The following is a 133,340-nucleotide window of genomic DNA, read 5'->3' as shown; positions in this document are numbered from 1 at the left end:
AAGAGGGCATGTGCAGAGAGCCTCACATAAGCCTGATTACAGATTCCTCCATATCCCTCCTTGCCATTGCTGCCTTAACCTCCTGCTTGGAGGCTGCTTGGGATTCCAGCTGCTTGGTGAAGTGAATGAGCACGGGCATTCAGCAGAAAGGAAGGAGTAAAATTCAAGCTAACTAATCTAATTCAAGCTAACTAGATCTAATCCCATTGCATCAGGACTGTGAAACGGCTCAGCCAGGGGGCTGTGGAGGATCCTGGGTTACTTCTTCATAGGAATCAAATTGGGCAAGAAGTAAATGTAACAGCAGGATTTTAATCTTTCCCAGTGGGTGGATGAAACCTGGACTGACAGAGAGAGTATTCAGATGCCTTCCTGGAGACTTCTACACACTGCCATTCCACTGCACGCATCTCTGCAAGACCTTTCACCCCCTCCAGCCTCTTCTCCTGCATCCTGTTTCAGTCCTGTTACATTGCCTTGTTTGTAAGTAGGGAAATGAACCTGCTGCGATTGCTGCTGTTTTGCCCATCACTATAAAGAAGTGCCCTGGAACAAGCCCCAGATGCTCAGCACTGATCTCAGAGCGTGTGTGCCCAAGTGAAAGGGAAAGAAATCCCTCAATAAACACTCCTAAGCTGTAGGAGCTAGAAAAGGACTCGGGTCCCGTCCCAGCTCTGCTGACTCCTTTGGTATTGTACTGTGCTGCATCACCCTAGGCTGGGATATACAACTCCTTTCCTACTACACTCCTTCTACAACTGAGGCCCATGCTCTCCCCGTTCTCCCTCCCCTCCCATGTTGGACAGGGCTGTGTTTATTTTGGTATTAACTAAAAAAGCCTCTTTCCTGCTGCCTGCTTGGTTGAATGAGACAGAAAGAGATGAAGAGAGGAGAGCACCCGGGTTAAAGAGGAGGCAGTGGGTCTCCTAGCCCTAAACATCATCCGGACATCACGGGCTGCTGTGCCACCCTGGCATCTTGAGAGATCTGAGGCGATCCCAAGGGGACATCAGGCTTCTCCTGCTTTCACCAAGATCAGTAGGATTCTGCCCACTTCCTAGAACATTCCTGGAACTGAGGATTGCAGAGGTGCAGCTCTCCAAAGCCGTCACGTTCCATGTGGAAAGCTGCCACGGCGTTGAGCTCAGGCTGCGCTCCACTCAGAGCCCAGGGCTGCTTCCAAGCTCTTGGCACCTTCCCCACTCCACGCGTTTGAGTGTGCTGGAGTCGGCCGAAGCACTTCTCCCTCAGTGCTGGAGAACTCCTGCTCTCTTTATTCCAATGGGCCACTGCAACATGGCAAACCGGCTGCCAGTGGTGCACAGCACAGCCCTGTGAAGCTCAGGTAGAGAGGAGCCAGCAGTGGGCTCAAGCCACAAGCAGTGACCTTCAGTCTCACTGCACAAGCTCTGCAGAGGTGCACACCGTGCCCTGGCTGCTCCTGATCCATCCCCACTTCAGTTTCAGACAGCCCTGTCTGTCATCATTCGCAAGAGGAGAACACGTACGTTGGGAATTAGAGTGATGCGACAAATGTAAACCTCAGCCTGGCCCATGGAGATGTGCTCTGCACTTCAGCTGCTCTAGCAACACACCCGCAGGTATGCAAGTGGTAGGAAATGGGCAGATAGGAAACGGGTTCTGTGCCAGGCTGGGCCGCAGAAGGGCTCGTTGCACCTACCCAGTGGTACAAGCCACTGAAGAAATACTCCATGGTCAACCTCTCACTTCCTTTGCCACTTCCACATCCCTTGTACCACTGCACTGGATACCAGCTTCCCTGGCAAGCGGTTCACGCTCAGCCACAGCACCATCTCCTTTCCTTGCCTTAAGCAGCTGATGGGAAAGCTCCAGCTCTGGCTCTAGGTACTGCTGTCAACCCTGCCTCTAAGGCAGCAAGAAGATGTACTTCTGCCTCCTATTACTGCCTCTAAGCCAGTGATAACAGAAGCACAGCCCTGGGCAGGAGCAGAGCATACAACATAACCTGACGAGTGCAGCTACCCTTTGAGCAGAGAAGTCTTTAGAAGAACGTGAGGGAATAGGGGCCATGAAAACCACCCTGATGAAGCAGTTTAATTGCCTTCATTCACAGAGTAAAAGCTTAGAAGAGACAAAACACACTGGGATTCATATCTCTGCGCTTTGTTAGCGTGTTTGATATGGTTCATAGCCTCGGAGAGAAACCAGGGACCTATCGAGCTACTGTAAGATGGATGCTGAAGAAACGAAGAGTGAGCACAGAGCAATTGTGAATGGGTCAGTGTGGTGCCAGGAGAGGGAGTGGGGACAATCAGCCTGCTGCAGGGATCAGAGGCTCTCCAGAGTTTCAGGTTTGTGTGTGACAGAACAAGCAGAATCCAGTTGGGTTTAGTGCCTGCCTTGGAAATGCCCCAGGAATCTCTGGTTTCCTGCAGGCTGCAAACCAGACAAACAGCTCTCAGGGTATTTAGCCTCTGCCTTCAGGCAGACCCAAGCAGCAAGGGAGCTGGAGTTGGCAGAGGGTTTCCACAGCCCAAGAAGCCGCATTTCTGCTCAAAGCTTAGGCCAGCTTTGGGCCTATTTATTCCAATGGGAATTCTCTATTCCTGCTGACAGACTCAGTGAGTCCCTAGAAGGAAGGGCTGGAATCAAACTCAGGCTGACCCATGGAGGCGGTACCAAGACCACAAGAAAAACACAACCCCCCTTGCACCCAGTACAGCTGAGGCATGCCAGGGAAATGGATGATGCTGGAGTCCAGGAAAACGGGGTAAGTCATGCCCACTGACCAGGAATATCCCTAGGAAAATGAAATATGGAATCTTCCTGCTATAGAAGGACCAGCCATGAGCACTGCTTGGCTCTTCATTTACCCTGGAATCTCTAGAACACTGAGTGCCTTAGAATGTGCACTTCTAATCTCTGAACAGGACTGGTATTTGAAGTGCTGTGATTTGGGGAATGGGGATAAGATCATCTCTGTGAGGCTGGATTCCACTTGGTTGTTCTGTCACTGTGGCCCTTCTAATAGCACAGGCTCTGCAGTGGGCAGGCATTGGGTTTGCTCTCAAGCTGATGGTCCCTGCAGCTCCTCATGTTACGTTTTCTGTATGAAAAGCCACTCTTCCAAACTTCTCCTGCCCGTGATCCGAGCTGTGCACATCTGCACATCCCAAAGGTATCTGAGCCACGTGACATTGCACATCTGCAAATGTACTCTGGCCCTGTCAGCCACAGCACGACCCATCTGCTGTTGGCTTTGAGGTTTGGTGTCACACCCCATGGTACTGGTGTTACCCATCATGTAAACCAGAGTGCTGTCCACCCTTCTGAATTCTTGATGTCCATTGGACACTTTCCTTTGCATCAGTTCTAATGGCTTCATTAAACACAGAGTCATAGAGTGGTTAGGGTTGGAAAGGACCTTAAGATCATCCTCCAGCAGTTATCGTGCCTCAGGTTCCAACCATCACTTACATTTCCTGCCATCATCCGTTGGAGTCTCCAGGCTGCAGCTCTGGCCACTCTTCCACCCATTGCCTCTCCTGACCTCGAGCACTGCTCTAAGCTGCTTCTAATTGAACAGAGTTGTGTTTAATTCAGCAGTCTCTTCTTTCCTGCCAGGGCTGCTGCAGTCAATACCCAGGCTGCAGCTCATCTTCATCACGTTACACGGGTCACTTCACCCCCTAACGACCCGTTTCCAGCCAGAAAGCATCCACCCAGCTCCAAGCCAGCTGCAGGGGGGGAGGCTGCAGGGTACCTTGTCCAGCCAGGCCGATGAGATGAGGAAACGGTGCTCCCAAGAGGCTCGGCTGAGACAGACCTTCAGGAATGTATGAGCAAGGCTAAGCCATGGTGCATTATACACCTTAGCAAAGGGCTCAGGGAGGAGATTCTTGGCTCACACTTAAGGCACTCTTCCAAGGCGTTTGTCACTGGCACTCCCATCAGCACATATTCCGAGTGGAAAGTGTGCCCAACGCATAAACCATCCCCTCTCTGTGTTTGTTGTTCTGTTGTTCTGCTTTGGCCTAACCCTTCAATAACCTCCTGCAGTGAGAGAAGCTTTTATTCAGCTTCTCCTACACACGGAGACCCCCCCGGAGTGCAGAGCTTTCAGGAGGGATAACTCACATCGGACAAACTTGTCTGGGAGAGAAAGGAAAAGCTCTACCAGGAAATTCTGAAAGGCCATTACAACCCACACACAGATGGACACACACTCTGAGCCTCCAGGCTCGGGCGAGATAAAGCCATTCGGGGAGCAGCACTGGCCCTTCCCTTGGTGTCTTCAGTGAAAGCACAGTTTTGTTGGAACCTAGTAAAAAAAAAGGGGGGGAAAAACCCAAAACCAACCCAAAAAGAGCTGAAAAACCAAGAGTTACAGGGACACAAAAATGAGCACCAAGATCCTCGTACTGAGGGTGACTAGATGCCCCAGAGAAGGTGCAATGAGGGGCATGGAATGGGATGTCTCCTCAGTGCCTCACCCACTGTAGCTCTAGAAAGAGTTAAACCCTCGCCCACTATAGCTCTAGAAAGAATTAAAACCATTCCTGACACTTGGAATCTGTAGGTTACACTATTTCCTTAGTGAAATGAGAAACAGCCACATCCCATGCCTCAGTCATGTTTTCAGAGCAGTCACCCCTAAATTCACTAACAGATGCCATCAAAAACTGCTCAGAAACTCTTCTCCAAAGCCTCTGCTAAGGGATGGTTACTAACGGTGAAAAGGAACTCAACCCAAATTCATCACTGGCACACTCTGAATCCAACCAGATCCTCACTCACACATAGAAGGGTGCAGCAGCTTGTAACCACAAAGAACAACCCCATCTCCAAGACACTCTAAACTAAAGGGATTGAACGATGCCTCGTGCAGGTCCCCACTGCAAGAAAAACATCTGGTTCCTATGCAGTGGGAGATATCCTACAATCTGATGGGCTTTGGAAGATCAGAAGGATAACAGAAGACCTTTGCAGTTTGTGATTCTCCTGGAACTTCACAGTTTAGTTCCACAAAGCCCAAAAGGAAGGGGTTGAATGTAAGTATGAATGTGTGCTGCATGCAAGATAATGGGGCTGAGTAAAGAGCACTAAGGAAGCTCAGAAAAGCGGGAATAATTGCCATATCCCTTATCAGCTGGAAAACACTGCATAGTCGGGACCTTTCTGACAGCCATCAGCTTTGTCCAAGGTTTCTGCACAAGGAGAGGTGAGCTCAGATGTCCCCCCATGTCCTGGAAACAGTAAGAGCTCATGAAACATGAAGTGAAGCATCAAAGGCTGGAGGCTTGCCACCCATCTGTGTGAGCTGTCAGTCCCTAACCACAGCCTCCAGCAGGAAACGTGCAGCCTCTATTTGGAGAGGTCCTGGCAACCTCCACCCCGCTCATCCCCTAGCTGACTCCTGAGCGCCCACATCCCACATCTCCTGTGCTCCCAGATGTGATCACAGCCATCAAACCTAAGGAATCACGACTCCCTTGCTGAGAACTCTCAAAAGGGCTCCACGGGGAGCCACTGTCTCACTAACTACAAGGCACGATCACCCCAGATCCCAGCCCAAACCACAGGCTGGAGGAGGACACAGCTCACTGGATCCCTGGATTGCAGTGATCCCACAGACCTGCAGTGCTTGTGGACAGGCAAAAGTTGCCTGTGAGGGCTTCCAGCTCTCTTTGGGTGATGGGTGATGGCATGCAGAGAGAAGACCCTTACCATCCTCGGGGTTCTTTGGACTCCTTGTGCATCTCACAACGATCTCAAGGGTCTTTTCCAACCTAAAGGATTCTGTGACCCTCCTCATCTTAGAAGACAGAGAAGCAGGACTAGAGGAGGTATCAGTGAAGTGGTAGGTGCTGAAGAGAGAGCAGATCATGGACAGGAACATTAGAGCAGACAAAGCCCGGTTCTGAGGCCAGGCCACCCATATCTGGACCTGGCTGGACTGAGCTGACACATGGAGACACATGAGGGAAGCAGAGCCAGTCCTGCAGCCGTGCCCAGCTGACGCTCCACTGCAGAAGGGATCACACTTCAGCTCAAAGGATGTCCAGGGTGAAGCTGGGTGTTGCCAACTATTCCTCTGCTGAGCCACTTTCCAGTGACATCCATGCAGGTGAAGTGGGTCCTAAAAAGCCTTGCTTGTTCTCTGGTGGAACATTCCATGTTCTTCCCATCCATTTTCCCTATTTTTCTACCTTTTAATGAGCAGATGAGCTCATTTCTGCACAGGAAGGAAAAGCCTGGGTGGAAACCCTGCATCAGAGGCTGCTGAGCAGAGCAGTGGCGTCACTCTGCTGGTGCTGGACACCAGTCTGACTTCATGGAGCTGTCCGTGTGTTGGAGAAGATGCTGGCAGCGCACTTGTAATTCCTCTTTAAGTATCAAAACCAGATTAAACAAGCCAAGTCTCATGGCATCCATAAACTTAATTTTGGGAAGGCTGCAGAGTCCTCCCAGTGCCCCAGGCCAGGGGCTCTGGGTCAGAGGAGCCGAGTCTACAACCCCAAATGACCACAAAAGGAGCTGAGCCCCAGGACATCCATCGCCCATCGAGGCTGGGGCAATGGGGCCTTCTGTTTCCATGTGCTGGGTTCAATTCCGAGAGGAAAGTATGCTCCTAAAGCCACACAGCCCTTCTGCTCCTTTTGGGCCCGAACCAAAAACGCACCTCCCTTCCCCCTGCATTTCCCCCCGACACACCTTTCCTTCCACTGGAACATAACCCCAAATAAGATGTTGGCCTGACATGAAAGGCAAATGTATAAATATTTTTAAAAAGAGCAGAATTCCTGCCTCTCTCCCAGTTTGCTCCAGCTAATAGGTTTCAGATGTCTCACATACTTCATTCATTCAGCCCCATTCAGTCTCCTAGGAGCCCCCGCTGTATTTATTAAACACAGCAATTGTGGAATGTTCAGCACTTACAGAATAAAACACACCATTCCCCCCCCCCCATCATGCCCCCCCCCCCCCAAAAAAAAGTGTAATTAGAAAGCCTTATGATTGACCTAAAACTGTCATTCTGGTTCCAGTCCCAGTGCCCACTCCAGCATCCTGCCCGGCCCGGATGCAGTGCCCCAGTTTAACCCTTCCTAGGCTGTTCCAGCCCCCAAGAACACCCCCTTTTGTGGTTTTCCCCCTCAGCAGGACCACTTTCTGCCTCCCCAGAGCACCTCCGTTTCACTGTGTTATTATTAAGTGTGTACTTTTAGACGCTTGGCTCCCGACTGCATCTTGTCTCTGCAGCCTCGGTAACTCTTCCCACTGCTCCATGTGAGGATGCCAGTGCTAATTTCAGCAGCAAAGAGCTGGAGAACACGAGATCTTTCCTAGAGGGATTCAAATGGAAGCAGACATAATACAAGAGCCATTTTTCATTACAATGCTGGCAGTAAGAGCAGAGGAGGATGTCTGGACTAGAAGCATTGTAGAGGCAAGAGGTGGAGTTTGTTCCAGCCAAAGCAACCTGCCAGCACTGGGTGACTGGTCAGAACAATTTGCTGGAGTCTGGCGTGCTCCCAGCCCTTCTTTGGGGAGAGACACATGAAAAGCAGATCTTAAAGGGTATATGAGGCCCGGAGTCTGGGCTGGGAAGGTCTGGCAGGAGCCAGCAGCGCAGAAATGGCCTTTGCTTAAGGCCACGTCCAGCTTGTGTGATGGATGCAATTCTATTGAGGTCTTGAGTGCACTAATAGGACTTGAGAGCCCCCAACCAGCCCCACCTGGGGCCCCTGGGCCAGAAGCTTCATTGCAGCTCAGTCCTGCCTGAGTTATGTCCAAGATGAGCCTGTCCCCAGCTCTGTCGCTGCTGCTCTGGGCTCTGGCTGCCATCTCCATCTGGGCCCTGGTGGGTGCAGACCCTGCCTGCAGAGCTGTGTCGTCCTTCTCACCTACCAGCTCCTGGTCCCATAGGGAGCAGGCAACCCTCTCCCAGGCAATTGGGAAGTGCAGAGGAGGGTAATGCAGGAACGCCATGGGTAATGCAGGAACGCCATGGGTAATGCAGGAACTCCATGGGTAATGCAGGAACAAGCATGCCTGGGAAGGAGCAAAGCACTGGGATGAGACTCATGAGACCTGGGAAGGCATCAGCAGAGACAAGGGGCTGCAGGCACAGCACTAGGAAAGACTCATGGCTCCACAGCTTCTGGCTCTTGGTGGTGTCCCCATACCCAAAGAGGACTTTGCCACACCATCAGCAGGACCTGGGGAAGGCAACATGCACAACAGGGTTTAGGAGAGCTGTGATGCCCCCAGTCTGCAGAACCGTCCCTCTCTGTGGGACCAGAGGAGACTTCTTCACCCCCTCCAGCTCCCTTTTTAGGAGCTCAGATCACCCCATGCTGTGCCACTGCTCTGGGCTTTTCCTTCCCGCAGTGGCAGCAGTACTGCAGCCCCAGCCAAGCCCATCATGGGAAAAGTGACCTCTCCCAAAGGTGCCAGCATTCATTTTTCACCCTGGTTTGGCTGGGGAGCCCCCCACCCATGGACAGTCCATGGGAACCGCGCTGCTGTCACTGTTTCCACATTACGGGTCTCTGCCCGCTTCAAAGACCCCAGAATAAGTCTTGTCCCAGACACGTTCCCAAGGGAGCCGTTGGGTTACAGTCAGGAGCTTTGGTTTAGTCCCACTGCAGGAGGTTACACAGGAATAGATGAATAGTGGTGTGCTGGAAAATGCACCAAGCGTGCTGAGAGTCACTTCAGAGCAATGTTAATGCTTCACTAGAGCCTGGTGTGGAAAGCCCATCTGCCACAGCTCTCTGCTTGGGAAGGGTAACTCCTTGCTCTGGCCACTTCCAGGGCATTCCCACCTTTGCCATTTTTTCTCACCTTCCAATTGTACAGGAGGCAAAACACTGCTGGTGCCTGCAGCTCTGGTAATGTTCTGGCCTGGTAATGGTCTGGTAATGTTCTGGTAATGTTCTGGTAATGTTCTGGTAATGTTCTGGCCTGCTTCCTCTCCATCTATTCTGCCTGGTAGCATCATAGCAGCAAACCCCTGTTTCCCCTCAGCCAGCCCCCTTCACATCATCTTGGAGTGCTCCTTTTCCTACATTTCACATAACAATAGGTCAGACCTCATGTAGTCACCACCAAGGAAGGCTTGAAGAGGTTAAGGAGGCCATGGAGTGCAGCATCGCGCTGAGATCCCTGAGTGACAAGGATGGAAAGAGGCAGCTTGCTGCAGGGAAGCAGGAGTCAGGGAGACATTCCTGGGGCAAAGAGATGGGCTGGAGATGCACCAAGGCAGCAGCACGGGGCTCAGAAGTATTTCCCTCTGGAGAGTGGGTGAGGCAGGAGAGCAGAGGCTGGCTCTGTGCAGCTCAAGCCAGAGCAGGGAAGATGCTGCAGACAGGGTCCTTTCTGAAGTCAGCTCTTCCATGGACCCCCTTATTTCAGCAGTCTCTCCTCCGACACTGAGACAACAACTGGGTGCACGGAAAAGGGTTCCAAGAGGTTCTGAGCTTCCAAAAGCCTTAGGGATTGGAGTTGAGATTCAAGGATCCGGAACAGGAATCCATGGTGCATCTTGAATTGTTCCCTAGTACTTCAGTGTCACTCATCTGTGTGCTCATGGCATATATACAGATTTTCTGGAGAGATGCCCAGCTCATGAGCTCAAACCAATGCCCCAGTCCAAGCATCTGAGCATGTACTGGAAAAAACCCTACGGAAGATTCCTGCCCATTCCTGAAACTTGGTGCCTTTGGGACAACAATGCTCCCCATCCCACTGCGGGTTTCCAGCCTTTTCTGTGAGGCTGGGTAAGCATCTGCTGGTGATTAAGGGTTTGTCATTTGGAAAGAGCTGACAAATACCTCTAATTATTCCAAGTAGGTCAGGTTCTTCAGCACAAGTTTATGTGATGACTGTTGGCTGGAACTTGGGCTTTCCAACCCCAGTGGTCACTGGAGAGCTGAATCCACCTCTGCTCTCTCACATTCGGGGAACCAATTCCTCCCATCAATAACGGGCCCCACAGGCCTCGACCCGCATGTTCCTGACCTCCTGAGCTCCGTTACCAACCTGCTTTGGTACAAACCCTGTGGGTCTTTTGGAGTTCCGCTGTAGTGAGACCCGATGCCAGGCGGTGGGAGCTGACAGAGGAGCAAGGAGCACAGCCTTCCCATCCATGGGCAGCGAACGGAGCCTGGGCAGTCAGGACAGCGGGGATGCACCCATTTACTGGGTGACTCCGTGTTGGGGCTCCCACTTTGGGTTTGTAGCAGGTCCCCCCGGTGGTCTCCCTCCTGCCGGCTGCTCCAGGCAGGCTGTGCTGTGCTGACTGCTCAGCTTCCTTCCCCTTGCCTTCGGGGCAGGTTCTCCGAGGCGCTCCTGCTGTGCTTGATGAGTTAGGAGGGAGGTGATGCCCAAGGTGGTGCCTTCAGAAGCTCTGCACGGTGCCCTGGTCACGGCAGAACGGGTCTGGGTGTCTGGAACCAGACGAGGGAGGGGAGGGAATTAGAATCATAGAATCATAGAATAGTTTGGGTTGGAAAGGACCTTAAGATCATCCAGTTCCAACCCCCCTACCATGGGCAGGGACACTTCGTTCTAAACCATATCACCCAAGGCCTCGTCTAACCTGGCCTTGAACACTGCCAGGGATGGAGCATTCACAACCTCCCTGGGCACCCATTCCAGTGCCTCACCACCCTCACAGGAAAGAATTTCCTCCTTATATCCAATCTAAACTTCCCCTGTTTCAGTTTTAACCCATTACCCCTTGTCCTGTCACTACAGTCCCTAATGAAGAGTCCCTCCCCAGCATCCCTATTGCCAGGGTGTTGGAGGAATTTCAGTTTTCTCGTCAAACTTTCCATGTCAGAATCCCCACCTTGCTTGGAAACGTCCTCTGGGGCCTGCAGGGCAGGGTGAGGGGGTGCAGGCTTGCAGCTTTAACCCCATGTGGCCAAAGGATACCTCATTCCTTTATCGCCAGGACTCCTGGTATCTGTTGTTCTGGATGGGCTCTCATTCCCCCTGAGCTGGGAACTTGTCTGTCCCTGAGCAGCCACCACCAGCAGGGCTTGGAGCAGGTGACCTTGAAAGGTCCCTTCCAATCCAAACCATTGGATGATCCTATGAACAGCTCTGCTTCACCAGCCCTGCAGGGGCCTTGCCGGGCTGCGTGGCTGCCCCCCTTGTGACTGCACCGCAGGGCGAGGGACCGCTTGTGGAGCGTGATGGGTGTGATGCTGATCACCCTGCTGCACTGGAAAGCTTTTGCTCCATCTTCCTTCCAGACATGAGCAAAGCTCTTCCCAGAAAGGGCATGGCCATAGACCAACAACAGTGACACTATGACCATTCCCTTTGAGAGCCGTGGCAGCCCCAGGGAAGCACATAAGGAGCTCCTTACCTACTTAATTCCCTCACAAGTCCAGCCAGTGATGCCATCAGGCACAACCGCAGCACAGGTATCTCCTAGCCACGTCCCAGGTGGTTTTTACCCCGGTTTATGGCAGTGCTGTCGACAGAGAGGGCTCCTTTGAAGGCAGGAGCAAGCCACACAGACCCCACCACAGAGCACCCCGTTAATGAGACAGTTAAAATGGGACAAACACAACTGGAAAATATGCTGCACTGAAAGGCCAATATATTCAAATTCCTTCTCCCTAATTACATGTGATTGCTTTTTGGCACGCGCTCAACCTGCCAGAGCAGTGAGGTTTTACAAACATTCACATAGGCATTAGATCATTGTTTGAATGAGTTATTGGCAGCCCCAATCTGAAGTAAAAACATAGTTTAAAGAAGACCATATTGAACAGGGTGAAGCTGTCTGCTTTCATGTCTCCTGATTGTCTCTGGACACCCAAGAGCCCCTCTAGCTCCATGTCATCACACCAGCGTTCGTGGGTATGGATGTCACGCTTTCGGGGTGTGCTGACACACGCTTGTCACTCGTGCGGAAACCAGGCCACAGATGGGTCCCTTTGCCTTCTTGCAGTGGGAATCCCAGAATCACAGCGTGGTTGGGGTTGGAAGAGACCACCTTGGTCATCCAGTGCAACGTCCCTGCTCCAGCAGGCTCACCTGGAGCACACTGCTCAGGGCTCTGCTGTAGTACTGCACCAACAGCCAACCCCAGCCAGTTCTGGTGCCTGGGCTCATTCCTGCACTTGCCTTTGCTGCATCTCAAAGGGTTCCTCTCTGCCCATCTCTCCAGCCAGCACAGCCCCCAGGGGTATCAGCCTCTCCTCCCAGTTCTGGATCACCAGAAGGCAGGTTTGAACTGGATGTGGTGCTCAGGGAGGAGACTGCACACACCAGTACTTGCCCTGGCTCAAGGCAGAAGTGGCTGTGGGCAGTGGCGGTAGGTACATGCTGATCTTCACCACCTGCCCACAAACACTCCCATTACACCAGTGTACACCACAGGAACACTGCAGTCTTCTCCCTGTTCCCTCATACAACGCACGTGTCCTCCAGCATCACTCACCACTTAGAGGAGGGAGATGGTGCCTTATGGGAACCATCATTGACCATTTTGCCCCTGCACCACTCAGGAGGCAAAGGCCTGTTCTGGGGGTGAAGCTGTGCTCCACACACCCCAATGGGGCAGAGCTTGGCTGCTGGATCAAAACACTGAGCTCTGGCAGCCCAGCAGCCTGGAGCACTGCACGGTGCAGCTTCCACCCCATGCAGAGCCCGTGCAGGACACCCTTGCCTTACTTGTGCTTCCTAAATGAGATCTCCTGAGACCCACGTTGGCTTTTTAAGAGCGGGGCGAGGCCGTTAGTGACCAACGTTCTCCATTAAGCAGGAATCAGCAGCTTTTATTACACTTGGAAGTGCTGTAAAAGGAAAAGGGGGGGATACAACACCGCGACCCCACTCACGTCCCCAGCAGAGCCCCTCTGCCAGGCACACAGGGGTTTTCCCTCGGGAGACCTGGCTGTACCGTACTTGTTCACTCACCCACTGCTGCCCAGGTACAGCGAGCCCCAGGCTAAACACAGGAGCCTTGTGAAGGTGCAAGAAGAACGTTTGCAAGGGGCAGCTTCCCTTCTCCTGAGGCCAAAGGGAAAGCAAAACCCCAGCTGGAAGTCAGGGAGTGCAGGCTCCTTGCTTACCAAACCAGAGCCTGAGCTACCCGCTCCCTGGCTGCCACAGCTGGGCTGCTCGCAGGCAAAACCCCAGCTAAATCCCACTGCAACACAGCAGCAGAAGAGCCACAGTGACCCCAGGGAGTGCCACCACGCAGGTCCCCTCCGCGACACCCTCAGACGTAACCTGTACCTGTTGGGAAGGATCTCACAAGCTTTGGTCCATGGATTCATTGCTCGTGTTGTTGTGTGGGTTCTCGTGTTGCTACTGCAGAGAGCTACGCTCCAGCCATGGAGGTGCCATAACCAAGCACACCCCAACTGCCTCCGGTCACGGTGCGGTATTCCAGCTCCAGCTCCATACAGAAGTTGATGAAGCAGCATATTTCGCTTACAGAACATGTAAATGATGGAGAAGCATCTGTGAGGGTTTTGAGAGCTGCCAGGTGACAAACAGGAAAACAGGCCCTGCCAAGGACATTATGAGATCCAAATCCAAAGATTCCTTATTAATAAAGTACGAAAACAAGCAAGAAACTACACAGGAACCACCCTGTCAAAGCCCTCCTGCGTTTGCCACCGCACCCGAGCTAGCACGCCGAATTCATGTGCTCTGAACTGATTTCAGTGTGTCGCAGGCAATGGCTTTATTAAGAGCTGAATCAACAAAAAAAGCTTCATGATCCTCCTGAATATTAACTAGTGCCCCTCCAGCACCCTGCAAGTCATTACCATCATCCTACAGAGATGGAAATGCAGCAAGGCCGGTTTCCTTCCTAAGGTCACACACTGCGATGGAGCCAAGGGGAAAAGTAATTGGGGCTGGGTTTTAAGTATTAAGCAGCTCTGCCTGCCTGAACCCAGTAATACAATACCTTTGTTTTCTTGCTCAAACAGCAGACTCCACAGAGTGCAAAGGAAAGCAGGAGGTGTCCCCATATGTGTAATCAGTTCTCGCCATTGAGACCTTGTGAGCACACATTCCAAACCCACCCACGTTAGGGAGCCCTTAGCCGCTCTGAACTGCCCACATTTCCCATCCCAGCGACCCGCTTTGACTCCCAGCACCACAAAGGCTGCTTGGCTTCTATCACCCGCAGCGGGAAAGCCCAGGTGTCCGGCTCAGCCCCTTCGGGGTCCCTTTGAGCGCGCCTTGGATCACCAAACAGACACACAGCGGCCGATTGTCAGCGTGAGGCCAAAGGGAGCTGCTGCTTTCCCAGGGAAAAATGCCTTTGCTGTGTGTTTGGGAGGTTACACAGCTGTAAGTCAGGCCCAGAAGGAGCTGAAACCCTGGAGGGATGCTTGCCTCAAACACACATGGCCTATGGAAGGAAGCTCTCCCGCGGACCGATGTGCCACGAACTCCTGCTGCTGGGAGCCCATTCCTGCCGGCTGGAAGTGCTTTACAGCCTCAAGCTGCCGCTCGCTTGTCCTGCGGATAACTCGGGCCTCACCTCTGCCCCAGGGCCCGGCCCGGCCCGGCCCGTGTTTGCTTTCTCCCTGTGCAAGGAACGGGCTCTCCTCCGCCCTCGGCAGCGCTGGGAACCGCGGCGCGCTGCGGGCAGCGACCCCTCGAGGGGGAGAAGCGGCGCCGGCTCCAAGGCGCTGTCGGCATCCCCGAGCGCGCCCTCAGGTGGAGAGAGGTGGAATTGCACCGCATGGGACCGACGAGCCCGTGTCCGGATACCCGGCACCGACAGGGAAGGCTTCGGGGCACTGCCCGAGTACCTCCAACACGGAGGGGAGCAGCGCCCTGGTGAAGCGCAGCGAAGGCTGCGGAGGGCGGCAGGGTCCGTGCGGCCTTTGCGGAGCATGGAAAAGGATCCAGGGGATTCCGAAGGGAAGCAGGGCTCCTTGCCCCGGCAGGTACCGGGGAGGTCCCGCTCTGAGGGCCGCGGGGCCATGCCCGTGCCCTGGTCAAAGCCAGGCAGCAGCAGAACCGCTTGAGCACGCCGGGACAGGGCTGTGATGGGGACGGGTGTTTGAGGGGCTCCGTGCTTCCTCTGCCACCCCATCCTCATCCTCATCCATAGGGCTCTACAGGAGCACAGCCAAGAGAAAACGGGATTCACCGTCCCCTGCTTGGGGAGGCACAAACGACCTCGGAGGAGGACGGAGCCAGGAGGGGCTCTGCTCCCGAGGAACACGGGGTGGGACAAGAGGAAACGGCCCCAGGCTGCACCAGGTTTAGATGGAGACCGGGAACACGTCCCAGGGCGAGGGGCTGAGCACAGGGCTCCGCTGAAAGCGAGGGGGACCCGGGGGAACGAGGGGCGAGCAGGGGCATGCGGGGAGCCCGCGGGCAGCGCTGCGGTTGCGTCCTGAGGCCAGCGGGGGGCGCTGTGCTGCGCACGCCGCGCTCGGGGGGCGGCCGCACTGGCGGGGGCGAGGCGGAAGGGAGCGGCGGGAGTCACGGCTCGCGTGTGCGAGCGGCGCCGCCTGCCGGTGGGAGGCCATCGAGGGGCAGCACCGGGGGTGCGCAAACACTTGGGACCCGGGTTCGAGACCCCCGGGGCTTTTTGGGGCCTCTCAGCGGCCAAGGGAGCGTCCCCAGGGGTGGAGAAGATCCCAAAGCAGGCTGGGATCAGAGCTTCAGGTGTGTTTATTGCCTGGGTCTGGCTCCTCCCGTCACTGTTACAGACGTTACGGTTCCGTTTTGGTGCTTGCAGGCTGGGGCTGAGGCGCTGTTGGTGACAATCGCTTCGTGCTTCCTTTGGGCCTGATTAAAGCTGAGAAGACCAAAGAGACAAAAGAAGCATCAAATAAGCAGGAACCCCCCCAAACTGATGCGGAAAAGGGGACAGAGCACAGCATGGGGTCCCCGGTGGGACAAGGGATGGGGACCTGGCCCTGGCCCCCATCACGGCTCCAGCCAGGGCATCCCTGAGGCGGGCGCACTCCAGGCACTGAGCTCCCCGGAGTCGGTGAAGTCCTTGGCAGCCACTTGGACGTGGAGCAGGGCCCCGGGGCGCAGGCCCGACAGCGTGAGGGACGTCCGCTCATAGGGACCGACCTGGGGGCACCACGGAGGCAGGGCCTTGCTCGGGGGCAGCCCTCGGCCGTGCCTCAGTTCCCCCGGCAGGGCTGGGCAGTACCATTGCAGCGACGGAGCCGTCCTCCTGCGCATAGCGGATGCGGTACCTCAGCGGGAAGTACTCCGGGAAGGGCCAGGACCCCGGGGGGCTCCACTCCAGCAGCAGCTTCGTGGTCTCCCCAGGGATGGGGGAGACCCTCACGGCCTCGGGGGGGTCCGGCTTTACTGGTGAAGCAGGGAGATAATGAAGGGGTGAGGGTGAGGGATCCGGCATGGGGGTGCTGAGTCCGTCAGCCCCATTGGCTGAGCTGTGAAATCATAGAACTGTAGAATCATGGAATGGGTTGGGATGCAGGGGCCTTAAAGCCTATCCAGTTCCACGGGCAGGGACCCCTTCCACTGGAGCAGCTTGCTCCAAGCCCCTGTGTCCAACCTGGCCTTGAGCACTGCCAGGGATGGGGCATCTCCAATCCCAGCTGTGGAAGTGACCTGAGACCCGGCAAATCATTGCACTGATGCTTCCCCATCCCAAGGAAAGGAGCAACCCAGAGGGGAGAGGCGCAAGGGAAGCCGCAGGGCTGGGTCAGGCCCAGGCGCACTGCTCAGGGGTGGACCAGCAGCACTCACTGATGCTCTCCAGCAGGAAGGGCCGGCTGGAGGAGGCAGCGCCCAGGGCGTTCACGGCCGTCACGTTCACCACGTAGGGGATGAGGGAGAAAACCTGCACGTTCCCAAAGGAGCAGCTCCGCGGCCCCGTGCGGATGCACTCACCCGCCTCTGTGTCCCCCCCAGCGCCGTGCCTGGGGGCAAAGGGGGCGCTGGGTGAGGCCCCGTGTACAATGCAGGCTATGGGGGGGCTTATCCAGCGCTGGGAGCCCCCCACTCACCTGTACGTGGCCAGGAAGGCGGTGTCGAGCAGCGGCTCAGGGGCCAGGGCCCAGGAGCAGTTCACTGCCTGCGGGTAGCTGATGGCCCAGCACTGCAGCGCAGGCGGAGCGGGGGGGTCTGCGGTGGGGGACAGCCACGGTCACCCCCTGCCTCCCTCTGCAGCGGGGAGCAGGGCCGCAGTGGGGCCGCGGTCACTCACAGCCCAGCCGCAGGCACTCAGAGCCCAGCCGCAGGCACTCACAGCCCAGCCGCAGGCACACCGTGCCCCAGGTCTCGCTGGTGCCGGGCTGGTGGCAGCTGTAGCGGCCCTCGTGGGCCAGGCTGGCGTTGGGCAGCACCAGCCCCGGTGCAGGATGCGCTCCCAGGACAGTGTCCCCCCGGCGCCATTCAGCCGTGCCCCCCGCTGCGGCCGGGCACTGCAGCAGCACCTCGGAGCCCAGGGTGCCGTACTGCACCCAGCAGCGCCCTGCGGACATGCAGCGGTCCCCATCAGGGGCCAAGGGGATGTGCCACAGTGATGGGATGGGGTGATGCTGGGGCGGGAGGGGTCTGTGCTCTGTTCCCAGCACCCCAGTGCCCCTCTCTCCCCACTGTCCCCAGCCTCATTGGTCCCCTCATGTCCCCAGACCCCCCAGTGTCCCTGTTCCTCCACCAGCAGTCCCCCCATACCTTTGCCCTCAGTCTCCCCACTGTCCCTTCCAGTGTCCCTATGGCTCTAGCCTTAGATGCCCTGTAATTGTATCCCCATGTCCCCCAGTGCCCCTGTACCTCCATCCCCGCTCCCTCCATCTCCATCCCCAGCCTTCCCAGTCTGCCCAGTGCTGTTATCTCCAGTCCCCACAGATTGCCCCATAACTCCATTCCAGACCCCTAGTCCCTCTATTGCTGGTCCCCCACGTTCCCCATACCTCCATCCCAGCTGCCCCAGCCCCTCAACCACCTTTCCCATGTGTCCCCATACCTCTGTCCCCACTGTCCCCATCCCCAGTGCTGCCCCTTGTGCTGTTGTAGGGCATGGTGCAGGCAGGTGCCACAAGAGCCACCACCCAAAGCCACCTCATGTCAAGGACACTCAGCAGAGCTGCCCAGTTCCAGCAGGGACCTGTGGGGACAGGCAGGACGGTCAAACCCCAGGGCAGGGGACAGCAGGGGCACCCCGGCCACAGGGACATTGCCCTAAAGCCGGGGGTTCAGACCCATCTCTGGGGCACCCCACTGTGCTGTGCCTCAGTTTACCCTCTGGCCATGCTGCAGTCCCTGGGGACAGGGGATGGTTTCTCCCTGCAGTGCCTGGATCCTGATGCTGGGAAGGCGGGGGGGGCAGACACAGGACCTGGGGTGTCCCCTGGGGTGTCCCATAGGGACCAGCAGCCGCCTCTGCGGTGCCATGCCCAGAACCGGGGTTTTGGGTCCCTCCAGACCTCAACCAGGGAAGGGGTCAATGCACTCGGGTGGCCCCCAGGCCCCTGGGGAGGGACTGTCCCTCATAGAGACCCCCAGACCCAGCCTGGGGGCTGAGCTCCCCGCTGTGACCAAGCCCAGCACCAAGGGACAGATCCTGCCCTTGTCACTGCCTCGCTTTCCCCCTCACCATGGCCGAGGGGCTCCCCGCGGTGCCCCCAGCCAGGCGCTGTGGGGCCCCCCCCCATCCCCAGCCCCGCACTCACCGCAGCGGGACCAGGCACCGGAGCACAGGATCTGGCAGCGCCGCAGGGGGAAGCCGCGGTCCCGGCCGGCCTCAGCGCACTTCCTCGCGCAGGAAACGCGGTCCCCAAGGGGGGGACCCGCTGCCAAGGGTGGCCCCACAGGAGCCCCTGTGCGTGGGGCTGCTCCTGAGGCCCAGACCCACAGGAAAGGGGTTTGGGTGCTGGCCAAGAAAGCTTCAACCCTTCCCATTCCCCCACCCTGCTGCCTTCATGGGGACATCGGGGCTGGAGCAGAAGCAGATGATGGCACCGGTCCCACACTGTCCCCCATAGCCCCCAGTACCCTCATCCCCCCCAGCCCCGAGATGAGCTCTCCTGTTTGTGTGAGTATAAATACTTTATTGCTGCTGGGCTGGGCTGTGTGTGGGGCTGCAGGGGGTGCACAGGGCCCCAGGGCTGGGGGGTGAGGGGGTGGGTACCACAGTGCTGCCAGGAGAAGCAAAGGGGCACAGAGGGTGCTGCCATGAGCGTGTCCGTGTCACTGCCTGTGCCACCATCCCCTCAGCAGCTCATCTGTCCTGCTCCTGCAGCCGCTGCATCCTCAGGATCTGGCACAGGAGTCTCTGCACGTCCTCATCCATGTGGCCCTGGGGTGGAAGGGACATTGGTGAGGACACCAAGGAGTCTTTGGGGAATCACCCTCCCAGGGAAGAGCTTCTGCCTTATCTCTAACCTGAACTTCCCCTGTTCCAGTCTGAACCAATCACCCCTTGTCCTATCACTGCAGTCCCTGATGCAGAGCCCCTCTCCAGCATCCTTGTAGCCCCCTTCAGACACTGGAAGCTGCTCTGAGGTCTCCACGCAGCTTCTCTTGTCCTGGGACTGATCAGCCCCAATGTTCTCAGGCTCTCATGTCCCCAGTCCCCCCCCAGCCACGTCCCCATCTCACCTGCACAGCGTAGAGCAGGTGGCTCCTGTACAGCTTCACCACTTTGCTGTGTCGCGTTTCTGTCTCCTGCAGGAGAGCCATGGGCTGTGAGCATGGGGCTGGCAAAGCCCAGAGCCCACCAAGCAAGGGGCACAGGACCGCTGGTACCCACCAGCAGCTTCTCCTCCAGCGCACGGATCCTGGCCTGGAGTGCAGCAGCATCGGGGGGTGACTGTGGTGCTCCCTGCGACTCGGGGAGGACCTTCAGGGCTTCCTTCAGTCTGAAGACCTCCTTCGAGAGCTCCGTGATCTGCAGGACACAGGGGTCACAGGCAGCGCTCAGACCCAGCCCTGGGGTCCACCATGGAGCCACCGTGGCTGTGACCACAGCACCACCGGGTGGCCCCGGGCAGAGCCAGCGCCTTCCCACCCATTCCCTCTGCCCCCCTTCCAGTCTTGGCTTTGGGAGGAAAAAAGGGGAACAGGGAAAAGGGCAAGTCCACACGGAGGTGTGTGTGTCCATGTGCATGTGTACGTGTGCAAACATGCATCTATGTGCAGGCACAAGGCTGCAAGCACGTGCAGTTGTGTGAACACATGGGTGTGCAGATAAGCATCGACATGCATGTGTGTATGTGCACACACATTTGTGTACATGTGTGTGCATGTTTGTGAGCACATTTCCCCTGCAACCTGGGCAGATCCTGAGCCATGTTTTGTATCACAGAATGAATCGGCCTGGTTTGTGTTGGAAGGGACCTTAAAGCTCATCCAGCTCCAACCCCTTCCACTGGAGCAGCTTGCTCCAAGCCCCTGTGTCCAACCTGGCCTTGAGCACTGCCAGGGATGGGGCAGCCACAGCTTCTCTGGGCACCCTGTGCCAGCGCCTCAGCACCCTCACAGGGAAGAGCTTCTGCCTAAGAGCTCAGCTCAGTCTCCCCTCGGGCAGGTTCAAGCCATTCCCCTTGGCCTGTCCCTACAGGCCCTTGTCCCAAGCCCCTCTCCAGTTCCCATCCACCCATCCCTACCTTCCTATCCCTGTCCCGGACGAGCCGGATCGATTCCTCAGCGTGACCGTGGAGCTCCCGCAGCTTCCGCGCCTCGTCCTGCGCCTCCGCCAGCTGCTTCTGCGCCGCACCCAGGCGCTCCTCGGCCGCCTGCCGCTCGCTCTTCATGAACAGCGCCTGCCGCTGCACCCGGAACACCTCCTCGCACGTCTTCTCGTGCCGCCGGCTCAGCTCCGCCAGGCGCTGCTCCAGCGCCGCCGCCTCCGCCCGCAGCCCGGCCTGCGCCGCCTCGTGCTGGCCCCGTGGCACCGCTCCCGCCAGCTCGGCCTGCAGCCGCTCGGCCTCGCGCCCCTTGGCCTCGGCGGCCGCCTCCAGCTGGGCCGCGCGCTCCCGCAGCGCCCGCGCCTGCTCCTCCAGCGCAGCGGTGACCCTCATGTGCTCGTCCCGCGGCACGCTGCCCTCCTCCTGCGCGCGCCGCACCCGCGCCAGCGCCTCCTCGTGCTCCCGACGCCCCACGGGCCGCGCGGCCAACTGCTCCCGCAGCGAGCCCAGCTCCGCCTCCCGCCGGCCCAGCGTCTCCCGCAGCTGCCCCAGCTGCGCCGTCACCTCCTCGTGCTGCCGCACCAGCTCCGCCACGCGCCGCTCCAGAGCCCCCGGTTCGGGGCTGCCCGCCGCCCGCCAGTCCCGTGCCTTGGCCTCCAGCTCCCTCCGCAGAGCCTCCGCCTCGGCCTCGGCGCGGCTGCAGCGCTCCAGCAGAGCCTCCTTCTCCCTCGACGCCTCCTCCAGGGAGGCCGTCACCCCCACGGCCTCCTTGCCGGCCTCCAGCCGTGCCTGCAGCTCCTTCACCTGCCGCTCCCGCTCCTCCAGCGCCGCCTGCGCCTGCCGCAGGGCTGCCCGGGCCTCTGCCAGCTCAGCACCAGCCGAGGAAGAGGAGGAGGACGAGGGCTCCGAGTCGCCCAGTGCTGCCTTGCACTTGCCACAGGTCCAGGCTGGCTCCTTGGCAGGCCGCTGTGGGGCTGTGCTCCCTTCCACCACCTGCTCCGGGGTTCCAGGCTGCCCCCCGGCTTCATCCCTCGCAGACAAGCCCCCGCGCTGCGCCCGCACCCGCTCCAGCTCCCGCTGCAGGGCCCTGTATTGGCTGATGGGCACAAAGTCCCCCGGTGTGGACGTGTCGCTCTCGTCCCGCTCATAGTTCTCCAGTACCTGCAATGGGGATGGTGAGGCCACCGGGGCCCAGAGGACAGACACAGGGAGGGACAGACGGACAGACAGGGACTTGCCTGTATTTTCTCCCTCAGCTCCTTGTTCTGCACGGTGAGGGACTGGACCTGCCCCTGCAGCGTGGCCAGCAGCTCCTCGGCCGAGGGGCTCAGCGTCTTCTTGGAGAGCAGCAGCTCTGCCCCTGCAGGGTGCAGGGGCTCTGGTTCTGCTCCCACTGCACGGTGTCACCCCCCCAAGGGCCACCCCGTACCTGGGAATTCAAGCGGGTCTCCCTCCTCATCCTGCAGCGTCTCGATGTCGTAGCTTGTGTTCTCCTTCTCATTCTGGGGGTGCAGAGGGGTGGTCAGCCCCCAACGCCCCAAGCCCCCGGTGCTGCCAGCGTCTACTCACACCTACCTCCACCGAGGACAAGCGGCTCTGCAGAGCCTCCACCTCCTTGCCCAGCCGCTCCTTCTCACCATCCCGCGCCGCCAGCCGCTGCTCCAGCTCCTGGATCTGTGGGGCCAGCACAGGGGTAGGGTCCCCTTCACTCCCACCAGAGTCCCAAAAGCATCCGCAGCACAAGGACCCCCTGGAGAGCCACCCCTTCAATGGCCTCACCTTCTTCTCCATGGAGCGCAGGGAGCTCTCATCCAGCTCTGCCCGCTAGCAGGACACAGAGAGAAATCAGGGAGGCATTAATGCTGCCCCATCCCTCCCATCCCCTCCAATCCCTAGGGACACGCTGGTCTCTCCCCACCTCCCGTCTCTGCTTTTCCTGCTGCTCCAGGCCCCGGATCTTCTGCAGGAACTGGGCCCTCTCCTGCCGCAGCCGCACGATCTCCTCGTAGGCGTCCCGGTCCTCCTGCAGGCACGTGGCTGCTGAGCCCCCATGCCCAGCCCTGACACCCCCTCCCCAGTGCCAGCCCCTCCTCACCAGGATCCTCACCACGTGCACACCATGCTCCAAGGGTGCAGGGAGCTTTTGGACACCACAGGGAGAAGGAAAGGCTCTGGCATGGCATAGACCACCCCACCCCCAGTGCCAGCTCAGGTGAGGGGTGTTTTGGACCCATGGTGTGGATAGGAAGGGGCTGATAGACAAAACAGGGGACTGGGATCTGGGTGCTGCACCCCAGGAGTGGGGATGAAGCCTCTGCTGCAGCTCAGGCCAGCCCATGAGCATCACCTCCACAGCAGGGCTGGGTGAAGCTGAGGAACCTTGCCCAGATTGGCCATGGTTTAGCGACCCTGCACTGGGGGTGGCTGCAGAGCTAAGGGAGACCCCCTCACCTGGCTGGGGGTGCCCAGGGGGGGCAGAGGGGCTTTCCTCTTCCTTGGGGTGCTGTTCTTCTCCCTCACAGATGATTGGCTGGGCGAAGATGTCTGCGGAGACACCAGGACAGAGGGGACATCACACATAAAGTGACTCCCTCCTTCCCGACCCACTGCCACCTCGGAGAGCCCCAGGGCTCCTGGGGACCCCCACCCTAGAGGGGGGCAGTCGGGCAGGCCCTTACCTGGGATGTCTGCTCAGCTGACTCCTCCTCTGTGGGGCAGAGTGGGAGGAAAGGGAAACTGGGGCAGTTTAGGGGTAATAGGGGCAGGCAGAGCTTGTGTGGGTGCAGGGGCACCCCTGTGTGTGCTCATACAAGGGTGGGCACTTAGGGGACATACGCATGTGCACAGGGGGACACGTGCATACAAGGGGCACACACAAATATGGGATACATGGGTGTGTAATTGCAGGGGTGCACACACATGTGCAGACACAAACACATGCACCCAGACCTGCACATGCAGACACGCATAGAAACACACGTGCACTTACACCCCCATGCTTGCAAGCACATGTGAACATGCATGTGCAAGCATGTGCAGACACCGAGACAGGCAACAGAGGCTCAGCACCACCTCCCTGCCCTGGGCTGGAGACAGCATGGGCAAAGGCACCCCCAGAGTGTGGGAAAAGGGGACCCGTGCCCCCCAGCCTTGCTCAGCCCTGGCAGCGTGCATCAGACAGCCTGACCCCAAAGGGTGGGAGCACCCCATGGGTCCAGCCCTATGGACAAGGAGCAGGGTGCATGGCTGCCTTACCACTGGCCCAGGAGCGGCGCTGAGCAGCCTCCTGCAGTAAGTGCTGGATGAGGGCATTGCCTGTGGCCAGGCTGTAGTGAGCAGCATCGTGACCTGTGGAGTCCACCACAGCCACCCGGGCGCCAGCGTTCACCAGCACCTCCACGGTCTCCACGCTGCCGTTCTCACAGGCCAGCATCAAGGCTGTCCTGAGCACAGTGATGAGGGCAGAGGTGAGGGTCCCATTCCCTCCATCTCCCCATCTGCTCCCAGCCCCACCAGTGCAGACTCACCTCCCCTGCAGGTCCCGGCTGTTGACGGCAGCGCCACGGTGCAGCAGGTACCGGCACAGCTCCGAGTGGCTCATCTTGGCTGCCAGGATCAGCGGGGTGAAGCCATCCTGGGTTCAGGAAGGACACAGAGACGAGGTTCAGATCCCCCCCATAGGGGGCAACTGTCATCTTCTGTCTTCCATGTGCCACTTCAGGGCGTGTTTCCATGCCATGTACTGCTGCTGTTCCCCCTGCAGTTCAGAGGCAGCCCCAGCCTGGCCCCCCCTGCTGCTCTGCACAGCACTGCAGGCGAGGAGCAGAGGGATCTCACCTTGTCCTTGATGTTCAAGGGAGCCTTGAAATCGCAGAGGATCTCGGAGCAGGAGATGCAGCCACTGAACGCTGCGGAGAGGACAGAGGCTGAGCCCTCTGCCTGCAGGGGGACAGGAGCAGCACAGGGCTGGTACTGTCCCCACTCACCTGCGTGGTGCAGCGCTGTTTGGCCACTGCCATCAGCCACGTCCACGGGGCACGAGGCCTGAGGGAGAGAGCCTGGGTTACAGGAGAACAGGGCACAGACAGACAGACTCCCTGGCACGGTGGAGGACCGGGCAGAGCTGGGAACCCCCATGCCAACCAGTGGCACTGGTGAGGGAAGGGAGCCCAAGGACATGAGGACACTACACTGGCACAGCACCCTCTCTCGCAGCACCATGCTCCCAGCCCCGGTACCTGCAGGAGCTTGCTGACACACTGCGGGTGGCCATGCTTGGATGCCAGATGCAGGGCAGTGTGACCTGGGGAGAGGGACACAGACAGCTCAGGGAACAGACAATGGTAAAGAGGACTGACTGGGTGACAGATAGATGGGCACACAGGAGGATCTGCTGGACTGGGGCTGAACAGGAAGGGAACATCCCGTGGGCATCATCGATCAGCGCTTTGGTCCCCCATAGAAAGATGGGACAATTTACAGGGGAGGCCATCACCTCCATCCCCAGAGCCCAACCAAGCAGGGAGCACTGGTGGCCCTGGGTGGAATGTGGCATTAGCCAGGGGCATCCAATGGCCATGCCCTCACCTGAGCTATCCTTGGTCATGGTATCCACACCGTGGGCCAGCATGGCCTCGAGGCAGTCCACGTTCCCCCGCATGGCGGCCAGGTGGAACCTGCAGCAAGAACAGGGGCTGTAGGACTCGGGTCCATGGTACCAGCCGTGTCCCCAGCCCCATGTCCCTGGTGTCCTAGGGATGGGGGCCAGCACTTACGCGGATTTGCCCTCTGAGTCCAGCTTGGTGGGGACCAGGCCCTTGCGGACGAGGAGGGATGTCACCTTTCCGGCATCATTGTACTCCACAGCTTGCAGGAGCTTCTCATCGTTCTTGGTCCAGTCCTGGCTCTGCAATGAAGCCCAGAGAAGGCTGTGATGGGTTGTGCCACCCCCAGGATGCTGGGCTGGGCTCAGGTGCCTTGTTCCCATCCCCATCCCTGCTATCTTCCACCCATCCCTATCCCCTGGGGTGCTGTGCTGCCTGACCCCCAGGTTTAGCTGGAATGAGGGTCCCCTTCAGCCTCTGCTCCAGTTCATAGCTCCTAGATTAGGAGATTTACAGCCCTGGTTTAGCTGTGGCTGGGGCAGACTATGACCAGGAAGGACTTGGGAAGGAGCCAACACTGCCTGCAGGTTTGCCCCTGCCATCCCAGTGACGCCGGTGCTAAACACAGCCAGCACCGTGAGGCACCTGAGCCCCATCCCTGCCTGGGTGTCCCCATTGAGCCCATTCCCAGCCCTGCTCTGCTCTCTAAGAGGACCAAGCCAGGGCAAGCGCAGTTGATAGCTCGAGCAGATCCCCTGGGATGGCTCCAGCCTCCCTTGGATACAAGGGCACAACGCTGTGTGCCCACCCCTGCAGGGCTGGGGCTGGATGGGGACTTGCTGACAGCGATCCCACAGATCCCAGTGCTGCGGGAGCAACCCAGGAAGCCCGGGATTCATCCCGCAGCCCATGACGACGAAGTGGAGCTCGCTGCGGCCGCGGCAGCAGGAAATGGATGTCACCCTTGGGAGCTGCTTCCATCCTGCCCCTCACCAGCCTGATGGCAGCACCAGGCAGGGGACCTGCGCCCCTGCGCGCACCCGGAGGCCCTGCAAGCCCCTGCAGCCCTGCGGGGCCAGGGGACTCTGGAATAAAGCAGTGTCCCAGGGTTACTGGGCAAACTGGGCGGGCAGCGCCTGCCCCCATACCCTGTCATGCAAGGACAAAGCAGGTTGGAGAGGACGCAGCCGAGCTCCGGGCCCGGGATGGAGGTGGAGGGGGCCCGATGGGGCGGGGGTGACACGGCTTACCCGGGAGGACGTGACCGGAGGGGACGGGAGATGGAGGTCGGGGACGTACCGCGAAGGAGGCGGCGGCACAGAGGCAGATCTGCTTCATGGTGCTGAGGAGCAGGCGGCGGGCGGCCATGCACCCCTTGCCCCCCGCCTGGGCGAGGGCAGGCTGCGGCTCCAGGCCGGGGCGCCCAGCACCCAGCTCGGACCAGCATCGCTGCCCGGCAGCGGCCGGCTCCTGCCGCAGTGGGAGCCGGGATCCGCCTCCCTCCATCCCCCTGTCCCTCCTTCTTTCCCTCCTTCCCTCCCTCCCTCCTCGGCGTCCAGAGCTCCAGCCAGCACCGCATCCCTACAGGGAGCAGGTACCAAGGTCCCAGCCACGAACCAGAACCCATACTGGTCCCAGTTAAAGTGGGAAGGGTTTGGGGCTGGGGGGGGCACCTTTCCCACCCCATGCTCAATCTGAGGCAGCAGGGCACCCCAAAACAAGGGCATGAGCATCCTCCTGACACCTCCCCGAGGAGGGGGTCATGGGACCCCCAGCCCAGGGGGGCACAGACCAACCTCCCACCACAGCCCCGGCGCCGAGGGAGAGCAGGACCCTGCCTGTGTCTCAGGGGTTCAGCAAACTCCCCCCTCAAGGAGGGAACCCCAAGATGCAAAGGGCCCCAGGGCAGAACCCCAGGAGCCTCCCGACCCTTCCCACTTGCAGAAGGGGAAGTGTCTAGGGGAAAGTGAGGCACAGAGCACCCCAACCTATGTGTCCGCAGTGCCTGTGTGCACCCAGCGCGCTGGGGCCAGCACCGTCACCCTCTGCCCGGTGTGGAGGAAGGTGAGAGCCCGCGGCCCCGAGCCAGGTGCTGAATAATAGAGGAGCCCGGACAGGCTGGGTCCAGGCTGTGAGGCACTGGAAACCTGGCAGCGTCCCCCAGCAGGGGACCCGCGACCCGCTTCCCCCTCCCTGCTGCTGCCCTTGTCCCTGTGCTCTGCCCCGGGTGCACCCTTGGGCACACGGGGAGCTCGACCCCACCACTCAAAGCGGCAGCGCCGACCTCCATGGGGCCGCTGTCCCCCCGGCGAGCACCCACCCCACATCCCAGGGCAGGTCAGCACATCCATCCCTGCCACATGGGGGCATCCCGAGGGAGGGCCCCGGGTCCTCACATCCCTGCGGACACCGGGGGCAGGTCCCTGTGTCCCCGTGTCCCTGCGGGTGCCACTCACGTCCGCCTTCTTGAACTTGGCCTTCAGGCTCTTCATGGCAGCTCCAGCCTCAGGGACGGGTCCAGGCCGCGCTCGGGGCTCTCTCCTCCGCCGATCTCAGCCGAGGACCCCCAGCCCCGTCCCCGCTGCTGTCACCCGGCAGCCGCAGCGCCCAGCGAGGGGGGGCCCCGGGCCCTGGGGTTGGGTTACAGCCCGGGTGCGGTTACAGCCGGGCAGCGGGGGGGGACACGGGGAGGGGGCCAGGCCCCGAGGGAGTTCCATGAGCCCCTGAACGCCCACGGACGGGGGGCGAGCGGACATGGCTGGGCCGGGACAGGCCGGGAGGGCCGCTGGGGGGGATGAGGGCAGCAGGGTCGGGCTCCACCGCGCTCTCAGGGCTCTGCGGGTGCAGGAAGGGGGGGCCACGGCTGAGGCCATGGAGAGGCCACCCCCTGCCCGGCCTCCCTGCCCTGGCAACCCCTGCCCTCGTCTGGCACCGCTTGCCCTCACCTTGCCTTGCTTTTCCTTGCCTTACAGAGGCCCCATCCCTGCCCTGGCTCCCCCATCCCGCTCCCCGACACTAGGGCTGGGATAAGGACGGGGGGGGGGGGCACAGCCAAGACCGGGCACAGCGAGAGGACCCCCCCAACAACCCCGCGCCCTCCCTTTTGCCCGACACAAAGATGGCGGCGGCGCCGCCTCAGTCCCGGCCGTGCCTCCGCATGCGCGCATGCGCCGGGCCCCGCTGCGCGCTTCCGCCCGCGCTCGGTGCTGGCAACAATGGTGGGAGCGGCGGCCGCGCCGGGCCATGGCGGTGAACTACGCGGCCGGGCTCTCGCCCTACTCGGACAAGGGCAAGTGCGGGCTCCCCGAGGTGAGCGCGGAGCGGCGGCACCCCCGGGGGACTCGGGGCCTTGCAGCGGCCGCTGGCGTTCCCATGGCAACCGCGGCACCGGCCCCCTGGGGGGAACCCAGAGCGAGGGACCCCTTTGTGCGCCCCCAGCCCCCGGATCCCTCCTCGTTGGCCTCCAGCACCAGGGGCCTTGTCCACAGCCCCTCTCCAGGTCCCCTGCAGCCCTTTCAGGCACTGGAGCTCCCCTTAAGGGGCCTTCTCCAGGCTGAGGATGCTCTTTCTGCTTAAATGCTTTTGTCAGTGAGGTGGACAAGAAGGGGTTGCGCCTTGCTGTGTCTCTGTGGGCAGGCTCTGTCCCTGTTCCTTCCATTCCCGTGGTGTTTGTCTCCTTTGCTCAGATCTTTGACCCGCCGGAGGAGCTGGAGAGGAAGGTTCGGGAGCTGGCAGACTTGATCAGGAGCTCCTCCAATGTGGTGTTCCACACCGGGGCTGGAATCAGCACTGCCTCGGGCATCCCTGACTTCAGGTAAGGGCCGCAGGAGAGGAGTTGGGAGGCTCCTGTAAAGCTCTGGGTGCTGCCCCAGCTGGAACAGCTCCGGTTTTAACACCCCTTTGGTGTTAGGCTATGCCCATAGAATCATGGAGTGGTTTGTCCTGGAAGTGACCATAAAGCTCCTCCAGCTCCAACCGCTGCCATGGGCAGGGACCCCTTCCACTGGAGCAGCTTGCTCCAAGCCCCTGTGTCCAACCTGGCCTTGAGCACTGCCAGGCATGGGGCAGCCACAGCTTCTCTGGGCACCCTGTGCCAGCGCCTCAGCACCCTCACAGGGAAGAGCTTCTGCCTTATCTCCAACCTGAACTTCCCCTGTTTCAGTCTGAACCCATCACCCCTTGTCCTATCACTGCAGTCCCTGATGCAGAGCCCCTCTCCAGCATCCTTGTAGCCCCCTTCAGACACTGGAAGCTGCTCTGAGGTCTCCACTCAGTTTCTCTTCTCCAGGCTGAACAGCCCCAGTGTTCTCAGCCTGGCTCCATACTGGAGGTGCTCCAGCCCCTGATCACCCCCATGGGCACCCTCCCTGTGCTCTGCTTCCCTCAACAACCAAATCACTGGTGACCACATTCATTCTGCAGTGCCTCCCTCCTCCATTGACAGGGCACACAGTTCATTTCCGACTGTCCTCAGGTCCTGAGCTCTCTGTTCTCTCTTTCTGTCCCCACTGCTGCAGGGGGCCCAATGGTGTCTGGACTATGGAAGAGAAGGGGCTCTCCCCAAAATTTGATACCACCTTCGAGAGTGCCAGACCCTCCAAGACTCACATGGCTCTGCTGGGGCTGCAGAGGGTCGGCATCCTGAAATTCCTGGTCAGCCAGAACGTGGATGGCCTTCACGTGCGCTCCGGATTCCCAAGGTACTGCCTCTCCTGCCTTGTCTCCGGGTTCCTGATCCCTTTCCCCACGCTGCCACGTGGCTGTTCTTGCTGCCTGATAAGCAACAGCCTCGTGTGCAAGTGTTTGGTGCTGGGGATTGAGCTCCAAGGCTGGCTTGGAAGCCGTGTCTGATGTGGGGAGCCCATGGAAGGGCGACATAAACCAGCTTGAACTGAAGAGAGGTTATGGCAGTAATGCAGAGGGTGGTGAAATGAAACCAGCCTCGGTTGATGCTCTCTAGATGGACACCCAGAAACCATTCGTTGGTCACGGTGTCGGGCTGTCGCATGTTGTCACCCACCAGCTGCCTGGCTGGAGCTGTCGGTGCCACTGTGAGCAGGGCCTGGGGAAGGACACGTTGGCTTCAAGCAGGGCACATGCTCCTGGGAGGTGGGCTCAGAGCACATGGGCCTTTCCACTGCCTCTGTACCTATCCAGAGGGGTGAAGGGACTGCAGGGAGGATGAAACTGCTGCTGCTGGTTGCAGAGCCACGTGGTGCCCTGTTTGACCAGCGCTGTCTCACACAGCACTGGATCTTGAGCTACTTTTACACTTTGCTTAGACTGAATTTCTTGAGAGAAAATAAAGACAGTGCCACCCCAGAGGTGAAAGCAGGGTGCTTACAGAGCATTTTGCCTCTCAGTACGTTTGCAGAACTGCAATGGCAGCAAGGAGGAGAGAGTCCCACAGTTGGGACCAGTCTGATGTACCTGTGGTGAAATCAGGGACCCTGCATGGCCCTGTTCCCTCTGCAGGGAGCTGCAGTGTGTGGAGCAAGGGTACAGCATCTGCTCCCCGTGTGGTGGGGACTGAGCTATGTTTAGTCGTGGCTGTTTCAGAGGTGTCCTCAAAGGAACCCACCTCTCCATTAGCGCTCCTGGCAACAAGGCTCTTCAGCCTGTTATAAAAGCCATTTCCAGCACTTAGGCCAGCAGGCAATTGTCTTGTGAGGCAAAGTGCTTGGAGCTGCCTGGAAAGGGAAGGGAAGAGCCCCTGAATTCAAGTCATGAAATAAAATGGAGTTGGGATGGGAGCAAGGAGCATGAATGGAACCTTGGAGAGGATGTGTCTCATGATCATCTTCAGCCATCGGTGGCTGAGCTGCCTCCCAGGGGGAAATTCCAGTTATTAAAAGCCCTCAGTCCTGCACCACATTTGGCTTTTGAAACTAAACAACCATGGGAAAAAGAATAGGAAATAAGAACGAGAACCCAGCCGTGCTCCCTGCAGCCCATTGCTGCTGGCGCCCGCTGGTTTAGCACAGCTCATCCACACAAGTAGAGCATGTGCTTAAGTAAGTGCTGCTGAACTGAGGCCAAAACGGGAAATCGAGTCAGTCCTGTCTCCATCCACCCTGAAGGAGGTTCCCAGTCACCATGGGGCTCGCAGGAACACAGGGAGAGCATGGCCTTATTTTCCTCTGGCTTCTACATTGAGCTCAAGGGGAGTTTGAGTCAAAACAAGCAGCGAAAGAGCCATGCAAGGACAGGCAGGAACAGCAGGAGCTGGGAAGAGCAAAGCTCCAGGTTCCCACTGGGCGCAGAGGTTTGAGGCTGGATCAGAACAGGGGCTGGAACTGGTGCTGCAGATGGAAGTGTTTGCAATGAAAAGGCTGGGCCGTGCTGTCCTTCCTCTCAGTCCCCGTTGTGGTGGCCATGGCACAGAACTGCTCCCAGCCCGCAGTGGAGGGAGCCTCAGAGGTGCAGGGTCTTGGTGAGGAGGGGGCTTGGGCAGCTTGCTCCATTGTCCCAGCTCACCTCTGGTGTTCCTCCTGCAGGGACAAGCTGGCCGAGCTCCACGGGAACATGTTTGTGGAAGAGTGTGTGAAGTGTGGCAAGTACGTGAGCCCAGAGCCGGGCGGTGGGAGCCTGCTGGTGTCCCCAGGGACTGATGGAGGCGCTGGACACGTGATGGGGTTGTCGCTCAGTTTGGGGGGGGGGCATAGGCAGATCTGTCCCTCTGAATCCTAAGCCCTGTGAAACAATGGGAAATGAGCATTCTGGGAATTCTCCGGTGCCTGGGACGCCCTTGGCAAACCCTGCTCCTCGTGGCAAGGCGGGCTGCCTGCAGCAGTGTCTGCCAGCGGGAGAGAGCAGAGCAGAGGAGGTTGCTGCAGGCTGGTTTGTAGCAGACTGGTGCTGTTGGTCAGAGCTGCCATCAGCAGCACCAGGATAGAAACACAGGCAGAGATCAATGAAGGACTGGGATGCTGCAGCCATTGCCTGTGGCTCTGAGCTGTCCTCACAGTGCAGAGGGTGAGGGGTGAGCTGTGCCATGATGCAGGGTGGGTGTTTCACAGCGGGTGCCACCTATTCCTGACCAGCCCCGTGTCTCTTGCAGGCAGTACGTGCGGGACGCCGTGGTGGGCAGCATGGGGCTGAAGCCCACGGGCAGGCTCTGCAGCGTCACCAAAGCCCGGGGGCTGCGGGCCTGCAGGTGCGTCTGTGGGGACACGGGATGGGGACAATGCCCTGCTGTGGGATGGCAGCTTGCAAGCCCCTTCCCCTCCAGCAGCATGCACTGCCCTGGAGCTGCTTGCTTCCATAGGGAAATGGTTCCAGCTCTGCAGCTGGAGGTACCCTGAGGTGATCTGGCATCCAGACACGTTCCATGTGCCCCTCGTGCTTCCTCACCCAGGCTGGCCAGGCCCAGCACAGCTGCTTTTCCCATCCAGGGGGGGTGTAGAGCTGGGGACTCAGGGCCGTAGGGCAGAGCTCTGCTGGCTCCAGTCTGATGCTGGGGAGTGAAAGGCTCATCCCAGCTCTCAACAGGATCCACGCTGCTGTCCTGTCTCCTGGGGCACTTCAGCTGCTGTTCCTGCTTGGCAGGGCACACCACTAAAGCCACTGTGTGTGTTTTCTAGAGGGAAGTTAAGAGACACCATTCTGGACTGGGAAGATTCCCTGCCCGACCGCGACCTCACGCTGGCAGATGAAGCCTGCAGGTACCGTGCTGGGGCTCCCCACACTGCAGGAGGCTGCCTGGGCTCTGCCTGCAGCACTCTGCCCATGGGCTGACCCACTCTGGCTTTGCCCATCTGCACCTCACAGCCCTAGGCTGCTCCCCACAGCACAGCAACACCCAGTCCTGCCCCAGAGAGTGGCCAAGAGAAACCACTGCAGACTCCTTGCACCATGGCTGGGAAGCTTGTAGAGTCCACACTGGAGCAGGGTAGGAGAAGCAGCCTGCAAACAGGCACAGCTCTCTCTCTGCCCTGGGTGTTTTGTCTCCTCCCTGCAGGAAAGCTGATCTCTCCATCACTCTGGGGACCTCTCTGCAGATCAAACCCAGCGGCAACCTCCCACTGATCACGAAGAAGAGAGGAGGGAAGCTGGTCATTGTCAACCTACAGGCAACCAAACACGTGAGTGAGAGCATTCTGGCTGCTGGCCGGCTCCTTTCCCCTCACATCACTTGTTCCAGCCCCGTCACAGGGTGGCTGGGCAGAAGAGTGGCCTCACTTAGCAGGCAGACAGGCTGAGCATCCCTGGTTGGAGGGTTTAAACCTGCAGTAAACCCATGGAAATGTGTAGAAATCCTGACATATCCTCTGGTGAATTCCAGCCTGGTGAAATAACCTCACACACGTGCCCATACCACAGGGCAGTTGGGTTCCTGTTCAGGCCTGGTTTGGTGCTCTAACTGTCCAAAGTGTTTGAATTCCCAGAGCTGGGAGTTTCTGGGGTGTTGTTGGAGCTCCCTTGTCCCTGTCCCCTGGCCTGGGCTCGCAGCCAGGCTCTGTGTCCATATCCCCGTCTCAGCTGCATTCTGAAGTGCACCCTGGTAGAGTGGTTAGGGAGCGGAGCCAGACAGGTCAGTTCATGTTCCACCAGGGATGATTCCTTGGGGACAGGAGCCCCGGAGCCTGCGTGCAGCTGAGCTGTCACCCAGGCCCTGTCCCTGTGCACTCCCTGGCAGCGTTCAAGGCCCAGTTGGACACCGCCTTGGGCGACATGGTCTGGTGTGAGGCATCCCTGCCCATGACAGGGGATTGGAACTGGATGATCTTAACGTCCTTTCCAACCCAACCTGTTCTATGATGCTTCTGTTCTTGCCCATGGTATGGAGTTTGGACTTGACGGTCTTTAAAGGTCTCCTCCAACCAAAACCATTCTGTGGTTCTACCGTCCCCCTGCTTGCCCCAGGACAAACAGGCTGACCTCCGCATCCACGCTTACGTTGACGATGTGATGACGAAGCTGATGAAGCACTTGGGGCTGGAGGTGCCGGAGTGGACGGGGCCGGTGGTGGTGGAACATGCGGAGCTCTCCAAGCCCGAGCAGCTCTGCAGGTTTGAGGCTGGGGCTCAAGGGCTGTGCAAGGAGGAGCCGCTCTCCCAGCACAACGGCACGGGCGGGCTGAGCCCTGACCTTGGGACCACACTGGTGGAACGCCGTGACAGCCTGAAGCAGGAGTGTCCCAGCCCGGACATGGGGCCAACAAGGGTGAAGAAGATGAAGGTAGAGCCTCTCATCACCTGACCCAGACTGTTCCCTGCCTGTCCAGATGCTCTGTGCCACTTTTCCTACCGACTTTTTTTAATACCCTGAAACACTGTCCCCTTTTTTATGTAAGTATTAAAAACACTCGGATCATGACTCGGGGCATCTGTGCCCACGGGCCCAGGCAGGGCACCTGAGATATACCGAGCCCCTTGTTCCTCCTCTGCAAGGAGGTGGTTGTGGGGCACCCCTCAGACCTCAGGGGGTTGAGGGACAGGGTGCTGAGGCAGCTGGTGCCACCCCGACTGAAGCCAGGGCTGGGCAGTGGGTGCCTGGTCCCGCTGCCTCTGGCCGTGCCCACAGCTCTGGTGCAGCACCCAGCATGGTCCGGCCATGGGCCATGGCTCTGCTGTGCACTATTGCCTGTGGCAGCCAGGCTCGAGGTGTCCCCACCCCAGGGGTCCTGGAAACCTTGTGGTTCCCCCCGTGTTGAATTAAAGCAGGTGCATTTTTTCCAAAATATCTTGTATTTAGAGATGAAAATAAAGCTTAAAAAAAACCAAACCTAAGCCAACCAGTTCCAACATTGTCCAGCCCAGGGTCCCTGCAGCTCCTGCTGCACGGGAGCCTGGAGCCAACCCTCCCCTCCCAGTAAGGCCACTGGGAACCATCTCATTTTCGCAGTTCACAGATACAAGCAAAGCCAAGTATGTCCAGCATCCACCTGTGCCCAGGGCCAGATCCTAAAGGGGTCACCCCGAGGTGCCACCCTGCACCACCCCAGTGTGTCCCCTGTGGTCCCTGGATGCTGCCTAAAGCTCCTCGGCCGGCTCCAGCGCCGTGGGCCTGCTGTGCTCAGCCTGACTCCAAGCCAGCGGTGCCAGGCCATGGTTCACTGAGGTGCCATCCTCTGACACAGGGACACTTTGGTCCCCATCCCCACGGCTCAGCCCCTCGGGGGGAAGTGGCTCTGTGTCGTTATGGGGAGGCACTTTGTCCAGGCGTGGGGTGAACGCGTGCCCACCAAAGACTTCGTGCAGGGTCTTGCCCAGGCGCTCTGACCACAGCGACTCCGGGGGCTTCTCGTCCCCAGCCTGGGGCTGTGTATAAGCCACACGGGAGGAGGCTGCATTGTGCAGGGACCTGGAGAACACTGAGTGTGCAGGAGGGTGAGGGGATGCTGCAGTGCCCTGGGACCCCGGCACAGCCTCAGCACAGCCCCGATGCAGCCCCAGCACTCACCTCGCACGGGTCTGAAGTCACCGTCTGCCTCGGCCCTGCTGGGGGCAAAGGGACTCATGGAGGGGAAGATGATGAGAGTGAAGGAGAGCAGCAGGACCTGGGGGGAGAGGGGGATGTCACCATGCACTGCCCTGGAAGGAGGCACTTTCTGCAGCATGGCTGCCAGGGATGGGGCTGGAAGCAGACCCAGGTCTACATCCCTCTGTTCTTCCTGGTGTGTGTGCCGCTGCCAGCACATCCATCCATCCATCCATCCATCCATCCATCCATCCATCCACCCTTTCCTCCATCCATCCCTCATTCTACCCCTCCATCTCTTCCTCCATCTGTCCATCCATCCATCACTCCACCCATCCATCCCTTCATCTATCCACCCACCCTTGGAACACCCATCCCTCTGCCCTAGTCCATGTCCACCCCTCTCTCCCAGTCCATCCCCTTGGCTCTGGGTGTCCCTCCCTCCAAGTGAGGAGGCAATGGGGGGCTTTGGGGGCTCCACACACCGCAACACAGGTCCCCGTCTGCGCTGCCTTGTTGCTTGACTGCACCACGAGGGCCTGGAGCTTCTTCAGCTGCTCCAGGAGGGACCTGGGGACAGACAGAGCCCATAAGCACCTCCCAGCCCCTCCTGCCATCAGCAGGTCTCCAGCCCTGTCCCACCCCTCCTGCTCTAGGAACACCTACGAGTTCTGCTTCTCAAGGTGCAGGACTTTCCTCTGCAGCTCCTGGTTCTGGGCTGTGCACGCTGACATCCTGGGGGACAGGGAGGGGAGGACAGGGTCAGGGGGACCGGCAGCAGGCTGTCACCCGGCCGCCAGGTGCCCCCCCTTCCGGTGGGGTGCCCAGAGCAGTTGAGGTCCGTACCGGCTCTCCAGCCCATCGATATATTCCTTCTTCTTCTTGCGGCTCTCCTGAGCCGACTGCTTGTTCCTGATCTTCCGACGGATCTTCTTCAGCACCCGCTCCTCATACTGGGGGAGATGGGGGGTCAGGAATGCCTGGGCTGGGACCCTCCACCTCGCACCCTTCCCAGGCACGGTGGCACCCACCTTGGTGAGGGGCAGCTGTGTGGGTAGGGACACCCCCTCCTTTGCCAGCAGCTTCTTCTCGTCCTCCGTCAGCACCAGCTCCTGGAACTGGCCCTGGCTCTGCCTCAGCAGGGAGCTGTGCACCGGCGGCTGCTGCGGGGCCACAGGTGGGTGACACCCTGGGTGGGGGTCCCACTCCTCATCCCAGGGACCATGGGGGGGACCATGGTGCAGGCTCGTGGTCCAGGAAGGCACAGGTATGGGACAAGTGTGGGGACAGGGAGGGATGAGGACAGGAACAGGGAGGGGATTGCGGTCCAAAAAGGAACAAGGCTGGGGACAAGAGGGATGAGGACACAGTAGAGGGGACTCACAGCATCATTGCTGCTTGAGAGCAGCAGGTCCTTGACAGTGAGGGTGCAGGATGCAGGTGGGGAGACCACAGGCAGGTCCTTATTCTCCTCCAGGAAGAAGCCGGGGTGCCACATGTCTGGTGAGGGGAGAGCAGAGGCTGTCAGCTGTCCGGTGTCCCCCTCTGTCTCCAGCGTAGGACCCATATCCCAGTCATGGCCCCACAGCTACCACGAGTCACTGCCACCTACCAGTTCAGTGGCCCTGGTCTCTGTCCCTCCCAGACTGACCCTCTGGTCCTGCCCCAGCCCCCCCAACCAACCAGCTCAGCCCAGCTCAGCCCCCCCAGTTCTCCCCAGTCTGCCCAATTAATGCCAGTTCCCAAGCTCTCTCCACTCCCTCCAGTTCTCCCTAGTCTACCCAGTTCCCTCCAGTCCCCCCAGATCCCCTAATTTCCTGCATATCCCCAGGAAACCCCAGCTCCTTCACCCTCCTCACGTCCCCAGTCTCCCCAGTCACCCCCAGTATCCCCAGCCCTTTTCGCTTGATCTCTTCCCTGTTGCTCACCCAGGTCGATGGAGACTTCAGGCTGCAGGACCCCAGCCCCACCCGGGATGGGCACAGCCCCACAGGGATTGGTGTAGGGGTACAGGACATCATTGGGACCCCCATCACAGCATCCGGGGGGGCTGTCGAGCTGGTCGGAGGGGGGGTCCTCGGAGACCCCACTGTCACTGGTGGCTGGGGACCAGCTGGGAGAGCCGGATGCCGAGTCCCCAGAGCCCAGAATGGAGCTGAGGAAGTCCTCACTGTCCTGGGCACGCTGTGGGGACACAGTCACCCATCACCATGGGGTGTCCACAGGAGCTGCCTGTGCTGTGGGGTGTCCCCAGCTCCCAGACAAGGTGTGGGGATGGGGCTTTCCTGCCTGACCCAGGGGTGAGGTGGGGATGGGCCCGCAGGCCGGGGTCTCACCCTGTCCTCGTGCCAGGTGCCTGGTGGTCTCCCGAGTTCCACACTGCGGAGGATCCCGTCCTGGCGGTCGAAGAGGAGGTCCAGCAGGTCGAGGCTGCCCATGCCAGAGGTCATGGCTGCAGGGTGGCAGGGTCAGGTCCCTAACCCAGTCCCCATGATTGCCCCTGGCCTTCCCTCTGCCCCCCAAGTTGCACAACCCCAGGGACACCCTGAATTGTGGTGCTGATGTGAGGGAGCAGGGAGCATGTTTGGGCATGAGCACACGTGTGCAGGACCATGGGGAGGTCTATCTACACATGTGACTCTGTGTGACCACATGGATGTGTGCATGGCTAGCTGTGCACATGGCTGTGCTGGCACATGTGTGTGCAGAGCTATGTGTCTATGTAGACAAATGGCCATGCAATGACATGAGCATGTGAACACATATATGTGTGGGCACCTGTATGTGAGCATATGTGGGCACATCTGGCAAAGCCCTACATGCATGTGTGCGGGAGGGAGAGCACAGGCGTGCAGGGACTCAGGGGCACGGCAGTGTCCCCCCATCACCTCCTTCCAGCAGCTGAAACTCCCAAATCCTGGGGTTTTTCCCTCAAGAGACCCACAGATCCAGGGGCTCCCCACAGGCACCCACCTGCCCCAGCCCCACTGAGCCCCCAAGTGCAGGAGCAGGATGAGCACCCATCCAGCCCAGTCTCATGTATGCTCTAAGATCAGGTTAATCATTCTTGGTGGCAAGTGGAGGAGGAGACTGCTGCCAGCACCCGCCCCAAGGAGGGGACTCAGCCCTGCTTTGCCATTGCTGCCCCAGGACTCAGAGAAACCCAAGGAGCCAACTCACCAGTTGCCCAACCCACAGATCAGCCAACTGACAACCCAACTAACCAAGCAGCTGCCCAACTGGTTCACCTGCCAAACCAATTAACCACTCAAGACACAAGCCAAACGGTCAACTGTTGTTCAACCGACCAAATAACTGACCCACTGACCCACTGATTGACCAGTCAACTGTATGATTGGTCAACCAACCCACCACCCAACTACCTGACCCACCACTCAACCTGACTGCGCATCCCACTACACCCCATCACCCAACTGCCCTCCCCAACCTACTAAGCCCTGACTCAAGCGTTCCTCAAGCCCAGTTTGGGGACAGTTGTCATTACCAGGATGTTTGCTTGGCCAAGCCAGGCAAGGAGCTTTACTGCACCCTGTCTTTCAACCGCAGTCCTTCCAATGAGCCGTGACGGCCCCATGGGACCATCAGGTAGGCAGACACCACTGAGTGCTGTCAGCCAGGACATACCTGTGTACGAGGTTCTGCTCCCACCGCCTCGTCCTGTCTCCTCAGCACCCGCAGCGCACAGGGGAGCCAGCAGACACCAAGCAGGGACACCTCCACCTTCACCTCCTCCTCCTCTGCGGTGCCGTGACCCAAGTGGCAAAGTTTAAACTCCAACAGCACAGAAATAACATCCCAGATTGCAAAACCCCCCGTCACTGATTGGGGACAGGGTGAGCAATGGCAGGGGACGGCCCTGCTGCACTCCTGTCACTCATTAGCCAACTGTTTTTGTCCTCCTGCACAACGCAGGGCAGCAGGGGTGGCCGAAGTCCGAGCGCTGGGATTGCCCGTGAACTTTCACCCATTTTGGGGCTAATTTCCCTTTTTTCAGGCCAGTGCCTCAGTTAATCACATTTATAGGTGCTGAGAACAACATCCGGTGAAGCCATTAACTTAGACCCTACTACCTGTGGCTTCCTCCACCACAAACCTTTGTCCCTGTGGCCAGGGCTGACCCGGGCTCTGCTGCCTGTACCCTCTGTGCCTCAGTTTCCCCTACCCGGGGCAGAATACGCTGCGGTTCCTTGACCACTGCACTGATCCCATGGCGACAGCACCCTCACACTGGATCCCATGGGATCCACAAGCGGGGAGCGGCCGGGTGAGTAACACGGGCTGTGCCCGGGCACAAGGCCGTGACCGGTGCCCTCTGCCCGGGGCGGCAGCGGGGAAGGCCGCTGCCCTCGCTGGCGGCCGCTCCCTGCTTTATGGCCCGGCAGCGGAGATCGGAACGCCCGGAACCGAGCAAAGGGCGCCCGGCCGGCCGGCGCCATGGTGCCGCGGGCCCTCCAGAATCGATGGGGCAGAAGGCAGCGGCTGGGCAGGGCAGGCAAGGGCTGGAGGGGGTCTCTCATTAATTGCTAATTAGGCTGCTAATTACGGAGAGGGCGATCACCGACCGCTGCCTCAGCACAGGCAGATCGGAGCCGCGTCACGCCGCACCGTCCCTCCGCCATAGCACCGCCCTCTCCCCTCAGCGAGATCTCGCGAGACCTCGCAGCCCCTCCTCGTTCCCCGCGGGCTCTCAGGCCGCGCCCCCGATAGGCTCCGCCCACTGTGGCCACGCCCCCGCGCGCCCCCGGTAGGCCCCGCAGGCGCGGCGCGGCGCGGCCCGGCCCGGCCCGGCCATGCTGGCCAAGAGGAAGCCGGTGCTGCCCGCCCTCAACATCGCCCCCAGCGCCGCCGAGGGGCCGAGTCCCGACGGCTCCGCAGAGTGAGTGAGTGGTGGTGGGGCCCGACCGGCCTGCGCCGAGACCGGGGCGGGGAGCGGGCTGTGCGGGCAGGCACCGGGCCTGGGTGCGTGTGGGAGCCGGGACATGGTGGTCCCGGTGCTGGGGTGACTGTGAGGGTCGGAGGGGGAGCGGGAAGGCAGGGACATGGCGGGCACTGGGGCTGGGGGACTGACTGGGGTAGGGAGGCTGGATGGGGCCAACCTCCGGGGGTGCTTGGGGTCAGGTTGGGGGTTAGAGGGGCTGGGGGCAGGCAGGGCGGGATGGGCAGAGTTGGAGGCTGGTCTGGGGCCCAGGTTTGGTGGAGGAAGGTCTGGGGGCTGTGGGGAGCAGGCCTGGGCACAGAGGCTGGAGCTGGGAGAGGGATCAAGGCGAATGGGTGGAAGATTGGGGCAGTGATGAGGGCTCTATGAGCAGGACGTGTGGGGCAAACAACGGTGGAGAGGGGGGCACAGGCAGTGCTAGGGAAAGGCAGAGCATCGCCTGGGGGGGCTGTGTGGAAGGGTGGGTTGAGACGCTCCCCCCCAAAATCACCCTGGGTGCAGGGGACAAAGGGGTGGGCAGCAAATGGGAGGGAGCAGCTGGAGCTCAGCAGCAGGTGCTGGGGGAGCACAGGCGCCCCTTTGTGCCCGGCAGCAGCGGGTTTGGGGGTGTAGGGAGCAGGGGCTTGCTGGGCACTCCTCATGTTTCACAGCGAAACCCAAGCTGCGCTGCCCATGTCGGGAGAGGGAGAGGTTCCCGGGGCTGCCGTTCCCTGCAGGCTGAGCTCTGCTGCCTCTTTAAGGGTTGAAGGATTTTCCTGTTCCTTGGCTTTCCCAAACGAGCTCCTCTCCAGAGGGGATGTGTGTGTTGGGCACCATGGGCCTTGCTGTCTGAGGGAGCCTGTCAGCACCAGCGCTGAGTTCTGCCTCTGTCCAGAGCTTTGCTTTAGTCTTGTTGCTGAGCGTGCACCCGATGGTGGCTTTCAGTTATTTTCCTCCACTTCCCTAATAAAACCAACCCCTGTTTCTATGGCGCTGCCCTCACTGCCCCCTGACCATTCCTGCTGTCTCCTCCTGCCCTCTCCAGGGCAAACCTGGTGGACCTTCAGAAGAAGCTCGAGGAATTGGAGCTGGACGAGCAGCAGAAGAAGCGCCTGGAAGCTTTCCTCACGCAGAAAGCCAAAGTGGGCGAGCTGAAGGACGATGACTTTGAGAGGATCTCTGAACTGGGGGCTGGCAATGGCGGTGTGGTCACCAAAGTGCAGCACAAACCCTCAGGGCTCATTATGGCACGGAAGGTAAGGGGATGGGTGGAGTGGGCTGTGCCATCGGGCTCAAGGGCATCCCTCTTCGGTTGGGGTCTCTGGGCAGTGACATGTCTGCATCCTAACACCTCCCTACCCACCTCTCCTGGGTTGGGACTGCCTCCAGCTGTGTCCCACCACCCGCTTAACACTGTCCCAAGGTCGTTCCAAGCAGCCCTGACAGGGGTTCCTCTCAGACATGGGTTTATATGTGATGATATCCACTGTGGTGCCCTGTAGCAGAAGGTGCTTTGCCTGTTAGAAAAGGCAGAGCTGGGCGTGAACAGTGCAATCGCTCATCTGTGGGACAGCTTCCACGAAAGCCTCTGTTCTCTCCTGCTTATGGGGTGGTTTAGTGGATCTCTGTGAGCAAATCCACTTCTCTAGGTGGCTTCATTTGGAGCTGAGCTCTTGGAGCCTTCCAGGGTGGTTGATTTGGGAATGTTGGGTGTCCCTGGGTGGTTTGGAGATTGTTGGGAGCTCCGTGTTCCTAACTGGAGCAAAGGCAGGCTGCAGGACTGCTGTCCTTCCTGCAGAGACCAGCAGCGGTAGGTCTGTGGGAAGGACAGGCATCCCTGGGGTTAGGTGTCCCAGAGCTCACGGTAACAGTGGCTCCTTTTCTGACCTGCCTTTGGCTTCCCTACCCACAGCTGCATTCACTGACTCTGTATGTGCAGCCTAAAGAATGAAGCAACTGCTCTTTCATGTGCATAATCTTCACAGGTTCTTGTACTCTCTGTGGTTTCCTTGATACTGCAGCACCTCTTCTTACACCATCTACAGAGCTGGTGGAAATGCTCCTGTCTGCTGAGTCAGACCTACAGCAAACTTGAGACTTGTCTTTCCACTTGGTACCTGTCGCTGTGTTACAAGCCTGGCACTTGCTTCAGTCACTAAGAGGTTGCCCAGGGCTCAGCCTCTCCCCTTACCCTTAGTGTTAGTCTCCAAGTGGTGTGAAGTCTATGCCAAAGCAAAGCTTCCCTTGAAGACTTTGTTTTATCCAACACTTGGGACTTGCTCGTATGGTTCCTGGAAGTTTGGCTGTTCCACCTTGACTGTTTTCTTCTTTCTTGGCAGCTGATTCATTTAGAAATCAAACCAGCCATCAGGAACCAGATCATCCGAGAGCTGCAGGTGCTGCATGAGTGCAATTCCCCCTACATCGTGGGTTTCTATGGAGCCTTCTACAGCGACGGAGAGATCTCCATCTGCATGGAGCACATGGTGAGTCCCTGTTCCTCCTCTTCACCCTGCTGCTCGCTGGTCTGGTGTGAACTGCATCTCCCCGAGTCTTGGAATTGCAGAGAATTGGGTGAACTGCAGGTGAGGTGGGTTTAGGGTGCTGGCAGCTGCCATGGTCCTTGCTCTGGCCACAGCCACTGTGCTCCTGGTAGGAGCTGCACACTCCCGTGTAGGCATTAAAATGACAGAGATCCACCTTTGCAAAGTGAAATCAAAGGTTTGGGGTTGGCCAGATGGAAATGCTGTAAATGAGCTTGCTCTGAAGCACAACGTGCATCTTCTGTTGTCTCTGGCCGAAAGCAGTGGTGTTGCTTCTCCAGATCAGTCCTGACAGTATTGTCCTTGGCACTGATGGAAAGGAAGCTAAGAACTGATAGCAAGAAGTAAAGCTGATAGAAGATAGCATTAAAATAGTTTTTAGTAAGAAGCTTGATCTCTGATCACCAGATATCTTTGTGTTGTCAAAGGAGCAATGCTGAGCCTTGATGCTGAGCTGGGATGCTCTGTCCTGCTTATACCCACTCACCCTCCCTGGGCATGCCTGCCTGTACCTCCAGGTGCTCTGTTTTCCCACCAGGGATTGGTGTGTTGGTAACTTTAATGTTCTTCATTTTAGGATGGTGGCTCTTTGGATCAAGTGTTGAAAGAAGCCAAAAGAATTCCCGAGGAGATCTTGGGGAAAGTCAGTATAGCGGTGAGTTAGAGTGGCCCTTCAGGCTTCCAGGAGGGATTTGCTGAGCATAGTTTGGGAATCATGCTTGTGTTGCCTTAGGAAGGTTTCTTCATTTCCCCATATGCATGTTCCTATGTGGTCTGGGGCAAGAGGCTGTGGTGTATGTGGGAGGGGAGGGGGAAAGCATACTCCCAACCACCCCCTGTAGATCTAACCCCTTTTGTTGCACTGATTGGTGTTGACTTCTCCTGGAGAAGATCTGGGAGAAGCTTTTTTGGGGAGAGCTCTTCCCTTCCCAGCTCTGATCTCGTCCTGTCTTTGGTTTCCCTCTAGGTTCTAAGAGGCTTGGCGTATCTGAGAGAGAAGCACCAAATCATGCACAGAGGTGAGAGGAGGAACCTAAAAATAACTGCCTGCAGTACAAGAGCCCTGTATTCTACCCAAAGTCGTGTTTATGCTCTTCTCTCTTGCTGTTGGCAGATGTGAAGCCTTCCAACATCCTGGTTAACTCTCGAGGAGAGATCAAGCTGTGTGATTTCGGGGTCAGCGGTCAGCTCATTGACTCCATGGCAAACTCTTTTGTGGGAACTCGGTCCTACATGTCTGTAAGTTCCAGTGTCTGGCTGGGCTTTTTCTACAGTCTGGGTTCAGCTCACCTCTTACACACTGAAGTGTCTGATTCACTCATGGATTCACTCTGTGTTTGCATCTGGACTGCCCCATTCCTTGTTCATGTTAGGGATGAGCCTAACATGATGCCTTTGAGGCACTGTCCTGTGCTGAAGAATCATGGACTCGCAGACTGGTTTGGGTTGGAAGAGACCTTAAAGCTCCTCCAGCTCCAACCCCTTCCACTGGAGCAGCTTGCTCCAAGCCCCTGTGTCCAACCTGGCCTTGAGCACTGCCAGGGATGGGGCAGCCACAGCTTCTCTGGGCACCCTGTGCCAGCGCCTCAGCACCCTCACAGGGAAGAGCTTCTGCCTCAGAGCTCAGCTCAGTCTCCCCTCGGGCAGGTTCAAGCCATTCCCCTTGGCCTGTCCCTACAGGCCCTTGTCCCAAGCCCCTCTCCAGGTTTCCTGCAGCCCCTTTAGGCACTGGAGCTGCTCTAAGGTCTCCCCTTCAGGAGCCTTCTCTTCTCCAGGCTGACCCAGCCCAGCTCTCTCAGCCTGGCTCCAGAGCAGAGCTGCTCCAGCCCTCGCAGCATCTCTGTGGCCTCCTCTGGATTTGCTCCAACAGCCACATTCCTCTTGTGTCAGGGGCTACAGAGCTGGACACAGGCCTGCAGGGGTGGTATCCCCAGTAACAGACACCTCCATGTTCTCTTGAGGTGTCCTGTCAGCTCCAAGCGGTGCCCACCTGGCAGTGGTGCCTTGGAAATGCAGAGACTTGCAGGGAAAGTCATTTCAGGTCCTACAAGCACTTCTGTATTTTATTTGGCAGGTGTTTGTGGGTTCACAACCATCTTTTTGTGTGCAAAGCTCTGTCCAAAACACTGAGTGTGGAGGGGACACAGTGCTGGGACATGCCCACCACCTCATCCTACCTCCTCCCTGCACCGTGGCCAGGAAGGGGTAGTGGGTTATTAGGGAAGCCTTCAGACTCCTGTGTCTAGGGCTGAGCTGCTCTCATATTTTGGGAATGGTTATTCAAGTACAGTTATAGTTAGGCAGTGGCTATCTAATATCTCCTTTGCACTCAGCCACTGGCTCTGCCCAGCTGACTCGAAGCTGCCACTATGGGTGACTTGCATTGATTTATATATATTTAATTTTTTATTTTCTTTAGTGTTAAGAGCTTAGAGTGGATTTTCTGTTCCTCAAATTCCTCTTGGGTATTAACTCGAATAAGCAGCGAAAAACCCATCTTGATTATAAACTGAAGGGCCTGTAGGGACTGGGATAAGGGGAATGGCTTTAACCTGCAAGAGAGGAGACTGAGCTGAGCTCTTAGGCAGAAGCTCTTCCCTGTGAGGGTGCTGAGGCGCTGGCACAGGGTGCCCAGAGAAGCTGTGGCTGCCCCATCCCTGGCAGTGCTCAAGGCCAGGTTGGACACAGGGGATGGAGCAAGCTGCTCCAGTGGAAGGGGTCCCTGCCCGTGGCAGGGGTTGGAGCTGGATGCACTTTAACATCCCTTCAACCCAAACAGTCCCGTGATGCTATGATGCAGAGTTTTATCTATTTCATTCCAGTTCATGCTCTTTATGACTGCATCTGGATGCTGTGAGTCAATGTGTGTTTCTGTGGTCTTCCCTTCCAGCCCGAGCGGTTGCAGGGCACCCACTACTCGGTCCAGTCCGACATCTGGAGCATGGGGCTGTCGTTAGTGGAGCTGTCTATCGGAAGGTACCCAATCCCCCCGCCAGACTCCAAGGAACTGGAAGCAATATTTGGCCGTCCCGTGGTGGACGGGGCAGAGGGAGACTCTCACAGCATCTCGCCGCGGGCCAGGCCCCCAGGACGCCCCGTCAGTGGTAGGGGCTGTCGTATGCATTGAACAGCACACAGACATGGGGGCAGACGGGTTGGGTGTTGTTTGGTGTGGTTGGGTTGGGCAAAGGCTGCTTTGCGTGAGGTTGTGGTGGGGAGATGCATCCGGGGAGGCCCCTTTGCAGAGCAGATGGAGCCACATTGATGCTCTACCAGCATCCATTCTACCACAGGGGGGTTTTAAGTCCTAATGAGTGCAGTTGAGTCTGGTCTTGCATGATGAGGTGGAGATTGCTCTCAGGATGCTGTCAAGGAATGGATCTGAAGCACCAGGCAGGGTCTGTTAAGGTTCTGAAGAGCTCAGTTTATCTGCCTGCCTTTAGATGTCTGTGTCTTACAAAGAGGCTAAAGCCAGGCAGCAAAGCACCCTGTGCTGGGGATGGGATGTGGAGCCCTGCGAGGCGGTGCTGTGAGGGACACTGTCAGAACTTCTGTTGCTCCTCAGGCTTTGCCCATGCTGCCAACAGGTTCCTTTCAAGCTAGAGGCAGCTTTTGGGGAAGAGCTTTGCAGGGAGCTCTCACAGAGTATCCAACCAGCATGGGAGCTGAGGGAGGCTGTTCTTGAGCCATTTGCTTGGAAGCAGAAGGCTCTGGAAGCGCTGCCAGCCTGCGACAGCAGATGGTTTGGTGCTCTCCAAATGCTCCAAGCTGGGATGTGAATCTGGGCTATAGGCATGGGGAGGGAAATCGGGAATCTTGGAATGCATTTTGGTTTTCTCTTCCACTACAAGTCTGTTCCCAAGTGGGTTGCCTCTGCCTCTCCCAATAGAAATCCCACTGCACATGTGTTTTTCACACAAGATGAAGCCCTTGGCTGTCCCCAAGCAGCCTCTCACCACTGTTTTTGTCATCTTAACCACACAGGCCATGGGATGGACAACCGGCCTGCCATGGCCATCTTTGAACTGCTGGATTATATAGTTAATGAGGTGGGTATTTCCTTACTGTCAGCTCTGCTGGGCTTCCCTGGGGCACCAAGCTGTCATCTCCACTCTGCTGGGTCAGGGTGGGCTCCAAAGCCTTTGCTTTTCAATAGAGAGCCCCTCTGAGCTGCACGGATATCACAGAATCATAGCATGGTTTGGGTTGGAAAGGAGCTCAAGATCATTCAGTTCCAATGCCCTGCCATGGTCAGGGACACCTCACCCTGGACCATGTCCTTTCCTTCTCTTCCCCCTTCCCATCTCTCTCTATTGCAAAAGCATCTCTGGGTGCTTCCCGTGTCAGGATGATCGGAGTTAACCCCCAGTTATTGTTTCTGGATCAGCTTCCTCCTCTATAGGTGTTGCCAGAGCTGGGATTTGTGAGGCTGGATCTGGAATTGCGTTGCTGCAGCTTGGGTTTTCCAGCTTTGGTAGGGATTCAGTGCGGGGTCCCCCCAGCTGCACATGGAGCTGGGGAGCAGTTTGCTGCTGGGGTAGGAAACGATGGGGAGCAGCAAGGAGGAGGAGAGTTGGGGAGCACAGCTTCTCTGCAGCTCCTTCAGAGCGAGGTGCACTCTGGTTTTTGACCCATTAACACGCTGAAAACCCTTCTCCCTTTCTCCCCAGCCGCCTCCCAAGCTGCCCAATGGAGTTTTCACACAAGACTTCCAGGAGTTTGTAAATAAATGGTAAGGATTTCCCCTGGGGGCCAACGTGGGGACCCGTAGGTGCTGCCTGACAGCTCTGCAGGCCACTGCTCCACCCAGAACATCAGTGTAACGCAATGTTCTCCTGCTCTGTAGGTGATCTGCCTGGCTGCAGGGATCCCACGTTGTGCTGGGAGCTCCAGCCTTGGGAAGGGCTGGGATAAAAGCAGTTTATTTCTGGTGATGCTGAGCAGTATCCCAGCGCCTTCTAAATATGAGCCTGGCAGGGGGATGGTGGAACAGATTGACGGGGCTGAGTCACCCCACAGCCATGCAGGCACCACACTGTCACCTTGCAGCCCTTCTGATGGGGGGGACACCTGAGGATGCTGCTGCAGCTCCTGTTACATCACAGAGCTTGGACATGCCAGAAATCTCCGATCCCCACCAAGTGCTGGGTCCTTTTCCCATCTGCAGGTGCATTTCCTCCACACACTCTAAAAGAGGTGGATCCTGCAGCTCTCCCCAGGAGATGGGCTGTTGGAGATGATGCTTTCCAAGCTGTTTCCACACTGCCAGGAGGCCAGAGGGGCTTTTGGTGATGGTGGAGACCTTCCGGGGACTGGTTTCCCACAAGCAGTGTCTCAGCGTTGGTTTTGCTCTCTTGTTCTTCTCATTTCAGCTTAATTAAAAACCCAGCAGAGCGGGCAGATCTGAAGATGCTGATGGTAAGTGGGGAGAGCAGATCTGCCAACTGCTGCCCCATCTCTCTGCACCTCTTGCTCAAAAGGCTGGAAACTCCCCAGCTGAGCTTAACAGGAGCCAAATGGAGCCTGGGAGAGGGAGTGACTCACCTGTAGTTCAAAGGCAGTGATGGTATCAAGCCTGTGTGGAGCTGGGGTGGGAACCACCCGCTGTCCTGTGCCTGAGACAAACCTTTGCCTCCTGAACTGGGCAGATAAATAGGAACATAGATGGGCTGAGCACAGCCCGGCTTCAGTGAGCCCTTGAGCCCAGAGAAGCTGTGGCTGCCCCATCCCTGGCAGTGCTCAAGGCCAGGTTGGACACAGGGGCTTGGAGCAAGCTGCTCCAGTGGAAGGGGTCTCTGCCCATGGCAGGGGTTGGAACTGGATGTGCTTTAAGCTCCCTTCCAACCCATTCCATGAGTGCAGTGTAACCACGCTGACCTCTGCACCAAGTGCAGTCCCTGGGCTCCCAGGTAGCCCTTGCAAAGGAGGTGGCCTGCGTGGCCCAATGCCCTTTACAAAGGTTGTCCCATCCCAACTCAGCTTCTCCCTTACCTTCTGCCCCCAAGGGAGCAGTGTTTGCCATCCAGGGGCAGTTGGGACTGTGGGGAGCTGCAGCACCTTGTCCTACCTGTACCAAGCAGGCAGGGGCCACCTGGGCTCTGTTCTCTGGAGGTGTTCCCTGCTCCCGTGCTGCGTGTTGACTCTGGGGCCAGCACGGATTAAAACCCCAGCAAGGAACAAACAGTTCCTCTAAATGCCCTTTCCCAGCCTGAGTCATGGCACTGGGATCTTCCCCCGTCTCCGGGCTCCTTCCCGCGGCGTGGGGCTGGGTTTGGGACCACGCAGCCGGTGCCATTCCTAACCCTGTTCCCTTGGCTTCCAGAGTCACACCTTCATCAAGCGCTCCGAGGTGGAGGAGGTGGATTTCGCAGGCTGGCTGTGCCGAACGCTGCGGCTGAACCAGCCCAGCACTCCCACCCGTGCTGCCGTGTGAGGGGCAGCACATCAGCCTCCTCCCGCAGGCCACACAGGCGCCCTCCCTCCTTCCTCCTCCTCCTCCTCCTCACATCCAAGCGGCAAAGCACCATCGTCCCCTCGGAAGCATCTCTCAGCCACCCCGCAGCCGGAGTGGGGTTGGTTCCTATGGATGGTGGTGGTGGGGGGGGGTTCCAGGCCTCTGCTCCAGCTCTGGAGCTCCTGCCACTTGGGCAATGCGGTGCTGCTTCTGTTCGTTTTGGTTTGGTTTGGTTTTGAAACATGTTCCCTTGGGTTAAAAAAAGAAAAGAATGGGGTGTGTGTGCACACGTGCATGTGTGTGAGACGGGGCCGGACCTGCACCTCCTCCTGGTGGGCTCCGACGTGGAGTAATGAGTGGAGGGGATGGATGGAGAAACCCTGCCTTGGGTGCCTGGGAATGGTGCTGCTTTCCCATCCCTTTCCAAGTGCTGGGATAGGGGTTAGTGGCTGTGAGCTCCCTCCTGGCCCTGCTGCAGGTGGAGAGCAGAGAGTTGTGTGTTCTTGTTCAAGGGCTGTGTTAAACCTGTTCTTGTCGCGCACTGGGTGTTGGTGAAGGGTCTCCATGTGTTGAGTGTGGGCAGAGCTCTTGGAATGGGAGGGAACTGGGGGGGGAGCTGCGGGTTGGGGGTGAGTGGATCCATGGCAAACCCTGGTTTGGATCTTTGGGTGCTTCCTTGGCTCCTTCCAGTGCAGAGATGGGAGCAGAGCCCCCCAGACCCACCGTGTCCTAAGGATGGGAATGGGTGAACACCATCCAGGTTCCTGGTTTTCCCCCTCCAGCTGCCTCTCACCAAGTGCCCTTGGCCATGGGGGGTGGAGGAGAGCCCCAGGGTCCCTGCTGCACCCCCCTTAAGCCCCCCAATCCCCTGGGATGGGGCTGTAGGGAGCCAAGGCTGAGCCTGGCAGAGCAGGGATGAACCCCCCTCAGTCCAACCACGTTGTTCCCAGGCCCCACTGGTGTCACTGGGGGTCATGGTCCCTCCTGGTCATGTCCCCCCCCATGCCCAGGAAGGACCTCATGCAGCCCAGGCTGAGCCCTGCTCTCCCCTCATTTTCCACCCCCTGTGTGCATTTTGGGGGGACCCATTTCCACCAATGGGGCTCTGCACCCCCCAAGCCCCCACAGGAGATGATTTTGGGAAGCTTGGGGGGATTTTTACCGATTTTCCTTCTTTTCAGGCTGTTTTTCTTCCCAAAAGCAAGGGGGGGGCTGCCAGGGCCCTGGTAACCCCATGCCCCTCATCTGCTTCCAGCACTGACCTGCTGGGGACAACCACGTCTCCCCAAGGCAATCCCATGGGGAGACCCCACATTTTGGGGGGGGATCTGTGCTCACTGGGTCAGTCTGGGTTGCTTGTAGTGGGCTTTGCCTTGATTGAGGTGGGGAAGGGGCAGGTCTGAAGCTTTGGGGTGATTTCAGGGCAGGTTTGGGAGGAAGGGGGGGAGGTTGTGTTGGTGCAATTACTTTTTTAGACTCAATATTTTCATCCTGGGGTGGAAAAAGCCACCCAAATAAATGGCACTTTACAGCTAATGGCTAATGGGCCTTTTCTCTTCTTGGTCATGCCCCAAAGTGGCTTTAACCCCTGTGACGCTGGAATGCTGATGGATTGCTGCAACGCCGCTGGGTTCTCCCTGCATGGGAGCGATGGTGCTTGGAGACTGGGATGTGCTGGTGGCCGCCTCCAGCAGAAGCAGGGGATAAGGGAATGATTTTGGTATAACCAGCCCGCATGGATGCAGGGTGTGAGGATGGAGCAATGCCCTAAATCCCACTGAGAGCGCTGGGAAGGGCTCTGGGGTGGGATATTTATGGCCAGAATCAGACCCAAAACTGAGAAAAAGCTTTGGGGAGCCTGGGTGTCTGTTCCAGGCCGGAGGGGGGGGGATCCTGCTTTTACTCCTTTGGGGTCCCCTGTTGGGAGGGGGAGTGTCGGTGCCATCCTGCAGAGACGGGGATCAACTCACTCCATGCCATGGGAGCTGCAGCAGGTTCTATGGTGTTGGCTTGGAGTCACTGGGGGGGTGCCATGGGCTGGGGGTGAGGTTTGAGGGCACACGGAGGATGGGGTACCCCAAACCCTATTGCTGCTGCAGGGTGGGAGGGGGGTGTTTGGGGTCCTACCCCCACCCCTGCTATACATGGGTGCTCTCTGTATGTGTTGGGGCAGTTTGTGGGGCCATGCTGGGGCTCAGCTTGGGGCAGGGGGGGTCTGAGCACGTCCCTGTTGTGATGGGGGAAAGCGAAAGCAGCCGCGAGCAGGAGGCTGCAGCACATGGCTGGGCCCTGGGGTGCACCCGCCCCCCCCACCCCCCCATTGGGGCCCCTCAGTCCCCACCTCCAGCCATGTTTCCCCTTCCTGCCTCAGTTTCCCCACCTCTAGAATGGGGTTAATGCTATTGAGCCCCCCCCCCCAAAACCCCTCTTGGGGGGACACACGGAGGGGGGGGGGTGAAGGCTCCATGTGAGGAGCTAAAAAGGGGAGAAAGGGGGAATCCCGGGCGCTGTTGATCAAATCCTTCCTTGTCTTCCTCCTCCTTTAATTACTTTTTCCTTAAATTATTACTAATTCCAGCAGAACCTGCCCCCCTGCAGGAACCTGGAGGAGCTGTTCACTCTGGAGCGGAATGGTGGGCAGCTATTATAGCCCTGCAGCTCCGGTCCTTGGGGGGGGCGTGTGTCCATGGCCCCCCAACCTGGCCCTGGGGCAGGCTGGAGGTGGTGGCTGTCCCCTGTCCCCTCCCCTGTCCCCATAGCCCTGGCTTGGAGCCCACCACTGACCTTGGGCAGAGCTGCTCCGTGTCCCCTGTGACACGAGGGTCGTCTGGAAGCACCCCATGGGGTGACATGAGGGGTGCAAGGTGCTCTATGGGGTGACAGGGGTGGGTTGGGGGTCCTGGGGCTACCTCATGGGGTGACACGCAGGGGGTGCCCTGGGGCACGTTGCGGGGTGACACTGGGGGGGGTCCGGAGCGCTGTGGGGGCTGCTCCAGGGGTCCGCGGGGGGCTCTTAAAGGGCCCCGCACCCCAACGCCGCCGCCGCGCGCTGCGGGGGGCGCCCCCCGCCGGCTGCAAGGCTGCGCCCCGGGGCGGGGGGGGGCGGGCGCGGACGAGGGGGGGGGGGGGGGGGGCGGTGCGCGGCCCCTTTAAGAGCGGGGCGGCCCCGGCCGGAGCAGGAAGAGAGCCGCATACGGGCCTCGGCGAGCAGCTCCCGCGGGGCGGCCAGAGCCTGCTCCGCCCGCACGGCTCGGCCCGGCCCGGCTCGGCACGGCGCGGCCCGCTCCGCTCGCTCGGACCGCACGGCCCGGTACGGGGGGGACCGGGGGGGACCGGTGGGAGTCAGGCCCGGGGCCGGGGGGGCGGTGGTTGGAGCCCGACCTCTCTCCTTCCCCCCCCCTCCGGGGGCAGCGTTGGGGCTGTGCGGGGTGGGGAGGGGGTGCAGGGGGTGCGGGCCGGGGGGGTTCGTGCGGGGCCGGGAGCGCTCCCCCCCCCCCGCCTGCATACGTTGTACTTGGCCGGGCCGTGCTGGGGGGGGGGGGGGGGGGGGGGGGGGTCGTGGGGGGGGGGGGGGGGGGGGAAGGGCCCCACCGCCGGGGGGGGGGGCGGGTGCGCGGCGCAGGGGCTGCTGGGAGTTGTAGTCCGGCGAGCGCGTCGCTGCGCAGGTGCGTGTGAGCGCGCGGACTACAGTTCCCAACGTGCCGCGCGCGCGCGGCGAGTGGGAGGTGTGTTGATGGGCAGCGGGCGGGGCCAATTGGGGCGCGCCCTCCACCCCGCGCACCCCCACCCCCCCCTCACCCCCCCCCCCCACGTACCCGTTGGCCCTGCCCAATGGCGGCGGCTGCGCGCGGTGCGGGGTGGCCGAGGACAAGCGCGGCGGGGCCTGCGCTGCTCCGCGGGCGGGACCGCGGCCCTGACCCGGCACAGCGAGGGGAGGGGGGGGCTCGGGCGGCGGCCGCGGGGCAGGGACCTCGGCTCGGCGCCCCCCGCCCGGCCTCCATGGCCGCGGCCCGCCCGGGGGAAGGGGTGGGGTCGTGGCGCCCGGCCAAGGCTCCCTGTGGGCCCGCGGGGGGGGGGCACCCGGCCCGGCCCGGCGGAGGAGGGGGGGCACCCGGGCTGCAGGGTGGGGTCCCCCGGGGCGTGCGGCCGGTGAGCAAGGCCGCTCCTCACCCCCCCCCCCTTCCCCGGCCCCGAGCACCCCAAGGTCGTTTCCCCCCCCTCCCCCTCCCGCGGTGGGGGTGGGCCCGGCCGCGCTGCCCCGGCTCCGCTCCGCGCAGTTCGCGGTGGTTTTCTGCCGTTCCTTATCGGCCCCCGGCCGGCTCCGCACCCACCCCCAGCGCTGGGGGGGGGGCTGGAGGCCGCGCGGTTCGCAGAGATAATCCCCCCTCTCCCCTCCCCTCCCCTCGGTGGCTGCGGCCCTGGGAGCTGGAGGCCGGGCCCTGGGGGGGCTCTGCCGGGTAAAACCAACCCCGGAGCTGCGCAGTGGCCGCGGCTGGCGGAGGGGGACATGAGGGGAGGCATCACCCACCCGCAGCCTGCGGGGAGGCCTCGCCTTGGCCACGGCTGGGACAGTTCCTGGTGCCCTGGCTCTTGAGTTGGAGGTGACAGGTTGGGACTTGGGATCGTGCTTAAGGTATCCGCAGCTCCTGTGCTGAGCCCCCGCAGCAGAGCTGGAGGTTCCTGCTGGCTTCCCCCGGAGGGCTGCAGCCTCTGAGCAGCCTGAGAGTTGATGATGTCCCTGCTCCTTGCAGGGGGTTGGACTGGGTCCCTTTGAAGGTCCCTTCCAGCCCGCAGCGCCCTGTGAGGCTGGTGGCAGGAGGCAAAGGGGCTGATGGTGTGGAAGCGGAGTTAGGTTGCTTGCAGCTTGGGTTAAGGGCTGTGTGCAGGGAAAACCCTTGGACCTGAACATGGAACGGGACTCCTGGCACCTGGGACTTCCTCTTTACCAGTGCTTCTAAACCCCAGCGTTCCCGTGCTGAAAGCAACAGCTCCTGGTGTGCACCCGCAGCCTCAGCTCCTGGAGCACCTCTTACATGCAGGGCAAGAGCAGTTTCAGCTCAAGGACTCTTGGGAAGAGTTTGCTGCTGGTCTGAGCTCAACATTAGCCCTGTGCTGTTAAACGTCTCTGCTATCGAAACCATAACTCATACATAAAGTGCTTTATAGACACGGGCAGAGGAGGTCTCTGTCTGGAAGAATTTACAACCCAATGAGGACTGAAGCGGGCGAAAAGGTCATCCCACTGCTTTCTGAAGTTGCCTTTTCCTTTCTTTCTCTGGAGGCAATGTTTTATTTGGGGTTGTTTCTGCTGGTCCTGGTTGGAAGTGGCAGCGTGTGGCCCCTTCTGGAGGCTGGTTGGGGTGAGCTGGGCTGGTTTAGGTCTGGTGGGTTGCTGGAGATGTTGTGTTGCAACAGCTTCAAAAGCAAAAAGAGGGGAGACAGAAACGGAGCCGTTTATTCGAGAGGAGCCGTCGTGTTTAATATTCATCCTGGCCCCTGTTTAGGCTTGTTCTGGTGAAAGAGGGAGTGAAGAGGCGCAACCAAAACAGCGGGGAGATGGTGGGATTTTTCCACCAAGCCTTAATTGCGTTAGTAACTTGGGGAGGGTTTTGCAAGGCATGAGCTCTTCAGAAACTCGGTGAAGGAAAGGAGTCCTTCACTTTCTGCTGGCCTGCAACTCTTGTTAACACTTGGGTTTTCTGCTTGCTTGCTTTATTATATGCTCCTTGTGTTGTGGCGGTGGGTTTGATGCGTGTCGTGGGCTTCACAAGGTGAAGAGGTGCTGGGTGGAATTGCCTTGGCTCGGTGAAGACAATGGGCTTGCTTTTGTGTTTTGGGGCTTTGACAGCAGAATTGAAAGGTAAAGTTGTTTTCCCAGCGTGAGAACCTGGATGTCGGCTTGGGACGCAAATCAGGGAAGAAATTTATGCTGATCCCAAGGCTCTGTGATGGGTTGTGTGCACTGCCTGTCTTACTCCAGACGTTGTTTAGTGCTTGGGTTTAACTCTTTAAAATCAGGTCCCCAACCTAAAAAGCCAATTCCTCAAACCTAAAAATTGGGGCTGGGAAATGTCTGCGCTTGAGATGGAGCCTAAACTCTGAGAACTTGGTTTAATCTTGATTAAAACTGACACTTGAGGGGTTTTTCCCAGTGTTGGGATGCTGTGTTTGTGGAAAGAGAGGACTCCTGTGGCAAACAATTAGGATTCTACTTGTTATCTTATATAGTCAGAGCAATAAATTGTTGCTCTTAACTGTGCTCTCAACCAGCCTTAACCTCAAATTTGAAGAGTCTGGTTTCAGTCTGTAATTAAAAGCCTTTTGATGGGGAAAAACTCAGGGAAAGGGGGAAAGGCAGGCGGGCTCTGGGATGACGGGAAACGTTTGTACCCAGTCCCATGACCCTTTGATCCATACTGGTGTGTGGCTGTGCTCGGTGCTGGTTCCCCATCCGTCTGTCCCAATACCTGTGCCTGGAGCATCCCGCCGGTCCCAGAGGAGCTCTGGCAGGACGTCAGAGCGGGAGTAAACGAGGTCAGACGAGCGTCGGGATCCTCTGCGAGTATCCAGGGACAATTGTTTCTCGCCCAGCTCCGCGGCCGGATCGTCTTCCCTCCGTGCCCAGTTTCAGTTTCCCTGCCTCCCCGGTGTCACTGCCGGCTCCTGTAGCAGAGCCTGCACACGGAACTAAAGCGGGTTGGTGCCTCAGCCGGCGGTGGGGCTCCTTCCCCCTGTGGCGCTTGCAAACGCCCTGTGAGCCTGCGGGCAGCAGCCCTGGGCTGCAGGTGGAGGGAAGCTCTCAAGAGCAGAGCCCCCTCTGAATGTGACAAGGTGTGAGAAACTGGAAACTGCTGCGAGCTGCCCCGCGGTGCAGGTGGGAGCCAAGGCCACGGGGCTGAGATGAGCCGCAGATCCCCTGGCAAGCACCGGCTCTCTGACGCCGACCCCTTTGAGCGTGCATCCAGGAGGAGTGTTGGGAGCGGGACCTCCCTGGAGACAGCTTTGCTGTCTCAGATACTTTCCATGGAGCTCTTCGAAGCTGCGTCCCCTCCCTGGGTGCAAAGCACACGGTGCTGGTGCTTGTGGGTGGTTTCCTTGCACTCTCCGGACCATTTTCCATCCCCTTCCCACCCCTGCAGCTCTGTAATGCCCATCAAAACCACGGGAGATCCTCTCCTCGCTTTTGGAAGCGCTGCTGCCCCGCTTAGTGTCATAGCAGAGGATGCTCCAAGCGTCCCAGTGCTGCGTTTTAACTCCTTGTTGCCTGTTGTTAAACTCCAGTTGTGTGCCCTGTTTCCTTCCTGGTTCATGCACCTCCCTAATTCCCACCAGCAAACTGGAAACCAGTCAGTAGATATCTCTTCTTTCCTGTTTGCTTGACTGCCTGCCCAGCACAGAGCTGGGCAAGCATCGAGGGTAGGCTTGTAGGTACAGGTTGCTGCTCTCTGGTTACCCGGAGCCTCTTGCCCCAACAGGCAGGGTACACGCGGTACCGGTTCAGCGTTCCCTCCCTGCATCCCGGTTGTGTGCTGAGGAGGGGAGGAAAAGAGCTCCATGGCGGGACAGCGTTGGTGGGGATGAAGCATGTGGCGTGTTTGCTACTGGGATTCGCTGTTGCACGTCGTGTGGAGCCGAGAATGGCAAGCCGAGCTGTCTGTTTATCCACCAGCTAGGAATTACCTGAGGGACTGCCCTGCCCGGTGCGCTCTGCTTCGTCAGGAAACTCCAATCTTGGCCTTCATTTCTTTGGCCTTTTTGTCTCACCCTTCCTGGTGTAGAAAAGGGGTCTTTGAGGTGCGGTTTGAGGCAGTTGGGTTGGTGCTGGACCTCCAAAGCTGAGGGCAGGGGGAGCGAAGCAGGAAGCATCAGGGCTGTCAGAGGGGGAGGATGACGTGGAGGCTGCAAAGGGGAACCTGACATGGCAGTGCAGTGGGAGAGGGATGTGTGGGTTTGGGGCTCAGCTGGGGTGGAAAGCAGGGTGTGCGGGGAAGCGGATGGGTGCTGGTGCTGCTGGAATGGGATATTTGGGGTTGAGAGGTTCTCATGGCGCCCTGTGCGTAGGAGACGGAGAGGAGCTGTCACAGGGGAGGGGATTGTGAAGGGATGGGGCAGTTACTGTTGGCCTTCATCAGGGAAAGGGCTGGTGGTGACTTGGAAGGAGTTTGGCTGGAGCGGTGGGTGCAGGATTTGGCCTCTCTGCCTCTGAGGGTCTGTAAATGCCTGCAGAAGCTCTTGTTTTCATCCAGCCATGGTGACTGGGATGTGCTGGTGGCCCTGCAGCCCTCGTGCTTTGGGTCAGTGCTGGTGGCAGCTTTGCTTCTTCAGGACAAGCCCCCCCTTTGGCAAAGGGGCCAAATTCTGCCTTTCTGCAACACTGGCAGCTTATTCCTACGTGGATCTTGGGGCCTTCAGCATTATGGGGCTTTTGAGTTGGAGAAGAAACCTCCCCTTTCCGTATGCACTGTGCTCACAGGCAAGAACAGCGCACGGGTTCGTATCTTGTGTTCTCTTTCTCCCTCTGCATCCAACGTTTGGGGCTTTCTGCAGCACTGAGGAGAACCCGGGGCTGAGCAGCGAAGGGCTTGGTGCTGTGCAGGATCCCCTGAGCCCCCCGCTGTGGGTTTGCAGGGAGCTGCTCTGTTGCTGTACGCCAGCAGTGGAGCTATGTGGGAGAAAGCCCCATTGGAGGGCTGCAGCGTGAGGCGTGTGGGAACGCTTGGGCTTGGCTTTGGAAGGGTTTGTTCCAGCAGCAGAACAAGCAGCTTCCATTAACACAGGGGTGGCCCTCCCGGCCCATAAGGCAGTCAGGGATGCTCTCAGCAGGCTGGGGGCTGCCTGTGTAGGCTGCAGTGGCTCAGCTGAGGAGAGGAGCGACTGGAGTGAAGGCATCTGCGAGCCCTGCTGAGTGAAGGTGGGTCTGAGGGTCACTGCGTGGCTCTTGGCCTTCTCAGTGGATGGTGGCTTGTTTCTTGGCATGGAGACGTTCCTGTTCCCTGGTGGCTGTTGGTGACCGTCCCAGCACACAGACCTCATTCAGTGGACCCGGGACCATGGTGCTGAGAAACACCAAGGCACATCTATGGTGCCGGTGCTGGGGAGGCTTCTAGCACGCAAGTAAACCCCTGCAAGGGAAACACACGGGGTCCTTGGATCCGTGACTGCACAGGCTCGAAGCAAGGCACATTCCTGCTGGATTAACTGCGGTCTCTGATGACAAAGGAGCAAATTGGCACGGAGGTCTGGGTGGAGTAACCAGTTCAAGCTCACCTTGCAACATCACTGAGGTCTCGGGCCGGCCTGGTGGCTGCTCTCAGCCATGGAGAGTGGGTGGCTTTGGGGGGTGGCAGCTCGGGGAGGCTCTTTGGCTGTGCTGGGCCCGCTCTGGCACAGGCAGGGTGACGTAGGAGCAGAGCCCTGCTCTCTCAAGGGCTAAGGCTGCTTCTGGGGGTTGCCAGGAGTTGGTGCTGCAGCCGAAACCCAACTTCCCCGTGCACTGTGCGGGGCCCTGGAAGGAAATGCCTGCCCGGCAGTGGGGATCTGCAGCGTTGCAGAGCGTGGTGCTTGGTCCCTCGTCTGGTTTCTTTGTTGTGGAAGTGAGCTATGAGCATCTTCAGAGGTGGAGCCACGCTGTGACGTATCTGGGTGGTGAATAGCAGGAGGTCTGGGTGAGAGCCACAGCCATTAGATTCTTCCTTCATAAAGGAGATGTTCAGGCTGGATGTGCGGAAAGACGTCTTTACAGAGGGTGGTAAAACACTGGTATAGGTTGCCCAGAGAGGTGGTGGATGCTCCATCCCTGGCCAGGTTGGATGTGGTTCTGGACAGCCTGGTCTAGTTGAACATGTCCTTGCTCATTGCAGGCGGTTGGACTGGATGAGCGTTGCAGGTCCCTTCCAACCCAAACCATTCCATGATTCCATAGCCCTCATCCTGAGAGCTGCCTCTCTCCAGGTATTCAGGACACTCAGGGAGCCCTGGGCGCTGTGAAGGTGACTCTGCCTTTGCTGATTCTGGTTTAACTCTCTTAGTTAGCAGTAGTAATGCTCTCAGCACTGTGTTGGGCTTAGAGGTTGGAGCCTGGATCGGCTTAATGGGGAAGCAGGGAGAGAAACGGGGGTGGGATTGGCAAAGGGGTACTTGTTTGGTGGATTTGGTGTTGAAGGGGGTGGTTGTGAGCATTTCCCTCAGCAGCACTTGTCCTCTCGCTGCCCATGCTGCTAGGAAAAAGCCGCATCTGGCATTGTCCTCTTCTGGGCAAGCACTTGCACGCGAGCCATTTGAGAGCATGAGGAGCAAATAAACCCTTTCCTCCTGGTGCGTTCTGTAGCTGTGTCCCTCGTGATTTCCTCTCGTGCTCTGAGGAGTCCCAGACCTGCAGCATCTCCTTAAGCAGCACCAGAGGGACCAGCTCCACCTTGGCAGTGGTTCTCTCCCTGCTCTGGTGGGGCAGCACCATCTCTTCCACTGCCTGCTTTACAGCCTGCCTCAGTGGCAGGATTTAGGAGTCCCAATTCCAGGTTGTGGCTTGGCACAGCCGGTCGCTGTTCCACCACTGAGGTGCCTTGGTGAAGCTCTCTGCTTCTTCCCACTGCTGACACAGTGGTGAGGGCCGGGAGAGGGGCACATCTGAATACTGACATGATTATGAATGGGCTGAGGTGTAACATTTAAATTGGGCTCTTAGGGATACCGTGGTCTGCCTGCAGGAGCAGGGAGATGCTGAGTTACCCCAGAACCTGTCTGTCCAGGGGATGTGTCACCTTGATGAGAGCCTTGGGGTAGCCTGATTCGGTATCCAAGCCGAAACGCCGCTGTAACGTGGGCTTGGGACTTCTCCATCCGAATTCTTCAATGCAGCTCTTCCAGCCCAATTTAGATTCTCTGCCAAATATATCAGACCTACGCAGGCTGCTGTGAATGAGCACAGGATGCAGCCGTTCCCGAGCGAGGAAATGGCTGGCTGGCGGCTGGGGAAGGGCTGTCCTTGCTCCACCGGCTCTGCAGATCTGCCCCTCTTGGCCAGCCCCGGGAGAGGAGAGCACCAAGGCAAAGCCAGCTCTTGGCACCGCTCCTGCCTCCGAGGTGCTCTGCTGTGGGAGGGGATTAGTGTCATTACTCTGCTTTAAAGACGAAGGAAAACCAAGGTTCTGTATTACTTGTGGTCATCAAAGTTCCCAGGATGCTCGTTGAGGGTCTGAGGGGCGTTCGGTTCCAGACTTCAGTGGGAGCAATTACCAGATATTCTTCCTACCAGAGTTCCCTTGGCAGCAGTTGCAGGATGTGGGATTCTCCTTTCCTGCCTGAACTTCTGTGCTGCTAAACCCTTGTGCGTCCTGCCTGGAGATTGTTGTTTCTGTCGTGTGTTAGGTGTTTCTTCCTGGTCCGTCTAGGGCTCGTAAAGCGCTTTGGCTCTGCTAACATGAAGGATGTAGTGGTTGAAGGAAGGGCGGTTGATGGTACTGCGGGGTTTTGGGGTAGATTTGCTTTTACCTTGAGCAGCTCTTGGGATGAAGCAGTCCTAGAACGCAGGTTCACTGCGCTGGAGCTTCCTACGCTGCCCAGGCATTTCTTTCTAGACAGCAGGGAGAGGCAAACCTCCCTGGCAGGTCTGAGCTGGCAGTGGCAAGGGAAGCCCCAGCTGGTTTGCTTACCTGATAGTGGTGCGAGTTCATCAAGTTGGACTGAAACGAAGGCTGGGTGCTGGCCCTGAGGAGCCGGGGCTGCCTTCAGACTGTCCCAGCATCCCGGTTGCTTCTCTTCATGTGCAATTTGAGGCATTGGGAAGCGGGATGCTCGGAGAGCTCTGAACTGTGGGGGCATCAGAAGTAAATGCTTTGAGGAGGCAGTGGAGTGGTAGCTTGGGTGGTTGTGTGCTCAGGAGCTGACTGAATCCTCGTGATGTGGCCACTCTTGCTCCTTAGACGAGCCTTCACGTTGTGAATCCAGTGATAGGAGCTGTGGTAACAGAAGACCCTGCACTGAATGAAGGGAACATGATGCTTCCCAGAGTCAGGGCCTTCAGACAAGGAGCTGTGGGAGCTGTGGGAGCTGGAGGGACTGGAAAACAGAGCCATATTGTCCACCAGGAGCCCACAGATATTTGCAGGATGCTTGCTCTGCTCTGATCTCTTCACTTCAATAGCTGCATGATCTTGGTCATGCCATGTGTGTCCTCTGGTGTTCTACCCCACGTGTGATGTCCAGTCAAGACATAAGGAAGCTGCAGTCCCCTCTTAGCTGTTGATGGCTGTTACCTGCTAAACGCAGAAGAGATCTTCCCATTGCCCTGTCAATGTTTTAGATTTAATAAAAAACCCAAACCAAATCACTTTTATTTGATCCTAATTTTGCCACCCAAGGCCATTGGCTTCTGTTGGTACGCAGGGCCTTCCTCTCAGGACCATGAATCTTCTGCAGGTCCACGTAACTCAGCTGGGTTAGCACCAAGCTGCCGACAGCACATTCCTTTAGAGAGCAGTTGAATTCTAATAGCACCATGGAGTGGTTGAAACAGTGACTTCTCCCAGGCAGGCAAAACACCCTCCTTCGTTTCCTCCTGCCTACCACCACCTTCCCACCTTGCCGGCTTTGTGCTGCTGTGTGCTAGGTGTGTTTCCCCAGGCCTCTGCATAGTTTAGGGTGGATCCTGGGCAGAGGGAGACCTGCTCGGGCTTGTCCTTGAGCTGTTGCAGGGCTTGGTGTCAGCAGAGACGATGGCTCACGCTCCAAATGGCCGGAGAGCTGCCGTTTATCTCGAGGGATCCAGGCTTGCCCATGTGGCCGTGCAGCTGGGAGAAGGGAAGAGGGGAACTGGGATGATCGCTCCCTAAATATAAAGTGAAGAGACACAAGGGCTTGCGTTGTGTGACCTGTAATTGGGGTGAGCTATTCATAGGGAAAAAATGCCCATTTCTCCGGTCGGTGGTGAGTGAGGGCTGGGATAATGTTTGGGCCTTGGGCAGCAAACCACTGCCTTTTTTTTTGTACATATATATAGATACATCTATAGCAACATTATTTTAATAATCCTTTTCCAGCACATAGCAGGGTTTGTGCAGAGCCTGCCCTGGCTCTCATATGCACGTTTCCTCCAAGAAACGGGGCACAGCAGCTTGTGATCCCCGTTCCTTGGGTACCTTTGAGCTGCAATAACCCCTGTACTGTACCGTATAGTGTACAAAGAACCACGTGCTGTAGCCCAAAAGGCAGTTCCTCCCAGGAAGCCTCGTGCTGGGGATTGTAGAGGTGCCCTCAAGCCATTTTGCCTGATGCTCAGTGGAAAAGGCGAGGATAATTCTTCCCTTCCTGCCCCAAGCGGGTGCCTGTTACTGCTGCAGCTTCTCCTCTGTGCTGCTGGAGCTGGTGGCACCTGCGAGGAGAGGAGAGCTCTGCTCTTTGTAAAGGGCTTCGGGATCTCTTCCAGATGAAGAGCACATTGAAAACGTTCCCTGTTCCCCGCTCAGCAGATGTGACTCAGCTCTTCACCCGATACCTGCGCGGTTCCGAGCCCTTCCGAGCTGCTCAGGTTCCCTGGCTTGCCCAGTGCAAAGAGAGAAGGAAAAAACCCCCAACCGAACCACTAAGGTTACATGGAAAACTGGTAATTAAGCACCGTTTTGTCAGCGCTTTTGGTTGCGATCCCATCTTAATGTGGTCGTCTCATTTGAATGTAAATGTCACATTCCACAGCTCCTGGAGGAGAGCGGTGGGGGGACATCCCGCTGGGGGCGAGTGCATGCACAGGGGTTTCGGTTCGCTCCGTTCTGCTCTGCTGCAGTTCCTCTGATGGGTTGGGAAGGAGCAAGGGGATAACTTGAGCTTAGGGAAAGAACTTTTAAGCTCTGAGGAGCAGCATCAAACAGGAGGCGGCCCCAGTGTGGACCGGGTTGGATGCGGGACAGCCGGGGATGCCTTGAGCAGCATCTCGGGGTTCTGCACCACTGCTTGCACAACGCAACGGCAGCTTCTCCTGCCTGGAGTCTGGGCTTTGGAGCCAGGAGCAGCCAAAGCTCGCTTGGGTTGGTGTCTTGGAAAGGCAGAGCGGGCTCAGCACTGCTGAAAGGCGAATTAGCTGGGCAGTTAGGCCAGGCTTGTAAATCAGGTTGATAAATACATAGAGAGCTCTGGCGTTGCTGTAAACTCCCTCTTTCAACCAGGCTGTGTTTTATATGCACGGTGCTCCCTCCGCTGCCGTGGGTTCTATGGGAGGGCGAGCTCCAGGCACCTCAAACACGGGCACTTTGGGGTGAAATGTGGCTCTTTGTGACCCTGCAGAGACACTCAGTCTGGGACAGCGGGTGTGTGATGCTGCTGGGTGAGCAGAGGGTGTGCAGGGGGGAAAGAGCTGCCTGGTGGGAGATCCAGGGCAGGAGTGGGAGCCCCCCTTGGTGGCCCATTCAGACCTCACCCTTGCCAAGGTCAGGAGCTGGCTGGCTGTTGTGCCCATGGCTTTCCTCACTGTCACCCGGCCATCGGGACCTTTCCCAAGGGATTTTGCCCATCTCATTGCACTGCTGCGCCCTGTGCCTGCTCTGTGAACCTGTGGAGGTGGAAGGCTCTGTCTCCTGTTAATCCCCAGGCTTTGACACCCCGTCCATTCAGCCCCTTGACAAGTGATTTGGCTGTGATTTGAAGGGCCCAGCCTCTGTGCCTCAAGCATTCCAGGTGCTGAACCCATCCCTGGGGGGCTCAGGGCCGCCCGTCCCACCCCTCGCCACCGCAGTCCCCATGAGGGACACAAAGGATGTGTTGTGCTTGGAGAATGAGCTGCAAACTTGTACCACTTCCCATGCCAGCCCCCGGCAGTCCCATGACCCTGCCGCCGTTCCCACACTGTCCCGCTGCTCCTGCCAGCCCCATGGCTCGCCTGGGGGGGCCTGACCTGCTCCCCCAGGTCCCAGCAGTCCCTAGGGCCCGCCTGGGTGGGTGATGGAGCTCGGCTGTGTTGCCCGAATGCTTTGTAAATCATCTCAATTCAGAGGGGGAAGCAGGGGGAGGGAGGCTCTCGGGTTCTTTCCAGGGCCAGGAAGCATTTGGGGGGTGGGCAGAGGTGTCAGACCCATTGTTCAAGGGAGGGATGTGCTGTGGTGGCTCAGATCAGGGGGGTTCAGGGAGCCCTGGGGCTGTCCTGCTGGGGAGGAGGCAGTGGAGGCTTCCCCCGTGGTATCCCAGCCACTGGAGAGGCCAGGAGGGGTCCCTTGGACCCCGCTATGGGTGCAGAGATGCAGTGACCTTGCCCAAGGTCACCCCTCAAGCTGGTGCCCGAGTTTGGAGCTTTCCTGGTCCCCAGGCTGTGCTCAGCCCTTTCCTCCCTGGTGAGGGCTCCTTATCCTAAAACCCTGTGAGCCACGAGCCCTGAATCCAGCCCCTGCTGCTGCAGGAGCCTGGGAACCAGCTCTGGAGCCGGTGTCCTTGCTGTGGGCATCCTGGGAAGCTGCCTTGCTTCCATGCTTGGGCTTCATGGCAGGACTTGTGCATCCAGCCCCGCTCCTGGGGCTCGTCCCACCCTGAACCCCCGGCACATTTGCTTTGTACATCACTGGTGTTCATGTTCAGGGCTGTCCCTCAGAGCGGCGTCACAGGCTCAGAACTGCCCTCTCCCGTGTCCTCTTTGCCCAGAAGAAGGTGCAGAAATCCCTTCGGTGTTTGGGATTTTCCCCTCCTCTTGGATTAACGAAGCTTTTACAGAATGAGGAAACACAAAGAGCTCCTGGGGAATGGGCTCGGGATGGGGGGGCCGCATGTGTTGGAAGCCACTGTTGTTTTGTAACCTGGTTGCCAGCTCTGTAACGCGGCGCTGGGAGTCGCTTCCTGTGTAATTACTTGGGTTCTGGATGTGCTCCTGACTCACCCGTCCCGTTCCCCCCCATCACACGGGGGCAGCTGCTTCCCTCCGTGCCTCGGTTTCCCCATCTGTAAACCGGGGACGTTGATGCTTGCACGGTGCCAAGATGCCTTGTGTCTTCTCTTGATCCCAGTGCTTGGGGTGGTGGTGGTGAAACAGAGATGGAAAGGCAGGCGGCATCTCTGCTGCAAGGAGTACGGGGGTTGACTGAGGGGGAGAGCAGGAGAGCATCATTCCCCATTGTAGGAAGCAGGAGACAGGGCCTGGGCAAAGTTGAGGGTCTTGTGGGCAGCAGAGTGGTGAAGCTGGGCAGGTTTTGCTCTTGCCAGTGCTCGCCCCAGTGCCCTTCTCCCAGCGAAGGGGGATCCCTTTGGAATGGAGCTGCTCAATTCGCTCTGGCTTCCTCAGCCTTTGAAGAGAGGATGTGTTCAAAGCCACGTGGATCCATTTCTGCTGTGCTGGCGGGTCAGGAGTGACTTGGGTGTCTTTTCCCAAGCAAACTTGGGAAGGACTTGGTTGTCTTTTCCCATCCAAAACAAAAAGGGATGCTGGGGATGGACTCTTCATTAGGGACTGCAGTGATAGGACAAGGGGTAATGGGTTAAAACTGAAACAGGGGAAGTTTAGATTGGATATAAGGGGGAAATTCTTTCCTGTGAGGGTGCTGAGGCACTGGAATGGGTTGCCCAGGGAGGTTGTGAATGCTCCATCCCTGGCAGTGTTCAAGGCCAGGTTGGATGAGGCCTTGGGTGCCATGGTTTAGTGTGAGGTGTCCCTGCCCATGGCGGGGGATTGGAACTGGATGATCTTAAGGTCCTTTCCAACCCTGACTATTCTATGATTCTGTGAAACCCTGGGCATTGGAAAGAACTGCGGCTTCTGCTGGAGCCTTCTGAGATGGGGGCTGGTGCTGGTCTCTGTAAAGCTCAGGCTGGGCTGGTTGGTGCTCCCCTGTTCTGCACACCAGTGCCCTGGAGCACTGAGCTTGCTGCTGGGCCCTTCCCAAAGGATGCTCGTCACCAGTGCCCTGCCTGCAGACAAGGGGACCCCAGGAACAAGTGATGGGAATGGTTTTCCTGGTGATGCCCCATCCCTGGCAGTGCTCAAGGCCAGGCTGGACACAGGGGCTTGGAGCAAGCTGCTCCAGTGGAAGGGGTCCCTGCCTGTGGCAGGGGTTGGAGCTGGAGGAGCTTTAAGGTCCCTTCCAGCACAAACCAGTCTGTGATGCTGTGACTGTCATGAGTTCGGCTGTGCAGAGCAGGGCTGAATGAGCAAGGAACCTTCCCAGTAGAAGTGGTGGGATTGGGAAATACTCCTCGACTTGACTGATGAGGCTCAAGCCATTGTAGCCCAAGGCCAGGCATGCCTTGCCAGCTCGGTCCAGATGCAGCATGGCTGCGTTAACCCTGGTCCTTGCCGAGGCTTGCTTGCTCTGACCCAGATCCGTGCTCATTCAGTTCTTCTCCCTGATGCTTGAGAGCATCTGGGCTGCACTTCTCCTCCTTCCCAGAGCGGAGGTGAGCATGGATCCATCCTCACCTGCTGCCGAGGATGATGTCTTAGAGGAGGATGTGGAGAGGAGCTGGTACCTGATGCACGTTGGCATCGGCAGACAGGTCCCTGCTCTGCCTCGAGGGCTTTGCCCATGTGCTGTGATGCCTCCCGTGACTCACGGAGCTTCCTTCTTCTCCCGTAGCCTTTTGCATCGAAGATGGCGGGTGGCGTGGACGGCCCCATCGGGATCCCGTTCCCCGATCACAGCAGCGACATCCTCAGCAGCCTCAATGAGCAGAGAAACAACGGGCTGTTGTGCGACGTGGTCATCCTGGTGGAAGGCCAGGAGTTCCCCACCCACCGCTCCGTCCTGGCGGCCTGCAGCCAGTACTTCAAGAAGCTCTTCACCTCAGGGTTAGTGGTGGACCAGCAAAACGTGTATGAGATAGACTTTGTGAGCGCAGACGCCTTGTCGGCTCTGCTGGAGTTCGCTTACACCGCGACCCTTACCGTCAGCACTTCAAACGTCAACGACATCCTCAACGCCGCCACCCTGCTGGAGATCCCGGCGGTGAGGGATGTTTGCACGGATCTCCTGGACAGGAAGATTCTGGCCAAAAATGACCAGATGGATACAGTAGATCAAATTGATCAAAGGAACCATCTCAGAGCAAAAGAGTACCTGGAGTTCTTCCAGAGCAACCCCGTCAATGGCCATCAAGGCAGCTTTCCGTGGACCAACCCAGAGTTGAGAGACCTTCAGAGACTGAACTTCCGAGGCCAAGAGGAGGAGGAGGAGCCGGACTGCAATGGCATGGACTTGTACTCGCAAGCCCCCCTAAACGAAAGACCAAAGGCGAATGACTGTGATCCTGACAGCAACCCAGCCATGTGGCTGGACAGAGAGGAGGAGGAGGCGGCGCCTGGCTCCATGTTTTCCCCTTCTCAGAATGGACATTACAGCAGCCGTGGCCTGGCCACGCCGGGAGAAGAGGAGGGCACCCCGGGGGGCCCTCTGGACCAGCAGGAAGCCGGTGACTCCCCCAGCTTCGTTCCTGCTGGAGCGGAGACGGAGGATGATGGAAGGGAGGTGGATGGGATGGCTGCGAGCGCCCTGCTGCAGCAGATGATGAATTCCGTGGGGAGGCAGCAGCTCGGGGAGGACGACCGCAAGGATGACGATGGGGTCATGGATTATTACTTGAAATACTTCGGCAGTTCGAACGAGGGCGATGTCTACCCCTCCTGGTCCCAGAAGGTGGAGAAGAAGATCAGGGCCAAAGCATTCCAGAAGTGCCCCATCTGCGAGAAGGTGATCCAAGGAGCGGGCAAGCTGCCGCGCCACATCCGCACCCACACCGGCGAGAAGCCCTACGAGTGCAACATCTGCAAAGTCCGATTCACCAGGTAAGGAGCGGGCGGCCGCGGGGGGACCGGGGCTGCCCCAGGCACCACCGGCTCCTGGCTTCCCCTGCGGTGAGCTGGGGCAGTTTTACTTTGCCTGCTCGGGCAAGTGAAGGCCAGGGGAGCAGTTTGGATGCCTGGCTCTTGAGGTGTCTCAAGGGGCCTGGCTTGATGGCCATTGCCGCAGCATCCCAGGGTCCTGAATTGCTGGTGTCTGCTGAAAGCCTGGCCAGCCCTGGGCTTCTGCAAAGGCTGAATAACAAACAGGGTTGATGAAACAGAACTGCAGCCCTTGGTGTGTCCATCGTGGCTGGGGTGCCCAGGGTTGAGGCAGGAGCTGGGCAGTTTGAAGCCCTGGCAGTGGGGTTGGGAAGAGGTCGGACCCCGCGCTGCTCATGTCCAGTCTCAGCCAACCGTGATGCTTGGGGCGATGGTGGCCCCGAGCAGCACAAACCCCCGTGGTTCAGCTCCCTGGGGGCGTTCTCCTCAGCCCTGTTTCTAATCAGGGTTCCTGCGCTCCTCCCCTCCGTGCACCACGGGAGCGCTGAAGAAAGGGGATATTGTTCAAATCCCTGCGGTTCACTCGAGTCCACGCGTCCCAGCGCCGCCTCCTCGCTGCCCTCTGTGGCTGCCGGGGCTGAGCCAGGGCTGGGGTCCCACCCTGGTGTGTCCCCCATCCCTGCTGAGGGGCTCTGTGGGCTGCTCGTCCTTGGGGTGTTCCTCCCCTTGAGACATCCGACTGCACCCCTGCCAGCACCAGCACTGGGGTCCATGGGGCAGCCCATGGGTGCAGCGAGCAGCTCCAGTGTGAAGCCGATGGGGCCGTGTCCTGTCCCCCCCCCGGCGCTGCCGGCCCCCTCCCCAGTGCACAGCGTGGCCATGGCCGCACCCAGCCCCACGCTGGGGAGCTGAGGAATGCAGATAATGGCGGGGGCAGGATGCCAGCACCCGGCCCTGCCACGCGGCACCTCCCTGCCCGCTGCTGGGCCCGAGCACCTGAGCGGGACCGGGTCCTGCTGCGATGGAGGAGCTGGAGGGGGTGGGAACGCTGCGGGGTCCCTGGAGGAGGGGGGGAGGCCTGGGGACAGGGCAGTGGTGGGGCAGCACCAGCCCCATGGCCAAGGGGATGCGGTTCTGGGCAGCCTGATCTGGTTGAAGAGGTCCCTGCTCATTGCCAAGGGTGGAACTGGATGAGCCTCTTCCAACCCGGACTGCTGCGGGTACGGGACGGGGGCCTGCTCCCCTTGGCCTCCCGGTGGAGAACAGGGGGGAAGCGCTGTCTCCCTTCATCCCACAGCAGGGCTGTGCCATTTTCCAGCCACAATTCCTCCCCCTGCTTCTCCCTGCAGCTGGCATTTGGGCACGGGGGAGCCTGATGGGGACACAGGGACATGAGCGGTCACACTGCTTGTGGAGCACCCTCCATGAGGCTGCAGCTGGTTTCCTGCTCCCTCTGCCCTGTCCCCCCCCAGGGCAGCCTTGCCATGGGGCACAGCAGAGTGGGGCCAGCTCAGGCCTCTGGTCCAGGTCTCCCCTGCTCAGCAGTGGTGTCCATGGGTTGCTTTTTGCTGCTTCTCCCCCAGCACTTGGGGCTTGAAGCCTCATCTCAGAGCCTGTAATATCAGAGTGGGAGCAAACCTCACTCCATCAGCCCTATTACACCCCTTTGCATTCCTTCTGTGTACTCTCCATCCTCATCCCATCGGGTGACAGCTTGAAAACATCTCTTCCCTGTGCCATTAAAAACGCTGCGTACAGGAACATGGGATGGTTTGGGGTGGAAGGGACCTTGGAGCTCATCCAGTTCCAACCCCTGCCATGGGCAGGGACACCTTGGGGTGAAGGCTGTTTGATGTGGGGTGTTCCCTGCCACCCCCTTGCTGGCTGAGGACCGGAGCCCGTCGGTTCTCACTGACTTCTGCTTCCTGGTTCCTCTGTGTTGGCAGTGGGAGGAGCGCCGACGGCGCTGATGATGGCTGGTGTTATAACAGCGATAAGGTTTTACAGGGTTCCATAGGGGGTTACAAGCTGTTCTGGTGTGCACCGCGCTGCTCCCCAGCGGTGCTCAGCCTGGAGGTGGATGCGTCCTGAGCCTTTAATCCTTCCCTGCAGGTTTGGGGCTCCCTGGGCTCCTCGTGCCGCTGGGGTTGGGCCCCATGGCTGGCGGCAGCGGTGGCTCCATAGCAGGGACCTGGGCTCCCCGTGCGGACCCCGGCGGGGCCACGCGCCCCGGCCCTGATGGGGTTTTCCTGCTCACGGGGCTCCCTTGGCCTCCAGCCCGGCTGCTGCAAGGGCCCTCCCCTGGCCTGAGCGGAGCTCCCGTCCCCATGCTTGGACATTGAGGGGCTGGATGGGGCCAGAGAAGGGCAATGGAGCTGGAGCAGGGCCTGGAGCCCAATTGTGATGGGGAAGGGCTGAGGGACCTGGGGGGTTCAGATGGAGAAGAGAAGGCTCAGGGGGGACCTGATGGCTCCCTACAAGTGCCTGAGAGGAGGATGGAGCCAGGAGGGGCTGGGCTCTGCTCCCAAGGAACAAGGGATGGGACAAGAGGAACCGGCCTCAAGCTGCACCAGGGCAGGTTTAGATGGAGCTGAGGAACAATTCCTGCCCCAGAGGGTGCTCAGGCATTGGAACAGGCTGCCCAGGGCAGGGCTGCAGGCACCGGCCCTGCAAGGGTTCACACACCCTCAGTGCCATGGGTTAGGGGTGGCCTTGGCACTGCTGGGAACGGGTGGACTTGATGCTCTTAAAGCTCTGACCCTGCCCCAGGCGATGCTCAGCCCTGTCCCAGCACCTGGGGACGGAGGCAGCCCCCCCGCAGCTGACCTGCCCTCCCCTCCCTGTCCTTTGTGTCCCCCCCAGGCAGGACAAGCTGAAGGTTCACATGCGGAAGCACACGGGGGAGAAGCCGTACTTGTGCCAGCAATGCGGCGCCGCCTTCGCTCACAACTACGACTTGAAGAACCACATGCGCGTGCACACCGGCCTGCGGCCCTACCAGTGCGAGAGCTGCTTCAAGACTTTCGTCCGCTCCGACCACTTGCACAGGCACCTTAAAAAAGATGGATGCAACGGGATTCCATCCCGCAGGGGCCGCAAGCCCCGGGTGAGGGATGCGGGGGCTCTGCCCAGCACCCCGCCGGGGAGCGCCGAGGATGGGAGCTTCCCAACGGGGGGGGAGAGTCAGGAATCAGAGGACACCCAGCAGAGGAACGGCCCCGAGCAGCAGCACTTTGAGGAGCATTCGGCTACCGAAGCGTCGGGATTGAATGTAGCAGGAGGGTCGGCTGAGGGTAACACGCAAGGACTCTCCTAAACCAAAAACATAGCAGAAAGCATCACAAGAAAAACCAGAAAACAACCCCTTCTAGTTAGCAACTTTTCCTCCCGGTTTTTTTTTTTTCTCTTTAGAGATGTTTCTCTCCCTTTTTTTTTTAAGAAAAACAGAAAAAAAAGGAAAAAAAAAAAAAAGAGGGGAAAAAAGAAAAAAAAAGAATAGATTTTACGTTTCCAATCTTCCCATCGTAAGCAGGGCTCCCCCGAGGATCCCTCAGTAGCCAAGGACCTTCACTTGGAAAGGCAGGCGCTAGGCAGCACGGGGCGGGGATGGAAAGTGGCTCTGTCGCATGGAAAAGAGCTTCCATGTAAATCCAAAGCTTTATTTTGTGTCCAAACACACGTTAAAAAGAGAGAAGAAAAAATAATAATAATAATAAAAAAAATACTTATTTCAGAGAGATCTATTTAAGGAAAAAAAAAGCAAAAATAGCAAAAAAAAAAAGAGGTGGTAGGAGAGGAAGGGCTCGGTCAGGGGCCGGGAGCGGGGCCTTCCCCACTCTGCTCCATGGGAAGTCAGAGCCCCCGCGGGGGCTGCTGCATCCCGGGGCAGCATCCAGGGACATGGGGTCAGGGTTTTGGGGTGAGGGCTCAGGGTCGGCCCCGGCAGCCCCGTGGGAAGCTGGGATGGGCACCGGGGAGAAAATTGCCGAAAATTGCCTGAAATTTGCCCAATCATGTGAGGGCCGAGCGGGAGTTTGCAGGGTGGGACGTGGGGTGCGGGGACACCCTGTGATGGGGACACCCATTGTTGGGGTGGGGGCACCCAAGGCTGGGGGCATCCAGTGTTGGGGATACCCAAGGTGAGGGCACCCCATGTTGGGGACACTCCATGTTGAGGGTACCCAAGGCTGGGGACACCCTATGTTGGGGACACCTGACACTGGGGACATCCAATGTTGGGGGTACCCAAGGTGAGCAAACCCCATGTTGGGGACACCTCACACTGGGGACATCCAATGTTGGGGGTACCCAAGGCTGGGGACACCCTATGTTGGGGACATCCAGTGTTGGGGGTCCCCAAGGTGACGACACCGTCCCCATGCCAGTGCCACCACCGAGGGTGCACCCATCCCAGGGGGTCCCTGTGCTCCCGGAAAGGAGCCGAGATGGACCCGGCACCGGATGGATCCCACCGGCCCCTTCCCAGCACCGATGGGGCTGGGTTTGGGGGGGCTCCAGCTCTGCCCCCCCCCCAATCTCCGCAGTGGTTTTTGGGCAGCGGCCGGCACAGCAGAGCCCCGAAAGCGCCTAAAAATGGGCAATTCCTGTTGGAAAAGGTTATTTGAGGTCTCCCTTGAGGGGGCAGGAGGCCTTTGGGCAGGGAGGGGGGTGAGGAGCTGCACCCCCCGCTCCCCCAGCCCCCCCTTCCCAAAAAGTAAATATATATATATATATAGAGATGCTCTATGGCTTGAGAGGCGGGTAAAGACCCCTTGGGGTTAGCGGAGGACGATGAGAAAAGGCACCTTTCAGCTGGTCACCTGTTTTCTAAATGCACATTTTTAAATGAAATGAAACAGAAAAGAAAAAAAAAGAGATTTTTAAGCCCTTTTATTTAAAAAAGAAAAAAAAGCACTTTTTAGATTCTCTTCCTTTTATTTTTTTGGTTTTATTTCCTTGGGTTTTTTTGGTGTTTTTACTTTTAAATCAGCAAAGAGCAGGTTTTATTGGCCGAATGTATTTTGGAGAGGGAGTGAGACGGGAGCGTGTGCTGGGGGGGAGGGCTGAGTGGTGGGGCTGGGGGAGAGACGGATGTTTTATTTAATGCAGAAATAAAAACAAAGCAAAACACACAAAAAAAAAGCAATAAAAAGAATTAAAAAAAAAGGAGAATTAAAAAAAAAAACCAACCATGATAAAAAACCACAATAAACCAGAAAAAAAAAAATAAATACAAAGAAGTCTTAGCACTTTGCGATGGAACGGGTACTTTGAGCTCACTTTATCTTAATTTAAAAAGCAAAAGCGAAAGATGTTTACAAGTGAAAAAAAAAGAAAAAAAAAACAAAAAAAAAACTTCTACGGAAAAAAAAAAATTATTAAAAAAAAAGCCTAAATTTATTTTTGTAAGAAAAAAAATAATGTGTATATATATATATATATTTAACAAAGAAAGAGAAAAACCAACAAAAAAACCCCATCGGCAGAACCCCAGCGCTCAGTTGATGGAGCCCCAGTGGTGGGATGGCAGGAACGGGGCTCATTCCCACAGCAGGAAGGCCACGGATGCTCGGATTCCGGGTGGGAATGCCGGGGGTGCTGGGGGCTCTGTGCTGGTCCTGTGCTCCCCTTTATGATCAGTTTATTCTGTTCTCTCCCTTCCATGTTCCATAGCCAGTGCTAGGCCAGGCATCGCTCTGGACACTGGGGGGGGTTTAGGACCCGATGCTCCCTGGGCTTTGCATCCCCTCCAAATTCAGACCCAGGCATCCCATCCCTTGGGAAGGGGCGCAGGTAACCCCCCCCATTCCCCCTCTTTCCTCTGCCTAGCACTGGCTAACCCTGGCATATGCAAAGAGAAACCCCAGCGTGGCATTGTAAATAGACACTGACTCGAGGTTCTTTCTCGTCCTTGTTGTGGTATCTCTGCTCTAGGTTGTGTTGAGTTTTCATTGCCCCCCCCCTCTATTCCCGGTCCTCAAAGGAGCCCTGGAAGTTTGTGGGGTTTGGGGCACTGGAGGGGTGAACCTGCGGCTCCCTGGGCAGGGCTGGGAATGGGAGAGGGGAGAAAGGAGTAAGGGGGGGAATAAAGAGGGAAATCAGAAACTCAATGGTTTAGGGTGGAAGGGGCCTTAAAGCTCATCTAAAGCCACGGGCAGGGACCCCTTCCACTGGAGCAGCTTGCTCCAAGCCCCTGTGTCCAACCTGGCCTTGAGCACTGCCAGGGATGGGGCAGCCACAGCTTCTCTGGGCACCCTGTGCCAGCGCCTCAGCACCCTCACAGGGAAGAGCTTCTGCCTAAGAGCTCAGCTCAGTCTCCCCTCGGGCAGGTTCAAGCCATTCCCCTTGGCCTGTCCCTACAGGCCCTTGTCCCAAGCCCCTCTCCAGGTTTCCTGCAGCCCCTTTAGGCACTGGAGCTGCTCTAAGGTCTCCCCTTCAGGAGCCTTCTCTTCTCCAGGCTGCCCCAGCCCAAAGAGGGATCGGAAAGGAGTAAAAGAAGGGGAAAAAGAAATTGGTGGGAGGGAGTGAAGAAAGAAAGGGGAATAATAAAGGGGGTGGGATAGAGAAAGTGGGCTGAAAATAAGGGAGAAAAAATAAGGGGAAGAAAAAAGGGGTAAAAAAACCAGATAAAATGGCAAAAAAAGAAAAGGAAGAGGAGAGGTTTATTCTCAGGATTCCCACAGCAAGGATGTCCCCAGGCTTGGGACAGCCCCGTGCCCCCCCCAGCCCAGCCCTCGCTGCAGCACTTGAGCACAGCTTCAGTTTGCACTAAACGATAGAAAACAGGCAAAACCCCCCCAAACCCCGCTGGTTTGTCCCGTCCCATCGCCCCCGTTCCTTGTCGTGGTTTCCTTTGGGTTGATTTTGGTTGAGTTTGGGTTGATTTCTGCAATTCAGGTCGTGATAAAAGTGTTGCCAAAGATCCTGCTGAGTTAGGCCCGGCCGGGAAAAACCAGGAATAAACCAAAATGCATTAGAAGTTCCCAAGCCCTGGCTGACCCCCCCCTTCCCATCCCATTAATGAGGGAAAACAGAGGGAAAATGAAGCTTTTTGGTACAAAAGCAGTAAAAAACCCTCTAAAACCTCCCCTTGCCCCAGTGTAAGACTGGGGGGGGGGGTCATGTCCATCGCCCCCCGAGTGATGGGTTTGGGGTGTATTGGTGGCAATGGGGAGGCTTTGGGGGGGGGGGTTCATCCCTTTCCACCCCCCAGTGTAAAGATGCTGCATTGAGCCCCACTGGGGGCTTGTAACCCCCAAAGTGGGGCTAAGGGGGGGTCCCTGTGATTGAGGTGGGGGGGGCTGGTTCTGCAGGGTAAAGGGCTGATGCCCCCCCTTCAATCCCCATTCAGCACCCACCACTCAGTGCGTGCGTGTGTGTGGTTGTGTGTGTGTGCGTCCCCCCCATAAAAACCCACCTGATTTGGGTATTTAAAAGCAAATAAAAGTTCTATCGGAGCTCGGATTTATTTATATTTTCGATTATAAAGGTTTATTTAATAAAGAGGAACCGTTTTGAATGGGGGGGGCAAACTGTAGCAAACGTTGTGTTTTATAGTGATTATATATATATATATATATACACACACACAGCGAGAGCTGGAAGGGCTCCTGGGGCAAAGGGGGGGGACGGGGCCAGGTGAGCCCAAGCGAGGATGCTCGAGCCGGGGCCACTTCTTGGTTTCTTCTTTTCCTCCCCTTTTTGTGTTTTTTGGGGTTTTTATTTCTCTGCGTCTTTCTATCTATAAAGATAATTATTCAAAGAGATTTCTCTATTGAAAGCACTCGCAAGGTTGCAGCGGTTTTTATGTGTAAAAACTACTTTTGTGGTCTCTTTTTTTTGGGGGGGGGGGGGGGTTTCGAAAGGTGTGAGGAGAGAGACGGAGAATGAAATCTATCTATATTCAAACAAGCACAGAAAAGACATTCCATAGATTGTAACTTTGATAGCTCTTTATAAAGTGTGGGAGAGGAGGAAAAAGAAATACAACAAAAAAACACAAAAAAAGATAAAAATTAAAATAATAAAAATTGCACTTTTTTTTTTTTTTCGGGGGGGGGCTTTAAAAACAGAAAAGAAAATAAACTATATATTAAAAACACCCGAGCGAGCGGTTGTGGTGATGTTTGGGGGGGAGGGAAGAAGCTTCTTGGGGGGTATTTCTGTTTTTGGGGGGCTTTAAGGCCGATTTGGGGTGGGGTATGGGGGGGTCATTCCTGGTGCTGTTCCTCAGTGTCCCCAATGGGTACAACCCCCCCCACGCTGTAAAGTGGTGGTGCAGGATGGGGGGGTGGACCCCCCTCCCCATCTCCCCCCATTAAGCTGCTGGTGGGGGACTAAGGTGTGATGGGGGGGCACAGATTAGGACCAGGGCAAACACCCCAGATGGCAGCGGGTTAAGGAGCCTTCGGGGATGGGGTTTGGGGGGTTCACCCCCCCCATGGGTGTTGGGACCGGCTGTAAGTGGGGAAACTGAGGCATGGAGAGGGGACCCCAAGATCCAACCCCCCCATTCCCAAGCGAGCCCCATCACCCCGGACCCCCCCTTTGCCCCCCCCCAGGACCCATCCAGGGTTAGGGATTACCGTGTGTCATAAGCTTCCTAGTTCTCGGAGCGCGAAGGGCTTTGGGGTTTTATCTCCCGGGATTTAGTGGCCAAGTCGCCTTCCCCAGCGAGACGCCCTAATGCCACTTAACACCTGGGAGCCGCGAGGCTCATTAGGGGCGTCAGGGGCAATTAGCGAGGGAATAATTAGGGCAGGGGCCTGGTGGGTCTAAGCCCCATATGTGCCTGTGCTGGCAGGGGGGGTGGAAGGGACCCCTCCATGATGGGGGACATGAGGCAGCAGGTCCATTCGGGGGGGTGGTCCCTCTTTGGGATGTGAACCCCGGGCTCAGGCTTCATCCCAGTGGGGGCCCAAGGGGGGGCCCTGGAGACCCCTTGGGGTGATGGGGGACACACACACACGGGGCAGGCAACATCCAGAGCATCCCTGCCATGGTTTGGGGGGGTCACATCAGGGCTTCCCCTGCCTCCAACCCCCAAAGCAGGGTGGGGGCTACAGGAAAGGGGCCCGGGGCAGGAGGGGACCCCAGGGAGCAGGAACCCGTCCCCATCCCCAGCGGCTGCGTTGGGGGGCAGGCGGCAGGGCCAGGGGGGGCACGGGGCGTGCCGGGGGGCACCAGGGGCAGCAGCAGCCGTACAGGGCATAGGGGTGGTAGAAGCCGACGTTCACCCTGTGAGGGGGAAGCAGAGCAGCCGGGTCAGCCCTGAGCCCCCAGAACCCCCCCCCCCGGTCCCCATGGGCCCCCATGGCCCCGCTGACCTGCGGACGCGGCGCCGGGCGCGCCGGCGGTGGTAGTCCCCTTTGGCGAAGTCCTCCAGGTTGGCCGGGTGGATGGCCCAGAAGTGCCCTTTGCCGTTGTCGCTGCGCCCGGCCTTGACGAAGCACTCGTTCAGGGAGAGGTTGTGGCGGACGCTGTTGCGCCAGCTCTTCTCCTGCGCCGAGGGGGCCATCAGCCAAGGAGTAGGCACCAGAGTGAACGGCGCCCGACCCGCACACGGGAACCAGCCCAGGATGGGGATGCCGGATGGGGCTCGTTGGAGAGGGGGTGAGTGAAACCCAGCGCTGTGGGCGCAGCCCCCCGCTTGCCCATCCTGACCCATCACCACCCTACCAAACCCCAGGAGAACGGGTCTGGGAGGCACTCACCTTGTTCTTGAAGTAGGGGTAGTTGTCCATGATCCACTGGTAGATGTCGGAGAGCAGCAGCTTCTTCTCGGGCGAGGAGAGGATGGCGGTGGAGATGAGGGCGATGTAGGACTGCGCTGGTTTGTCCCCGGGCTCTGCTGGGGGCCGGGGAGGTGCTGGGGGGCTGCGGCCGGGGGGCTCCGGGCTGAGCCCCGGGTCCCCCTGCGCTGACAGCAGGTACTCGATGGTGAAGGAGGCCCCGGGCGGGCGCTGCTGCCCGGGCCCCGCGTCCCCCATGGTCCCGGTGGCGCGTGGGGAGCGCAGCGGGCCCGGGCGGTAATTAGTGCAGATTAGAGCCTCGGCTAATTGTGTTTTCACAAACGGGCTGCCTCCAAAGCGGGTGTTTATCTGGCAAAGCCGCGGCTTTAGCGGGATTTGGACCTCTAAGCCTCATCAATAAAATGATTAATCCAATGGAGGTGGAGGAATTCAAAGTGGCACCGAGGTGCCCGTGGGGCCACCGCCGCTCCTCCTGCACCCACTGCATCCATAACCCCCCACGGAGCTGGGTTTGGGGTGAGCGGAAAGCCCATTGAGCCAAAGGCAACACCGCGTTAAATGTAAATCTTTCTTTTTATTTAACAAACACTATAATTTGAACTTTGAAGAATGTGTACTGAGGGAAAGAAAAATAATTTTCTTTTTGTATTTTTTCTTTTTTTTTCTTTTTTTTTTCTTTTTTTTTGTCTTCTCTTTACAAAAAGAAAAAAACACCAAAAAAAAAAGGGGGGGGGAAGAAACAGGATATAAGCAAACAAACATATGTACAGGAAGAGCTGGCCAACTCAAACACAAAAAGCAGTAACACAACCATGATGTTTCCAACCAGTGGCTTGGCCTGGAAAATGTAAGAAGCAATTAAATTAGAACACAAATATTAGGAACAAAAAGTGGACTCTAAAGCTACCGTGTAGCCAGGGACCGAGCCACCGAACTTCAGCCAGCGAACCCCAACGCTCCGAGCCCTACCCACGCTTGCTTTAACCCCCTGCCCACCCCGCTGAACCCTGACAACGTATTGCTCCAGACACAAACAGAAGAGAAAGAGGGAAGGAAAAGGAAAGTCCACGGTGAACAAGCGAGAGCGTCGCTGGGGGGGGGCTCGTGGTGCGGCTGCCCCCGGCCACAACGCGCCCGCAGGATGCTGAGGGGACATCGGGGGGGTTCAACACCCCCCAAGCCCCTTTTGCCTTCAAGTTTTTGTTTGAGGAGACGAAACGGAGCTGGGCAGGAAGGGCTGGGAGCAAGGATGAGCCCTGGGAGAGAGCGGGAGAGGAAGCTCCCAAACCCCCCAGTGGAAGCTTCCTGCTCGGCAGCACTTAGAGAATCAGTTCTGTACTTTGGGGCATCACTACAAGGAATCCGCATCGCTCTGGGGGGACCTCGGTGGCTTTTCTGGTGAGGTGACATTGGCCGTGCTTTGCTTTTCCCCAAGCACAGGGTTGGGTTTGGTGCTGTTTTGGCCTAAGGGGAGGCAGGAGGGTTGGGACCGTGCTGGCAGCCGGGAACAGCAGCTCCCCATGGCACCTCTCACCCAGAGGTTTCCACGCAGCAGCACAAGATGATGATGTGCTGGCAGCCCTGGTGCTGGGCATGGGGACACGGCTGCTGCGTGCCACCCATCCTGCTTCCAGTGTTTCTCCCTCTGCACTGAGAAAAGCCAGCGAGGTCCAAAGCAAAAGAGAGTTCAGAGGTGTCAAGTTAATTACAAAAGTTCCCTAGGTTCCCCGTTTGCAAACTCAAAGTAACGACGTTTTGCCACCAAGAGCATAGCAGTAGCTTTTGGGTCTGGGACCAAAGTCTTGAACAGAGAAGTGGAAAGCCCAGAGGCTGTTAACGCGCCGTCCGCATCGTCCCTCGGCTCTGTCCTCAACACCCTGCGCCAAGAGTGCCGCCAGCAGCGCCGGTGCCGGGCCGTGCACTGGGTCGTGACTGAAAGAAACCTGAATTGGAGTTTACCGAGGTAGTTGGCTAGAAACTGAGATTCCCCCACCTGGCACCTTTGTCGAAGGCCCTCGCCCCCCTGCCCTGCTCCTCCTCACGTGCCAGGCGTCCGGCTGTCCTGCAGGTCACTGCCACCACCTCCAGAACCGAAGCCGCCTCAACGAAAAGGGAATGTGCAGCCCTTTTTAAGTCTTCAAAAACACCAAGTTATTGCACTTCAAAAATACAACAGATTTGTGGTTCGAGCCCCTCCCCACCCCTCCCCATGGCTTCTGCTCAACTAAAGCGATGCACTACGCACAATTTCTACGTTTACCTTCGGATTAGCTTAAAAGGATTCAAACCATGTCTCTTTACATGAGGTGCAGAGCTGCTGGAGCTCCTATCTAGAACAGTGCGATTCCAATTGTACGTCTCTCCCCTTTCACCCCATGCCCCCCATCCCCAACCCCTACAAATCCCTTCTAAGCCTCCTGGGTTATACAAACCTCCCTCGCCCACCCGCCCTGGCTCCCCCCTCCCGCCCCACCCCGGACTCACACGTCCAGCAAACCCCTTTAGATTAATTAAGGAATGGTTATTTAACAAGACATTAAAATGCACACAGCTTTGGAGATGCACGGAGTTGGGTGTCCTGGCGACGTGCAGGTGGAGCTGTGCATTCCGACTGCCTGGCTGAAGACACTTTCCTTCCTTGCTTCCGACTCCAGTTCAGGATCAGGCTTTGAGTGGGGTCATTTCTTTCCAACCAAGCAGCAGCTCAATGGTTTGTTTTTTTGTTTTTTCTTTTTTTCTTTTTTTTTGTTGTTGTTTGCTTTTTGTTTTCTTTTTCTCTCGTTTTAATGATTAATTTGGAATAGGAAGGTCAAAGGAGATGAGAGAGGAAGGGAGATGAGATGGGAAAGGACGCTATCCCCCTCCTCCAGTTTAATAAGCACCAGAGTATTCAAGTCTGTCCGTTCTGAGATTGAGAGCTGCTTCCGCAGTCAGCAGGCAGAAACTAAACCTTTCTCATAAGAGCAGCGTCGTTTTGGTTGGGGTCCCTCATCATCGTCATCCTCTTCCTCATCTTCCTCCTCCTCTTCCTCCGAGGAGGAGCTGTCCAGTGTTAAATCCACAACGTCTGCAGTGGCCTTACCGTTCTCACCGTTAGTGTTGGGGGTGGGCAACAGCCCATTCACATCAGAGGAACCTGAGGAGGGGGAAGAGAGGGCACACTGAGACACCTCACATCAGCTGAGGGTCTGCTCCCACACGCTCCACCTCCCACAGCCATGCAGTGACTGGGTCAGCTGGGAGCTACAACCATCACCCAGTCCAACTGCCTGACCAAGAGCTAAATCGTGTTATTAAAGGCATTGTCTGAATGCCTCAAACAAGGAGAGGCTTGAGGATCGACCTCCTTCCCAGGAAGCCTCTTCGAGGTTTGACCACCCTCTCAGCCAGCTGGGGAACTCCAGTTCTGCAGTGCACGTTTCCTACAGTAATTTCAAGTCTTTACCCCTAGAGATGCTCACCTAGAACTAATATGGGACACTGAGGGCTGCAGCTCCGCTCCTTCTCAGCTCTGATGGGACACCAAGAGCCATCTACCAGGTACTCGATTTCATCCGCATCTTCACATTCTGTCAGGATCTTTGAGAGGAGCCTGGACAAGAGGAAAGATGCCATTTAGTAAGCTTGAGGCAATCAGAATGCATTTAGTGATGGCCCTTAAACGGGATCTTCACCTTCAGCGGCCCTAAATTGAATAGAAATGTGGTGTTAGCAGAAGGCTGCCCAGCAGATGGACCTTGAGTCAAGGGCTTGATTTATTCCCATAAACCACTCCCCAGTCCCTTCTGACAACGAACCTGACCCAGGAACTAACAGTTTCATTATATGCCATTAGAAGACAGTTTTGCCCCTTTACTCAGTATTCCAGAAGATTCCAGGCTTCTTGATGCCCCATCTAGAGCCGGGTTAGGGCTGGTGCAGGTACCTTCACACCGAGGCATCAGCAAAGACAAAACACCCTACATTAAGAACTAAGCACTCCAGTACTTCCCCGCTTTTGCTTCCCAAAGCCTCCACAGCAGCCACCAAAACAATACATGCAGCCTCCTGCAACAGCGAGAAACCCCATGTCCCCCCCACTGAAAACACCCCAATGACAAAGACACTGACCAGAATGAGTGAGCCTCCACTCACTGTGCCTCCAAAACTGGGTCCTTGCTTCGTTCTGACCTGTCCCACCCCTCGCCTGGGGTGTTTCTTTGGACCTGCTATTGGAACCACTGCTCTGCGAGGCCTTATGCACTCCTGGGCCTGAGCATTTCCCTTTGGTATGAAGGAGAACAAGTAGCAAAAATCTTACAAGCTCCAGAGAACTATTTGCAGCACAGTGGTGGGAGAAAGTTGCTGCTTTCTCCCAGCTCAAGTAGGAAACGTGTTTCCACAGATGGTCCTGTCATCACCCAGCTGAGCAACCACCAAGGCTGCAATTCCAACCAAGCTGGCAAGGCCCAGAGGAGCTTAGACTCGACCAACCACTCACCTCCTCTGGAGCCTGTGCCCCTTTTTTGACTACCAGCCCTCCAGCTGAGACTGCCGGGTTCCCTCCAGCTTACTTTGGAGGGAAGTCCTTCATCCAACGGAACTACACTGAAATCCAGCCTTGAGCACAAAGAAATCCACTGAGCCTTCACCAGTGACAACCTCCTCCGCAGCCAGGAGGGACATGTGCATGGCTGACCTGTAGAGGTTCCACAGTCCAGCCCCTCACACCTTCCCCTTCAGTCTCAGCAGCCTTGTTAGAGGCCTCAAAGGAACTGGATTTTCCTGTCGGTGTTGGCCAGAGGACAAAGCAAACAGGTTATCTCTATGCCTAAGCTGCTTCACACAGTCTAAAAAGCCACAAGTCCTGGATCAGATCAGTACCTACAAACACAGCAATGCTAGGAATACCAGCCTGGCCCTGGGAATATGCCACCCAGGTGGAGACTCATCTGCTCCTGTGTGCCAAGGGAGCTAGGTGCACCTGAACAAGTCCTCTAAACTCTTCCTGCTTTTGAGGGAACCTGGATCAGAGGCCAATCATCCAAGCCAGGAAGACAAGAACCATGCATCTTGCTCCACCAGTCCTCAGGGCTGCTCTCTGCTTGGCTGCACCACTGTGGATGTCAGTGGTCCCAGCCTGGGAACCAGGCTCTCTGAGCTCCGAGGCAAAGCAGCTTCTTCTGGGGGGTGGGTGGAGATTTCTGTTGGCATTAATTCACTCCTTGTTCCTTCCTTTACTCTTGGACAAAAGCCAGGCAATTTATTGTGCTCTTCTCTAAAGAACCCATATTTCTGGAGCTGACAAGCATCGTTGCCAGCTTTCTGGCTTGCCTCAGGTGGCCCCTGCTGCCAGCCCAGCTCGCTCTGCAGTCTGTATCTAGGACTCCATCCACCAGGTCTGCACCAGGGAGAGGGAAATCTCCTGGTTTTCAGAGTAATCCTCTTGGCACACAGCTGCATTTTCAAGCTTTTCCAGTATCAAACCTCACTGAGACACAGGAGCATCGTGTCCAAAGTGCTCCTGCAGTGCTGAACTGTAGCATTCCAGCTCTGCAAGCTTATGGTGAGCCCTCTGCCCTTCTCTCTGGTAAAGAGACAGAGCAAACTAGTCCAGAGATACGGGAGGCAGCATTCCCATACAGACAGTAAATCAGAGTGCCAAGTCCAAAACAACCTTTCCCCAATTCAAGTCCAGAGAACTCTTGGCAGTGTTTAGGACGTACATCTCCCACCTCACTCTTCCCAAATGCTGTCTGGAAAAGATTTGCTTCAATTCCTACCTCTGCTTTTACAGCACTACTCCAACTGTGTTCAAAATGAGACAGCAGAAAGAGAAGATCCCTCATGCAGAGAGAGGGACTGCCTCACTGGAACACTGAGAACGGGGATGCTGGGGGGGCTCTGTGCTGCTGCCCAACGCAGGGAGGCAGCGGGCCCAAAAGCATGGCTGGGGCAAAATTTCATTCTCTGCCCTTCACTCCGGGAGTCTTGTACCAAAAGCCTGTTCCCTCCCAGTGCACCCCAAGGTCCTGCTGCACAGGCTCAGCCACTGGGTGGCTCCAGAGGGAGGGCCAGGGAGCCAGGGTGGATCCACAAAACCTCCACCCTGGACAATATATCCAAAGCATTTCAATTCTGTCCCTCCAGTGTATCTGAGCCTCCTGTTTTTTTGCCCTACAGGTACACAAACCACAGAATTAATTCCTACTGAGGCATCCTTCCCATCCCTGGCACTAAAATAGACACAATGTCCACAGAAATTGTACTGGAACAGATTGTACAAAAACATTCCCAAATCCTGCATTTGTACCTCCATCTCCAGGGCTGGACATTCTGTTTAACAGCTGCCAGAGAAGATCCCCCAATCAATTGTAGAGCGTGCCAAGAATTGCTGGTGAGCTGATGAGCACCTCACACCAACAAGAGAACAGGAAAATATTTCCTATCAAAAATCATCTTACTGGGCGCTTTTAAAGTGGTTTATTCCATGCATCTCAGTACCTGTCAACCAAGATGGCTGGTTGTGAGGGTTCATCAGCCTGATGAACAGTGAGGCAGGGAATACTTAATTCCCAACATAATGTAATCCAAAAATTACAAGCAGCAGACAGTCAAGCCTTGCTCTAACACACTGAGACAATTTGTGCCAGCACAATAAGCTTCCAACTCTGTTTTGAGGTGAACTTCAATCAGCTGCACAGACCAAGACATGGTGCTGCATCCAGTGGAGAAAAGAAAGAGGTTAAGGCTAGAGAAGCAAGTGTGCTCACCCATCAATTATTAACTGGTCGTAGGGTGCTGGTTTGTCACACACAGGGCACATCCACGTGGGTTTTTTCTCATTCATCTGTAGGTAGAAGACTGCATCAAAGCACTGCAGATGTGCACAGGTCTCTGCCCGGCACGGCACAGACAGCCGCATCTTCACCAGCTGTTGGGGCAAAGAGCAGGAGATCAGCAATGAAACCCACCCAAGCCATCACCAGAGAGTTCTCAGTATCAAGCACAAAGGGTTCAGTAGTCTGCAGAGCTGGTCTGGCAACAGAGAAGGGGTTATTGACAAAACCAGACTAAACATATTGCAAAGACTCACCGGGCAGATAAGCGAGACACGAACACCTGTAGTGGCAATTTCGCTGTCTGGGTCCAAGCGTAGCTTCTCTTTTACTGCAGGAAGAGTAGAGGGCACAGATTTTAACAGATGCAAACTTAAACCCTTGGAAACAAGGTGTAGCACAGGTTGAGCAGCTCACCAACAGCCCTTGGCTGTGCAGGAGGCATTTTCCCCATGGATGACAACCTCAGAGAAAAGAGATAGGTGGGACAGAAAGATGCTGTGATGGACCAGGCTTGTGCAACCTGCAGAGCTCAGCACAGACACTGCTTGGCTAGCTGAAAACCTCGAGCATGATGAGGCAGGTCAGGCACAGGTCATGGAGCACTTCTGGGTCAGCCAGGAAGCTCAGGTTTTCCTGCAGACCCTCCTACCCCAATGACAGCTCTCCATGTTCTGCCTCTCATCCAGGCAGAGTAAATGGAAGAGACTGAGAGACTGAGTGGACTTCAGTGCTGGGATGAGGCTGCTTACTATCAGCTGGCTACATAGGTAATGTCCTCTTAGCAATCTTTCTACCTCTTACAAACTCCAGGCTGGGTAAGCAGGGGAAAGCATGCTGCAGAGGCACCTTTTTGTGTTAATATTATACCAAGGGAGCCAACTGGGAGATAACTTTGGTCCCCTTGGAAGGAACTAAGACACCCACATACCTGGACTTCCCACAGGGAGGGAAAGAGTAGACAGAGCTCTAGCACATGGCAAGACTTCTGGAAGGAAGTCACTTTAGGCTTATCTGTGCATTAGCATAAGCACAATGAATTTTATTCCCTTCTAGAGACCAGTGGCAGTAGGATGGGGTTAACTTCCTGCCCCAGCCCCTTGGAATTCAGAGAAAGCCCCCCCCCAAAAGTGAGCAAACATGGATACAACCAAATCATAGAATTCCAGCCTGGTTTGGGTTGAAGGGGCCTTAAAGCTCCTCCAGCTCCAACCCCTGCCATGGGCAGGGACCCCTTCCACTGGAGCAGCTTGCTCCAAGCCCGTGTCCAACCTGGCCTTGAGCACTGCCAGGGATGGGGCAGCCACAGCTTCTCTGGGCAGGGGCCTCACAGTGAAGAATTTCTTCCTAATATCTAATCTAAATCTCCCCTCTGTAAGTTTTTAAGTCTTGACAGGAAACCACATCCCATCATACAAACAAGCCTCCTCTTAGCACTACCAGGCTGCAAGTCTTCAATTTACACACTGGCCAGCTCATTTATTCCAGCAGACTGTTTCACAGGAACCACAAACAGACCCAAAGGTACCGGAGCAGAGAGCTCAAAGAGCAAGGCAGCCACGCAAAACCAGTCACAAGCACTATGTTTGGAAAGAATCAGATGTTAGGAAAGGAGGTAGAGAGAATCCTGCCCCCGCTGCTGCATCCTGAAAGGAAAACCCAGAGGAGCTGCAGGCAAATCAAGAAGAGCAGCAGACGTGCAGGTCCCGCATCACGGTGAGGAATGAACACAGAAAATTAGCTTTAAACTGCTGCACAACTCCTGAAGAGCAGCTGCTGCTGCCACCGCTTCTGAGAGGGCCTCTGACACTTCCATCACTATTTTTCTTTGGAGCAAGTCAACCATTTCTTTTGACCTTTTCAGATCATAACAAGTGTCTCCAGACAATGAGGCTACACGCAGCTCTGCTACACGCAGCTCTAATTAGAGAGTGGCTTCTCAGATGTGAGAGTCCCACGAGACTACAAGATTTGGTGGGGTTTTCTTCACATTAGGAGACTTTTCATCCAAGCTTTATTTTTTTGTTAAGTTCTTTGTGAGAGCATTCTCTGTGCATCAATTACTATGATACATGGGAAGGAGAAATGGGATTTTCTAGGACTTCCTGAGCAGAATCAAGCTGGCTTAAGACTGCTTTGGGATCCACAGCCATGGGTGTAACATCTCTGCTGTCAGACAATTTTTCCTATATACTAAAGTCGACAGAAGCATATGCAGAAGATGAGTCAGCCCCAAGATACAACCAAAGTCAGAGGGCAGCTTCAGTGAGTACTGAGGGCTATAACAAGGAACATGAGACACAGTTGTTTGCAGAACAGATCTGAGCTATAAAAGCAAAGTTTACAGCTACTTGTTCTTGCCAGTTTCAGATGTCCAAACAACTGCCAAGCAGTAACAGGCCAAAGGAACTGAAACAAGATGTTTCTATCTGGTCAGCAAATGCAACTTGTCTCTGCCTCACAGTCCAGCCAAAGCTGTTACTTACCTAACGCAGCAGGACCAGGGGCACACACTTGTTAGTGAGTGTAAAGCTGCTTTCAGGCCTGTCTGCCACACTCGGAGGCCATCCTGCAAGTGCTCACTTTAAAGGGAACAGCACAAACTACTGAGCCTGGTTTCAAGAAGTGCCAGAAGAAAATGAGAGGATCCTCTGCAGTTTAGGACAACTCAAAAGCCAGCCTCTGCTCAGTGCCTTGGGCTTTGGAGGATGGTAAGTATTTAACACATGGAAATGTTCATTTCTTATGTCTTAAGTGCTCACTGTCAGAGTGCTTGAACATGATCAAAACTGCCACAGACACTGGTGTGGCACATCTACTGCAAAAATGCTGCACTGCATATGAAGATCAAAAGCTTGGCTGAAGCAGCAACATGTGCCACAACGTGCGTTAGGTGCCTGAAGACTGGACATGCCCCAAATCATCTCCTGCCCAGTGAACTAATGTTTACCTTCAAGATTATGTTTCTTATTCTCAGTAAGAGTTGTCCATGATCTGAAGAGGATTTTTCAAAGACCATCATGATCCAGAACTAAATAGTAAAAACACTCTCACTGGTACCAGGAAGTAACTGGAACACCTCCAGACCCTCATGAACTGCAAGTTAGATTCTACCTTAGGAAGATCATTTCCCCTCATTTTCAGTCATGGTTTGCATTTGCCTCATACCACGATGATTTACCTGGGTGGTTTAGGATAAGCATCTCTCGGGATAATCTCTTCTCTGAAGCTCTCAAGGCATATGAAAGTGCTGGGGGTGAAATTCCACTGCCAGCCCCAAGGATTCACAGGGGCTTGGGGCAGCAGATTTTCACCAGGATCCCTTGCTCCAGAAACCTCCTTTGGAAATAGTGTGGGTCAAGGCTGAGGTGCTGTGGTAGCATTTGTCAGCTCATAATTGCTCAGGTGAAGGCGTGAAGCCACTGTGTCACGAGGACACAGGCTCTCAGCAGCACTCACCACAATACGACCTGAGGACAAATTCTAAATCCAGCTCCAGTGATTCAGAGCTTCTGGAGAGCCATGAGCTGCAGGAGCACTGTGCTCACACACAGATCTGGGGTGATTTCATGTGACTGACACAGAGCTTAGCAAGCTGCTCAACTCAAAAAGTGTTTTAGACAACTGGAGGGAAGAAACTGCAGAAAACTTGGCAGCTGTTCCCAAGCAGGTTTCTAGCAGGCTTCCTGGCTGTCAGGAGTGCTGCAGTGTGACAGGCAGCCAGCTGAGCCCCCATGCCACCACCTCAGAGCAGTCATACTCACCAAGGGCTTTGCAGAGCTCTGGGTGTTTGATCCCGATGGTTTTCAACCTCTGCAGCAGCTCTGCTGAGGTCATCTGTCGCACCAAGTACAGCCCCACAGAATAGCTCTAATGAGACAGGGAGAGAAAGAGTGAGTGAGACTGCTCTCCTGCACTTGGAAGTTCTGTGCCACCTCCTTCCACACGTACCTTCCCGTAATTCCCCCAGGTAACCGTGATGCGGTTGGTGGCTGCAGACAAGTACATGAGATGGGTGAGGTTGATAGGACGACAGGGCCTTTTAGGTTCCACTCCAGGCTTGTTTGATGGGTAGTAGCCCTAAGGCAGAAAGATTAAATATATACTTAGACACAAACACATTTCTTTTTTTACTCAAGATGCTTCTATATGGATCCATCTATTCACCAGCATCACTGAATTCTACTCACCAACACTGTTCAAGGAAGGGGGAGAAGGGAACTGAACAATCAGGCCAAGCACAAAGTAAAAAGGACCGAGTCTTTTTGCAAGAACAGTTTATTAACACCACATCTAATTCACGAGAAAATTAGCTTTAAACTAAGCAGTGCACTTTTATACTCTGGCTTCTTGTCTGCATTCATCAGTAAAGCAATTCCCTTCTAAATGACACAAGTCCTTCCACAGTTGCAGTGTCATAGCTCCGAGCTGAGCTGACTTACCGGCACTGAGCAGTAGCTGTGGTTCACTTTCACGGCAATGTTTGGGGGGTACTGATCCTCCTGAGGAGAACTGGTGTCTGTGTAACAGATTCTGGAAAGAAACAACACGGCTCTCAATATCCCCACACTGTTTGCGTGTTCAAAACCCTCTGCACATCACCACACCAACCCATGCTCCCTCATCTGGCCAAAGCAAAGCCAGTTCCACTTGGCTCTCCCAGATCAGATGCAGGCTTCGTACCTGGGTAGCAAAGCCTTGGACACTGCCGGTTTCTACCACAGCACTGACTCAAGCAGTACATGTAGGAAGAGGTTAGAAAGGAGTTTAAGAAGCTTGTGTCAGGCATGTGAACAAGCAGCTTATTTTAAGTTATCTTTGTAACTGCTAAAGCCACACTGAAAGTTCCTGTCTTCAGGCAGTACATTCTCTCCCCCATGGTCTGCATCTCATGTTAAATCAGCCCCATGCTCAGACATACCTTAGCACAACCTGAACTGATTTCACACCAGGTTGCAGCTCCCTAGTAAATGACAGAAGAAACAGAAACTTCATATTCATTATATAAAGAGCCAAAACCCCCAAAATAAAACAACACCCACAAAACAACAGAACAACCAAATTCAGCTGTCGCTTCTGCTAGACTCAAGAGTTTTAGGCTGTTGTGAGTTTTTTTATAAACCTTTAAAGAATTACTTTACAGAATTTCATTTAAATAGTACAATTCCCCTACAAATATCAGTGTTTCTGTAATGATTCCCCCCGCCCCAATGCACAATCCTGCAGCCTATTTCTGGGTTTTCAAACCTGGAATGGTGTCAGGTGAAAGCCATCAATTTGCCTGGCATCCTTTTGGTGATTTGGAAGCATTTACACAGCTAGGACTTAAGGTCAGGACTACCTGAGTGTTCTTTCAAGACTCTCTTTGTTCAATTATTCAGCTAAAGCTGCTCATGCAAACAAAGGAACCAGTGGCACAAGCAGAACAACCTCAATATCACTGAATTCAGTGGTGCTGATCATAGCAGGATTTCAGCTGGTACCAGGAAAGCAAAAGACCCCAGAACAAGGGTATTTTATCAGGGCTTTGTACACAGGTGAAACTATACACTCATTTCTGCCAGGACACAAAGCATAAGAACCCCAAATGAGTCTTGAGTTGCCTCTGACAGCATTTCACATTCCAACTCAGAGTTTTAATAAGAATGTTTAGACAACGGGGGTGGAAAGGATGGAACCTCCATTCAGCTGACAGACAGGAGCTGACTGGGCACTTTTAGAGCTGGGGGGCACACATGTGGATACCACCCACAAGCCAGGGAATATGATGCTGAGTGGTCATCTGAGACAAGCAAAGACTCACTGAAAGCCCTTCTGTGAAGTATTTGTGGCACTGGCTCTAAGTTTTCTCACAAATCTGAATACATGGAGAAAAGAGCACCAAGAATCAGTGATGACAAAAGGCTGTAGTCTTTTAAAGACTTCTGTGGTTTATCATTTCCCTTCTGTCAAGTCTTCAAACAGCTTCCCCTGCACTGCCTCTGTTGACCTACTGGATCACAACAGTAATCAAGCACTGAATAGTCAAGAAACATTGTATTTCACCCACTCCATAACAGGGTGATATTACTGTGAAGAAAAATACCTAAGGGTTTTCTGCTTAGTTTTGAGGACCTCTTCTGTGTCATTGTCCTCTCCCCACAGCAAGGGCCAGCGGACACGTCAGGGAAAGAGGAAGCCTCACTGCCCGCACTGACATCTCTAGGGTGCTTCATTGTTTGAATCAAAAGTTGTATCGTGACAGAGGTCAGGGTAAATCCTAACCGGTGCAAGATGTTTTCTTACACAGTTACTATAGCAGCCTTTACAACAAGGAAGCTTTCTTTCAGGGGCACCGTTACATGGGTAGCTTTTGAACATTTGAGGCAAAGAAAAATGTGCAAATACAACATAAGCTCAGCAGACAACCTGGGTCACCAACCATTTCACAGCACTTTTCCTGCCCAAATGTACTATTCAAAGGCAAGATTAGAGGAGCAGAAGTGAAAAGTCAGGACCTAGATGGCTGAAATTGGACCTCCCACCTCCCCCAAAGCTATTTGCTTTACATGAGGAGTGGCCTGTCTGCTCATGTCCTCAAACAAACTGTTTCCTTGAACAGAACAAAAGCTTCCACAGGGGGAACACTGTGGAATCACACAGCAATGTTTTCCTGCACTGTTAATACCCAACGAGAAGTACCTGGAATTTCTGATCAACTCCACTTGTCTCGGTGTTAATGCAAAAATACATGGACTTTCCTGAAGCTTCTCATTATTCTGTGGAACTGGAGAAGAAAAAAAGAGACTGTACATCAAACTGATAACATCCAGCTCTTCCCACACTGTGAAGCACGCTGATGTTCTGAGCTACGCTTATTCCCAAGTCTTGTTTTCTCCCATAGAGCTGAACGCTGATCATTGTGCATTTTGGTAACTCTACTACTGATTACAGTTTTGCTTATTCATTCCTTGCCTGTTTTGCCAGTTTGCACACTAATACACAGTGGATCTGGAGCTGCTTTATTTTTCCTCCCCCCAAATAATCCATGAGCACAAACCATGAGTGGCATCACTAGAGCTCAAAGCAGCAAAAGAAGAGACCTATGCATGACATGAAAACATGAACTCACCAGACTGATTCTGGAAAAGAAAGGAAACAGCAATAAATAACAAGAAGATCAGCTTAGTATGACAAAAAACATCAAAAAAAACAGCTGTAAGAGAAAAAACATGACTTAAATGCACAACTTTCAGGGTGTGTTTGCAGCAGGGTGTTAAGCAGTGGCTTTTGGACATGCTCCTCTGAGAACCCAGTGTTAACCGTAGCCTTTCATCCATTGATGATTTTAAGATCAAATGAATTTAACATGGGTACAATGAAGCTTAATATGTGCAAAACTCATGTTACAACTTCCACTTAGTACCTTATATTCAATTTAGACACATTTCGTTAAATTCTTGGAGCATGTTTTCAGCTGAAGTCAAACCCTGAGCTGGTGAAAATCACAGGATAAACACAACCAATGGGAGGTGATAGAACAGCTTTTTTTTTATTATCTTTTTAACAAGAATTGGGTGTTCTTCTTTGCATCACCTCAACTGTGAGTTTATTCAAGGCCAATATGCCAAAATTTGCAAAGTACGGAAATGCACTTTACTGTGTATGGGTAAGATGAGATGAAGGAAGGATAAAACCTCAGCAGCTCTAAGATCTCAGAGGACACGGTGACAGAATCATTCACTGACTACAGACACCTCCCCTTGGTAATTCAGCTTTAAACTCACAAAAGGGCTTTCAGAACAAAAACTAAGGTCTTGTTATGGACTTTTAATTTAATTCCAGTTTCCAACAAAACGTCTTCTTGACCAAAACACCAGCGAGGAGTAAAGCATTTCACTAGGACTCTCATTTTAATGTTGTTGCTTAAATAACTGCCCATGGACATGCTCTTCTCTGTTCAGCTACACAAAGACAAAGCAAACCTGATTAGAAAAACTGTGAAGCTGTTCGTGTTTTATTTTGCATCTCTATCAGCTCACTCTTCCTTTATGAAAACAGAAACAGCGCCTGCCTTCTGAGCACAGCACCAACGGGAACCAGAGGGGGATGCTGATGGAAGTCAAAGCCCATGAAGTACCCAGTACATTCACTGTCACCTCTCCAGCAAAGTTTTCCAATATCAAAACTAGCCCACTCCTGAATTGCAAATCAGGCAATTTGGTCGATATTGTGATGCATCAAACAGAATTCCAGACTGGTCTGGGTTAGAAAGGACCTTAAAGCTCATTCAGTTCCACCCCCTGCCATGGACAGGGACATCTTCCACTGGACTGCTAGTGTTGTCAGCAGCTACTTAGCAACAAGACAAGAGGGAATGGCTTGAACCTGCCAGAGGGGAGACTGAGCTGAGCTCTTAGGCAGAAGCTCTTCCCTGTGAGGGTGCTGAGGCGCTGGCACAGGGTGCCCAGAGAAGCTGTGGCTGCCCCATCCCTGGCAGTGTTCAAGGCCAGGTTGGACACAGGGGCTTGGAGCAAGCTGCTCCAGTGGAAGGGGTCCCTGCCTGTGGCAGGGGTGGGAGCTGGAGGAGCTTTATGGTCTCTTCAAGCCAAACCAGTCTGGGATTCTGTAAGTTAACTGTACAGCATCTTTTATATTTGTAAGGTGGTGAAGGACTCATTCAACACATGGTCATCAGCACGAGCATGTGCTTCTGCTGTGATTTGCTGGAGTTCGCTCATGGCAGCGGTGTTTGCTCCTGCAGCAGGGGAAGGCAGTTGCCTTCGCCACAAAATCAGTGGCCCTGTTTATAGCAGCTGAAGTCCAGCTTCAGAGGAGGGATGGGGAGCTGAAGCAGCAGTTTTAGGACTTAGACATGAGAGAAGAGCAACACCACCACAGGTATTATCAGAGGGAGAAACCCAAACAAGGCTGTGTACAGAGACAGCAGCAGGACCCTGCAGGCTACATGGCCTTGTGCTCCTGCAGCTGTACCCCAAGGTCTTCTCTGGCATGCCTCCAGGAGAAGACCAGAAGCCTCAGTATCTACAGTGAACACGGGCTGTCGCAGCTCATGTGCAGAACAAAAACCCCTTTCAGAAGCCCTCACAGCACGCTGTGACTGTCAAAAACTCTGTTCACACTGCTTCAGCCCCAAAAGGTGCCAGAGCACACGTACACTTATCAGTGAGGTGCTCAGACACCAGGGAGCTCACACAAACACTCCCCTTGTCAGCTACTTAACATACAGCGCAGGAGGGATGTGAGGATTCATTCCCTCTAAGAAGGTATCTGATCAATCTTAATTTTAAGCCTTATCCACCCCAGAGAATTTCAGCAATTTCAGTAAATTAGAACAAATTCTTTCATGTCGGAGCCCTCAGACCTGACCAGAAAGCTGCAGCAGAAGCTGTTTCATGTAGATAACTCAAACGCTAAACTCAATGTTTCCACTGACTGAAACTGTGTCTGCAGTTACCAAATATGAGGTATTAGCTGGCTTGCAAGGGACCTAATTTATCTCCTTTTAGCTGAAGCCACCGTTGTCTACAAGTCTAATAGTAATTTGATAGTTCTGCAGGGAACCTGCTCTGCCTACAGGCCAAATCAGGCATCACCCACCTCACCTTTCATCTCAAGGCAATCATCTTGGAGAGGCAAGAGAGCTTTGTCATTATGAAAGATGCTTCTAATTGAAGTCTGGAACATATAAATTAAGCTTCCCCTACTCCCACCATGGTTATCTGCTTAAAATAGCTCTTTTTGTGGCCTAGGGTACTACAACAGCAGCTGGGTGTCTCCAAGTGGATCTGGAATCTTAAATCTCTTTCAGATAGTTCCACGTTACGAGTTTCTGAGGTTGACAAGGAGTTTATGCTTGGTCCAGACACAGAACAGGAAACCTGGGCAATGAAGCATAAACTGCTGCAGCTTCCATATGGAAAAATGCTTCATTTTCCTCAGAGCAGTTTGTTATATCACCTTTCCACACTAAACAGAGCCCCACACAAGCATAACTCCTCAGGTAGAAGTTATTCCAGCAGCTAGCTGTTACAGGTAGCTTCTTCATTCTGTTGGCTCTCGCAGAAGGGATTGCAGGTCAGCAGGCAGGGAAAATTAAACAAGCGTCTGGAAGATGCTGTTAGGTTCTAAACATTGACTGGGACAAAGACTAAGGCTCTGCTCCTGCCCAGCTCCTCACCAGCAATCCCCCACCATTACACAGAAACCACTCTCATCAGAAGGGAAAATCAGTCAAATGTGCTGCAGGGAACAAGCTGACCCGAGGGAGGTGTCAACTACTCAATATAATGAGACCTTGCTTCTGATCTGGTGCAGAAGATTTAACGTCAATGTTTAACAAAATCTGTTAATCACAGTAAGTACATCCAGGCTCTCCTCCTGCCTCTAGATGGTTCTGCCTCTTGAGAATTTGTTTTCCTTCCAAACGCTACGTTTGTGTTTCTGACTAACAAATACCATCCCATGTTTAAGGCTGAACTAACTCCTTCCCCAAAGAGCATTTAATCTATTTTAGCAATCACCCCTCAACTGTTTTATCAGTCATAGCATTAATAGATTTAAAGCTACCAAACGAAGATGAAAACTATGTATATTCTGATGAAGAGAGATGAAAACTACCCAAGTCTCCTTCTTTTGTACCTGCACAATCACACCTTCATCTATCTTTTTTTCCCCTCCAATCCACATGCACATCAAACCTTTTTTTTAGCAAAGACAGAGCAGCTTCCCAAGTGCCAGCTTCATTTAGAAGTGAAGCCTGATACCAACAAATTGGCTTTGTGAGATGCTGAGGTGCAACTGACAATGATGCTTCTCCTTCATATACGCTGCCTTTGCTACAAGAACATTCTGTGGAACACTGGTGACAATCCTCTTTGTTTCTCAGAACTAAAATGATGAAAAATCAGTCTCCTGGCCCCAGGGTGGGTAAAAAAGCACTTCTTCCAGTTTTCCTAGCTCAAAATACATAGCATCAGACACAAATAGCTACAACAAGCAGAAAATGAGTCAGAAATACCCTTTTCTGTGTGTGCCACCCTCTTTCATCCATAGGAGGCTTTAGGTCAGGTATTTTAAGCACTGGAAAACAGCATGAGTGTAGCATGTGCCAGCAGACTGGCTTAGCACAGGTGTGATACAAACATGGAATGATTTTCATCAATCCACTGCCCTGTTACAGAGATGGAATACAGATTCTGATTCACAGGGAAAGACCGCACCATGCAATACAGCAGCATTTGCAACGAAGGATGGGAAAGCTACAGCCAAACAAGACAGGATTGCAAATTACATCTCAAAGCAACCACAGACCTGTTCTAAGGCAAGGGGGGGGGAAACCAGACAGAAATACTCTCCTCAAAGGGGGGAACGCAGGGAGAGGAGGGCACCCACCACCCTGGTAATCAGCCTCTCTCTTGCCACAGATCCTTGTGAACACTGTTTCTTTTCTGACACTTAATCCAGAATCACCTTTCTCTCCCAGACCTAGCCCAACGTGAATGCAGCAGGGTGTTGAAAACTCACCTAATTCTGTGGGCTTCAACAGCTCATCCAGGGTCGTGTAGAAGGGAAGTTTCACCAGGCGAACTTCTGGCTTTGCAACTTTGGGTGGCAACCTCCCCAGTCCATTAAGGTATTTCCCATAGAGAGCAGGATAGTCAATGTTAGTGGTGGGGATAGTAGTCCGGGGAATGGTGCTCCCGCGGTCGTAGTTGGTGTGCATGGAGAGTGCCTCAGCAGAGCGGTGCTGCTGGGGCTGGGGCTGAGCAGCTTCAGAGCTCCTCTTGTTATAGCGAGTCTCATAGAGCTCCTTAATTTTCTTGAAAACCTCAGGGCTGCAGTCAAATTGCACCAGTTGCAATGCTCTGGTGACTAGTTCATGTTTAAGTCCGCTTTTACTCCTGCCAACGAAACCCAGCAACATCTGAAGATCTGAGACTCGGAAACTCATCACCATGTTCTAGGGGAGAAAAAAAGTAAAAACATCCTTACAGTTATAAGAATGCAGAGTGTCAGTTCTTATTATATACTACAACTATAAGCCAAAATACTACAAAACTCCCTTACAAGGCACTAAGCCTTCTGTTTATACCAGCTCTTATTCACCTGAGTATCATCCAGTTTCTTAGGTACTTCTCTGAGTAAAGTGAATATAGAGGAGACCATCAACTGAAATACCAGTAAGAAACAGAGAGATGCCAAAACAGTCAACCAATTACTCAAAAATCATTTGTGATAAATGCTACAGATAAATCCTCAAGGTGGGTCAACTGGAAGCAAGAGTGAACACAAAGGAAAGCACCTCAAAGACCAGTCCCCACACATTGAAACAGCACCTTAACTCCTTGGGCATGGAAGCTCCAAGCATCCAGACTTCCCAGGCACCTTCAGGTGAGAGCTACATTAAAAACTGCATCTAAACTGGTATTAGTGGAAGGCAAAGGAAGAAAATGAATGGGAAGTGGATGGCAAGTGACATTTAAGTGAGCTGGAGCTGCCAGTCCTTTTGTCCCGTGTTTCAGTGCACCTGTACATTACCTGCATGGGCAAAACCCCTTCAGAATCATTCCTACAGGATCTTTGGAAAAAAAAAATCACATATTTTAGAGCATGGAAAGCTATTAGAAGACTATTAAAGAGAGCAGCATGTTCCCATGAGAACAATGCCTCCAAACCTTATTTGGGTGCTTTGCCAAGCACTCCCCCATGGCCACAGCCAGCTGCCTCTGCTGTTGCACTGAGATGAATCGATTGCAGTGCTTTGATAAGCAACAAAAAAACAACCTCCGTCTCCAAAACTTTACTCTGTTGCTCCTATGGAAACTCAGGTGCAGGGTCACAGGTGACTCTATCAGGTAATTTTCCATCAGGGTAAGAAGTAGGAATTATTTGTGCTAGAGCCCGCTCATGCTGATGTTTCAGTTCTCTCTTATGCCAAAGCAGCTTTACGAATGCACAAGACACGCTTATCAAGTACATGCTTTTGAAAACACAAGCTGCCCTAAAAATATATTTTGATAGGTATCCATGTGGATTCACTCAATATCCTCCCTGGTTTGTGGGAAGGATGGGAATTGAAGAAGAAACCCCAGCTGTCTTGCAGTAAAAAACTAAAACCAAAGCAGAAGCAGAGATCCAACCTATGTTCCACTCCTGTATGGGGATTACAGTTAAAAAAAGCATGTATAAAAATCAGATTTCTGTGGAAGTTAATAGGAGCCTTGTAATTTTCTGGACTAAAACAAAAACAAAGGGTTTTGATGGGTTTTTTTGGGTTTAAATTTTAACTTAAGAAAGCTACTACTGATTCCGGCAACATTGAACAGCCGTTTCTTTCACATGTATGGGAATTAGACTACAGGGAAAATGCCATTTTATTTTCTCCTTTCTCATGAAATCTGTCATTTAATCTGGAAGCCCAAAAGATGCTACAAAAACGTCACTGCCTGTAGTTAAAATCTTTGGCAGTCATGATGTGTCCCAAAATACCTTTGATGAGAGGGTTGTTTTTCCCCCTCTCAGACAACTTTAAAGAGGAAAGAAAGGATTTTTAAATGACAGAGAGTCAGGATTCAGGAGATCTGGATCATCCTGCTGCTTTGCCACATCCCACCTGAGTGATCTTGGGAGAAACCTACTTTCTGTGTCTCAGTTTTCTTCAACTACAAAATGGAGAGCGTGTTGTCCTCTCTGAGGCACTTGGAGGCTAAACCGTGCATTTGCAAAGGTAAATACACCACGGCAGCACTAGAAGCACAGCAGAGAGGTATTCCCACACTCATGCTCCTATTCCAAGGGGCACTAGGGACTGTTGGTGCATAAAGTGGAGTTTCAAGCTGATGGTCTTCTGCAGCTTCCATTTTGAAGGATGACCAGATTTAAGCAGTAACCAAAGTGACTTCAAATGAAACTGCCACTAAGGCTTGGACCTGCACAATAGCATGAGTAAGAGACATCCCACTAACTACTGAGATCCTTAATGCTAAAGCCTATTCCTTCCCCCAGGAATCCTTGCATGTGAGTGGCACGGAGCCCATTAAACACCCACTACAGGGACAACCATAACACCCTGGAAGCACATGCCCTTCTCTGCAGCATTGGGCACAGTTCACCACACCGAGAGTGGCCCAAGAACAGGGAGAAGGCAATGTCCCCTAAAACAAGCCTCTCCAAATCCTATTCCAACAGGTATCTGACCACATCCTCACTGATGGGCTGACCCTACAGATGTGAAACACTTTCTACCTGCTGCTATTGCTCTGTAAGCACCCTCAGCACCAGATTCCCTGCCAGGCTGTGGGGTGAAGCCCACTCGTGTGCCACCAACCAGGTCTCTGTGGCACCGACAGGACGTGGACAAGTCCTGGCTCCTGGAGATGGACCCCGAGGGAAAAGGAGAAACACATGGCAGAGCAGGGCACCCACAAGGCCTGGGGGTGTGCACAGAACACGAGGAAGCACAACACAACTTCAGGCCCGTCTGCTGTGAAGACGCTTCCCTTCACCCCATGGCCGAAGGGGTCGCCCCCACCACGCAGCGCTCTACCCCGGCCTAGGGCCCTGCTCGTCCCACCGCCATCCCCCTCGAGGCCGCTGCAAGAGCTCCCGAGCGCTCCACCCGCGGGGCCCGGCTGGACAGCTCCGCACCCCGCCCCCGAACCGGCCGCAGGGAGCCCGGGGCAGGCCGCGGTGAGGCGGCGGAGCACAGGGCACGCCTGGCCTGGGGGAGAAAGCGAGGTGCGCGGGGAGCGGGGGCCGGAGCCCGCCGGTCGGCGGGGGAAGCCACCTGCGCTAATTAATCACTGGGAATTACCCGCGGGGAACACCGAGGCCCGGCCCAGGACCGAGCCCAGCGGCGGGGGCTCTGCAGCCGGGCCGAACCGGGCCCAGGGTCCAGCGGGAGCTGCTGAGGGACCCCACGGCTGGGGCGGGGCAGCCCCTGAAGTAAATGGAGGGGGGGGGGCGGAACCAGGGCGCCGCCCCCTCGGCTCTCACTGCCGGCTCCAGGGACGAGGCCGGAGCTGTGCCTCCCGCCCGCAGTGCCCCCACCGAGCCCCTCCCGGCCCTGCCCTGCCCGGCCCAGAGCCCCCGGGGCCCGGGTCTCTCCTCACTCACTCACTTTCGCCTCCACCAGCTCCGCCGCCATCTTGGCCTCCAGCGTCCAACCGCGCCGGGAGCCGCCGCCGAGTCACGTGACGCCGCGGAGCGGTGGGAGGGGCGCTGAGGGCGCGCACCGCCTCCGAATCCCCCCGCGAGCGCGCGCGAGCTCGCTCTTCCCCTCCCCGGGAAGCCCTCCCACAGCGCAGGCGCAGTGGCCCCGCCTATTCCGGGAGGCTTAAAGGGACCGCGCACCCTTTTTAACCGGAAAGTGGATCCCCGGTCCCGGTGCTGATCCCTCCGCCAGCCCGGAGCAGGCCCAAGGAGAAACTCGCAATGACCCGGCCCAGATCACCGCCGTGTGCTGGGCTGCATGGGAGGCAGGTCAATGGGGGGGATCCTGTCCCTCTCCTCCGCTCTGGGGAGGCCCCCCCTGCAGTCCTGATCCAGCTCTGGGGCAGCAGCACAAGAGGGACGTGGAGCCGATGGATCAAGGCCAGAGGAGGCCATGGAGCTGCTGCGAGGGCTGGAGCAGCTCTGCTCTGGAGCCAGGCTGAGAGAGCTGGGCTGGGGCAGCCTGGAGAAGAGAAGGCTTCTGAAGGGGAGACCTTAGAGCAGCTCCAGTGCCTAAAGGGGCTGCAGGAAACCTGGAGAGGGGCTTGGGACAAGGGCCTGTAGGGACAGGCCAAGGGGAATGGCTTGAACCTGCCAGAGGGGAGACTGAGCTGAGCTCTTAGGCAGAAGCTCTTCCCTGTGAGGGTGCTGAGGCGCTGGCACAGGGTGCCCAGAGAAGCTGTGGCTGCCCCATCCCTGGCAGTGCTCAAGGCCAGGTTGGACACAGGGGCTTGGAGCAAGCTGCTCCAGTGGAAGGTGCCATGCTGTCCCTTTGGTCACACTCCCCTGGGGCATCGTGTGTCGACACCCATCCTGCTTGGTGGTGATTGCAGCCCTGAGATCCTGCAGCCCTCCCATCGAGGTCAGTGTTTGTTACCACCATGGAAAGCTCTCTCCAATAACCATCACTTATTAAAAACCTCTTTTATGTAGAAATTATTTCTCCTATGTTTTATATTTCCTCCCTGGGCTCCAATTGCTCCATTTCTATGTGTACATAGCATCCTCTTCAGGAGGGAACCCTGGGAGTCGGGTGATACATTGCACCAGGAGAATTTTTCCAGCACTTCCTCCTCCTTATCAACACCACAGCTAATTAAGCAGAAAGGCAATTAACCAGCCGCCTAGGCAGGCCGGTCAGGCTATCCAGCGTTCCCTTCCTGTCCAGCACAGGCCACTGTCGGTGCTAAAGCTTCAAGCGATCGCTATGAAAACCCCATCAGCCGGTAACTCATCCTGTCACCCCAACGGGAGCTCCGCCGCCGTCCTGCCGGTCCCTGCCTGGCACAGACACGTGCAGGAATCAGGCAGGAGCTGGCAGCGGGGTCCCCAAGGGTCCCATCCGGAGGCAGGTGAGGAACCGTGCTCCTCCTTGCCCGCAGTGGGCGCTGGAGCTTCGCCGCTACAGGCCCTCGGCAAGCCGGGTATGGGAGCGGGGCGCTGGGACGGGACTGACACCGGGCTCTGCTGCACCGCCGCTTTGCACGACCCGGAGCCCCGGGCTGCCCGTCGGTCCGGTGGCTGCTTGCCCTGCTGCAGGCCCCGCGCAGTCCCGGTGCCCGGCCGTGCAGCCTCCAATCGCCCCAACCATAGAGCCGCTGAGGGCCAGAGAGCCGCAGCCGCGCCTGCGCAAAACTCGCCGGGTGCGCAGGTGCCGCCCCCCGGCCGGCGCCGCCCTATAAGAAGGGGGCTGTTGACGTCAGCGCTCTCTTCCGCCCGCTCTGCGCTCGCCAGCGAGACAGGGCCGTTGCCGCCGCCATTGCTGTGACCCCCCCGCCCCAGAGAATCCGCCGCCATCCGCCACCATGGTGAGTCCCCGCGCCCCACCGCCGCCCTGCCGAGCTCAGCGGGCACCGCGCTCCTCGTGTCAGCGGCGATGGCCTCGCCGGCGGGGAGCCCTGCGGCGACAGGGTCTGGCGTGCCGGGCTGGGCCGCTGCTGAGGGGAGACGGGTGGGGCTGGGCTCAGCGGCCCCAGCGGGGTCCTCGTTCCCGGTGGTAGCGGGGCCCTTCCTCCGGCCCGCGGGGAGGGCGGCAGCGGCGGTGATGTGGCACCGCGGCGGTGTTGACGTCGGGGACGGGCCTTTGCGGCGGCCGGCGGCTGCCTTATGTAACGCTGCGGGCCGGGCGGGGGCAGCGCTCCGGGCTGTCACCCTCCCCTCCAGCCGCGGAGCAGCGCCCAAGAGAGGGCTTGGGTTTAGCTGAGGGGGACACCCTTCATGGTGCTGCGGTTGGGAGGACGCTGAGCTGAGTGCTCCCACTGCAGGCCTGAGCCGTGACGCCGGTGTCTGCGGTGCCCTTGCTGCGGGCTGTGGTGTAGTGCAGGCAGAGCCGCTGTCAGTGGGGCCATGGCAGGTGATTGGGCTCCCTGGAGTTGCTGAAGCTGTTTCTATACACCCCGTGTTATACTCTTCCCTCCCCTTCTCTCACTCGTCAAGGTGAACTTCACAGTAGACCAGATACGGGCCATCATGGACAAAAAGGCCAACATCAGAAACATGTCTGTGATTGCCCACGTTGATCACGGCAAATCAACCTTGACTGATTCTCTGGTATGCAAAGCTGGAATCATCGCTTCTGCCCGCGCGGGGGAGACCCGGTTCACCGACACAAGAAAGGATGAGCAGGAACGGTGCATCACCATCAAATCAACGTGAGTGCCTTCCTGCCAGGCTCCTCGGTGCTCCTGCAGCATGGCCTGAGCTCAGGGTGGGCTTTGAGTGCTCCACTGATGATGAGAGGGGTGAAGAGAGCATCAGGCTTTGTCTAGGCTAGTTCAGAAGCTCATCTCTTGAGGATTACTTAATTGGGAGAGCGAGTAGTGAGTAGCTTCTGGTGAGTCATAGAGCATCACCTTAGTGGCCACTGGGAAGTGGACGTACAGCAGGAGCTTCAGCCTTGTATTTTAGCCCTGGAACTGTTGGATGTGGCTGGTGCCCACTGAAGTCCTGTGGATGCAGTGCAGCAACTGTCTCGGGAGCACCTCTGGTGATGTACCTTGTGGCTGTGTCGCCACAGGCAGTTTTATGACCCTGATGGGCATGGAGAGAGCTCAGAAAGGTGGTTGGGCCCTGTAGGAAAAGGGTAGATGCTTGATTGGAAGAAATGGAACCCTCTTTGGGCATTTCAGATTGCAGAGGGTTACAAGAGGTTATGGTTTCAGAAGAGGTACTGGTTTCAGAGGGCCACAGGAAGGGCAGATTTTAGGCTGTGCTCCTGGTTATCTCCCACACTGGGAGAGGTCCTTAGACTCAGGCATAGCTGTCTGTCTGGAGTAAAAGCCTGTTTCTAAGCTGTCAGGAGAGGTAATGTGTAGATGACAATTTGAATAGTTTTTCTTTCATTTCAGAGCTATTTCCCTATTTTATGAGCTCTCTGAAAACGATTTGGCCTTCATCAAGCAGAGCAAAGATGGTTCTGGCTTCTTGATCAACCTGATTGACTCTCCTGGGCATGTGGACTTCTCTTCAGAGGTTACTGCTGCTCTTCGTGTCACTGATGGTGCCCTGGTTGTTGTAGACTGCGTCTCTGGTAAGGGCTTGTGCAGCTGGGGTGTGTGTTGAGTGAGCTTGAAGCTGGGGATAACTGACTCCCCTGTGTTTGGCAGGCGTGTGCGTGCAGACAGAGACTGTGCTGCGTCAGGCCATTGCAGAGAGGATCAAGCCTGTCCTGATGATGAACAAGATGGACCGAGCACTGCTGGAGCTGCAGCTGGAGCCAGAAGAGCTGTACCAGACCTTCCAGCGCATCGTGGAGAACGTGAACGTCATCATCTCCACCTATGGAGAAGGGGAAAGCGGCCCCATGGGAAACATCATGGTAAGTGGGAGCTGGGAGTGCTGTGTTTGAGCTTGTCTCCTGCAGTGGGAGGGAGCTGGTTGTCTCCTTGGTCCTTCTTTCCTGTCCCAAGTGGAGAAGCAAGAGTAGAGTAATGAGAATGCTATCTCACCTAGATGCGTGCTGGTTTGGAGCTCTGTTGTGCTTTCATCTAATATAACATGCTAGTTCAAAGCTTGAGCAAATAAAGACTATAAACACAGGGAAGCATTTCCTCCCTTTCCAAAGGGGACTGTTGCTTTGAAGGCCCCCTTCTTGCTCACATCACATCTGTGATGGTGGGTGACGTGAGATCTCAGGTTCCCATACAGCATCCCACCCCCAGCTCTTTTCCGAAATGGGAGGCCAGTAGGTGTTTGCCATTTCCTGCATCCCAAGCCCTGCTCCTGGGTGGGTTCCTCAGAGCAAGCTGGGCTGTGGGCTGGAGGCTCTAAGGAAAGGCTCCTGGTTTTTCCCCATTGGGCACTCACCACGTGCTGCAGGTTTCCTGTACTGCTCATCCTTCCTCAGAAGGACAGGAGTGTTCCCTGCACCCGCACCAGGGCAGCTGCTGAGCCTGTTGAAGAAAACCCAACCTGGTTGTGTGATACAGAGCTGATACGGAGGTGGGCTGGGCTGTAATTGCGAACTCAAGAGATGGCTGCTGTCATACAGAGTGGCTCAAGATTAGTCCTGAAGCTCCACCTTGAACCTTTGTACTCAGTGCTGCTTGGGATGAAATGGGCTGATTGGTGTCACGTGCTGTGGTGGTTCCTCTGTAACACAGCCCTGATGTTGGTTCCCTTCCAGATTGACCCAGTGCTGGGCACAGTGGGCTTTGGCTCTGGCCTGCATGGCTGGGCCTTCACTCTGAAGCAGTTTGCTGAAATGTACGTTGCAAAGTTTGCTGCCAAGGGGGATGCCCAGCTGAACGCATCTGAGCGTGCCAAGAAGGTCGAAGACATGATGAAGAAGCTGTGGGGAGACAGGTGAAAATTGGTTTAATTCTGGATCAGCTTCATGTGGCTGCAGCCTGATAGTGGGGGAGATGGGGAAGGAGGGAGGATGTGGCTGTGCCTGCTTAGAGCCCTGGCTCAGTCACTTGGGGTGTGTGCTAGCAAAGGAGCTGTTACCCATGAGTAGGAAACCCAGATAATGGGGAGGGGATGGTGATTGGCAACGTAAGTTCAGTATTGCTCTGAAAGCCCAGTGATGGGGGAAAGTATGAAGGTGGGTTTTAGCAGCTCTTTCCTCTGGCCTCAGCAGCCAGAACAAGTCACATTTCTGTAGCTCAGCTCTGCATTGATACTTGTCTGACCTGATTCTTTCTCCAGGTATTTTGATCCTGCTACTGGCAAATTCAGTAAATCTGCTACCAGCCCAGATGGAAAGAAACTGCCCAGGACCTTCTGCCAGCTCATCCTTGACCCCATCTTCAAGGTGAGTTCCTCGGTGTTCAGCCCAGGCTGGGGCTGTGCATGATGATGGAAAATTTCTTCACTTTGACCTGACTTGTCTGCTTGAAGAAATTGAAACCTCTGACACGTCTCGTTACTCCATGTGGGCAGGGAAACGGGTGGTGGGTGTTGTGCAGGCAGGCCTGTGCCTCTGGGTGGGTTCAGCTGGGTGATGAGCAAGGACAGAAATTCTCCTTGGAGATATGGTGCTGCTGCAAACTGGGTCATGGGCAGCATTTGTAACTGCTGTTGCTGTTCCAGGTCTTCAGTGCAATCATGAACTTCAAGAAGGAGGAGGCAGCTAAACTGATTGAGAAGCTGGACATCAAGCTTGACAGTGAAGATAAGGACAAAGAGGGCAAACCCCTGCTGAAGGTGAGACTGGGGAGATGAGCAGTTGTGCTGTGTTAAGTTACTGAGCAGCTCCAAACCCTGCTTGTGTTGGGAGGTGCTGTTGGAGGTGGAAGGTGAACTGCAGGTTATGAACAGCCTGACCAGGTCTTGCTCCTCCGATCTCTGCTCAGGCCGTGATGAGGCGGTGGCTGCCCGCTGGAGATGCCCTGCTGCAGATGATCACCATTCACCTGCCTTCTCCTGTCACAGCCCAGAAGTACCGCTGTGAGCTGCTCTACGAGGGACCCCCTGATGATGAGGCTGCCATAGGTAGGACGAGCTGCTGCTTTGCTGCTAATTATCTCTTCATATAAGTGCTCAGTGTTCCACCACCCTGTGGCCATCTCATTTTCCAGGCACACATCACGGTAGCTGCTGGAATTCCTGGGTCTGTAGCTGTTCTAGGACAGATCAAACATGCTTAACTAGCTCAGAGATTTACTCTGGAGGGCTGAGCTAGCTGACAGGAGAGTACATAGGGTGTATGCCAAAGGCTCAGGCTGAGCTTTGTATTAATATAAAACATCTCTTGGTGATGTAATGGCTTTAAACTGGCAGGGAAGATTGAGGTGAGCTCTGAGGCAGAAGCTCTTCCCTATGAGGGTGCTGAGGAGCTGGCACAGGGTGCCCAGAGAAGCTGTGGCTGCCCCATCCCTGGCATTGTTCAAGGCCAGGTTGGACACAGGGACTTGGAGCAAGCTGCTCCAGTGGAAGGGGTCTCTGCCCATGGCAGGGGTTGGAACTGGATGAGCTTTAAGGTTCCTTCCAGTCCAAACCGTTCTGTGGGTTCTTTCTCTCTGCTTTGGCTGGCCAGAAGTCAGCAGCCTGGGACAACAGTGGGTTTATGTCTTGTGTTGATATCTGTGGTGGGGGGGTACAGGGGATGTGTGCTGGATACTAGAGATAATACTGAACCAGGCTGATCTCTCCTTTTCCCAGGTATTAAGAACTGTGACCCCAAAGGCCCCCTGATGATGTACATCTCTAAAATGGTGCCAACCTCTGACAAGGGACGTTTCTACGCTTTTGGTCGTGTCTTCTCTGGTCTCGTCTCAACTGGCTTGAAAGTCAGAATCATGGGACCAAACTACACACCTGGCAAGAAGGAGGATCTGTACCTGAAGCCAATTCAAAGGTCAGTCCTGGCTGGGATGTGCTTGGTGCTTCAGATTTATGGTTCCAGTGCTATTTTAAGTCTTTTATTGCTGCTGAGTTGCTTGGCCCTGGCTCCAGGTCCGATGCTGAGCTCCAGGATCCTGCCTTATGGGAGCTTTTCTGTCAGACTTCATTAAAACAGCCTTCTCTTTCACCAGGACCATTCTCATGATGGGCCGTTACGTTGAACCCATCGAGGACGTGCCTTGTGGAAACATTGTTGGTCTGGTTGGTGTTGACCAGTTCCTTGTGAAGACTGGAACCATCACCACTTTTGAGCACGCTCACAACATGAGAGTGATGAAGTTCAGTGTCAGCCCTGTCGTGCGTGTGGCTGTGGAGGCCAAGAACCCAGCTGACCTGCCCAAGCTGGTGGAGGGACTGAAGCGTCTGGCCAAGTCTGACCCTATGGTGCAGGTGAATGTCCAGAATGGTTTTGGGGCCAGGAGGAATCCTGGTGCTGCTGGCACAGGAGGCTTGGCTTTCAGTGATGATTGTGCTGGTGAAGTCTTGAATTGAGCATTGGTCCCAGCCCACTGGAGTGGGAGGGAATGCGGTGTCCCACCTTGGGGTGAGACCAAATCATCCTCAGGTCAGCAGAAAGAGCATCTAAAAGCAGATCTGAGAGTCAAAAATCAGAGACCATCACTAATGTTTTAGGAGCAAGAGGTTTTGTTGCATTGCAGCCAGAAGCTTCACCTGCTGCATTAATGGTCTTTTCAGTGCATCATTGAGGAGTCTGGGGAGCACATCATCGCTGGCGCAGGGGAGCTGCACTTGGAGATCTGCCTGAAGGACCTGGAGGAGGACCATGCCTGCATCCCCATCAAGGTAGAGGGGCTGCGGTGGTCAGAGCCCTTGGTGAGCTGTGGTCTGCTTGGTGGCTCACTGCTGTTCCCTGCTCTTTGTCACTGCAGAAATCAGATCCTGTTGTGTCCTACCGTGAGACAGTCAGTGAGGAATCCAACGTGATGTGCCTTTCCAAGTCCCCCAACAAGCACAACAGGCTCTACATGAAGGCCCGGCCCTTCCCTGATGGCCTGGCTGAGGACATCGACAAGGGGGAGGTCTCTGCCCGTCAGGAGCTGAAGCAACGAGCTCGTTACCTGGCTGAGAAGTATGAGTGGGATGTCACCGAGGCCAGGAAGATCTGGTGCTTTGGTCCTGATGGCACCGGCCCCAACATCCTGACTGACATCACCAAGGGGGTGCAGTACCTGAATGAGATCAAGGACAGCGTGGTGGCTGGCTTCCAGTGGGCAACAAAGGAGGTGAGGGAAACCCATCACACGTGGGGCAATGTACGTGTAATTCAGAAGTGTATTTTAGGATAAATGGAACAGGGTGACTGGGTTGAAGGTCACTTCAGACACACAACCTCCAGACAAAAAGCTTTCTCCCAGCACTGTGGAGAAATTCCATCACAGCAGCATGTGCTTCAAATCTGAAAGAGCTTTTCAGAGCAAAGTGGAGCAGCAGGGACAGAACCTGCTGAGATGAACAACAGAGCTGGCATCCAAAGGAAATGAAGGGTGCTCTGGGAGGCTCCACAGGGATCTGGTCTGCCTTACCCATCGCTTGCACGGGACTAGGCAAGAGATGACTGAAATTAGTTGGGAGCAGCAACAGGAGCAGGTTTTTTCCAGTTTACATGCCAACAACTTGGGCTTTTTTTCCCATTTATGTGAAAAAAAACACTTCTCCTGGCCAAATATTTATGTTGCAGCATCATAAATGTATGTTGGTGCTTCTGCTGCCAACATGAGCCATGGAGATGAGGCATGAGGTGCTGGTGGGAATGGTTCTGGTGCTTGAAGGCTTTTCTAAGGGGCTGTGGCGATGCCTTAGGCCAGGTAGAGCTGGTTTGGAGCTGCTGGGTGAGGAAGGCCACTTCACAAGTGGTTCTATGGTACCTCCTCCCCTTAAAGCTGCTTCCCATAAGCTGAGGGCCCAGAGCATCCTGGTTGGGAACACAGCTGTCCCCAGAACGGTGGTGGTTGAGCCCTTGCTTTGCTGTTCCAGGGTGTCCTGTGTGAGGAGAACATGCGTGGCGTGCGCTTCGATGTGCATGATGTCACCCTGCACGCCGATGCCATCCACCGTGGAGGTGGGCAGATCATCCCCACTGCCAGGAGGTGCCTGTACGCCTGCGTGCTCACCGCCCAGCCCCGGCTGATGGAGCCCATCTACCTTGTGGAAATCCAGGTGAGGAGCATCCCCTCAGGCCAGAAGATACTGGAGAAGGACGTGGCAGCAGGTGGTCCATGATCCTGACCCATCTCTCTGTTGCAGTGCCCAGAGCAGGTGGTTGGTGGCATCTATGGAGTGCTGAACAGGAAGCGTGGCCACGTGTTTGAGGAGACTCAGGTGGCTGGCACCCCCATGTTCGTGGTCAAGGCCTACCTGCCTGTCAATGAGTCCTTTGGTGAGTGCTGCATCTGGGGGCTTCATCCCAGCCTGGAGTGGGGGGATCCTGCATGTCACTGTCTGACCACAGCCATCATTGAGTCATTTCAATTAGAACATACCTTTAAGATCATCAAGTCCAGCTGTTAATCCAGCACTGCCAAGTTCATCACTAAACTGTGTCCCTGACCACCACATCTACATGTGTCTTAAATCACTCCAGGGATGGTAAGTGTTGGAGTGAGTCCAGAGGAGGCCATGAAGATGCTGCGAGGGCTGGAGCAGCTCTGCTCTGGAGCCAGGCTGAGAGAGCTGGAACATGATGATAAGGTCTCCCTGGAGCCCAGTTTCTCCAGGCTGAACAGGCCCAGCTACCAGCCTGTCCTCACATGGCTGCCTAGTCTTTCTGTCACATTGTTGGCCCTTCTTGAACCCTCTCCACAGCTTGTTTGTAGAGCATGGACCAAAACTGGACACAGGGTAGATAGGACAGGTTGGATGTGGCATGGAGCAAGCTGCTCTAGCTGAAGGTATCCCTGCCTGTGGCAGTGGATTGGAACTGGATAAGCTTTAAGGTCCCTTCCAACCCAAACCATTGCATCCCCATCTTGAAGCCCCCTGATGTGTTGACCCCGTCTCCCCCAGCCCTTCCTTTGGGTGTTGTGTTGGTGTCTCTGTGGGTCCCATCTCCCAGGGGTGCAGGTTCTCACTCTGTCCCCTCTCCCTGCAGGTTTCACAGCCGATCTCCGGTCCAACACTGGGGGCCAGGCCTTCCCCCAGTGCGTCTTTGACCACTGGCAGATCCTCCCCGGGGACCCCTTTGACAGCGCCAGCCGCCCCAGCCAAGTGGTGGCCGAGACCCGCAAGCGCAAGGGCCTGAAGGAAGGAATTCCAGCACTGGATAACTTCCTTGACAAGCTCTAATCAAGCTCCTTGGACTCCGGGAACAGGGAAGGGAGGGAATGAATGAATGCAATTAGCAAAGGGGTTTAAACGCTCGTCACCGCCATCTCTTTGCATTAATTGAATGGGTTTCGTAATGATTTTGAGACTTGAAATGAGGAGGAAAAGGATTAAAAAACAGCCTTATAGGTTTCGGTGTTGCACATGCCTCATCTCCGCCATTGGAACTAAACCATTTCCACTCGGATTTGCCCAATTCTGTATTTATTTGACTCAAAAAACGATACAAAGCCGGTTTGGGGTGTAAGGGGGTGTGATTCCATGTAAAATGGGGGGGGGGAAGGGCTGCAGTGTGACTGTCGGTCGTGACTATCGCCGCCTGTATTAGTGCCACTGGAATTAATAAAATTGGATCATGATTAAAATTGATAAGGGGATACTTTTGCGATTGGGGGGGATTTTCCGCTTTAATAGGGCGCCCCCTTGCGGTGGGGAGGACCAGGCTTGGAGGGGCAAGGCGCTTTACATAGTGGGCGGGACAATGCTCTGCGCTCATCCAATCAGCTCCGTCCATTCTCTGAGCGACGTCCGGCCCCGTCAATAGGCGTGGCGGGACGTCGCCCAGAGGATGGGCGGAGCCAAGCGGCTGTGGTGGAATGTGGCGGCGGCGACGCGGGCGGCGGCGGCCCAGGTTTGGGGCGTTGGGGGTGGGGAAGGATTATGAGGGCTGTGGGGCTGAGATTGTGGGGTGGGAAGGGGGTTTGAGGGCTTGTGGGGATGGGAGAGAGGGCGGGGGTTTGGATTTTGGGGGTTGGAAGTGGGGGGGGCGGGCTGGGCCTGTGGGGTTTGGGATATGGGGGGTTGTGGGGCTGGGAGAGGTTGTGAGGGATGGGGGAGCTATGGGGCAGGGAGGGGATATGGGGGATCGGGATGCGGGGGTTGTAGGGCTGGAAGGGGTGGGCGGGGATCGGGATGTGGGGCTGTGAGGGGTGGGGCGGGGGGTGGTTAGGCCTGTGGGGTTTGGGATATGGGAGGTTGTGAGGGATAGGGGGGGCTGTGGGGCAGGGAGGGGATGTGGGGGATCAGGATGAGGGGGTTGTGTGGCTGGAAGAGGTTGTGAGGGATAGGGGGGGCTGTGGGGCAGGGAGGGGATGTGGGGGATCAGGATGAGGGGGTTGTGTGGCTGGAGGAGGTTGTGAGGGATGGGGGGGCTGTGGGGCAGGGAGGGGATGTGGGGGATCGGGATGAGGGGGTTGTAGGGCTGGGGGGGGATCGGGATGTGGGGCCGTGGGGTTGGCTGTGTCAAGGGCGGGACTGCCTCCAGTGACAGGCTTTGGATCGAGCATGGCCATGGGGTCACAGCCACCGCCCCTGCTCCCTCCTGTCCCCGCAGGGGTCAGGGGTGTGATGGCACCGGGGGGTGTCCCCAGGACTAACCCCCCCCCCCCATCCCCATAGCACAGCATTGGGGCTGCACTGCTTCAAGGCTCCTTCCCCTCGGTCCCCCTGTGCCAGGCCCTGCCCCGAGCCATTCCCAGCACTGCTGCCAGTGCTGGTGCGACCCCCCCGTTCTGGTGCCGCAGGTGCTGATCCCCGGCTGGTCCCGGTGCCCAGCTCGGCTCGCAGGGTCGGGGCAGCTGCAGCTTCGCAGCCATGTCCACCTTCCGGCAGGAGAGCGTGGAGGACTTCTATGAGATGGGGGAAGAGCTGGGCAGGTGAGTGCCGGGCCCCTGTGCTCTGGGGGCTTCCATGGCTGCAGCCATCCCTGCCCGAGCATCCTCACCCCCTGCTGCAGCCCCCGTGGTGTCCCTGTGCCACCTCTGTGCTATGCAGGCAGCGGGGCTGTGGGCAGAGCCAGCCACCTCCAGCAGCTGTATGTTAACAAAGGACAGTGTTCGTTCCCTTTAAACTCCCATACGTGGGCAGGCCCAGCAGAGCTCCTGTCCTGCCCGGGTTTGGTCAGGGCCCTCACTGCTGCCTGGCTCTGTGCCCATGGAACAGATCCGGGGTGAATCACTGCCTGAAAATGGGATTTAATCATCGGGATGCAGAGGCTGCAGTGGTGGTGGGGGGGGGGTGTGGGCTGGGTTTGGATCCTCCAACGCTGCCTCAGCCGCAGCAGGAGTCAGGATCTGCCACAGCTGTGGCCCCAGGGCTCCCTCGGGTGCTGCTTCCCAGGCCTTGGGAAGGAATTGAGCAGTGAGAACATTCTGGGTGGCTTCAGTGTTTGTTCCTTTAAAAGGGGGGGAGCTTCTTAGGCTTTGCTCTGGGTCCCCTTCCCTTGGAGCTTCGATGGAGCCCTGGGGATGGATGTGGTGCCTGGGGGCTGGATCCCACCAGGGCAAGGCTGGTTCTGCCCTGGGGGCGCTGCGGGTGGCCCTGGTGATGTAGGGATGTACAGAGTACGCTTGGGTCCGGGCGCCACAGAGGCTGATGACGGAGGCTGGTGACGGGACCGCACGTCACCGTGTGCTGGTGGGGATGGCCAATGGCCGGGGCAGTGGGGAGGGGACAGGGCAGCCCTGGGAAGTGGGATGGATCTGTCCTAGGGGGAAGTCGTTGAGGGGATCCTTGTGTGTCCCAGCAGAGGGCCAATGTGGGGCTCAGCTGGGGCAGAAGGGACAAGGGTGAAGTCCTGCACAGCGCCTCCCATCTCTGTACCGGTGCTGACCCCACTGCCCAGCACACACCAGCACAATGATCCTCTCCTCACCTCCTCCCTGCATCCCGCAGCGGGCAGTTTGCCATCGTACGGAAGTGCCGGGAGAGGAAAACGGGCCTGGAATACGCGGCCAAGTTCATCAAGAAGCGCCGGCTGTCGTCCAGCCGCCGCGGCGTGAGCCGGGAGGAGATCGAGAGGGAGGTGGACATCCTGCGGGAGATCCAGCACCCCAACATCATCACCCTGCACGACATCTTCGAGAACAAGACGGACGTGGTGCTCATCCTGGAGCTGGTCTCGGGCGGCGAGCTCTTCGATTTCCTGGCTGAGAAGGAGTCCCTCACAGAGGAGGAGGCCACGCAGTTCCTCAAGCAGATCCTGGACGGGGTGCACTACCTGCACTCCAAGCGCATTGCCCACTTCGACTTGAAGGTGAGGGCTTGGACATGCAGGCACCCTGAGCTCTGGGATCTCTCCCTGCCTGAAGCGTGTGGGGTAACCACCGGCTCCTGTCCCCCCTGCAGCCAGAGAACATCATGCTGCTGGACAAGAACGTGCCAAACCCTCGGATCAAACTCATCGACTTCGGGATTGCCCACAAGATTGAAGCTGGGAATGAATTCAAGAATATATTTGGGACCCCAGAGTTTGTAGGTGAGCTCCGGCTGGCGGCGTTCCTGTGGGGCTCCAGAAGCTTTGGCTTAATATCAGAGAGATGCCCAAAGCTGTGGTGTGTGTTGCCAGGGTGAGGTCATGGGGAAAGGCTTCTTTCCCCCAGAATAATCCTGTTTTCTTCCCTCTTTTCTTCTAAAGCCCCAGAAATTGTCAACTACGAACCCCTAGGGCTGGAGGCTGACATGTGGTGAGTGAATCCCCTCCCTACAGGTCTCCCCTCCTGCTGAACATGCAGGCAGCTCTGTGGAGCTTCAGCCTCATCTTCCTCTCTCTTCCAGGAGCATCGGAGTCATCACTTACATCCTGTGAGTATAGGGGGAGTCTGGGGCAGAGGGGCTCTGCAGGGCGAGTCCCCTGCTCGGGCTGTCACCTCTCTGGGGTGTCACAACCTGCTCTCACTGCAGGCTGAGTGGAGCCTCCCCCTTCCTGGGGGAAACGAAGCAGGAGACCCTGACCAACATATCTGCTGTCAACTATGACTTCGACGAGGAGTATTTCAGCAACACCAGCGAGCTGGCCAAGGACTTCATCCGCCGCCTGCTCGTCAAGGACCCCAAGTGAGAGGCAGGGAGCAGAGCTGGGGGTTACCTTGGGAGGGGGCGGTCCCTCCTGCCCCACTCTCTGTGTACGGGCAGCTCCCACATCCCCTGTCCATATGGAGTTTAGCTCTGAGCCTGCCTTTGCCCATGCCTGTCTGCTGCTTGTTTATAAATCCTGTTTATCCCCCCACTTCCCTCCTGCTGCTGGTAGGATTTGGAAACCAAAGTCTCTCCCCTGTGTCAGGCAGGGGATGAATTCTGGGATCACCCTGAGGGTGCAGCAGCTTAGCTGAAAAGGAGGGAAAATGCTATGGAAGGGGTGGAGGGCTCACCCGAGCACCCAGGAGCAGTGGTGCTGCGTGATCAGACATCAGGCAGGAGGTTCCTGCAGGCTTTTTGGGGAGTGTTTGCCATGGGGAGGCTGCATGAGGCCAAGGAGCTGACTGCAGCCTCTGAGCACAGCGAGTTCATCTGGGCCCATCTGTGCCCCAGAGGTGGTCGGATCCAAGCTGCTTTTCCAGGACTTTGACAGGGAAAGAGGCAGCGAAGCCTCTGCCCCTCGGTCACAGCCTGGCTGTCTTTGCAGGAAGCGGATGACCATCGCTCAGAGCCTGGAGCACCCTTGGATTAAGGTGAGAACTGACAGAATCGGCACTTTCTGGGTATCAGACACCCAAGGGGTCCGGGTTGGGTGTTGCAGACCATGGGTGGGTGCTGCACCTCATGCTTGTGGCCATCCCTTTCCACAGGTGATCAAGAGGAGGAACGTCCGCAACGAAGACAACTGCAAGAAGCCCGAGCGCCGCCGGCTGAAGACCACACGCCTGAAGGAGTACACCATCAAGTCCCACTCCAGCATGCCACCGAACAACACCTACATCAACTTCGAGCGCTTCTCCAAGGTCATGGAGGAGGTGGCTGCAGCTGAGGAGAGCCTCCGAGAGCTGGAGAGGAACAAGAAGTCCTTCCAGGAGGACATCGAGGCCCTGCTGTCCATCTATGAGGAGAAGGAGTCGTGGTACAAAGAGGAGAATGAGAGCATCAGCCAGGACCTCCGCCAGATCCGGCAGGAGCTGCAGAAGACGGAGGCCCTGAAGAAGCAGGCGCAGGAGGAGACCAAGAGCGTGGTGCAGGTGGCCAACGGCCTCAAGAGGCGTTACCGAAAGCTGGAGAACCACTACGAGGCGCTGGCCAAGCAGGTGGCCTCGGAGATGAAGTTTGTCCAGGAGCTGGTGTGGTCCATTGAGCGCGAGAAGCTGCAGAGCAGCGAGGGCGACGGCAGCATCCGTTAGCTGGGATCCGTTAGTTATCTCCTGCGGGATGAGATGGGATCATCCTTCCCGAGCCCCCTGCTCACCCCAGGAGCCACTCCACCGACAGCCTTTGGGCTCGCAGTGGTGTGGGGTGGCTTGTGCCTCCCTGGAGACCCCTCTTGAGGGAGCTGCAGTTGTGCTCACCTGGGGTTTGGCTTCCTGCGTGTGGCTCCTGCTTGGCTTCACGTCCCTGTGCTCCCCTGGCTGCTCCCCGCTCCCAGCCACAGTGCTCAGGGACCAGTTCCCCCCATTCCACCCAGGGCCTGGGTCTTGGAGCTGCCTGCGGGGCACTTGGTGAGTGTTACCCCGGCAGCAGCTCAGTGCCTGCCTCATGTGGCCCCCAGCATGCTGCAGCCCCATGGGTGACCCTGGCTGTTCCCCGTTCCCCCCGGGTGCATTGTCCCCCCCTGCCCCAGCCCTCGGTCCCACGGGCACTCTCCCCTTTAACAGAATAAAGGTTTCTGTGCACCGGGGCAGCCGCCTTAGCTCCTGCCATGGGAGGATGGCGGTGGGAAGGGGGCAAGGATGTGCTGTGTGGTAACAGCTCCTCTGCTGGGCCTACACATGGTGTTGGTGCTCCTGTCCCAGAGGGGTTCCTTAATCTGGGAGGAGAAGGGATTTGTTCTGGGGCAGGCGAGTTCCCTGTGGGATTGGAGGTTGCTCTGAGCAGGTTGCAGGGTGCTCCCAGGCTGGAGGAGCACCCAGCTCCTCTTGCCTTAGACCATGGAGGAGTCCTGTGGGCTCAGATTGAAGCATGGTTCTGGGAGCTGGAGAAGGTCTTTGGGATTTGGGGAGGCCCCTGGGGCTCAGAGAGGGCTCCAGGGTTTCTGGAGGTTCTCTGCCCTTTTCCCCAGGGATCTCCCTTTGGCAGGGGGCCTGCCAGATCCCAGTTTGGATGGGAACAGGGTGGATAAGGAATTGGCACCAATATGCTTGGGGCCAGGAAGAGTTGATAAGCATAGGGTGCAGCTGGTGGCTGGTGCGACGGGAGCCCCAGCCCTTTGAGACAGGGGCACAAGGTCCCAAATTGCCATTTCCTCTGGGAGCACTGCAGGGTTTCCGGCTGCCCTCAGCCCTCTGCTGATGGAGCCAAGATTCAGCTGAACTTGATCTGGGGGAATCACCAGCCAAATCCTGGCGGGTGCGCAGCATCCCTCCGGCTCGCCAGCACCCGTGCAGGGAGGCAGCAGTGGGTTTCCCTCCGGCTGAGCTCCGGGACTGGGGGAATTGCCCAATTTAGGCTTTATTTGTTGCTCCAGAGCTTCCCCCCTGGCTCCTCAGGGTGGAGGGGACATGTCCCGTGTCCCATGTCCCGTGTCCCTGTCCACGCCATTCCTTGGGCAGCCCCGTGTGCCACTGACGTCCCACCGGGTGTAGGTTTCATCCCAGACTGTGGGGCACATGAGGCCAGGGATAATTTTAGTCTGACCCCATTTTTCCAGGCCAAGGCTCTTGGCACCAGGGGTGCTGCATGGTGTGACCGCCTGGCTGGTGGCAGCTCCCGGTGCAGAGCAGGATCGGTGCCACGGCATTTGATCTGGAGTCCTGGATATTTGATCTGCTCTTACAGAACCAATTCGTCACCAGAGCCGGCGTGTGAAGGGATGTATGGAAATCCTATAGCGACAGTTGGTCCCAAGCTGTGCAAAGTTCACATAGTGCTGAGGCTTCCCAGCTGCTCCTCGTGCCACAGGTTCCTGTTTCATGCTCCCAAAGGCTCTTGGAAGGCACTCACCATTCACCCTGGCCGGCATAGGCTTCTCCCTGCAGGTATGCTGCTCTGGAGGGGTGCTGGAGGAGATCCTGTCCTGGGGAACGGCCAAAGATAACACCAGAATGTTTAAAAAGCAGGATTTGGGGTGGTTTTGGTGAGGGTTTTAAATTGCAGAGGGAGCTCAGATGGCTCTGATGCACTGGGTACCAGTGCGGGGGGGGGATACTGACCAGTCAGTGTGGAGAAATTATGGGGGAGACCGTGTCCAGGAGGCAAATCCGATGGGGATACCAGATTTCACCCACGTGAAACCAGCATGCGCTGCCTCAGTTCCCCTCTCAGAGCTGGAGCCAGCACTGCCCTGGAATGTTTTATGCTCTCCATGGGCAGGGAATACCAAAGTGCCTTTTTTAGGCTTCAGTTTCTGCCTCCTTGCAGCAGTGTGAGGTGAGGGGAAGGGCTTCTCCCTTACATATCCTCATGGAAGCAGACTGGGTTTTCCCAGCTAAACCCATCTGGGGAACCCTGAGGGAAACCACACCAGAACTCAGTGCAGAACAGAGCCAGGGCTTTGGGATTTTCCTGCTGGGAAACAAGCAATGTAATGATGTCAAACAGACTTACAAGGTACCAGTGACAGGTCACAGCGTTGCCACTGACAAACACCCAGCCCTGTAATGGTGTAATGAGAATGTTGTGGGTGTCTCCAGGCACACACGTGTCACACATGAGGAAACCTGCCTCTTTATAGCTTGTGGAAGTGTGGGTGATGCCATCACTATTCCTGTTTTGTTGCTGGCTGCAGTGTTCCGTTCTGGCCAGACAATTGGAAAATCTCAGTGTTAACACGAGGAGGAGGTGGTTGGATCCTCCTGGTGGCTTAAAGCACCCCTTGAAACCGCCTGGGCAACTGCTCACTAATCTGTGGCAGCTGCTTTTCTGGAGCACTGTTTCTAATTAAGGCATGCCCAAAACTCTTCCAGAGTGATCCGTGCTGATGCCACAGCCAAGTTATTTCAGTGCCCAGAAGATCCCTGTGCTCACCCCACGTGAGAGGTTTTATACTTTAACCCAGGAGCCTTTGGTGCGTGGTGCAAAGCACATGCTCGGGTGCAGCGGTTCAGTGGCACTTCCTATCTTTAGCCAGCCCATCTCGATAGCAGATTGGCACATCCCACCATGGTATTCCAGCCCAATTCCAGGCACAGTAGAGTGGGGAGATTATTATTAGCTTGGAGCAAGGACAGCATTGGTTCCAGGTTGGTCTTGGTGCTCTTCAGGCACGTCTCCTTTCCTTTCTCGAGCTCATTATGGTCTGTGGTGTGAGTTATTGCAATATTGTGTTTGCCCAGTTACTGCCCTGCTGCTCCCTCACAGTGGGAGGCTTCTTTAGCTCACTGACAGGAAGCCCATCACCAGAAACATCAGGAAAACTATTGCCACATTATTTTACTGACAAATTTGCTAAGAAGGGAGGACACGGAGGAGTAAGGAAGCTGTGGGCTTCCCATAAACCTACCCATTTGTAACAGCAGAACCTCCTGTACTTAGGTTTTAGAGCTGCAGTTTGCTGTCTGGCACAGTAATACAAGGGTTTTGCCCTAAATATCACCCACTTGGACACATCCACCTCTATAGGAGCCCTCTGCAGGCACGTCACCACCTGAAGTTCAGCGAGGCAGGAATCTGGGACCAAATAACATCCTCATTTGGGTGGTGAGAGGCAGAAAGAGGCTTCTGTCCAAACTTCTCACCCAGGGAGCACCCGGCTGCTGGCTGAAATGGGGCTGCAGTATCTTTATGTGCTAATTTGAGTGTGAAGTGAGAAACGCCACAAAGCAGAGCCTGACATTAAACTGGTTTCATACTAGCACATTATAAATAGCTTCAGTGCTGTTCCCCTCCCACCATTGCATGGAGAATCACACTCTCACTGGGACTCCTTAACCAGGGTTCCCAGTCAGGGTTACCACTGAAACCAAGACAGTGACACAGAGTAGGGCTGACACTTCAAGTGTTGTGTTTGAGGAGTTCTGTGCCTGTTCCTCTCACAGGAAAGGTGACTGACATTAAACAGGACCTCAGATAAGGACTTGAAATGGGTTTTTACTGAATTGAGATGTTACAAGCAAGCTGTTACAGACAGACTCCATGTCTGCAGAAGCACATGAGCAGAAGAGCCAGTTTTTCTCCCAGCGCAGCTCTACTTGTTCATTATAAAAATGCACTTTCAACTTTGGGATAAGCCAGAGGAATACAAAATAAGAAAGTTAAAAAACCAAAAACAAAACACCAAACCAATCCTGTCTCTCAGAGGTGTGAATAAGTTACCTTCATTCTTCAATTATATACAAAAGATACTTTCCAAAGGACAGTATAGGATGAGTTTACACAAATAAACCCTCCTGCCAACTGCAGTACTATTTACATCGTGCTGTACACAGGTCTTCCAGGTCTTTGAGATCCTAAAAAGCAAAAGGGGAAGTGTGAGCACTGGGGAGCTGGAGCAGGTCATTCCCCAGTCAGCACCTCTTGTCCCACCCCATCTATGGTGGGACCATGTTTACCTGTCAGCAGTTCAAAAGCTTGTTGTGAATATCCTCAAAGACTTGGTTGTAGAGTTCATCTCGGGACTTTAGCCCATCTAAATAAACTGAAGGAAGAAGATGTAGGTTTCTGATCAGAATAAATTCCTCTAGATCAGTTTTAAAGTATTTCAAATTGACCAAATGGAGTAAAATTTTCCAATTGGAAAATTGAAAACCCAGAACCATCCTTAAAAAACTTGTGCCCCACAAAGTCTCTTATCCCACTAAAGAATGTGGTTTGTCTCTTTTAATATGAAACAAAGGGAAGAAGTCCTGAGCTGTAAAACTGCATGTGTATCTGTACAGAGAATAGGCCAGGATTAGAGCTTCCCAGTACAAACAGAACCTTTGCCTTGCTGCAGTTCAAGTTCCCATGAATTAAATTACTGACTTCCTTAAAACCCAAAGCCCAGGGCCAGTGTGCTTGGGTAGGGGCTCACCAACATCAACACCACAGTCCTCCATTGCTTTCCTGTGTTTCAAGTACATGGGCCAGACGTGTCCATCAAAGAGACCCGGTGGGTCAGGAACGGTGTAGTTACGTGTACTGCAAACAGCAAAACAGGCAAAGGACATTAGGATGTGTTATCCCTGCCCAGGACAAGATGTCTTTAAGGTCCCAACCCATTCTGTGATGTGCGGCCATGGGGACAGCGCTGCCTCTTGCACACTGCAAGAGCCTGAAGCTGATCTAACAGCTCTTCCTTGAACTGATGTTTACAGTCAATTGTCACAGTCCAATTTCTCATCAATAGCTGTCTGTTCTGCACCAAGTTTATTTAGTGAATACAGAAGCTGCAGGTGGCCAATGAAGGTGAAGCAATCTCCAAGGGTTTACTGATGCTCACAGGGGAGGAGTTGGGCATGTTGAGCCTGGAGAAGGGTCTCCCCCTTAGGGAGACCTTACAGCAGCTCCCAGAGCCTAAAGGGGCTAACAAGAAACCTGGAGAGGGGCTTTGGACAAGGAATGTAGGGACTTACAAAAGAGTCTTCTTACCTTCTTCTCCTTTTGCACTCATCATATGGAACTGCCAGGTAGTAGCGTAAGTCGAAGAGATCTATCAGTGGTCTGGGGTAGGGTAGAAAGAAAGAAAGTGTCTATTTTTTTGTCAGAGAAAAGTTAAATCATCCCTGAAAGCCACAAAAATCTTTCTGCCTCTCCCATATTTGTGTCTGTTAGAGACAACAGAAGTGTAAGTGTCCTCAGTAAGACACAAGCTAATGTACAGTAGGTTTATTCACCATAGAACACAGGGTTTGGAGGTCAGAATGGTGCACTACATAGTCTTCTCATCCAAACACCTCCTGCTGTAGGGGGGTCAGACACTGAACTGGGAAGCCCTGGGTTGTGAACTGTGCCTCTTCTTGATCATCTGCCTTGGCAGGGGGTTGAACTAGATGATCTCCAGAGTTCCCTTCCAACCCTAATGATTCTGTGATATCCAGCTCTAGCAGAAGACTAAAGCTGTGGTCAATCTGATCTGCACTGATTTATCAAACCACCTGGCCTGCTGTGCTGCAGCACATGTGGGCACACAGGTTTAGCAAAGGCAGTTCCATCAGCTCCTGTTCTTTTCCAGAGCTGGCTCTACTGCAGCTTTCTGTGTTGTGCTCCTATTAAGCTGAAGAAACTAAACCTAGAAAAATCCTTGAAGCAAACCTAGTTTGAACCTGGTGGGACTCACAGACTTCTAAAAGCCTGGGAAGCTTGCACAAATGCTTAATATGGCATAAACTGAGCAAGATTCAGGTCCAGGACTATGGAAAAGCTCCCATTAACAAGACAGAGCTTCAGAGGTGTTTGTAACCTTCAGGAAATACCAGGAGTCACCTCGCTGGGGACATGCCAAGAACACCCAGCAGTGTGCCAGCACATTCCTCAGTTGGCCATGACAGCTGGTCCACGACTGCCATTTTACATTCAGTTTGGAAAGCTGGGATGGTGCTGACTGTCTGATGGCTCAGAAACAACTCTGGGTTTCTGAGTGTCACAGCTTGCTCTCCTGAAAGAGGTTTGTAAACAAAATTGGAGTTTGGAGCCAAGAACCTTTTGCTGGTCACATCCATAGCACATGATTTCTGCAGGTGTATATTTAGCTATTGGGAGTTTTCACTGAGTCTCCTCTCTTCCTGCCAGGCATTTTCCCCCCCATGTAAAAAAGCAAAAAGATTGATCTGTGCTCCAATTTACAGTTAATTCCTAAACTCAGTTTAGTGTCAACCACATTAATCACATGAGGGAGCTATTCCTGAATTCCAGGGGAGATTCCATGCGGAGTGGATTATCTCCTTGTCCTCATCAATGACCTTTGCAGGTCAAGGTTTAGGCCTCATGGAGGGAGGCCAGAAGGGAAGCCTGTGCCACCGCTGCTGGCTCAGTACTGATCTACAGCTCCCCATGCCTGGAGTTCAAGGGCATGCCCTAAATGAGCTTCCTGCATTACCTTGAGAAAGACTCCTCATGCACCTCGCTTTTCCCAGCATTTACTGGGAAATTTTCCATTGCACATGAGAAAAATTCTTGTGCATGATACCTCAGGACAAGACAGGAGGGGTATATTAGTAAAAAGGAGGGTTTAGCCCCGGCAGCAAGGATCTAGTGTTCTTCCCTGGCAAACTGTTAATAGTTCCCCAAACCTTACTTGTAATTATAAAGCAGGAAGCCTTCAATGACCAATATATGGGTATCTTTGGAGGCTGGCTCTTTAGAGCCAGGCGTAACATTCACCCCATGGGAACGGGCAAACTTCACTGGGTTCTCAATCCAGGCACGCACAGTGCTCACCATTGCCTCCATATCCAAGGAGTCCAACACTAGTTAGAAGAAAGGGGGTGGGTGGGACAAAGGTACATAATCAAATACCATAGAGCACATAGCTTGAAAGTATAAAATAGAATGAGCTTATTAAATTGAAATTACAGAAATTTACTGTTAAATCTTTAATAATGAAAAAGAAATACTTAGGAAAAATATACATTACTGCATCCTATAGCGAACACTGCTCTTACCATCCCATTGTTTAAAGCCGTCTTCCCCGACTTCTATTTGATCTTGTGGCTGAAATATAGTGAGCAATAAAACATTGCTGCAAACTCAGCGTGATCAGTTACCTAAGATCCGATCACAACCTGGACATTACTGCAATACACAACAAAGCAAGTGTTCACTTAACAACAGTTACAGACCCTGCTTGGGCTACATTCAAATACAAGTTCCCATTTGCACCAACCCCAGGAACTGTGAGGAGTTCCTTTGGCTTGGTCAAGCCATTTGGGGCAAAGTTCTAGGTTAGTAATTCAATATGGTGCTATTAACCAAAACAGGACAGGTGCCTGCTTATAAATCAACACATTAAAGAACTTCAAATACAGCAAGAAGTGACTGCTAAAATTTACATGTTCAAGAACAGCTGTTTTAACTCCTAACACAAATGCAGGTCAGCAAAGCAAGACACGTGGTCACTAGCTACAGCTTTACTAGCTACTTACTAGCCTAGCTACTATAGCTTTACTGGCATTTGCCAACTAAGCACGCTAATGAAAAGCTATAGATCTTTATGGAGACTCCAACAGAATTCCTTCACTTTCAGGGCTCATGTACGAGCCTGTATACATGAGGCTTGTGGCACAGCAGCTTTTCAAATGAGTGTCTCCATTTCACATGCTCCTGCAGACAGGACAAACTGATGCCCGTGTACCACACACACCAGGGGACAACAGAGGGATGCTTCCAGTGCATGGCCACATCGCTTGGGCTCCCACATACAGTGGGGTCCAGCTCTGTCCTTCCTGGGAGCCCTGCAGGGGTCGGTGGTGGGGTCCCTGCTGCTCTCCCAACTCGGCACAAGGGCACACAGCCTTTGTGCACTCAGCAATCTCTTAACTGGGTTCCTAACACAGAGCCGGCAAAGCTCCCCAATACAACTGTATTTAAAGCAGCAGAGGAATGATTAAATCCCGAAGTTTTATTTAGAAGCAACATATTTAAATAAGAAGGAAAACCCAACATGGAGGAAGTGGTTTGTGCAGAGCACAGCGAATGCCCCCTGAGAGCAGTAGTTTGACCCAGTTAGATCTGTTGTAAAGGATGCTTTGTAAAGGAAGCTTTGGCTGCAGCCATTCTGGGGGTGCAGACACTGACACTTGTGCCAGCCTCTCCTTCCCTACCCCATACAGAGGAGCAGAAAACTAACACCAGGAGGTTGCTGCTCCTAAGCCACCAAACCTGGCTTGGAAAACATGCACAAGTACACAAAACCCGGTGCGTTGGGGCCTACTGCGGCTGCCACCGCACGGACAAGCAGCAGCGAACGCTCTAACCGGGGGCTCAGCGTACCTTGAAGAAGTCATCCTGGTGCACCACGCAGCAGTTGGGCAGCGCCTTGACCAGCCTCTTGGTCAGGGTGGTTTTGCCACCGTTGGTGACCCTGCGGGGAGAGGGAAAACGGCGCCGGAGAACCGAGATCCCACCGGGAATGCCCCGGGGGCACCCTGAGGGGAAGGAGCACCCCCGGGTTTAAATTTCCCGCCTAGTGGCGCTTTGGCCCCCAATTGGCTGCGACCGCCCCTTCCCTTTCCCGCCCCGCTCAACGGCCGCGCTAAGGGAGCCGCCATTGCCGCCCCCGAGCCGGGGGAAGTCGCCTCAAGATGGAGAAGGCGGCGCGGCCCCCGGGGCAGGCGGAACACGGGCCCCGGCCGGCGTTCGCCGCTCTCCCCCGCCCATGTTGGCCTTGAAGGGTGTTAACCCTCGCCGGGTGAGCTCTAGGAGCGTCTCCAGTGGATCACCACTGAGGGAGGCTCGCTCGTTCCTCAGTGACTCAGTTTTACACCTGCGCGCCAGTTTTAAGCCAAAAGGCCTGAATAATCTTCCTCTCCAGAGATCTCAGCTCTGCGCTTATTCAAAGGGGATAAACCCCACACGCTGCCTCTAACCCAGGGGCCCGCAGCCCCTCGTGCAGCCGCGGGGATGCCCCTGCCCCGGCTCGCACACAGGATTCCTTCCAAATCCTGCTTTTTTTTGGACAAAATAAGAGCTTTTCCTACCCCCTCCATCCTATACGAAGCAGTCTGTCCTCTTTGCCTTCCAGAGAAGCTTTAAGAAGCAAAACTCAACATCTTTTGCCACAGGTGAGGCACAGTGCTCCGTCTGACCTGGAAACTGACTATCTGCTGTCTATTTCAAGCCTTTACAACCCTGGGCATGCATCACCCTGCAGAGCTCTAAGAGGCACAAACAGTCACATCATGCCTAGAACGCTATAACATCCTTCCATAACCAGATATATCCCCTCCAGCTCCCGGCTCAACTTATCCACAGCAATGAACCACAGCAAAGCAACATGGAGCCACCAAAACCAGGCACTCACCCTCCGATGCCTATGATGTATTTCATCTCCTCAGCGGGAACGCGGTAAAAAAAGAACTTAAAAACGCTGCGATTGCTTTGAATGAAACGAACCTAAACCTTTCCTCTCGTTTTCCCCCGCTCAACCCGCCCTTTCCTCCCTCTTTCATTGAGGTAGATGCGGCTTTGCCCTTCATTTATAGGGTTCCACCCGCAGCGCCCGCCCCTCGGGCCGCCTCTCCCCGCCCCGGCTGCCGCTGGAGCCCTGTGACCGTCATGAGCCGCGCTCCGCCGCCGGGGTCAGGCGCTGCCGCGGCACCTGTTCCGTCCGCCGCCCCCTGGGACCCCCCCGTGCCGTGCCCGTGCCCGCCTCCGCTATAAATAACCCCTGGGCGAGCGCTTGCTTTGCCTAACTTAGTCATTGAGGCGGGTGGAAATGTCAGTGCGGTGCCTTTGGGGGGTGCGGGAGGGTTCAAAGGGTTGGGGTTCCTTTGCCTTGAAGCCTTCCTCTCCATTCCCCCCCCCTCTCCTCTCTCCCATCCCAATTTCATTGTTTAAAACGCGTCCAGGAAGTTTTGTGCTTCCCTAAACGTATGGCAGGAAAAGTAAAGGAACTAAACGATATTTTTTTGCCTTGAAGTTTTTCATCACCCCTTTTTGTCCTCTCCCCCATCCCAATTTCATTGTTTAAAATACTTCCAGGAAGATTTTTTTGCTTCCCTAAACTTATGGTAGGAAAAGTAAAGGAATTAAATGAGCTTTTTTACTCCTTTCAGGGAAGCTGTTCAGAGAAATGGATATGCAGAGGCTGAGGACTGAATCCATTTGGACCAATATCTCCAGAACTTCTAGGAGGTGTTTCTTAAACACTTTATTCTCTGGCCATAGGCACAAATAAATGAATATATAAATACATAAATAACATAAAATGCCAGTAGCTTTCTGGAGGGCCTCCAGCTCTGCAGTTCACTCGTGTTAAGGTAGTGCTTTTTAAGGTAAGCTAACTACACTGGGCTGCTTCCTCAAGTGACAGCCTCTCACTACATGTACACCTTGTGGAAAATGGGCTTTAATTGTGTCAGGTGCTTTCAAAACCAGGGCTGCCTTGAGAGGTGTTAGGTGAAGGCAGAGTTGGCCATGGTTCTGTATGGCTTTTCAGCTCAATGTGGATTGTACAGTATATGTTTTTAAATAATAGCTTGTCTGATAGGGCTTAAACCATCCAAACCATTGTGTGCTTCTGTTCTTCCTTCTTATAAAATCAGTCTATGGAAGCATTAAAAGGCACACTCAAGGATTCCTTGTCCTATGCTTGTTTGTAAAGCAATTGTAAAAGTCTTAGGAACACAAATACCTTGATGTGTGGTGTTCTGTTCCTCCTCTTTGCTGCTTTGGAGCCTGCAGAGCTGATTCTTGCACTGTGATCTGGTGCTGATAGGCGGGTGTGCAGCACGTACGTGCTGTGCAGGGCTTGCCCCTGGCTAAAGGAGCATCCTGGCAGCGGATGTGCTGGGAAGCTGTCCCATACACTCTGGGTTTGGAGCTCTATTAGGCAGGACAGTCTCTAAATAACACAATGACCATAGAAGCCTATAGAATGTTTTAACTTTGGCAGTTAATAGTATCTCTTTCCTCTGATGTGGTATCCTATGGCTTAATCATCCCACACATTACTTGGATCCCTGGTATTTTGTGGATACCTTTTCCTCAAACTGTTTGACATCATTAACTTTTAATTCAGAACAACTGTTCCTAAACTGTGTTTAACTTGATTTTTTCTGCCTCTATTTCAGGCCTGCAGAAGTGTTTTGTGGTCTAAACTCTCGTTTGTCTCGCTGTAGCTATGTCAGTTGATCTAATAAAAGATGTTACTTTTGCCCAGAAAGCTACTTCATGCTTATCAGCTGTTAGGTCAAGGCCAGTGCTTTGATAAAATGAGCTAATCATGAATAATCATAGAACCATGGCATGGTTTGGGTTGAAGTGACCTTAAAACTCATCCAGTTCCAACCCCTGCCACAGGCAGGGACCCCTTCCACTGGAGCAGCTTGCTCCAAGCCCCTGTGTCCAACCTGGCCTTGAGCACTGCCAGGGATGGGGCAGCCACAGCTTCTCTGGGCACCCTGTGCCAGCGCCTCAGCACCCTCACAGGGAAGAGCTTCTGCCTCAGAGCTCAGCTCAGTCTCCCCTCGGGCAGGTTCAAGCCATTGTCCTGCCAATGAAAAGGTTATTAACTGTCAGAGGCATAAGATTCTGGATTTCTTGCAATGAAGATATTGAAGGCAAGACAGGACTTTAAGATAGAGCCTGATAAATTCATAATGGGATTATAGTGAATGTTTGTTTCCAGCCTAATGTGTTGTCTTAATTGTGTCTGTTTAAGGCATAGACCAGAGCTAGTGTTTCCATTGTTACTGTTTATGGTCAACATTCGAACACTCTCTGCTTGTTCCCTGGAGATGTCACTTGCAAATTGTACTTTCAGCTTAATTCTCAAGGTAACCACATAAAATACTTGTTCCAGAGAGATTTGGAGCTTGGATCCTTGATTCTGATGGAGATGTGACTCGAGTAAGTCAGACATCCAGCAGCTGCCCATCACTTTAAGCTCAGTATTCCCAGGGGAGAGACACCACGTCAGTCTTTCAGCTGATGCAAATCATCATTGGGCACTGAAGTGAAGTGGTGCATGTTTACACCAACTGAAAATCTGACCTCAGCTTAGCTCCCTGCTCAGGTTTTTCATGCCCTTCACTGTGTTTCTCTCCTGTCCATGAGCTGGGAAGGTGTCTTGGCTCAGAAAGCAAAAGGTGAACCTCAGTGTTCATTTTACCATGTTTCACCTTACCTACTAGCCAAAAATCAGGAGGCTCTGAAGTTAAAGCCAGGAGGAACCACTGGTCTTGGCTGCTCCTGACCCAAACATCAGAGTTGTGCTGATCCAAATGTTTTTGGAACATGCCATCCTCAAGGGGAGTGAAAACTGTGTCCTGCCCTCTTGGGATTTACTGATACCAGTGTGCTTCAGAAACACAGGCTGGGCTTTTTTTCATTGGAAAAAGGACGTTTTGGCCTAAAATGTGTCAGAAGAAACATTTCTAGTGCAGATAGCAAACAAAGAAGGGTTGTGGTGCTAGCAGCAGCAGGTTTTAGTACTTGCCTGAGTTGTTTGGGATCAGTGAATTGCAGAACAGTGAGGACCCATTATATCTATGAAAAATGTTCAAACTTTGTTGCTTCTAAAAAGCAGAGGAATGGAGGACAGGAGGCACATTTTGTAGTTGTGGTTGCTTTGCTTTGGCTGGGTTTGGATTTACTTTTTAAGCTCCGAGTCACAAATCTCATTTCTGTAGCCCTCAGTGTAAAAACTCATTATTTAAACCTTTTCTGCAAGGTCCTTCAGTGCTCTGGGGCCTGGGTTTGTTTTTAAGCCACTGCCATGGATTTTCTCTCACCCCTGTTCATACTCACACACCACCATAGTAAAACAGTGCTCACCCACATAGCTCACATTCCCAAATGGCCTCAGACCCAGCAGTGGCATGTCCCTGCCTGTATTTGGAGAGTACCAGCACTTCAGCTGCCTGCTGCCCCAGGAACAAAAAAACTGTCCGAAATGAGCAGTGACAGTTACACTTACCAGCTACAACAGACTTCACCCAACCTGTGAAAATATGGCCATGCAAATGCCAAGTGTTCAGAAATGCTTTTTTTAGCCACAGTTCTCAGTGAGTTATGCTTGGGGCATCTGAAACTTCCTTGTTTTGGGGCTTGTTTATCCTGCAGATACGTTATCTACTTGACCCGTCACTGGTACAAATACCATTCAACAGTGTGCTTCGATCAGGGAGAGAAAATGTGCCCTCTATTTTTAGAAGACTAATGTTTACTAAAGATTTAATGTTCATCTTCTTTGTTAAGACTAAGATAAATTGGGCAGAAGCCAGTTCAAGTATACACTTGAGCACTGCCAGGGATGGGGCAGCCACAGCTTCTCTGGGCACCCTGTGCCAGCACCTCAGCACCCTCACAGGGAAGAGCTTCTGCCTAAGAGCTCAGCTCGGTCTCCCCTCGGGCAGGTTCAAGCCATTCCCCTTGGCCTGTCCCTACAGGCCCTTGTCCCAAGCCCCTCTCCAGGTTTCCTGCAGCCCCTTTAGGCACTGGAGCTGCTCTAAGGTCTCCCCTTCAGGAGCCTTCTCTTCTCCAGGCTGCCCCAGCCCAGCTCTCTCAGCCTGGCTCCAGAGCAGAGCTGCTCCAGCCCTCGCAGCATCTCGATGGCCTCCTCTGGCCTCGCTCCAACAGCTCCACATCCCCCTTGTGCTGCTGCCCCAGAGCTGGATCAGGACTGCAGGGGGGGAGTCTTCCCAGAGCGCAGCAGAGGGGCAGGATCCCCTCCCTGAACCTGCTGCTCATGCTCTAGGGATGCAGTGACACAGGAAGGCAAAGTCTTTATGTTCAAGCCCAGTCAGTCTTAGCTCAAGTGCTCTCACAGTTAGTTTTTCCCAAAGCTGTGTTCTGTGTGGGTAATACCACCCAATCCTTTCCCATTGCAGGTATGAAATCTTACAGGTCATTTTTGGGCAATATTAACCTCTATCTAGAGGCTGAGTTTCCCATTGTGGCTGTTCTCTTTGACTAAAACAACCCCAACCAAGCTCAACTGCAGTTGAACTGGAATGGATTAGCTTTCTTTCCTGCTTCAAACGTCTTCTCAAAGTTCAGCTCTTCAGAATTCCCTTGTTAATTTCCAGTAGTGCGTTAGTCAGGAGAACAGACAGCTTTTGGTCATGTTAGATACTTGCACAAAAAGTCTCAAACATCCGGGAGAGTTAACTCAAGGTGACAAAACACTGAACTGTGCTAAAAAAAGAAGGAATGTTCTATCCCTTTCTCTCTTTTCCCCTGCATTATCACTTCTTTCCCTCCCCTGGGCTGTGATTCATTCAGCTGGCAGCCTGAAGGACATGTGCACAGTGTGCAGCTGGATATTTAGCTACATCTCTTAGCAGTGGGGAGTGAGAGGCCTCACCACAGGGTGATTCATCCCATCCTAAGACAGGTGAAATGATCTCCTGTCATCGACTGGAGAAGGAACCTACAGACGGATAAAATTAGGGGATGATCAATCTCATCCCTAGTACTGAGCTGAACTCTTTGGAGAAGATTCTCATTGTTTTAAGATGGGAATCTTTGTTTTTATCAGTGATATATCGTGATTAGCAATGATGGCAAACACCTTGGAAAAGTCTGTGCTGTAATTGGCATGTTCTTGACTATTGCTCCACTCAGGAGCCACTGTCATTTTAAAGGGAAGAATGGGCGCACAATGCACATGTGGTAGAAGAGATTTCCCCTGGGGTGACAGTTTCATTCACAACTCAGGTTTCAGTGCTGAGGAGTGGGGAGATACTGACTTTTCATTCCAACTGCAGAAGAGAGGTCTGGGTAGAAAGGGGTTGTATGTTTTGGGGGGAATACAAGCTTTTTCTTTAATGATTTGAAATCACACAAAATGGGGATGTTGTGGGGGTTTTTTTCTGCCTTGAGATTAGAGCTGATGGTGGAGTAAATGTGAGATTCCTAAAGCAGCGTGCAGTTTACGTGGGATTCAGGCACCTAATTCAAAGAAAGTGAGTCATGAAAATTCTGTCCTTGATGGAGAATTTATAGTGTCTAAGCTTCCACTGGAAAACTTGTCAGAGATTTTACCTGTTGTTCTGATCTTGATCTTCATCACAGGTGCCACCACCTTGGCTAAAAGAAATCTCAATCTGAATACCCCTGGATCCCATGTCCAGTTGAGAAAACTGAAGTGTCCCAACTCCTTCATCCACCAAAGGCCTTCTCTGGTACCTTCAGAGCAGACCTGATGCACGGAGCCACGCACCCAACAGCACAGCAGCAGAGGCTGGCACATGCACACTGCAGGACACTGCAGCACAGGGGAGTTAAGCAGTGGCAAGAGCACTCTTTAAGGTTTAACTTTTCCCTCTCATTCTGCCAAAACTCCTTGAACCAACAATGGAATCTCATATATTGACAAGATTCTGGGGTTTTTCAGTGCCTATCTTTGAAAGGGAAGCCAGCTTGCTGCAGAGGCCTTTTAGGTTGTCTCTTCCAGGGAATATTCTTCTAAGATCGCTAAATGAAAGCAATAATAAAGACCTTCAATCAGTCAGATAGAGGAATGTAATGTGGCTAATGGAAAACTACAGTGAAGGGTGATGGAAAGGTATGTTTGCTGTTGAGGAAGGACATCATGTCTTCTGACTGGGAATCTGTTGCTTTGGTAGGGTAGCAGCTAATCCCATTCCATGTGGCATGGCCTAGTCATCACACAATGAGCTTTTGAACTTTGTCAGCCCTGCTGGTTGCATTCTCTGTGCTTTGTGCCAAGTTTGGCATTCCACAACCAATATTCCCTGTCTCCTGTTTTGTCAGCATTGAACAGATTCCTTCATGACACACCACTGATGCTGGTGGCCTTTCGATGCAATGTGTGGTGAAAGAAATGTTGTTGATACTGCTATGATTTTGCATTTTGCAGCACCACAAGTGCCAAGGAGGACTTGGACCTGCTTTATTCAAGGGAACAGCATCCAAACACAGAAATCCATTGTATTTTCCATATGGAACCAAAATCAAAATAAAAGATCTGGACAAAAAGAGGCAGATGCATTTTTGCTTAAGGATTAGTCTCATTTTAATTGTATATCCACAGATTCTGATGGAATAATACAAAGCAAAAATAAGAATACATACTGAACAGCAATCTATGTCTTCTAGCATAAACCACCTAGTTACAAACACTTTAGAAAAATGACAGGTCACACATTTTTACATGTAGGTTTGGGTTAAAAGGACCCACTACACAGGAGAAAAAACTGAGATGGATCAATGTGATACTGTCATGGTGACTTTTAAACTTCACTTTACCAGTAGCATGCTGTATTTCTGACTGCCAGTAAATATGGAAATACAAAAGAGAAAACATGTGCTTTTGGAGATAGAGCAATTTTGCCTGGTCATTTCACCTGCTGTCAGGCCAAACTGAGCTTATTGCCACCAGCATTTCATGAGCTCTTTTGATTTTTCATGTCAAATAGAGGATGTGCTGCTTTTAAAACCCTTCCCACGGAGGTTTTCTCCCATGTGGGCTTGCACATCTGTAAGCAAATAGTCTTTGGAAAAAAACAGGTGGATAAATTTGCAAGGAGGTATGCTCTAAACATCCACTCACATTTACACAGCGCTGTGAAGAGGAGATGGGATTCGTTATCCAACTGAATATACAGCAGCATCTCAGTTTTATTTCCTGGGTCTTCCTTGGGATTCAAAAGGATGATTCCTAAACAAAGTATTTTCACTGTACAAATCCGACACTTGCTGCTCAAATCCTGTGGCTGCCTCAAGGAGCTGGGAAGGTATTTCCTACTCTGTTCTCAAGATGTGATTTTTCAGGCTGACGCTGGCTGAATGTTGAAGTTTGACATAAATTAGGCAGTGAGTCAATACTGTGATTGCTGTGAATATTATGGGGGTACAATAATTCTGTCTGCAGCTAAAATGTGGCTATTTATGGATGCACCATCAGAAAAGCTCATGAGAGGTAAAATCCAAGCCCAGAAAAATGGTGTTGATAATTCCTGCTGTTTGATAGGATACAGTGCATTTGTAAATCAAAGTATTAATCCTCTCAAGATGTTTTTCTGAGGCAAGGTCTGCTGTACACTGGGAACACTGGCCAGAACAGCAGTATTGCTACAAGGATGGAGTTTATTTCATTATAGTTTTTAACCATATGGATATATACATGGCAAAAGTTCTAATGTCAATGGGCTTTTAAGAGCAAGATGGTTTCAAAGAACTTCCAAACTGACTCTGGTGTTCCAACACCAACCAACCTCCTTTGTGTATGGAAATGAAGTTGGTGTCTGCCCTTTTCCAAGCTGAACTTTTAGCCTTGCCCTGAAGGAATGACTTAGAAAAAATAGGAAGTTTCACCTTCAGGATTGCTCATTCTGCAGTTGTTCTTCTGCAAATGCAGACACAGTGTCTTTTCTTTGGGAAAAACCAAACCTCCAGATTCCTCTGGCATGGTGGCTTCTGGGTATGGAGCAGTTGGTTTCTTCAGGTCTCAAGACTAAACATAATTGAGGTTTCTTATCTCCCATGCCCATGTGTTCCGTAATGGCAGGATTTTTCCATGACGTTGGGAACATTTTTTTTTCCTGTTCAGTAATTACAGATGCAGAAAAGGTTTCTGGGATTGTACTTTGAAAACATTATTAAA

General features: G+C 55.3%; 11 protein-coding genes, 2 long non-coding RNA genes and 1 other non-coding gene across 21 annotated transcripts; 7 read left to right on the top strand and 7 right to left on the bottom strand.

Annotated features, from left to right (window-relative positions):
• Positions 1–15,857: 15,857 nt before the first annotated feature.
• On the bottom strand, positions 15,858–18,895 carry EBI3 (Epstein-Barr virus induced 3). 2 transcript variants are annotated; one of them, XM_061356122.1, is made up of 7 exons: positions 18,645–18,895; positions 17,939–18,079; positions 17,219–17,443; positions 16,977–17,094; positions 16,717–16,889; positions 16,151–16,314; positions 15,860–16,068 (listed from the first exon to the last, which is right to left on the bottom strand). In XM_061356122.1, the coding sequence occupies exons 1-7, from the start codon at positions 18,871–18,873 to the stop codon at positions 15,916–15,918; spliced, it is 1,203 nt and encodes a 400-aa protein (XP_061212106.1). In that variant the 5' UTR covers positions 18,874–18,895; the 3' UTR covers positions 15,860–15,915. The 2 variants fall into 2 exon arrangements, with proteins under 2 accessions (XP_061212107.1, XP_061212106.1); XM_061356123.1 differs by lacking the exon at positions 17,219–17,443 and having other exon boundaries at positions 15,858–16,068.
• A 106-nt stretch (positions 18,896–19,001) lies between these two features.
• ANKRD24 (ankyrin repeat domain 24) lies at positions 19,002–27,891 on the bottom strand. 2 transcript variants are annotated; one of them, XM_061355937.1, is made up of 19 exons: positions 27,661–27,891; positions 25,376–25,506; positions 25,188–25,276; positions 24,839–24,903; positions 24,587–24,644; positions 24,438–24,508; positions 24,128–24,234; positions 23,856–24,043; positions 23,279–23,307; positions 23,052–23,144; positions 22,519–22,623; positions 22,380–22,424; positions 22,176–22,274; positions 22,030–22,102; positions 21,839–21,960; positions 20,580–21,761; positions 19,724–19,861; positions 19,573–19,638; positions 19,002–19,270 (listed from the first exon to the last, which is right to left on the bottom strand). In XM_061355937.1, the coding sequence occupies exons 1-19, from the start codon at positions 27,694–27,696 to the stop codon at positions 19,193–19,195; spliced, it is 2,775 nt and encodes a 924-aa protein (XP_061211921.1). In that variant the 5' UTR covers positions 27,697–27,891; the 3' UTR covers positions 19,002–19,192. The 2 variants fall into 2 exon arrangements, with proteins under 2 accessions (XP_061211921.1, XP_061211920.1); XM_061355936.1 differs by lacking the exon at positions 27,661–27,891 and adding an exon at positions 26,504–26,734.
• SIRT6 (sirtuin 6) lies at positions 26,738–34,522 on the top strand. 3 transcript variants are annotated; one of them, XM_061355942.1, is made up of 8 exons: positions 26,738–26,798; positions 28,891–29,018; positions 29,722–29,904; positions 31,702–31,761; positions 32,265–32,360; positions 32,788–32,868; positions 33,165–33,288; positions 34,070–34,522. In XM_061355942.1, exons 3-8 carry the CDS (start codon positions 29,744–29,746, stop codon positions 34,403–34,405), a joined length of 858 nt encoding a protein of 285 aa, XP_061211926.1. In that variant the 5' UTR covers positions 26,738–26,798; positions 28,891–29,018; positions 29,722–29,743; the 3' UTR covers positions 34,406–34,522. The 3 variants fall into 3 exon arrangements, with proteins under 3 accessions (XP_061211926.1, XP_061211924.1, XP_061211925.1); XM_061355940.1 differs by lacking the exon at positions 26,738–26,798 and adding an exon at positions 28,354–28,513; XM_061355941.1 differs by lacking the exons at positions 26,738–26,798; positions 31,702–31,761 and adding an exon at positions 28,354–28,513.
• A 350-nt stretch (positions 34,523–34,872) lies between these two features.
• CREB3L3 (cAMP responsive element binding protein 3 like 3) lies at positions 34,873–39,680 on the bottom strand. 2 transcript variants are annotated; one of them, XM_061355939.1, is made up of 10 exons: positions 39,272–39,680; positions 37,963–38,078; positions 37,555–37,810; positions 37,011–37,126; positions 36,658–36,786; positions 36,473–36,579; positions 36,293–36,361; positions 36,112–36,196; positions 35,609–35,705; positions 34,873–35,519 (listed from the first exon to the last, which is right to left on the bottom strand). In XM_061355939.1, exons 2-10 carry the CDS (start codon positions 38,074–38,076, stop codon positions 35,179–35,181), a joined length of 1,314 nt encoding a protein of 437 aa, XP_061211923.1. In that variant the 5' UTR covers positions 38,077–38,078; positions 39,272–39,680; the 3' UTR covers positions 34,873–35,178. The 2 variants fall into 2 exon arrangements, with proteins under 2 accessions (XP_061211923.1, XP_061211922.1); XM_061355938.1 differs by having other exon boundaries at positions 36,658–36,789; positions 39,272–39,667.
• A 670-nt stretch (positions 39,681–40,350) lies between these two features.
• On the top strand, positions 40,351–49,558 carry MAP2K2 (mitogen-activated protein kinase kinase 2). Of its 2 annotated transcripts, XM_061355927.1 has the most exons (11): positions 40,351–40,523; positions 41,608–41,818; positions 42,902–43,048; positions 43,683–43,760; positions 44,073–44,124; positions 44,220–44,344; positions 45,996–46,209; positions 47,090–47,154; positions 47,776–47,837; positions 48,478–48,523; positions 49,428–49,558. In XM_061355927.1, the coding sequence occupies exons 1-11, from the start codon at positions 40,438–40,440 to the stop codon at positions 49,536–49,538; spliced, it is 1,197 nt and encodes a 398-aa protein (XP_061211911.1). In that variant the 5' UTR covers positions 40,351–40,437; the 3' UTR covers positions 49,539–49,558. The 2 variants fall into 2 exon arrangements, with proteins under 2 accessions (XP_061211911.1, XP_061211912.1); XM_061355928.1 differs by lacking the exons at positions 47,776–47,837; positions 48,478–48,523.
• Positions 49,559–52,731: 3,173 nt separating this feature from the next.
• On the top strand, positions 52,732–71,673 carry ZBTB7A (zinc finger and BTB domain containing 7A). The gene is made up of 3 exons (XM_061355908.1): positions 52,732–52,869; positions 67,100–68,304; positions 71,164–71,673. The coding sequence occupies exons 2-3, from the start codon at positions 67,115–67,117 to the stop codon at positions 71,615–71,617; spliced, it is 1,644 nt and encodes a 547-aa protein (XP_061211892.1). The 5' UTR covers positions 52,732–52,869; positions 67,100–67,114; the 3' UTR covers positions 71,618–71,673.
• Positions 56,282–57,282, top strand: LOC133213698 (uncharacterized). The gene is made up of 2 exons (XR_009725858.1): positions 56,282–56,905; positions 57,035–57,282. It is a non-coding gene; the product is annotated as an uncharacterized LOC133213698 (long non-coding RNA).
• Positions 71,674–77,348: 5,675 nt separating the features above from the next.
• LOC133213697 (forkhead box protein L2-like) lies at positions 77,349–78,520 on the bottom strand. Its single transcript, XM_061356121.1, has 3 exons — positions 78,015–78,520; positions 77,628–77,800; positions 77,349–77,538 (listed from the first exon to the last, which is right to left on the bottom strand). The coding sequence occupies exons 1-3, from the start codon at positions 78,288–78,290 to the stop codon at positions 77,361–77,363; spliced, it is 627 nt and encodes a 208-aa protein (XP_061212105.1). The 5' UTR covers positions 78,291–78,520; the 3' UTR covers positions 77,349–77,360.
• A 2,241-nt stretch (positions 78,521–80,761) lies between these two features.
• Positions 80,762–100,151, bottom strand: PIAS4 (protein inhibitor of activated STAT 4). Of its 2 annotated transcripts, none has more exons than XM_061355905.1 (11): positions 99,993–100,151; positions 96,398–96,833; positions 91,553–91,637; positions 89,793–89,834; positions 89,314–89,404; positions 88,823–88,951; positions 88,636–88,741; positions 85,129–85,202; positions 84,806–84,966; positions 81,515–81,645; positions 80,762–81,189 (listed from the first exon to the last, which is right to left on the bottom strand). In XM_061355905.1, exons 1-11 carry the CDS (start codon positions 100,017–100,019, stop codon positions 80,984–80,986), a joined length of 1,488 nt encoding a protein of 495 aa, XP_061211889.1. In that variant the 5' UTR covers positions 100,020–100,151; the 3' UTR covers positions 80,762–80,983. The 2 variants fall into 2 exon arrangements, with proteins under 2 accessions (XP_061211889.1, XP_061211890.1); XM_061355906.1 differs by having other exon boundaries at positions 99,989–100,082.
• A 1,583-nt stretch (positions 100,152–101,734) lies between these two features.
• Positions 101,735–110,459, top strand: EEF2 (eukaryotic translation elongation factor 2). The gene is made up of 15 exons (XM_061355904.1): positions 101,735–101,892; positions 102,521–102,735; positions 103,432–103,613; positions 103,690–103,901; positions 104,709–104,887; positions 105,233–105,338; positions 105,617–105,730; positions 105,880–106,018; positions 106,688–106,883; positions 107,062–107,320; positions 107,627–107,734; positions 107,821–108,174; positions 108,926–109,108; positions 109,196–109,328; positions 110,040–110,459. The coding sequence occupies exons 1-15, from the start codon at positions 101,890–101,892 to the stop codon at positions 110,231–110,233; spliced, it is 2,577 nt and encodes an 858-aa protein (XP_061211888.1). The 5' UTR covers positions 101,735–101,889; the 3' UTR covers positions 110,234–110,459.
• Positions 105,374–105,442, top strand: LOC133213714 (small nucleolar RNA SNORD37). The gene has a single exon (XR_009725861.1). It is a non-coding gene; the product is annotated as a small nucleolar RNA SNORD37 (small nucleolar RNA).
• Positions 110,460–110,815: 356 nt separating the features above from the next.
• DAPK3 (death associated protein kinase 3) lies at positions 110,816–115,874 on the top strand. Its single transcript, XM_061355903.1, has 9 exons — positions 110,816–110,903; positions 111,796–111,927; positions 112,946–113,306; positions 113,399–113,528; positions 113,688–113,736; positions 113,828–113,854; positions 113,954–114,106; positions 114,675–114,720; positions 114,838–115,874. The coding sequence occupies exons 2-9, from the start codon at positions 111,866–111,868 to the stop codon at positions 115,378–115,380; spliced, it is 1,371 nt and encodes a 456-aa protein (XP_061211887.1). The 5' UTR covers positions 110,816–110,903; positions 111,796–111,865; the 3' UTR covers positions 115,381–115,874.
• A 754-nt stretch (positions 115,875–116,628) lies between these two features.
• On the bottom strand, positions 116,629–118,016 carry LOC133213589 (uncharacterized). The gene is made up of 2 exons (XR_009725844.1): positions 117,740–118,016; positions 116,629–117,209 (listed from the first exon to the last, which is right to left on the bottom strand). It is a non-coding gene; the product is annotated as an uncharacterized LOC133213589 (long non-coding RNA).
• Positions 118,017–119,205: 1,189 nt separating this feature from the next.
• On the bottom strand, positions 119,206–125,152 carry NMRK2 (nicotinamide riboside kinase 2). Its single transcript, XM_061355902.1, has 8 exons — positions 125,070–125,152; positions 124,040–124,130; positions 122,713–122,761; positions 122,346–122,517; positions 120,701–120,772; positions 120,144–120,250; positions 119,683–119,768; positions 119,206–119,580 (listed from the first exon to the last, which is right to left on the bottom strand). The coding sequence occupies exons 1-7, from the start codon at positions 125,093–125,095 to the stop codon at positions 119,686–119,688; spliced, it is 600 nt and encodes a 199-aa protein (XP_061211886.1). The 5' UTR covers positions 125,096–125,152; the 3' UTR covers positions 119,206–119,580; positions 119,683–119,685.
• Positions 125,153–133,340: the final 8,188 nt, after the last annotated feature.

The sequence above is a fragment of the Neopsephotus bourkii genome, unplaced genomic scaffold (genome assembly GCF_033783945.1).
Source record: "Neopsephotus bourkii isolate Nb327-2 ecotype Australia unplaced genomic scaffold, CSIRO-AGI_Nbou_v1 NB_838, whole genome shotgun sequence".
Taxonomy (NCBI): Eukaryota; Metazoa; Chordata; class Aves; order Psittaciformes; family Psittacidae; genus Neopsephotus; species Neopsephotus bourkii.
This window is presented reverse-complemented; position numbering and strand designations above follow the sequence as displayed.

Coding starts and splice junctions, on each gene's coding strand:
- EBI3 (XM_061356122.1), bottom strand. CDS start 18,873: ATGGGAAGGGTTGAAGCTTTCTTGGCCAGCACCCAAACCCCTTTCCTG. Junction 17,444..17,938: donor TGGGGACAGTGGGGACAGAG/GTATGGGGACAC, acceptor GCATGTCCGCAG/GGCGCTGCTGGGTGCAGTAC. Junction 16,315..16,716: donor CTTCCTGCTGGAGAGCATCA/GTGAGTGCTGCT, acceptor CTGCTTCACCAG/TAAAGCCGGACCCCCCCGAG.
- LOC133213697 (XM_061356121.1), bottom strand. CDS start 78,290: ATGGGGGACGCGGGGCCCGGGCAGCAGCGCCCGCCCGGGGCCTCCTTC. Junction 77,801..78,014: donor ACCCCTACTTCAAGAACAAG/GTGAGTGCCTCC, acceptor CCCTCGGCGCAG/GAGAAGAGCTGGCGCAACAG. Junction 77,539..77,627: donor GCCCGGCGCCGCGTCCGCAG/GTCAGCGGGGCC, acceptor TCCCCCTCACAG/GGTGAACGTCGGCTTCTACC.
- NMRK2 (XM_061355902.1), bottom strand. CDS start 125,095: ATGAAATACATCATAGGCATCGGAGG. Junction 122,762..124,039: donor ACCAGGATGACTTCTTCAAG/GTACGCTGAGCC, acceptor ACTATATTTCAG/CCACAAGATCAAATAGAAGT. Junction 120,251..120,700: donor GAGTGCAAAAGGAGAAGAAG/GTAAGAAGACTC, acceptor TGCTGTTTGCAG/TACACGTAACTACACCGTTC.
- MAP2K2 (XM_061355927.1), top strand. CDS start 40,438: ATGCTGGCCAAGAGGAAGCCGGTGCTGCCCGCCCTCAACATCGCCCCC. Junction 40,524..41,607: donor AGTCCCGACGGCTCCGCAGA/GTGAGTGAGTGG, acceptor TGCCCTCTCCAG/GGCAAACCTGGTGGACCTTC. Junction 43,049..43,682: donor CCATCTGCATGGAGCACATG/GTGAGTCCCTGT, acceptor TCTTCATTTTAG/GATGGTGGCTCTTTGGATCA.
- ZBTB7A (XM_061355908.1), top strand. CDS start 67,115: ATGGCGGGTGGCGTGGACGGCCCCATCGGGATCCCGTTCCCCGATCAC. Junction 68,305..71,163: donor TGCAAAGTCCGATTCACCAG/GTAAGGAGCGGG, acceptor TGTCCCCCCCAG/GCAGGACAAGCTGAAGGTTC.
- DAPK3 (XM_061355903.1), top strand. CDS start 111,866: ATGTCCACCTTCCGGCAGGAGAGCGTGGAGGACTTCTATGAGATGGGG. Junction 111,928..112,945: donor ATGGGGGAAGAGCTGGGCAG/GTGAGTGCCGGG, acceptor TGCATCCCGCAG/CGGGCAGTTTGCCATCGTAC. Junction 114,107..114,674: donor CTGCTCGTCAAGGACCCCAA/GTGAGAGGCAGG, acceptor CTGTCTTTGCAG/GAAGCGGATGACCATCGCTC.
- CREB3L3 (XM_061355938.1), bottom strand. CDS start 38,076: ATGACCTCTGGCATGGGCAGCCTCGACCTGCTGGACCTCCTCTTCGAC. Junction 36,580..36,657: donor CACAGCTGCCCCTCACCAAG/GTGGGTGCCACC, acceptor CATCTCCCCCAG/TATGAGGAGCGGGTGCTGAA. Junction 35,520..35,608: donor TGACTTCAGACCCGTGCGAG/GTGAGTGCTGGG, acceptor CTGCACACTCAG/TGTTCTCCAGGTCCCTGCAC.
- ANKRD24 (XM_061355936.1), bottom strand. CDS start 26,710: ATGGAGGGAGGCGGATCCCGGCTCCCACTGCGGCAGGAGCCGGCCGCT. Junction 24,235..24,437: donor CCTTGAACATCAAGGACAAG/GTGAGATCCCTC, acceptor TCCTGAACCCAG/GATGGCTTCACCCCGCTGAT. Junction 21,762..21,838: donor AGCTGAGGGAGAAAATACAG/GCAAGTCCCTGT, acceptor TCCCCATTGCAG/GTACTGGAGAACTATGAGCG.
- SIRT6 (XM_061355940.1), top strand. CDS start 28,370: ATGCGCCGGGCCCCGCTGCGCGCTTCCGCCCGCGCTCGGTGCTGGCAA. Junction 29,019..29,721: donor TCGGGCATCCCTGACTTCAG/GTAAGGGCCGCA, acceptor CCACTGCTGCAG/GGGGCCCAATGGTGTCTGGA. Junction 31,762..32,264: donor GAGTGTGTGAAGTGTGGCAA/GTACGTGAGCCC, acceptor TGTCTCTTGCAG/GCAGTACGTGCGGGACGCCG.
- EEF2 (XM_061355904.1), top strand. Junction 103,614..103,689: donor TGTTGTAGACTGCGTCTCTG/GTAAGGGCTTGT, acceptor TGTGTTTGGCAG/GCGTGTGCGTGCAGACAGAG. Junction 108,175..108,925: donor TCCAGTGGGCAACAAAGGAG/GTGAGGGAAACC, acceptor TTGCTGTTCCAG/GGTGTCCTGTGTGAGGAGAA.
- PIAS4 (XM_061355905.1), bottom strand. CDS start 100,019: ATGGCGGCGGAGCTGGTGGAGGCGAAA. Junction 88,952..89,313: donor ACAGCTACTGCTCAGTGCCG/GTAAGTCAGCTC, acceptor TTTCTGCCTTAG/GGCTACTACCCATCAAACAA. Junction 88,742..88,822: donor CCTGGGGGAATTACGGGAAG/GTACGTGTGGAA, acceptor CTGTCTCATTAG/AGCTATTCTGTGGGGCTGTA.